At 41.2% G+C, this 144,179-nt stretch overlaps 1 protein-coding gene across 2 annotated transcripts; it reads right to left on the reverse strand.

The window, feature by feature from the left end:
* Positions 1 to 1,712: 1,712 nt before the first annotated feature.
* LOC118393367 (polypeptide N-acetylgalactosaminyltransferase 9) lies at positions 1,713 to 92,891 on the reverse strand. 2 transcript variants are annotated; one of them, XM_035785985.2, is made up of 11 exons: positions 91,807 to 92,891; positions 77,122 to 77,305; positions 69,526 to 69,692; positions 65,046 to 65,220; positions 56,789 to 56,986; positions 52,568 to 52,685; positions 23,003 to 23,188; positions 21,162 to 21,299; positions 14,217 to 14,312; positions 3,575 to 3,742; positions 1,713 to 3,185 (listed from the first exon to the last, which is right to left on the reverse strand). In XM_035785985.2, exons 1-11 carry the CDS (start codon positions 92,045 to 92,047, stop codon positions 3,039 to 3,041), a joined length of 1,818 nt encoding a protein of 605 aa, XP_035641878.2. In that variant the 5' UTR covers positions 92,048 to 92,891; the 3' UTR covers positions 1,713 to 3,038. The 2 variants fall into 2 exon arrangements, with proteins under 2 accessions (XP_035641878.2, XP_035641881.2); XM_035785988.2 differs by lacking the exons at positions 69,526 to 69,692; positions 77,122 to 77,305; positions 91,807 to 92,891 and adding an exon at positions 65,555 to 65,678.
* Positions 92,892 to 144,179: the final 51,288 nt, after the last annotated feature.

Here is a 144,179-nt window from a genome sequence, read left to right on the forward strand (position 1 = left end):
TGGAGGTCTACAATCTTTTTTCTGAGGTCTTGGTTGATTTCTTTTGATTTTCCCATGATGTCAAGCAAAGAGGCACTGAGTTTGAAGGTAGGCCTTGAAATACATCTGCAGGTACTCTCAAATGATGTCAATTAGTCCATCAGAAGCTTCTAAAGCCATGACATAATTTTCTGGAATTTTCCAAGCTGTTTAAAGGCGCAGTCAACTTAGTGTATTTAAACTTCCGACCCACTGGAATTGTGATACAGTGAATTATAAGTGAAATAATCTGTCTGTAAACAATTGTTGGAAAAATTACTTGAGTCATGCACAAAGTAGATGTTCTAACCAACCTGCCAAAACTATAGTTTGTTAACAAGAAATTTGTGGAGAAAAACTCGTTTTAATGACTCCAACCTAAGTGTATGTAAACTTCCGACTTCAACTGTATATACTGTAGCTATGCAGATCTTTTTACCCATTACACAAATTTCAGGGTAGGATTCAATTTATTTAAAAAATCAAAAATGTGCTGCCCATTTATTAATGTATTTACTTTTAGTGATTTGGTGCCCAGAATTATGTGCATTTTGGTTAGGCCAGAATGAGACAGTAAAATAAATATTGGATGGGGAAATTATCATTTTATCTCAGGGATCTCATAAACATTAACATTAATACATTAGACGCGACTTATTCAAATTCAACATAAAGTTACCTCTGACAAATAGTCAGGAATTGCACAGGGTGTTTCTTGAACTGAACTATTATTCTTAATTAATTACGAGTTAAGATTCAACAGAATAGATAATAGATGGATTATAATGAATGTTTTGGGGCTTTCAATTGTAGACCAATGGGATATTTTATTTTACATATCTTCAAAGTATCCTATATCTACAGCCTACAGTGGGTTTATGTTTATTTTGAAACCTCATTAAACTATATGCTTCAGTGCTCTCCTCTTTCTTGTACGTCCCAGTAATTGCCATCAATGTTTCTGTAGAATAATTATCTGATTGCAGTAACAAGCTGCCTACATATATATGTGATCAGACAACGCAACACAGTTTATAGGCCAATAGTTTGCAATGTTCCCAAACCAAGTCTGACAGAATCTCACAGCAGTGTGACTGACTGTATTTCCCAATGGGTCCTATGAGATTCTGTGTGACTCACCCTTCCCCCTTCATTTGTCAGAGAGTGCTCCCTTCGTCTGTCTGAATAATGAAGTCACCTCTCCCCGTTGGCTGGGATCCAGGCATAAAAATACTATTGTCAGCATGACAATGAGAAACTACCAGGTCTCCTTCCCATGAGAGCTATGTGTCCTTTTCCACCTGCACCTCTCACCCCCACACCGCTCCCCTTTCTACCACCCCTCTGCCACCCAGCTCATCACTCACTGTCACACTATCTGTCTGTACGGCACGTGAGCGAGAATGAAACGTGTAATGCATACCCTGTCCGACGAACCGCTTTGGTCTCCGCTAGGAGGTGCACAATAGCTATTGTCTCATATTCAACCGCTTAATGCTAATCCACGAGATGACATTCAATGACATTTCTTGCAAGTCACATTCATCAGCTTTCAAAATATCATCCCTTTGTAAAGAAAATGTTATGGGCACATGAGTCATAGCAATCACAATCCCCTTTGCACCTACATTTTGACCATTCAGTATAAATAAATGAGAGACAAAATATGAGAGGCACCAAAAAAGGTTTAGAGAGAGTTATTTATCTTCAAAGCTGTTCACTTTTTGGCCGGGCATCAGAAAATACAGTGGGAAAAGAGTTTCTTGCTGAGCGTAATAAATTGGAACGCTTTCAGTACTTTGTGAAGACCTGTTATTCTGTGGGTGGGTTTTAACGATTAGAGAGTTGCGAGGCCATTATCCAGTAGGAGGCTGTAAGTGGAAACACAACAAAGGCAGGTAAGTGGGCTTACACTGTCAAAGTCAAACAACCACCCGCATCTGGCTTTACATCTGTAAAAATAGGCCCTGGCTTCCATGTAACATGCAGTGAACATCATTGTGGGTAAGGAACATCTTTAGAAATCCTGAAATGTTCCAATATGTACACTGCCTGGCTCTGTACACAATGGTTTAAAATATAGCTACTTTTTTTTTATTAATGCAGTTAATTAAAACATTTTATTATCCTAACTTTTCTTGGAGGACTGATACCAATTTCTATTTTACAATATATTACTATTATTTAGACATCTTTACATTGGTTTATATATTAATTACTTTAACATAATTTGTACATGCTTGTGGAATTGACATTCCCTGGTCAGATGAAGCATAAGGATGTAAAAAGGCACGCTGTTGCTCTGATAATTAGTGGCAAGCAATACAGTCAAAAGAAAAATACAAAATAATATCCTTTTGTATTTGTGAGAACAGTAGTTGCTTTGCATTCTTATAAGTTCATCAGGAAGATGAACAGCTTTTTGAGTCATATAAAAAAATCTCTTATCAGGATTGTGAAATGTCCAAAGCAATTATCCAAATGACAGCCTGAAGTAATTACAGATTGATATGGCAACTGATAAGCAATTTCATATTTTGATCTGCTCAGTCGAATTAACAAAATGACTCGCTCCAACCTCATCTGCAAAGATTCCTGGGATTGGCTTTATATCAAAATCACAATTCTTGTCATTGTCAGTGTTGAACTACATTGGGAGTTTCATTCAAGTGTCTTATTATTATTTTGTACATGTTCTGTAAGAAATTTAGAGTATTTCAAACAGTACTATATAGCTCGCTGTAAGCCTATGGTATGGTCTCCACATTTGACCCCCAGCTCAGCTGAACACATACTGTATATTGATCATATTCTTCTGAAGATTCAGCAGTTGAAAGCTTTTTGCTCTAAGGGGAGGGCTCAGTGCACACAGTCCATGGAATAATCCATACACTGTGAACTCATCTCATCAGTCCCAGGGCCTATAGCTATCTCATATGAAATGCTCTCTGACTGTCTGTCCATGGGTTTTGTCTTCCAAGACTGAAATTATATAATTTTCTCAGAGGTAATGTCTTGCCTCAATGCCTCGGATGCTTTATCCAGTTCCGTATCACCCACTTTTGACCAGAACACCTCTGCACCACCAGTCGAAGGCCAAAGTTGGCATCTTTGGACATCTCCACCTCCAGGCACCGTCCAGTGTCCCTGCTGATGATTGGACCATTCTGCAAAACAAGACACGAAAGGATCCTATCAAAAACACTGATATTGAAATAGAACACATTGAATCCTCAAATCACTCTCTATATTCCTGATGGTAGGTATTATGTTCAAATAGTGTTACTATTACCCGCTCCTTACAGGCACACTCGGTCATGTGACAGTTGTGAATGCAAATGCACTGAATGGACGTGGGATTTGGCATACTCTTCTACAATGGAGGGACCTTTATCAGCAGTAACAACATTTAACACATAGCTCATACTATTATAGAGAACAATTTATTTTCCTCTATGTATGCAATACATGACTCAGTTCATTTGAAGAAGCTAGCGGCTCTTCCAGAAACATGGATCAATTATTGTATTTGAATCCATTTGTGTTTTGATTTTACCTGTGTAAAATCCCACAGCCTCTGCGAAACCCGTGAAACAGAGTCACATTTTTTCAAGCTGGGCGTGCGCCCTCTTCCGTCGTCAATGAGACATTTTGTATTGGGCAGGAAGGTGGTTGACCCTAGGGGTCCTAACTGCAGCAGGCCCTCTGTTGAGTAACGGGCAAGCTGAAAAACAGAGATGAACATCAGGCAGTTAATTTGATTATAACAAAAAGAAACATGGATCCAAAATGCTGTACATTTGAGTAAAGGCTGCAAATACAATTGGTAAGTAGTGCACCAGGAAGTATTTTCACCATCCAACTCTAATTCAGTGAGCCAATTCATTAGCTGTATGCAGACTGTATGTCTTCGGACATGATAATACAGAACAGAGGCACAGTTTATTAATGCTAAAGATCTTTTCAACCAGACATAATCCCCGGTCATTCAATCCAGTACTAGAAAGTGTGTGTGTCTGTGTGTCGTATCTGTTACTTAAGGATACAGTAGAAATAGCATCCATTATTCATTACACTGATCCTCTCACAGAAATGAGTAGATAAAGATAGGTGGGTCTTCAATACAGCCCAACATAGCAATATTCTGCTCTTCCCCATTGTTCCACAGTCATCCAGGTAAAAGGGGGTGTTGTAACGGAGGTAACTGTATGAACCAGAACAAGAGGAGGTCGGGGTCGATCAATATAACGGAATGCTTTTGAACCCATATTGTTGACGACTCGGCTTAGATGGACATTATGTGAGCCTTGCAGCTGAATGAATGGCTGCTGCTGCAGGCTGATATTTTCTGTTACCACTCCCTTAAACCACATACTCAGAGCTGGATAAACAATATACAAGCCAGCTCATGTGGGGACAGTGGCGGTCCTGGAGCTCTGGCTGAAGGTGACAAAGTGCTCTTTGTGCAGAGTGCAGCACATAAAGAGACACCAATTTGGAACACATGAAAAATGTGAAATAGGTTCATCACTTACTTGTCCAGACTTTTACTACCTTGGATCTGGTGAAGGTCCTGTGGCTGATTGCCTTTTCACTATTTCTATTGAAATACCAAGGGAATGTACTTCAAATACCATCTTTTCAAATCTTTTTCATGCTGAAAACAAGTGTACAATGTATATCCTGGAGGAGTAAAGTCGATCCTTGAAGTTAAACTCTATCCATATTTTTCTGTGTCTTGGGATGTTAAAGTGACCATATTGCCAACACACCGGCAGTCACAAATCATGACCAGTCAAACTCTAACTGACAGTTGAGACCCCACAGGCTTCTCCAAAAGTATGCTCTGATGCCGCTGATGTTCATTAGTAGCATACCAAACTTGCCAATGGCTAGTCGCTAATGGCCTGGTACTCTATTGGTACTCTATTGTCCCTCTAATCACTCTGACATCAATGCAAATGGATTGAAAATCAAATCAAAAACTTAATCAGAGCCCTGGCATTAAGAGTCTGAGCGGAATAGGATCACCTGTTGAGCAGCGAGAGCCTGCTCCTCATAGCTGGTTGATGCATGGAATGAAATGTGTTCATATGAGCCCAACGTATACTGCCTATGCTATGTAATTGCGTGAGAAAACAGAGTTTTGATGGCCTCTATTAAAAAGAGGAGGATCCCATCAGCTTTCTATAAACTAGGCCTACTAATAGCCTATTAAGCATATTGCTTCACTTTACAACCGGAGTAGCCTACCTGGCTGGCACGAAAAAGAACAGCTGGAAAAGTGTCCTCCATTAGATATTGAAGTGCATGTCTATTTTCCCCCTGCTCCTGTTCTGACAGTTGCATAATAATTGCCCATTATACAGTAAATCAATTTCACACATTTATTATTAAGTACATGTAAAGACAAGATTACATTGAGAATAGTCTGATGGGTGAGAATATTATCACTTGTGAATGATGCCCAGCAGATGCAGAAATATGTATTTTAATAAACCCAGTCAATGTGCAATAACGTATGAAAACAGTTTTGACTTGCAACTATTAAAAAGGCGATCCCAGTTTTCTTGTGATACAGTATATTTATTGTTCAATTCTTAAATGTAAGCACATGAATACGCTTTCCAACCGGTGTAACCTACCCGGCATATTAAAAACTGTAACCACCGGAAGCTCTTCCTCCATTCACTATTCGAGTGCATGCTATGTTTTTTTGTGGGCCATTTTCAATAAAACAAATTCCCACACTTATATTAGTAGGATAATTAGTAGACTAGAGCAGATAAGTTTCATGCAACTTTTTTCAAATCATCATCAGACTCGCATCATGCAGCTTTAGTTATGATACAAACCTTAGCCGAGATGTTTTGATTTCTAATATATCCTAAAGTTGCATAAATCCCTCATACAGTTATAAATGAAGCATACAGTGCCTTCAGAAAGTATGAACACCCTTTGACTTTTTTCACATGCTGTGTTACAGCCTGAATTTAAAATGGATTAAATTAAGATTTTGTGTCACTGGCCTACACACCCCATAACGTCAAAGTGATTAATAAAACATGAAATATTTAACCCATTTGTTATTGTCAGCCTAAATAAAATGACTACCTTATTTCTGTACCACACAAACAATTATCTGTAAGGTCCCTCAGTCGAGCAGGGAATTTCAAATACAAAGGCCAGGGAGGTTTTCCATTGGCTAGCAAAGAAGGGCACCTATTGGTACAGTACATGGGTAAAAAAAAATGTAAAAAACATACAATGAATTTCCCTTTGAGCATTGTGAAGTTATTAATTACACTTTGGATGGTGTATCAATACACCCAGTCACTACAAAGATACAGGTGTCATTCTCAACTCAGTTGCCACAGAGGAAGGAAACCGCTCAGGGATTTCACCATGAGGCCAATGGTGACTTTAAAACAGTTACAGAGTTTCATGGCTGTGATAGGAGAAAACTGAGGATGGATCAACAACATTGTAGTTACTCCACAATACTAACCTAAAGGACAGTGAAAAGAAGGAAGGCTGCACAGAATACAAATATTCAAAGAAAATAACTTTACAGTATGCCCTGAATATAAAGTGTTATGGGTATCCTTGTCATCAGCAAGGACAAAGGTGTTTTAGGATAAAAGGAAACAGAACAGAGCTAAGCACAGGCAAAATCCTAGAGGAAAACATGGTTCAGTCTGCTTTCCAACAGACACTGGGAGACAAATTCACCTTTCAGTAGGACAATAACCTAAAACACAAGGCCAAATTTACACTGGAATTGCTTACCAAGATGACATTGAATGTTCCTGTGTGGCCTAGTTACAGTTTTGACTTAAGACGGCTTGAAAATCTATGGCAAGACTTGAAAGTGGCTGTCTAGAAATGATCAACAACCAACTTGTTAGAGATTGAAGAAATGAAAAATAATAATTAGGAAATTATCCCAGAGAAGTTGGTGTTTGGTGGATATATTGCCACGGGTGTTGTTAGGACCGGGACTAAGTGTTATTGCAATGTATCTATGGACATGACCCAGTTGTTCGTTCTAAATGTGTTATTGCCATATTGGTTTGAAACGTTCTGATCCCTTGCTTGCTAGCTAGCCAACTACGGCTAACTTACAGTCACATCAAACTGCGCACCTAGAATAACAGCAAAGTAGCTGCATTTGCATTTGTTAAAGCTGTTTTCTAGTGACATTTATTCGGATATATCCATAACAATGAGCTAATGATGCGCGATTTCACCTGACATAGAAAATGTGCTCGTCAGGACACTGTTCAGAGAAGCTAAGTTAGCCAACAACACAGCTATCACAATCACTTCAAACTGAAGCTGGGAAGACTGAAAACTATCTACAATTAATTTTGTTTGACATGTTTTCTATTGGCATTTGTTTGTATATATCCATAAAAATTATGCCAGCTGATTCTTGATTTCGACTGGCTGAGAAAAGCGGTCTGCCCGTCTGTCTCAACCCAATTCCCGGCATGTGCATTACTATGGGACAGCTGATGATTGAATTTCAGTACTGAAACAATGTACAAATGTCAGAAAGACAGACAGTAAGGTTTATACAAATCTCCACTGTTGACAACCAAATGCTAGTCTAAACAAATGGGAGATAATGTCTAGATGCTTTTATAGTGGAGATCAAGATTATAAATTGTCTGCATGGGCTGATGAGACAGTGGATTGGTCAGTGAGATGGAACAGAGTAAATAGGCATTTCAACATCATTGTTTTAGCCGGTTATAAATTGTGGAATAGATACCAGCTGGAATGTGGTTTTAACCAATCAGCATCCAGGATTAGACCCATGTGTTGTATAATGTGCAAATATTGTACAACTGTGAGAGAAAAATAACACATTTACCTGATTTGTTTGATATTAACAGCTAACAATTAATAGTTAACAAATAGTAAGACATTTATGTTCTATTAATGCTGTGTTTCTGTAAAGGGATGGTTTCCACTCTAGCTTCCTGCAGTTAGTCTGGGCGTATGGTCAAGGGAATGGGTTTTTTCTAGAAATAGCTTGAGCTGACAATGACTTGGTGATAAATATCTACAGCTGGCATTCCATAGACAAGATGTGGTGTGTGTGACCCGAGACAGAGATAGCCTGGAAGAGTTTAGGACAATCCCTCATTGTCTCATCTTCATCCTGGCATCTGGGAAACTAAGCCAGGTTGGGGATAAAACAACATCTATGCAGATAACCAGGAGATGAACCCAAGGTGGCTTGTGGTGCCCCTAAGTCAGCACAGGAGGGGTGGAACCAGCCCTGACTAAGCATTTTTAGGTCTCCTATATAAGATCTCTGTTTTTTCATTATCGGTTAAGCTCTCTGCAACATGCACTTCAGAGTGTGCTGTTTACCAGCTTCGTTATTGCAATAATCAATCGCTATTAAATAAAGATGATTGTTTGAAGAAATTACAAAGTCTCTCTCAGTATAAATTTCCACGACACAACCCAGGTGTACTAAGCTTTTAGAGATTTATTCAGAAAATACTCACAGCTGTAATCGACGCCAAAGGTGATTCTATCATGTATTGCCACAGGGTGTGAATACTTATGTAAATGAGATATTTCGGTATTTCATTTTCAATAAATTTGCAAACATTTCTAAACACACTTTGCCATAATGGGTGTTGTGTGTAGATGGGTGAGAAAATTATCTATTTAATCCATTTTGAATTCAGGCTGTAACTCAACAAAATGTGGAATAATTCAAGGGGCATGAATACGTTCTGAAGGCAATGTAGGAGGACCTGTTTCAAATGATCACTTTGTTAAAGAACAGCTGCATGTGCACACTCCCTCAGAAATCGTTTGGGGAAAATGTCCTTTCTATTTTATTCAGCTACATTCAATTGTTTACTTCTTACCATATAATAATATAAAATAATGCCCCAGGAATTTTAAGCAAATCTTATCTGCTAAATGAACTAGTGTAACCCACAGCCATATGGCATAGCCAGATCTGGGCCTGACATAAGGACAACTCAGAATATGCTATTCTGTTCTTCTGAAATAATCCACATTTTCTTCACATCATTATGTTTCTTTAGACCTGCCTATAATAATGGATGTATTGTGATGGTGTAGGCTATATTACATTTATTTACTCAACTTTTTCAAATGTAGATGTTTCAAAAGGTCTGCATCACTGGCTTGTATGCAATGTGTGGAAGCCTGGAGATGCTAAATGTATTGATGTTCAGTTATGGTCAATTACCATGAGACCGGCAGTTATGTGCTTGACAGTGACCGTCTGACAAAATGTCATGACCGACACAGCTCTATCTGTATCACAAAGTGGTAGCCGTTTTCCATACTGTTTTAATCACTATAACCCTGTTTGAACATGGATTCCTTCCTGGCAGCAAGACGAATACATCTTAAACGATTATGTGATTTCATTTGTCATTCATTCATTTCACTCTTATTTTTTCTTCTTTCAAATGTCCTCCAACTGACTTTCCATCCTGGTGTTTAGGGGCTGTGTAAATGTGTAGCAACTGGCGTGATAAACTGATTCATCAGTAGTGGAAATGAGAACTGTAGACAGTCCAGCAATATAATCCCTGTTAAAATGTGTTTACAGTGTTAAGGAGTGGATGCCTTTATTTCCTAACGCAATTAAAATCTGACTATAACAAATCATTTGCCACCATAAGGAAAGTATTATGCCAAGCCAATCAACCTGTTCTCAAAACATTAGAGCCTGATGCTCAATTACTTGGCGCAGTAAAGTTTGGGTGGGAGCCTCTTTGGGTCAGGCTAATCATGAGTTTCCTAATTGGCTCATTAACACTAGGCTGGGGTACAGTATAGTAAATATGATGTATGTGTGTTATTGTATAGCAGGAAGTATTTCAGAGTGAGACTTCTTGCTATGGAAATCCCCCCCTCCGCACCTCGGTCTACCACGGAGCGACAGCTCTGCAATGTGCCACTCTGAGATTGCTGTACTGTACTCCACTGTACAATTACATTAGTTTGAGGCCTATCATCCCATTTCTATAAAGCTGCTGCCTATGCTCTCCGAACAATTACACTGCATTAGTAGCTTTTCAATGTAAATAGTATATCTTTTTATGACTGCTGAATACCAACTATCAATCACTTAGATTGTGTACTTTCAGATAGATAGCTCATGAAACAACTACTCTATATCCCTCTAGAGATCGTGCGTTCTTCTGTCTCTTCTCTCAACTCCCTACTACATCGCACAGTTTGGGCTTGATCTAAATTTATCTCTAGAGAAACTGCACATTGCGCTCACAGAAGAAAACTTAACAAAATGGAAATCAATTAAAATGAACTGACGTTGGTAAATTAGTTGTTTAATAAACAAAAAATACACTTAAAGTCGTTAGTTTACATACACTTGGAGTCATTGGTTGGAGTCATTAAAACTTGTTTTCAACCACTCCAAAAATGTATTGTTAACAAACTATAGTTTTGGCAAGTCGGTTAGGACATCTACTTTGTGCATGACACAAGTCATTTTTCCAACAATTGTTTACAGACAAGTTATTTTACTTATAATTCACTGTATCACAACTCCAGTGGGTCAGAAGTTTGCATACACTAAGTTGACTGTGCCTTTAAACAGCTTGGAAGATTATGTCATGGCTTTAGAAGCTTCTGATAGGCTAATTGACATCATTTGAGTCAATTGGAGGTGTATCTGTGGATGTATTTCAAGGCCTACCTTCAAACTTGGTGCCTCTTTGCTTGACATCATGGGAAAATCAAAAGAAATCAGCCAAGACCCCAGAAAAATAATTGTTGACCTACGCAAGTCTGGTTCATCCTTGGGAGCAATTTCCAAATGCCTGAACGTACCACGTTCATCTGTACAAACAATAGTACGCAAGTATAAACACCATGAGACCACACAGCTGTCATACCGCTCAGGAAGGAGGCGCGTTCTGTCTCCTAGAGATGAACGTATTTTGGAACACCATCCCAACTGTGAAGCATGGGGTTGGCAGCATCATGTTGTAGGGGTGCTTGGTGCAGGAGGGTCTGGTGCACTTAACAAAATAGATGGCATCATGAGATAAGGAAATTATGTGGATATATTGAAGCAACCTCTCAAGACATCAGTCAGGTTAAAGCTTGGTCGCAAATGGGTCTTCCAAATGGACAATGACCCCAAGCATACTTCCAAAGTTGTGGCAAAATGGCTTAAGGACAACAAAGTCAAGGTATTGGAGGGGCCATCACAAAGCCCTGACCTCAATCCTATAGACACTTTGTGGGCAGAACTGAAAAGGCATGTGCGAGCAAGGAGGCCTACAAACCTGACTCGGTTACACCATGTCTGTCAGGAGGAATGGCCCAAATTCACCCAACTTCTTGTTTGAAACTTGTGGAAGGCTACCTGAAACATTTGACCCAAGTTGAACAATTTCAAGGCAATGCTAACAAATACTAATTGAGTGTATGTAAACTTCTGACCCACTGGGAATGTGGTGAAAGAAACAAAAGCTGAAATAAATCACTATACTATTATTCTGACATTTCACATTCTTAAAATAAAACTGGTGATCCAAACTGACCTAAGACAGGACATTTTTATTAGGATTAAATGTCAAGAATTGTGAAAAACTGAGTTTAAATGCATTTGGCTAAGGTGTATGTAAACTTCTGACTTCAACTGTAACTGACATTTTAGTTAATCGCTCAGCACTACATTGAGTAGAACTTTCAACTTTAAATATTTTTTTCTACAAAACTTAGAAATATGCTGTTTTCACATATGTTGACACTGGTATTGTGCTGGAGATAATGAAATGAGGTTGAAAAGTGTTGAAATTTACCTTAATAAATCCCCTTTGGGCTAGGGCTCCCGCTAGTGGGACAACTTCCAGTGAAACTGGAGGGCACGCAATTCAAATAAATAATCATAAAAATGATGGATATTAAACATTTAGGTACATAAGTTTCTTATATCAGTTGAAAGCTGAAAAGAAGTATGTTCAATAGGAAACCGATTTTAGCTTGTTGCGTTCTGTCTTCATTGCGAGCAAATACATGAATTTCCAAGACTGTGTCCCTGTACTAAAACTGATATTTCTTATTCGTTTTGGAAGTTACAAGCCTGGGCTCTCAAAAAAAAAGAAATCCGGTTGATTTTTCTTTGGGTTTTCTCCTGTATGGTCGGCTTGCCTAGGAGAATATAACACAATAGAGATGGTCTCTATTGTGTTATATTCTCCTAGGCAAGCCGACCATACAGTACAGAATCATTGGACAGAACACATGGGGGTTGAGCAACAGCAGGAGACCAGCGTGTGATGTGAAACACCCTGCTTGCGTGCACAATGGCACCCTATTCTGTATGAGAATGACATCCTATGCCATTTGGACACAGCCCCTGACTACTACAGATCCCCATGCTGGGGTCTTAAAAAGCCTCTTAGCATAAATGGTTCAAACAGAGTGCAACAAACATCATCCACTGCTCCATGTACACCACACACATCAGGTATTCCTGCTGGGATGAGCCAGGTGGGTTGAGTGGGGCGACCCTGGCCCTGGAATCACCATCCTCTGCCATGCCCTATATCAGGATTAGCCCAAATGGACAAGGTGAGCCATTGTCATCTTGGTTTTAAACCTCCTTACAAGAGGCATGAGGGAAACAGAGAGACTAATAAAGATTTATTCCGCACAATTACATTTTTTATACATAATAGGAAAAGTTCAGTAAAATCAAAACGACTCTAAAAATGGAATTGGATCCTGTGTAGTAGCTTTGTAATCTAATGATACAATGACATAACATTCATTTCCATTTGTTTATTTCCCCTGAGGGTCGGATTAAAGACTCAGTGTAGCTTTACTGGACCTCACTGAGCTCTCTCCGGAGGAGGGAAGGGAAAAGAGCCAGCCAACACTGCAACTATTTTATATTCAGCATGCGACTGATAATAAACATGTCACTCCGCATCCAGAGGGGGAAAAAAATCAGCCATGAATAATATTTGCATGATTGCAGGCACAGAGAAATAGTTGCAAAGACCCTTTTGCCCTCACACTCACAGGTCAGCACCTAGTGAATATTCTATAATGGAACTACCAGGGAGGACATTGATTAAAATATTAGAATAAACAAATGGGAAAGAAAAAAATCAATCGAATTATGAATTTTACTGAACAAAATTATAAACCCAACATTCAACAATTTTACTGAGTTACAGTTCATATAAGGAACAAAGTCAATATATGTTTTATTTTATTTATTAGGCCTTAATCTATCGATTTCACATGACTGGGCAGGGGCGCAGCAAATGGGTTTTCCCAGGAGAGCATAGGCCCCTCCCACTTGGGAGCCATGCCCACCCAGGCCCAGCCAATCAGAATGATTTTATCCCCACAAAAGGGCTTTATTACAGACAGAAATACTTCTCAGTATCATCAGCTGTCCAGGTGGTTGGTCTCAGATGATCCTGCAGGTGAAGAACCTGGACGTAGAGCTCCTGTGCTGGCATGGTTACAAGTGGTTTGCAGTTGTGAGGCCATTTGGACATACTGCCAAATACTCTAAAACCACATTGGAAGCAGCTTATGGTAAGGCAATTAACATTACATTCTCTGGCAACTGCTCTGGTGGGCATTGCTGCAGTCAGCATGCCAATTGCACTCTCCCTCAAAACTTGAGACATCTGTGGCATTGTGTTGTGTGACAGAACTGGCCTTATATTGTCCCCAGTGTAATGATCATGCTTTTTAATCAGCTTCTTGATATGCCACACCTGTCAGGTGGATGGATTATCTTGGCCAAGGAAAAATGCTCACTAACAGGGATGTAAACAATTTTGTCCACAGAAATAAGCTTATTGTGCATATGGAACATTTCTGGGTTCTTTTATTTCAGCTCATGAAACATGGGATCAACATTTTACATGTGGCGTTTCTATTTTTGTTCATTATATTCTAAATATATTCACAATTCTGAGCTTATTTCCCCCAAAATGAAAAGTGATTTGTAGATTTTGCTTGGCTGTCAATATTGAGATAAGTGTTATACCAAGGCAATACACTGCATACTGTAAGAATAATGCTTAAATTATTTTGTAAAGAAAGAAGGTACCTTCATGTTCAACCAACTGAAAATGTAAACCTTCTTTATATTATTTGTAAATATACAAAAGAGAGTGAAATCTGCTAACCTGTGAGGACATCCCGTGGCAGGGGTAGAGAATTGCTTTGTCATCGTCCTCTGATCCTTGGTCCAGACAGTAGCCACTGGCCTTACTGTTCCTGACCTGCAACACACCAAAAAGCATAGACACTTTACTGTTCCTGACCTGCAACACACCTAACAATAGACACTTTCTGTTCCTGACCTGTAACGTACCAAACACAACATATACAGTAAGGCAAAAAAGTATTTAGTCAGCCACCAATTGTGCAAGTTCTCCCATTTAAAAAGATGAGGCCTGTAATTTTCATCATAGGTACACTTCAACTATGACAGACAAAATTAGATTTTTTTTTCTCCAGAAAATCACATTGTAGGATTTTAAATTCATTTATTCGCAAATTATGGTGGAAAATTAGTATTTGGTCACCTACAAACAAGCAAGATCTCTGGCTCTCACAGACCTCTAACTTCTTCTTTAAAAGGCTCGTTACCTGTATTAATGGCACCTGTTTGAACTTGTTATCAGTATAAAAGACACCTGTCCACAACCTCAAACAGTCACACTCCAAACTCCACTATGGCCAAGACCAAAGAGCTGTCAAAGGATACCAGAAACAAAATTGTAGACCTGCACCAGGCTGGGAAGACTGAATCTGCAATAGGTAAGCAGCTTGGTTTGAAGAAATCAACTGTGGGAGCAATTATTGGGAAATGGAAGACATACAAGACCACTGATAATCTCCTTCGATCTGGGGCTCCACGCAAGATCTCACCCCGTGGGGTCAAAATGATCACAAGAACGGTGAGCAAAAATCCCAGAACCACACGGGGGAACCAAGTGAATGACCTGCAGAGAGCTGGGACCAAAATAACAAAGCCATCAGTAACACACTACGCCGCCAGGGACTCAAATCCTGCAGTGCCAGACGTGTCCCCCTGCTTAAGCCAATACATGTCCAGGCCCGTCTGATGTTTGCTAGAGAGCATTTGAATGATCCAGAAGAAGATTGGGAGAATGTCATATGGTCAGATGAAACCAGAATATAACTTTTTGGTAAAAACTCAACTTGTCGTGTTTGGAGGACAAAGAATGGTGAGTTGCATCCAAAGAACACCATACCTACTGTGAATCATGGGGGTGGAAACATCATGCTTTGGGGCTGTTTTTCTGCAAAGGGACCAGGACGACTGATCCGTGTAAAGGAAAAAATGAATGGGGCCATGTATTGTGAGATTTGGAGTGAAAACCTCCTTCCATCAGCAAGGGCATTGAAGATGAAACGTGGCTGGGTCTTTCAGCATGACAATGATCCCAAACACACCGCCCAGGCAATGAAGGAGTGGCTTCGTAAGAAGCATTTCAAGGTTCTGGAGTGGCCTAGCCAGTCTCCAGATCTCAACCCCATAGAAAATATTTGGAGGGAGTTGAAAGTCCGTGTTGCCCAGCAACAGCCCCAAAACACCCCTGCTCTAGAGGAGATCTGCATGGAGGAATGGGCCAAAATACCAGCAACAGTGTGTGAAAACCTTGTGAAGACTTACAGAAAACGTTTGACCTCTGTCATTGCCAACAAAGGGTATATAACAAAGTATTCAGATAAACTTTTGTTATTGACCAAATACTTATTTTCCACCATAATTTGCAAATAAATTCAGTAAAAATCCTACAATGTGATTTTCTGGATTTTTTTTCTCATTTTGTCTGGCATAGTTGAAGTTTACCTATGATGAAAAATACAGGCCTCTCTCATCTTTTTAAGTGGGAGAACTTGCACAATTGGTGGCTGACTAAATACTTTTTTTGCCCCACTGTACTTTACTCTTCCTGAACTGCAGCACACAAAACAGCAGACACTCTACTGTTCCTGACCTGCAACACAGAAAACAACAGACAATTTACAGTTCCTAAACTGCAACACAAAAACAGCACCTAAAATGTACTGTTCATGATATGCATCACACCAAACAACAGACACTTTACTGTTCCTGACCTGCAACACAACAAACAGAGACACTTTACTGATCCTGACCTGCAACACACCAAACAACAGACTATTTCCTGCCCCTAACCTGCAACACACCAAACAATAGACACATTATTGTTCCTGACCTGCAGCACACAAAACAACAGACACTTCACTGTTCCTGAACTGTAACACACCAAACACCACATATACTTTACTCTTCCTGACCTGTAACACACCAACCCCGACACTTTACAGTTCCTAACCTGCAGCACAAAAACAGCACCTAACATGTACTGTACCTGGATCACACCAAACAACAGATACTTTAGTGTTCCTGACCTGCAACACACCAAACATCACATATACTTTGCTCTTCCTGACCTGGATCACACCAAACAACAGACACGTTACTGTTCCTGACCTGCAACACACCAAACAACACATAAACCTTACTGATCTTGAACTGTAATACACTAAACAACAGATACTTTACTGTTCCCTATCTGCAACAAACCAAAGGACACCTTAACTTTACTGTTTCTGACCTGCAACACACTAAAAAACAGGCACTTTACTATTCCTGACATGCAACACACGAAACAACATACTGTTCCTGACCTGCAACACACCAGTCACCACATCAACTTTATTATTCCTGACTTGCAACACACCAACCAACAGATAATTTACTGTTCCTGACCTGCACCAGACCAAAGAAAACAGACGCTTTAATGTTCCTGACCTGCAACATAACAAACACCACAAATACTTTTCTGGTCCTGACCCGGCATCACACAAAAAAACAGACACTTTACTGTTCCTGACCTGCAACACACCAAACAACACAGATATACACACATGAAGATGGAAATCAGGCTATGCTTAGATTCAGCGAAAGATGTACTAAGTGCATGTGTCTGTGAAAAGTTTGCATTTATTATTTTCAGAAGGGAATTAATGGTATAAACACAAAACTGTTGTTATAACTGTCACGCCTGGGTCTTAGTATTTTGTGTTTTCTTTAATTATTTGGTCAGGCCAGGGTGTGACATGGGTTTATGTTGTTGTATTTCGTATTGGAGTTTTTGTATTATTGGGATTGCGGCTGAGTAGGGGTGTTGTATGGGCTTGGCTGCCTGAGGCGGTTCTCAATCAGAGTCAGGTGATTCTCGTTGTCTCTGATTGGGAACAGTATTTAGGTAGCCTGGTTTCGCTTTGTATTTCGTGGGTGATTGTTCCTGTCCCTGTGTAGTTTTTCCAGATAGGCTGTAATAGGTTTCACGTTCCGTTTGTTGTTTTGTATTTTGTATAGTTATTTCATGTGTCACTTTCTTCATTTAAGTCATGAGTAACCACCACGCTGCATTTCGGTCCGACTCTCTTTCTACAAACGAAGAACGCTGTTACAATAACAGTCTTATCGAACCTATTTTCTATAATTTTTAGAACCTCTTGTCCAGAATATACTGTAAAAATATATAGTTTTGTAAATATTAGTAACAAGAAACGGCACTTTATCATCTCACATCTCATAAAGTAAGAATGTACACACTACAGTGATGAAAGATTCAATTTTAACCCAATGAGTCCCACCGTAACACCGGGATGTTTTGGACCCCTTTAAAACAGCTACAGACTTCTGAGATTTGTTCTGGACCATTGTATTTGTCTATTTCTTCTGCATCCGTATATACTGTACCAACCATTATTCTGTGTTTGTGAGACAAGGGCGGAACCAGAGGGAACCCGGAGTCGGGTCTTTTTACAAAAACATATGTAGAGTCTTAATAGTTTGAGCCAGTAAAAGCTATCTATAAAAAGCTGAGACTCTCATGAATATGCACGTGACATGTCTATGACACTGACAAGCATTAGAAGGTAAGGAGTTATTCTACATAGAAGATAATTGGAAATCCCAGGACATAGTGTCTATAATACTCTAATAAGCTCACATAGTTGCTGTCACAAACTACAAACTCCACACAGTTGTCACTGAATAGCTGTATATTCATTTCCCAGTGAGCAAACAAATCCATTTTTATCAGGTTTTTGCTTTGGCAGACCTTTTTTTTTGTTATTGACATCTGTCAAGAAAATTCATGAATGTACCAAGTTGCGCAGTATCACATCCGGCCATGATTGGGAGTCTCATAGGGTGAAGCACAATTGGCCCAGCGTCATCCAAGTTTGGCACGGGGTAGGCCGTCATTGTAAATAAGAATTTGTTCTTAACTGACTTGCCTAGTTAAAACTTCTCTGGGATATGTGGGACGCCATCGTCAACAACAGCCAGTGAGATTGCAGGGCGCCAAATTCAAAACAACAGAAATCTCATAATTAAAATTCCTCAAACATACAAGTATTATCCACCGTTTTAAAGATAAACTTCTTGTTAATCCATTTCAAAAAGGTTTTTACGGCTAAAGCACACCTTGCTTCCATTGAAAGCCTATCCACCATACAAAGACTTAGGACCCAGTTCACAGGCTCTGTGGCTTCCTCTACATGTGACCATTCTTTAGGCATTGTTTCAGGCTTTTACTCTGAAAAATGAGGGAAATTTCTATTCATCAGCCATGTGCCTGATCGGGAACACGCCTTTCTTGTTTCTCCTTTTCTGTTGACGAAGCTTTTGTCCACTTGAAATATTATTGATTATTTATGACAAAAACAAACGGAGGATTGATTTTAAACATCATTTGGCATGTTTCTACTGACTTTTATTGTACTTTCAAAAAAACGTTTAGTCTGGACTTAGTGCACACGCCTTAAGCATTCGGATTACTGGACAAAACACGCAAACAAAAAGGAGGTTTTTGGTCATAAAGAGGGACATTATCGAACATAACAAACATTTGTCTAACATGGAGACCTGGGAGTGCCACCAGATGAAGATCATCAAAGGTAAGTGATTCATTTTAATGCTATTTCTGACTTTTGTGACACTCTCCTTGGCTGGAAAATGGCTGTATGGGTTTCTGTGCTAGGTGCAACTCAATTAATGTCAGATATATGAAAAAACTATTTTTGCTGGGGTCTCAGGACTAATTGGCTTAATCTAAGATCATGTAAGCAAAATAAACCTCTCTAATCTCTTAGACTCCTCCTAGTCCAGATGGTAGTGTGGATTAATGTGCTTTTCAGACTATGTGATTGCATGTCTATCACTTTATTTCCACCTTGTGAATGTAACTGGTGTGAAATGGCTAGCTAGTTTGCAGTGCGTGCGAATAGCGTTGTAATCAGTGACCACTCTCTCGGAGACATTGAAAGTAGTTGTTTCCCTGCTGCAGCTTTTGTGAAGCGATAGCTAACAATGCTTTGTAGGCAGCAGTTGCTGATGTATTCAGAGGATCCTTGATTCCAAGCCCAGGTTGTGGTGAGGAGAGGGACAGAAACAATACTGTTACATGAAGACATCTATCATGTTGTGATGGCTGGTTAAAGTTTAAAGTTTTATTAGTCGTATGTATTTGATACACATGGTATACACTGTCCAACCAAATGCAACAACAATAAGAAATAATAAAACACAAGAATAAAGACAACTATAAAGTACATGGCTCAGTAGAACAGAATAAACATTTTTAGCATAAGTATAATACAGGAAGGCAGAATTTATAGTCATGTGTTGACACGTGTTTTGGGGAAGGGGGGATCAGGGGGCAAATGTTTAAATTGTGCAGTATTGACAAATCATAGTAAGAAACTGGTAGCAGCAGCTGTGATGTGTGTGTAGCATGAATGTGTTTGTGTGTGTATGTCTGAGCTGGTGGTCAATCCAGTTCAAGTGTTCAGCAGTCTGATGGCTTGTAGATAGAAACTGTCTCTGAGCCTGTTGGTATCCGACCTCATGGTCTGATAACGTCTGCTCGACAGTAAGGGAGTGAATAGCTCGTGACTGGGGTGTGTGGGGTCCTTGATGATGCCGCGGGCCTTCCTCGGGCACCGTTTTCGAGTAGATGTCCTGGATGGATGGGAGCATGGTCCCAGTGATGTACTGGGCCACTGGTCTGGTCAGTGCAGGGGGTGCAGCTGTGGTTCAGCTGATGCGGTGTGGCAACACAAGGTAACTGTTCCAAGACTTGAATCCATTTGCAAGAAGCAGGGCTAGCAGCATTCATGGGGCCAGGGCCGCCAACATTTTGCTGCTTGATGAAGTTACGGCCTATTTTAATTCTGATATATGCCGACCATAAACTTGAAAAGCTTATTGATTTTCTCCCCCGACTCTGATGTCGAAATCAATAAGTAAAAGTCTTTTTATTTTACAATGATTCTGAATTGGCTGTCTGACTTCTTGCGCTCAATTTCTCATCCTGTCATAATCTTTTCCGATGTGCAGGGTTGTGCAGCCGAGACCAAACAATCAAGTCGGCATCGAAAGCTAATAAGTGTGTAATTAAAACTCATTACGGGCGAAATTGCATCAAATTTTGTAGCTGCGCAGCGTTTCTGTGGAAACATGATACCTTTACCTTTCGATGACTCCCTGTAAATGAATGTATTTCCTTCAACATGTAATCTTGCAGAAGTGCAGAAGCGGTGAAATATAATGTCAATGGTAGATTGATTGAGTGCACATTATGTAAACATAGCTTGTGTAGTACTGTATGTGACATTAAAGAAAACACTGCTTCTTATATGGAAGCTCTTATATGCAAATACAGAGAAAAAAAACAAAGCACACCCTGCAATCACTGCAAGAGACAAGTGCGTGCCTAATAATTCAACAAAAGACTGAAGGGAAGATTTCAAGAATTTGTGGGTTTGCAAATTAACTCATTTGAAATGTTTTTTTTTTTTGTAGAACGTGTCTTCAAACACACAGTAGGCTGCAGCTATTCCACTCAAATATTATTATTTTTTTTATTATTGTGTCATTGATAGTGAAAATGTAATCAGGTATTCCACTACATATAGTATAGGTATTCCACTCAAAACATGCTTTTGTTTTTGTATCGCTATCGTTGATAGTGAATAGTGAACAGTGAATGTCTCACCTCCCCATATGTGATTGTGTTGTTGTAGATGCGCATCTCTGGGTAGACATTTTCCAGGTACCAGCGGAAGCTCCGACACTGCAGCCTCTTCCGCAGGGCTACCCGCTCAGACACGTCCCCATAGTCAACCCCAGGGTTCTGGTAGCAACAGGAAAATAAATCACATTTAACATTTATCCAGGAGGCTATTACTTATTATCTACTTAGCTAAGCAACATGTGACTACACTTGTTTGTGGTTTGAATAGAAAAATGGAGGCCTGGAAAGACTGCTGGAGGGAGGAAGGGTAGAAAAAAGGAAAAGAAAAGAGAAGCTGAGAGAGGAATAGTGGATTTGGTTTAGAGATGGATGGATGGTGGCCTGTCATGTGGGACCCTCGTTGTTCTTTCATTAGACATGTATGCTGTGCAAATTCTAATCAGCTGCTTAATTATGAGTCCTCACGGCCCCGCCGTGCCGGCCGGTGTTGTGCATGGAGGTGGCTGCTTAATAACTGCTCTGCACTGTGCCCTGGCCTCTGCAGCAGACATACACTGCCTCGTTAAGAGGCACACTGACTTTAAAACTCTCCCCTTTCCACAGGCATCAACCATATTTTAATATCTGAGAATAATTGCATTGTCCTCTGTCTTTCTAACTAGCTGTAACATTAGGCTAACAGATGCATTCCATTTGGGAGACGTTATTTGGACTACCTGATGGTGGTAACCACAGTGAATCATAGACCCTGCCCTCCTAGCAGAGTAACCAATAACCAATTATTCTGTGTATGTGGTGGAGGGAATGGGAGATGGATTAGTTATAACATTATATGTTTTGTACAGTACATAAAATAACTTCTGTGCCATGGGACAGAGAGGCAAAAGCACCATGCCACTGGGATTGTAATTACATAAAGAATGTTATGCAATGAGCTAGTTTGTCTATAGGGTGCTGTCTTAGTTACTGTCGGAGGCCTTCAATCAGTAGGCTCCTCCTCCTGCATGCATCCATTGTACCTCTCCCTTCCTCTCCCTAGCTTTCTGCCACATTTAGAGGCATTGGCCTCCCTAGGATTCTTACCTTAATGTGCTCCAGTGCAGGAGGCCTTGTTTGAGTGAAACACAATCCAAAGCTTGTTTCTACTTACAATAATGTTTTGAAAAACATACAATTTCTACCAGGCTGTGTTTTAATAAAGCATTGTCACCCGCACCCTGTGACACACAGATAATTTGCAGTACAGAAATTTGTGTTCTGCATTAAGCTCTTTTTATTTATTTTTTATTTAATTTTTTATTATTGAAAATTATTATTTTCAAAGCCCATCTCAATGGCTCTTGAAAGCAATTACATCTAAACTGTTGTGTATGAAAGCGGACTCTGATTAAATGAAAGGCCCCCTCATTCATTTGGTTTCAGCTCTCAGCTCCAACACCCAGAGCCAGACGTCGTCGTTCAGATCTCACTGAGCAGCTCTGAAGGTTGAGTGGGATGAAATCTGAATTCTGAATTTCTATTGAGGCATAGTCTCTCTAGAGGGGCCCTGCCCGGCACAGAACAGGATGCTGGTCTGAATGAACAAGTGATGAGGATGGATGGATGGATGAGTAAAAGAGCAGACAGACTCATGTGACCAACTGTGTTCAAACTCGGTCTCCTGTGCCCCATAATACTGTGTTACCCTGCTGAGCTAAAGCTTTGGTATGAGCTAACACAAGTCTTCAGGTCTTAGGCAAGGTTTCTCATGAGCTTGGTTCATAGAACCACTTCCATTACACTCAATAGAAATAAGCCCTGTTTTGACCTTGGCCGTATGTTTCTCCATAGGTCCGGCGCTGTCAGACTACGTCTACTCTCACATTCATAGGGATGTTCCAGGCCATGTAGACGTGGGACTTGTACTCGTCCATCCAGACCTCGGCGGCCCGCAGGGCATTCCTCTTGGCGTAGTAGTCAATGTCATTGTTGTACGGCTTCTTTGTCCGCTCGATGTGTGCCACTCTGGCGCAGGGCAGCACCTCCATGCTCCCGCCACACTGCCACACCTAGAGAGGAGACAGCAGAGAGAGGACAGAGTCAAGCCTAGTCTAGAGGATTGTTTAGTAGTTCAGATAGAGAAAACATCTGTATCTGCAAGATTTCCTGCTAGTTGTGATAGCTGTCTCCTTGTTTATCTTTTTACGGAGGAGGGTGTTTGCTTGATGCAGCAATTAGGTTCCACAGGCCATTATTTTCTGCTGAAGTGGGTGAAAACAGGCCTGATAAATGTGTCTGTATGGGAATGGCCCATAAATATGAGTGTCCCTAGAGAGTTTCCTGTGACACACAGTAACCCTGGCACTGGATTGTGGTTGAATAGTGTCCGTCTGTGAAAAAGTGGTAATACATAAAAATAGGTGGTAAAAGCATGTAACCCTGGAGAAAAACGTCCATCACTGCAAAAAGTATTGACTGACTACGGGCCTGAAAAATGCAGTGACACTCAACTGTGACTGACTCAATACTCAAGGAAGGAAAATAGTGGCTGCATCATCAGCAACGACTACCAGAATGAATTCTTCCAGGTTATTGGAAAACAATTCCAACCTAAGGTGTCACACCCTGATCTGTTTCACCCGTCTTTGTGATTGTCTCCACCCCACTCCAGGTGTCGCCAATCTTCCCCATTATCCCCTGTGTATTTATACCCGTGTTCTCTGTTTTTCTGTTGACAAACAAGACAAACTGGCAAGTCAACCAGTGTTTTTGCCCCAGCTCCTGCTTTTCCCAGTCTCTCTTTTTCTCACCCTCCCTTGCCTGTCCTGAAAATGAGCCCGACTGCTTGCCTGACCACTATGCCTGACACTGAGCCTGCCTGCCGACCTGTACCTTTACCCCACCTCTGGATTACTGACCTCTGCCTACCCTGAGCCTGCCTGCTGTCCGGTACCGTTGCCCCACCTCTGGTTTACAGACCCCTCCCTGCCTTGACCTGTCTTTTTCCTGCCCCTGTTGGATTATTAAATCATTTTTAATTCGATGTTGTCTGCATCTGGGTCTTACCTTCATACCTGTTATAAGGATAACACTTGCCCAGACACAAAATTATAGCATATAAAGGAAAATCAAAAGTAGAGACGGAGAGAGAACTTAAACGAGAACATTTCCAACACCAGAGCAGGAAAGATAGAGAGGACAGCATATGGTAATGTAGTCCTCCTGTCTTTTGAACTGCAGCGCCACCAGCACTCCGAGAGTCTCTTAATGACAATCTTCACAATGCAGAACAGATGTTCCAAACCATTAACATTCCACTGAACCCAACATTTACCTCATGCTCAGCACAAGAGGACACAGATAACTGCCTGCATGCCGCAGAAAAATACCCTGAAGAAACCAGGACATCCACCAGTCGAATTTATAGTACCGAAATACTAATATGTTTTTTAATGACATACTGATGAGTCACCCCCCTAAAGTAAAAAAAAAACAACATTTAGACTAGCAGTGACATCACCATTGTTTTGGAGGGGGTAGTAAGGAATACTTGACATGATTGAGACTTACTGTAGGTGTACTACACATTTTTCATATTTTGTGTTAGCATGGATTCCACTGTGCTCCTACTTTACGTCAAACCTAAAAGGGTTTCATACCAAACTGCATGCAATGACGCGTGTTGGTCGACTGAGTGAGTGTGGGCATGAGGCAGAGCAGAGAGAATTGAGTCAGTAGGAGAAATGTCATTGCTCAGATTCCATTGATTGATGGATCCCCAGTAAGGATACATTGCGGCAAAAGTTTGTTCTCCACCCTTTTTGCTGGTCAGGGCTGCATAAATTAAACCCATTGCATTTACTTGGGCCTTCCACTGACACTAAAAACATTGGAAAACATCCCTTTGTTAAGTGTATGACCCCAAAAAGACTGCTGCTATGCAGAGCATATACTCCATCTTTTCCCTCGCAGTTTGTGGCAGCTTATGTTGGAACTTCTTGTACTTCACCGCACATAACACAGAGATAGTTGAGAGATTGTATTACAAGCACTATACAAATAGAGTATGCTGTGCTGAGTGCTAACAAAAGGAGAAGTCAAATCAAGTATTCAAATAAACCAAATGCATTCTTGCTGGTCTGTGAAATTCATTGAGGAAAGATGTTGGAGCCGCTAAGCCCCCATGCCATATGGTACTGTGTGCCATGTTCATGGAAATTAAATACAGCAAATATTAATCAAGTCACTGTTACCATAATTTGCATGTACTGTACAGTAGCACTCAAGTGTGGGTGAGTGTTTCATTGAGTGTTAATAAAGGCATAGCATTAATACATTTGTTTTCTGATCCATTCCCTAGCTGTGAAGGCCTTTGCCCTCCATCCCACACCCTCAATGGTCGCATTTGACTCAATCAACCCTCTCTTAGATTAAACAGCAGTGAAGTGAGGAGTGACCCTGGACTAATAAATCAATCAGCGCTATTACCATTACATGACCAACATGCTCCTTCATGGCTACGACAAAGAAACTACTTGCATTCATTGTGTGTCTGTGGATGACATTGCATTCACTAATAGATTACTTATTATTTTACTGATCAATGGTTAGGTTTCAAATAACAAAGACCTAATAAAAAAAACAGACTCATCTTCCAGCCTGACTCTACTAAAGCACAAGCACTTAACTGATGAACATGCAGTGGTAATACACTATTATCAACATATTCGAATAATGATTGACATTTTAATTAACTTTATTTTGATGAATTTATTTATACTAGTTCATCCTTCCACAAGATATTGTCCCGACACAAATCTAGGGTTGCTACCCAAGCCGACTGGTTGTTCGTTCTATCAGTTCGGTTGCCAGAGATGCTACCCAGTAGTTCATTCTTTTTGCTCTGTATCTATGGACGTGACCCAGTCGTTTGTTTTAAATGTTTCATTGCCAAACTGGCTGGCAACGTTCGTATCTCTTGCTTGCTAGCTAGCCAACTATAGCTAACTTACAGTCACGTCAAAAAGTGCAGCCAAAATAACAGCAAAGTAGCTGCATTTGCATTTGTTTAAGCTGTTTTCTAGTGACATTTATTTGGATACATCCATAACGATGAGCTAATGAGTTGCAATTTTGCCTGGCATAGAAAATGTGCTCACTCGTCGGGAGCTAGCCAACAACGCAGCTAACACAATCACTTCAATCACTTCCATTCTCAGTCAATGTGCAGACCAGAGTAATAGCTGGATCGTAAACAGGGATTTGCCAGATAAACGCTGTAGCTTTAGTCTGTACATAAATCATAACCCTCTGTGGTGTTTATCAGCTTCAACAACAAACTCCTAGCTTGGCCTCTGTTACAGTCAGGACATTTTCAATGTGTTCTTTTTAAAACTGTGTAGGGTAGCATTTGGTGATTGCAGAGATGGATCTGCACAGGTAATGCTTGTTTACTTATGGGAGAATCAAGTGTGTCAGAGTGGGTGTATCAAATCATATCCAGTTCTATTTGTCACATGTACCTATTATAAATGGTGTAGACTTTACTGTGAAATGTTTGCTTACAAGCCCTTCCCAACGATGCAGAGTTTAAAAATAAAATAGTAACACAAGAGGAATACAATTAAATACACAAGCATGTAGCTATAGCCTATGCAGGGAGGACAAGTACCAGATCAATGTGCAGAGGTACGAGATATGAGCTAGATATGTCCTGTACATGAAGGCAGGGTAAAGTGACTAGGCATCAGGATAGATAATAATAAGAGTAAAATAAAGAGCAGAGTAGCAGCAGCAAAGGATCAGTGTAAAAGTGTGTGTCTGTGAGTGTGCATTTGTGTTTGTGTCGTGTCGGTATGCGTCCCTTTGGGACGTATGGTTTTAACAGTGTGCGTTTATCTAAGATTGTCCTTTCTGTCCTTTCTGTCTATTTTGGTAATCAGCCCGAATGACATTGAAAAAGCCTAATCAGACCAGACAAATCCTCTATGACAGGGTAGGTTTGGGAAATAAATAGCTAACAGACATCACAGAACATGGGAGTCTGAGGAGAGTCAGGTCAGTTCCTTTTTTAAAACACACAAAATCATCCGTGATAATGTGACCTTTGCAGCATAAGAGAGAGAGTTTTAGCCAATCCGAGAGAGAACAGGTGGCGTGCAGCAGGCCAGGACCAGGCAGAGGAAGGAGCAGACTGCAGGCTTCTCATGTACGTCACGTCTGTTCCAGGATGTCTTATGACGCTGCTGCCACTCTCTAGTAACTTTGGAGGTCTCAGCCAGGGCATTAGCTAAACAAATCAGACCAAATGCCTTTTTGTCCCTGGACACAAAAGGCATAATGATGATGTGATGATTGCACCAGGGCTGCGTGGAAAACACATTTATGCCATGCTGAGAGAGCCTCGCCAGCACAGCTTGCGCCTGATCTCCTCAAATAGACAATAATTGATCTGTATGTGAATCATCTGGCCTGTCAAGTCACGTTAAAAAGTGTTTTCTATAAGCAGTAATCAAACTTCTCACTACCACAGTAAAACAACAATTATCTCAAATATATTAAGTTAAATTGGAGTCTTGCCCTGATAGATGGTTGTTGATTCATATGGCATCATAGGAGTCAACAGCCATGCATCAGGGCAAGTTGGTGACCAACACAGAAGTATCATACACACATTACCTTTACACCTCTAAATATATTAGGAAACAAACATCTTTAAGTATCTTACTATGGTTTCATAGGAATATATAGTGAAGTCTGATTTGCATAAATTCCTATTTAAACACAGGATAGAGATCGCATCACTTAACATAGGAGACTGTTTACTTTGATGTAGAGGTTATTTAATTGCTAATATAATTGCTGCTGTGTGGCGTTAGTTAATTGGCACAGGACCATTTGGGTGAGCTAAGCCCTAGAGGGATATAGGAAACATCAACTGTAAAAACCATAAAAACTATTAACAGCAGTAAAGAGAATTGGAAACAGCACCATTACACAGTATCACTACTAACCCAACATATTGGATAATCTAAGGTCTATATAAGGTTCTGTTATTCAGAGGATCTCTTACATTAGTGTTCTTCAAACTTTCTTTTCCCATGTACTTTCTTTCATGAACACTGCTACGCAGAGTCTGCATTTAATCCCTCTAATCTACCAGAAGTCATGAAGTAAGGAGACAAGGAAAGAAAAGGAGACAAGGAGAGGAGACAAGGTTGGAACACCCAGCAATGAGACTTAGTCGGGGATCATCAGAAGGTTTCCTGAAGTCCTGCTGACTTCATTTTCTGCCTCATCTTGCTTGGTCGCTGTCTGATTTGACAGACAGCTTGGAAAATTGTTCAGTAACGCAAATAATATAATTCTAATTAAACTCTTTATGACAAAACATAAGGCCTTATTTTGAGGCATAGCTTTACCTGTAACATCTGCTTCCAACTCACACCCTCAAACATGTAGATGCCCTGAACGCAACTCACTTTCCAGCCCACTTTCTAGCCCACTTTCCAGCTCACACTCTCAAACACCTCGATTCCCTGAACGCAGCTCACTCTCCAGATCTCAATCACCTGAATTCTAGTCACCTGTTCACACACCTGCATGTCATTATCACACATTATTTAGTTCATATCTTTGCACTCCATCACACTCCTGTGTATGATAGTTTTTGCCTGCCTCACGAATTATGCCTTTTGCCTATTCCCTGCCTGTACTTTAGCCTATTGGACTTCCTGTTATCTACCTATTGCCTGATCTCCCAGACTATGTTACTAGCCTTTCCCCTGCTTGTACTTTAGCCTATTGGACTTCCTGTTATCTACCTATTGCCTGATCTCCCGGACTATGTTACTAGCCTTTTCCCTGCCTGTACTTTAGCGTATTTGACTTCCTGTTATCTACCTATTGCCTGATCTCCCGGACTATGTTACTAGCCTTTTCCCTGCCTGTACTGTTGCCCTTTTGGACCCCCTGTGTATGACCTTCTGCCTGCCCCTGGACCAAGTTACCTGCCTCCTCCTGTGGTCCTTTGCAATAAACACCTGCTGCGCCCTGAGCTTGAAACCAGCTCTCTGTCTCACCTCATGTTCATTACATTACCCTCATTCAGTGGCCTGAAACTCATGGTCTAAAGGCCACAACAGGCCTGTAAGTTGGGTTGCAAAATTCAGGTAACTTTATCCAAAATTCCCCGATTTCCAGGAATCTTCCAACTGGGATTTCTGGAAAATGTTCTGGAATTTTGTAACCCTACTTGCAAGTCACAGGTAGGGTCTGTGCCCTGATCTCTCTTTTGACGAACATATCAAGACTGTTTCAAGGACAGCTTTTTTTCATCTACGTAAAATTTAAAAAATCAGAAACTTTCTGTCCAAAAATTATGCAGAAAAATGAATCTATGCTTTTGTTACTTCTAGGTTAGACTACTGCAATGCTTTACTTTCCGGCTACCCGGATAAAGCACTAAATAAACTTCAGTTAGTGGTAAATACGGCTGCTAGAATCCTGACTAGACCCAAAAAATGTGATCATATTACTCCAGTGCTAGCCTCCCTACACTGGCTTCCTGTCAAGGCAAGGGCTGATTTCAAGGTTTTACTGCTAACCTACAAAGCATTACATGGGCTTGCTCCTACCTATCTCTCTGATTTGGTCCTGCCGTACATACCTACACGTACGCTACGGTCACAAGACGCAGGACTCCTAATTGTCCCTAGAATCTAAGCAAACAGCTGGAGGCAGAGCTTTCTCCTATTTATAGAGCTCCATTTTTATGGAATGGTCTGCCTACCCATGTGAGAGACGCAAACTCGGTCTCAACCTTTAAGTCTTTACTGAAGACTCATCTCTTCAGTGGGTCATATGATTTGAGTGTAGTCTGGCCCAGGAGTGTGAAGGTGAACGGAACGGCTCTGGAGCAATGAACCGCCCTTGCTGTCTCTGCCTGGCCGGTTTCCCTTCTTTCCACTGGGATTCTCTGCCTCTAACCCTATTACAGGGGCTGAGTCACTGGCTTACTGGTGCTCTTTTCATGCCGTCACTAGGAGGGGTGCGTCACTTTAGTGGGTTGAGTCACTGATGTGATCTTCCTGTCTGGGTCGGTGCCCCCCCTTGGGTTGTGCCGTGGCGGAGATCTTTGTGGGCTATACTCGGCCTTGTCTCAGGATGGTAAGTTGGTGGTTGAAGATATCCCTCTGGTGGTGTGGGGGCTGTGCTTTGGCAAAGTGGGTGGGGTTATATCCTTCCTGTTTGGCCCTGTCCGGGGGTATCATCGGATGGGACCACAGTGTCTCCTGACCCCTCCTGTCTCAGCCTCCAGTATTTATGCTGCAGTAGTTTATGTGTCGGGGGGCTAGGGTCAGTTTGTTATATCTGGAGTACTTCTCCTGTCTTATCTGGTGTCCTGTGTGAATTTAAGTATTCTCTCTCTAGTTCTCTCGTTCTCTCTTTCTTCCTCTCTCTCGGAGGACCTGAGCCCTAGGACCATGCCTCAGGACTACCTGGCATGATGACTCCTTGCTGTCCTCAGTTCACCTGGCCGTCCTGCTGCTCCAGTTTCAACTGTTCTGCCTGCGGCTATGGAATCCTGACCTGTTCACCGGACGTGCTACCTGTCCCTGCTGAATTCACCTCTCTAGCGACAGCAGGAGTGGTAGAGATACTTTTAATGATCGGCTATGAAAAGCCAACTGACATTTACTCCTGAGGTGCTGACTTGCTGCACCCTCGACAACTACTGTGATTATTATTATTTGACCATGCTGGTCATTTATGAGCATTATAATCTCCACCCGGCACAGCGAGAAGAGGACTGGCCACCCCTCATAGCCTGGTTCCATTCTAGGTTTTGGCCTTTCTAGGGAGTTTTTCCTAGCCACCGTGCCTCTACACCTGCATTGCTTGCTGTTTGGGGTTTTAGGCTGAGTTTCTGTACAGCTATATAAATACATTTGATTTTGCTTGCAAAGTTATGTTGAATTTATTTTGTTGATGTGACATTTAATTGAGTCAGTACCACGACCATAAGTAATAATGACTTTTTGAGTTTTGAGACAAACAGTTTTGAGTTTTGAGTTCAACTTACAAGAAGTATTTGTGTAAAAAATGCAATGGGGTTTGTCATGTAACTTCTGTGCCGAGTTGGTCCTTTTCAGTGACTATAGGAGCTTCCTGGAGGGTCACGGAGTTAAGCGCCAATATGTATTGGTCATATTGTAAGCATGGTTGACTAAGCTAAGGACAATGGACCCTGGCATGACCCCAGCGGACCTCATGACCCCAGCGGACCCTCATGTTGTGAATGTCTGTTATTCAGAAAACTGTGGGGACTGGAGGGCATTTGCTAAATGAAGAACATACATTTTTCATAACTATTTCACAGACAGTCAACTCTAAATGTTTTGTAAAATGCCCTTGTTCTGCAAATTGCACACCTTTTGAGATTGGTAATCATATATACATGTACAGTGCCTTCGAAAAGTATTCAGATCCCTTGACTTTTTCCACATTTTGTTACGTTACAGGCTTATTCTAAAATGTATTAACTATTTTATTTTAATCGTCAGCAATCTACACACAATACCCCATAATGACAAAGGGAAAACAGGTATTTTGTTTTTTTAAATGTAATAAAAATGAAAAAATACCCTAATTACATAAGTATCCAACCCCTTGACAGATGCATCCTGTTTTCATTGATCATCCTTGAGATGTTTTACAACTGGATTGGAGTCCACCCTGACAGAGCTCTAGTGTTCCTCTGTGGAGATGGGAGAATCCTCCAGAAGGACAACCATCTATGCAGCGCTCAACCAATCAAGCCTTTATGGTAGAGTGGCCAGATGGAAGCCACTCATCAGTAAAGGGCACATGACAGCCTGCTTGAAGTTTGCCAAAAGGCACCTAAAGACACTCAGACCATTAGAAACAAGATTCTCTGCTCTGATGAAACCAAGATTGAACTCTTTGGCCTGAATGCCAAGCGTCATGCCTGGAGGAAATCTGGCACCATCCCTACGGTGAAGCATGGTGGTGGCAGCATCATGCTGTTGGGATGTTTTTCAGCTGCAGGGACTGGGTTACTAGTCAGGATCGAGTGAAAGACTAAAGGAGCAAATTACAGAGAGATCCTTGATGAAAACCTGCTACAGAGCGCTCAGGACCTCGGACTGGGGCGAGCGTTCACCTTCCAATAGGACAACGACCCTAAACACACAGCCAAGACAACTTAGGAGTGGCTTCGTGACAAGTCATTGAATGTCCTTGACTGGACCAGCCAGAGCCCAGACTTGAACCCGATCGAACATCTCCGGAGAGACTTGAAAATAGCTGTGCAGCAACGCTCCCCATCCAACCTGACAGAGCGTGAGAGGATCTACAGAGAAGAATTGGAGAAACTCCCCAAATACATGCCATACCCAAGAAGACTCTATGCTGTAATCGCTGCCAAAGGTGCTTCAACAAAGTACTGAGTAAAGGGTCTAAATACTTATGTATATGTGATATTTTTTTTAAAATTATGGGGTATTGTGTGTGGATTGATTAGGGGGAAAAAACACTTTGATCAATTTCAGAATAAGGCTGTAACGTAACAAAATGTGGAAAAAGAAGGGGTCTGAATACTTTCCGAAGGCACTGTATGTGTACATACAGGGAGGTTTGCCATCAGCCATACAGTTATGAAAATCTACACGTTAAGTTAGCTAATGAATGGTCTTCTCCCATTGACAATCACACAAATCACATAATTGAAATTGAGTTCTAGCACTTGATATATTCAAAAAAATATATTCACCTCTCCCCACTCTTACATACTGTAAATGTATCCAATTAGCATAATCAAAGTTCTGGTAAATAGTCAAGCTTCTCAAAGACAGCGGCTCTCTTAACCCGTTTTTGTATTGAGATATACAGTCCCAATGCCTACAATCTTTTGAATATTCTTGTGACCTGTCAAATAAATTAGCTTTGACTCAGTTTTCCTTCTATATACTAATAATAATATAATAGTATATGCCATTTAGCAGATGCTTTTATCCAAAGCGACTTATGCAAGCATACATTTTTATGTATGGGTGGTCCTGGGAATTAAATGCAATAACCCTGGCATTACAAACTCCATGCTCTATCACATGACACAAGGGGACCAGCCACCAGTGTCTCCTGACCCATAGTTGGGAGGGAGACACACTGACTGCCCTAAAGGTCCTCATTTCCATTTCTGCCACTGAGCTGCAATTCTGGGATCAATTTTGTGTCAAGTCAGAGCGAAGCAACCAATGGATGAGAGAGGATTAAAGGGATTGGGATATCTTATCCCTTTTAAACAAAGCCAGGTGAATTCCTTTAACAGTTTTACCGGCAGAGCTCTTACAGAGATTAACACTACAACACAGAATGGAAATATTCACAATAAAAAATAAGAAAGACATACTTGCATTTGTGGGCTTGTTTTACAACTTGAGCTGTGTGTGTGTGTGTGTGTGTGTGTGTGTGTGTGTGTGTGTGTGTGTGTGTGTGTGTGTGTGTGTGTGTGTGTGTGTGTGTGTGTGTGTGTGTGTGTGTGTGTGTGTGTGTGTGTGTGTGTGTGTGTGTGTGTGTGTGTGTGTGTGCTTAGTTGTGTCTTAGGAATTTGTGTCTCTGTCTCTGTTCTTAATTGAAATGTTTCTCACTGGCTTCTAGAGTCTCTCTCTACCCAGGAGAGCTCTCTTCCTTTTAATGTAATATCTGATTTGCCCATTTCAAAGACATAGCAGGAAATCCTGACCACAAAGTGATATATTCTCCCATGAAGCTGTTTGGCTTTATAAAATGAAATACATACTCCTCACATCTGTTTCTTGTACGTTTTTGTGATGTACAGTGTGACTTTAAAGATGAATTCAATTTGAGAAGCCCCACCGTGTAGTGTGGACATCTATAGCATTCAAACCACTGATGTAATCACTCCTCCATGAAAATCCCAAATACATCAATTGATTCAGTATGTGGATATGAAGAACAAAAAAGGCATGATAGCATAACATCTTTCCCTCAAAGCATTAGCTTGAATAGTAGAATACTTAACATTTCCTCTATAACAGGCCATACTAATAAATAATGAGTGGTAAACCTTGGTTGGAGCACAATTCATTGGGCCTACACCCCTCAACTGATGCTTTTGTCAGCATCCATTTTACATGCGTGCAACACCATAGTTAACACATTCAGAACTAGTCAGACCATTGTCTCTAAGCTGTTAAGAATGACTAGAATACCAGGCAGCAGCATCATAATGTGTTGTAATGCAGAGTCTATCCCACCCCTCCCAATGGGGTGTCCAATGAGATGAATGATGTGTCAAGCAGAATGAACTGAAGGTCTCTCTCTCTCTCTCTCATACCCAAAATGTATAGTTCAAATCAGGATGTCTCAGTGATGTGATGCAGCGCTTTCAACTCTACTGTCGAACTGCGCAAAGCAATTGGATCCCCTGCTTTCTCATCGGCAGTCCCCTTAATTGTAGTGAGTTTGTCTGACATACCAGTGCTTTCCTCACTACTTAAGTGTTTTATTTTTGTTACAGTAGATTAGCTGTCAAAATCATTCCCATCTTGTCAAACACATCTAACACCATCAAACACCCTCCAATTAAACTAACAAATTAAAAACATGTTTTCTAAAATGAGAAGGATGATCCAATTTCAAGTACGTGGATTTTAAAGTTTATTTAAGTAAGTATGGTGACTTCAGACAGAGTTGGATGGTTAATTAGCTCACTTTTTGTTTTTGCATAACAGGCTCTGAAAACAGAGGGTTATGAAATGAACAATACGTCTTAAAGTATCTTAATTGCCTCGTCAATGTGTGTTTAAAGATAGGTGCAAGAGCAGTCACACTTGAAAGAGACCTATAATGAAGTTTATGACTCATGTAGATAATAAGTGCGCTGACAAGTTCTGCCTAATTGCTACTCCCTGTGGCCCTGAATAGGAAAACTCAATGTCTGGCTGTCGAGCGCTACAATATGTATTGAAACCCACATAACCTTGTCAAACTCCAAAAGGCATTCGGGGATTTCAAATACTTGAAAATAAGCTGGATGGGCTGTTGTTAGGGAATCATTTTGCTTTTCAAAACGTGACCTGTTTAAGCATTTAGTGGCAGATTTTTGGGTCAGCAATATACCTTACAAAACAATATAAACCCAGTCCAATTTCTGTGCGCACAGACACAAAATGTTTGTTTTTTAAAATAATTAAATACACTAATATGAGATCTATATGTAAAACATTTACATATGACATTTTAGTAGTTTAATCACTTATCTGATGCTCTTATCTAGAGCAACTTACAGTAAATGTATTACCGTAATCTTAAGACAGCTAGGTAAGACAACCACATATCACAGTCAAATATACAGGATACAAACATTCCTTTCTAGCTAAACAATGGATTGGCCTGTATATCGTTTAGCAAAAAAAACATGTTTTGATACACATCTAAAACATACAAATTCAAGATCTGAGAACAGTAATATTTTAAATATAAATGAAGGTACCCATAAGCAATCATTTCTGATGAGAAAACACAAAACATTTGTGGATATAACATTATAAAAATAAACTCTTGATTTATTTATACTTATTTACTTCAATATTAACTTATACAACTAGGATAGCCACATTGTAAACTCAAACCATTGAATGAATGGAGCATTAAAATAGTTCCTATGTGGTATTTAAAAAAAGGTCTATATCCTATTCTCCTCTGTTTCCTCCCTCCTATGACTAGTGGTGAGGTAGTGAGATAAAACCTACTGTAATGAAGCCTAGAGTAAATACCTCTCAGTCCATTAAGCCCCAGCAGATTGATTCAGGCCCTCTAAATAATGTATGTCTTGAAAAAGACAAATAATTGATCAATATGAAATGGTCGCCCCATTGTTGCCTTTGCACTGTTCCTATTGATGAAAAACAGATCTTTCCTCCCACGTCTTCTCAGTTAAAGGACTGTATTCTCTGAGAATGAATCATTCATGTGACGGGGAGATGAGCCAGTGGAGGAACGGAAAGGAGAGGAAGAAATACACATGAGAGATACAGTATATTTGTAGTCGATATACGACACAGGCCAGGTCTCCTGTTGTACTGATCTCTCACACAAATGTAGATATTTCTCATCATCTATCTCCATCTTCTCCCATGACTCTTCATGTCTGCCTTCAGACTGTGACGAGTAGCCTAATGGGCAAATTCCCTCATGTAATGGCTCAAATCAGTCCCTTTTTAAAAAAATTGTCTATTTGTTTCAGTGGGCCCACATATGGTCAGCCGCTTTGTTATTTGCTGCCTGGTGGACGTGGGCATGAGGGTGATTTTAGCTAGCCGCGGATGGAACTGGAATGGCTGGTGACCACAGATGGCTGAGGCTTAATGTGGGCTCATAAAGATAGGGCTGACCTTTTCAACGTGACTCTCTCTTTGCTATAGAAGATGCTATAGATGTGAGGATATGGAGGAAAGCAAAGTAAAGCAAACACCACTAGAGAGAGATCCCCTCTCCTCTTCGGATATAATGATTTTGAACATACTTCCCAGTATCTACTGCATGGTGGTGGCTCTGTCAACATCATAGAGATATAACAAGTTAATTCTGTGGTCAGCATGAACTGTAGTTACACACTAAAAAGTGATGGCTCATCAAGGTTTCTTTGGGAAGGGTGATGGTTCTACATTTGAAAATGTGGGGTCGTGGTTTGCTCACAGCTCTTTTTGTGCAACCGTGAGTGAGAGTGTCTTTCCAGTTTATCTAATGTTTTGTGTTATGACATTACATATTATATATGGCTATGGCTAATGATTGTGTTTTGTGAAAGACTGGCCTTGCGATAATTGTTCACTGACGCAATAATCAACCATATCAAATAGCTGACCGGAATGAAAAACCCTGTATGGTTCTTCAAAAGGATCTACAAAGAACATTTCAGATGCGAAGGTTCTATAAAGAACCATAAAAAGGGTTCTCTATAGCCCCCCAAAAGGTTGCAACCAGAGCAGAACCCTGTTTTGGTGCTATATAGAATACGTTTGAATGGTTATTTATAAGACCTTAGGAAAGAGTTCTTTATAGATGGGTTAGCTGACAAGGTCACAAAAACGATGTGCACGCTTCAATGGGGCATCTGTGAGTTGTTGTGATTCTGGATGGCCAGATACTGTAGCTACCAACGATGACAATAAACTGCCATGTAGGGAATTGTAAGTGACTCGTTTCAGCTAGTTTCATCTTGTTCTTGATACCATGTCTTGTTTTGAGGTATTTTGACTGATTTCATGTCAATTTCAATGTGGCAAAATAAATTGCTAGCTAGGTAACCAACATCTGTAATTATGTATTTGAGAGACAACAAGTACTCATTGTGCAAATGTATTTATGTTTTCAATAAACATTGGAGACGAAATATAGTTTAGATGTGCTCAACAATCTAAGCCCACCCCATCTGTTTTGTCCCATAGTTGCGCAAGCATACGTTTTCTTGCTAAACAACCAACCCATCTATAGCACCATACAGGTCCCATTTAGAACCTTGTGAGCATGCTTCTTTATTTGGGAGAGAGTTGGTCTCCCAGGCATAACATGAGCATTTAATTGCAAGAGGAACAAACAATTGTTGTTTGAGGCACAGTGGCCACAAACTAGCCACAGCATCTAAACACACCACTTCAAAGCTGTGAGTGTTTTACTTGAAAGCTTTGGCATTACCCAGGTTCAGTAATGTACTGATCTGTGTCTGTTGTTTTTTAATTACAGAAAAGACACAACCTCACTCCAATATCTTCACCTGTAGAAAATAAGGCAGTCTTAGTTAAGGGCAGCGGTGTCAATTGGGTATCCCAGGGTATGGCAGTACCCATACCCTAGCTCAACACCAACAATTTGAAATAGGCTAAAATCATTCCAATCCCATTAAAGGGTAAACTACAGTTTAGCGGGATTAAAGGGCAAACTTTAGGATGATGCAGACACCTGGGAGAGGCAATGGTGTAAAGTACTTAACTTTAAATAAGTACCTCTAGTTTTCTGGGGTACTGTACTTTACTTTACTAGTGATATTTTTTGACAACTTTTACTTTTTTTCCACCACATTCCTAAAGTAAATAATGTACTTTTTACTACAAAAGTACACGTTACATTTCGAATGCTTAGCAGGACAGAAAATGTTTCCAATTCATACGCTTATCAAGGAAACATCCCTGGTCATCCTTACTGCCTCTGATCTGGCAGACTCACTGAACATAGATGCTTAATTTGTAAATTATGTCTGAGTGTTGGAGTGTGTCCCTGGCTATCTGTAAAATAATAAAACAATAAAATTGTGCTGTCTGGTTATCTTAATCTAAGGAATGTGAAATGATTTACTTTTGATACCCTCACTGGGGTACGTGGAATGCTAGCGTCCCACCTGGCGAACATCCAGTGAAATTGCAGAGAGCCAAATTCCAAAACAAAAATACTCAAATACTCAATACTCAAATCAATTCTGTTATACTCACATACATTATTTTAACAGTTTACAAAACTTTAGAGTGTTTTCTATCCAAATCTACCAATTATATGCATATCCTAGCTTCTGGGCCTGAGTAGCAGGCAGTTTACTTTGGGCACACTTTTCATCCGGAGGTGAAACGAGAACTAGTGAAGTTTTAAGTATATTAAAAAACAAGAAAATTGTGTCTGGTTTGCTTATTCCAAGGAATGTGAAATTATTTACTTTTGATACTTAAGTATATTTTAGCAATTACATTTACTTTTATACTTAACTACATTCTATGTATCGTTACTTTTACTCAAGTATTGTCACGACTTCCGTCGAGGTCGGCTCCTCTCCTTGTTCGGGCGGCGTTCGGAGATCGACGTCACCGGCTTTCTAGTCATCATCGATCCATTTTTCATATATCCATTTGTCTTGTTTTCATACACACCTGGTTTTCATTTCCCCAATCAATCTATTTGTATTTAACCCTCTGTTTCCCATCGTGTTTTGTGTGTAATTGTTTTCATGTCAAGTGATGTTATTGTTCCGTTTTCTGAGCGCGTTTGTTTTGTTGTGCTCCCGGTTTGGAACTATAATAAAGTGCGCTTTATTTAATCATACTCTGCTCTCCTGCACCTGACTTCGACTTCATACACATCCTGACAATAATGACAATTGGGTACTTTTTCCACCACTGGGGAGTGGAAGGTTAGGCTGTTTGTATGGCTGGCTGGCTCCGCCCTAACAATGTATAAAAATAAGTGTCGAAAGGGAGTAGGCACGCCACTGGCTTGACCCTGAAAAATCATCTTGCCTCCGACTTGCAGCTGTAGTGTCGCCGGCTGGGAGAATGACGGGTGAGGGGTGGGTAGGCTGTGTAGGAAAACGACAGGAGCGCGTCTGCCACTTGACAAAGCGACCTATTGCGGGTGCCCCATGAATGAAGCAATGGGCAAAACAGATTTTGCATGGCACTCGACCACCCTGGAGGGACGCCGGCCTCCCGAGTGCTGACTGGGTGTGTTTATAGAATGTTAAGTCCCTTATTGACTGAGGTGAATGAAGCTACAGCAACAAGGCGATAATGGCTGGAGTCAAAGTTGCTTGTTTTTGCTGTTCTCCAAATTGGATTTTAGAGTTTAAAAAAGTGTAGAAATTATGTAACTTTGCCAGACTCTAGGTTTAGCTGAAATGATGCCCCTGTCCTGAGTGGGTTCATTTGTCTACACTTAAGTACCTGAAACTATCTGGCCGAACAATAAACCCGGAAAGTGATGAGGCAGGAGTGTATCTTCTCTTTTGAGCAGGAGAGGACCCAACTGAGTTGAGCGATCAATCACCTTCTCCCTTCTACTTTGTGTTGATGTTACTGGAGTTTTAATTAAGTTAATTCCACATCAAACAGAAGCGAGATTATGACCATATGCCAGGGATGAACGAGAGCCTGTGTGGATACAGTTGATGGGCTTTCAGAAAACTAATTATTACAACTTTATTTTGTTAAATAAATGTAAAATAAAAATAATCTTGAGTTGGTTGAGTTCATTTGAATATCCCAGGAAAAGTGCCATGGTGCAATCACTCACAGATGAGTTGAGATAAATACACTTTACAAATACTTTAAAGAAGACACCATCAAGTGCATTGTCACCCTGACCCCTAGATACGTATATATACAGTTGAAGTCGGATGTTTACATACACCTTAGCCAAATACATTTAAACTCAGTTTCACAATTAATTCCTGACATTTAATCAGAGTAAAAATTCCCTGTCTTAGGTCAGTTAGGATCATCACTTTATTTTAAGAATGTGAAATGTCAGAATAATAGTAGAGTGATTTATTTCAGCTTTTAATTCTTTCATCACATTCCCAATGGGTCAGAAAGTTTACATACACTCAATTCGTATTTGGTAGCATTGCCTTTAAATTGTTTCACTTGAGTCAAACGTTTCGGGTAGCCTTCCACAAGCTTCCCAATATAAGTTGGGTAAATTTTGTCCGGATCCTCCTGACAGAGCTGGTGTAACTAGGCATCCTTGCTCGCACAAGCTTTTTCAGCTCTGCCCACAAATCTTCTATGGGATTGAGGTCAGCGCTTTGCGATGAGTTGGGACGGTGTTCTTCTGCTGGCTAGCCTCTCCCTTTTTCCTCCAAACATAACGATGGTCATTATGACCAAACAGTTATATTTTTGTCTCATCAGACCAGAGGACATTTCTCTAAAAGGTATAATCTTTGTCCCCATATGCAGTTGCAAAGCGTAGTCTGGCTTTTTATGGTGGTTTTGGAGCAGTGGCTTCTTCCTTGCTGAGCGGCCTTTCAGGATATGTCAATATAGGACTTGTTTTACTGTGGATATAGATACTTTTGTACTTGTTTCCTCCAGCATCTTCACAAGGTCCTTTGCTGCTGTTCTGGGATTGATTTGCACTTTTCGCACCAAAGTACGTTTATCTCTAGGAGACAGAACGCGTCTCCTTCCTGAGCGGTATGACGGCTGCTTAGTCCCATGGAGCTTAAACTTATACTATTGTTTGTACAGATGAACGTGGTACCTTCAGGCGTTTGGAAATTGCTCCCAAGGATGAACCAGACTTGTGGATGTATATAATTTTTATTCTGAGGTCTTGGCTGATTTCTTTTGATTTTCCCATGATGTCAAGCAAAGAGGCACTGAGTTTGAAGGTAGGCCTTGAAATACATCCACAGGTAGAACTCCAATTGACTCAAATTATGTCAATTTGCCTATCAGAAGCTTTGAAAGCCATGATATCATTTTCTGGAATTTTACAATCTGTTTAATTAAAGGCAAAGTCAACTTAGTGTATGTAAACTTCTGACCCACTGGAATTGTGATACAGTGAAATAATCTGTCTGTAAAAAAATTCCTGGAAAAATTACTTGTGTCATGCACAAAGTAGATGTCCTAACCGATTTGCCAAAACTATAGTTTGTTAAGAACAGATTTGTGGAGTGGTTGAAAAACAAGTTTTAATGACACCAACCTAAGTGTATGTAAACTTCCGACTTCAACTGTATATACAGTGTGTGTGTGTGTATGTACAGTGCCTTGCGAAAGTATTCGGCCCCCTTGAACTTTGCGACCTTTTGCCACATTTCAGGCTTCAAACATAAAGATGTAAAACTGTATTTTTTTGTGAAGAATCAACAACAAGTGGGACACAATCATGAAGTGGAACGACATTTATTGGATATTTCAAACTTTTTTAACAAATCAAAAACTGAAAAATTGGGCGTGCAAAATTATTCAGCCCCCTTAAGTTAGTACTTTGTAGCGCCACCTTTTGCTGCGATTAAGTCGCTTGGGGTATGTCTCTATCAGTTTTGCACATCGAGAGACTGACATTTTTTTCCATTCCTCCTTGCAAAACAGCTTGAGCTCAGTGAGGTTGGATGGAGAGCATTTGTAAACAGCAGTTCAGTTCTTTCCACAGATTCTCGATTGGATTCAGGTCTGACTTGGCCATTCTAACACCTGGATATGTTTATTTTTGAACCATTCCATTGTAGATTTTGCTTTATGTTTTGGATCATTGTCTTGTTGGAAGACAAATCTCCATCCCAGTCTTAGGTCTTTTGCAGACTCCATCAGGTTTTCTTACAGAATGGTCCTGTATTTGGCTCCATCCATCTTCCCATCAATTTTAACCATCTTCCCTGTCCCTGCTGAAGAAAAGCAGGCCCAAACCATGATGCTGCCACCACCATGTTTGACAGTGGGGATGGTATGTTCAGGGTGATGAGCTGTGTTGCTTTTACGCCAAACATAACGTTTTGCATTGTTGCCAAAAAGTTCAATTTTGGTTTCATCTGACCAGAGCACCTTCTTCCACATGTTTGGTGTGTCTCCCAGGTGGCTTGTGGCAAACTTTAAACGACACTTTTTATGGATATCTTTAAGAAATGGCTTTCTTCTTGCCACTCTTCCAAAAAGGCCAGATTTGTGCAATATACAACTGATTGTTGTCCTATGGACAGAGTCTCCCACCTCAGCTGTAGATCTCTGCAGTTCATCCAGAGTGATCATGGGCCTCTTGGCTGCATCTCTGATCAGTCTTCTCCTTGTATGAGCTGAAAGTTTAGAGGGACGGCCAGGTCTTGGTAGATTTGCAGTGGTCTGATACTCCTTCCATTTCAATATTATCGCTTGCACAGTGCTCCTTGGGATGTTTAAAGCTTGGGAAATCCTTTTGTATCCAAATCCGGCTTTAAACTTCTTCACAACAGTATCTCGGACCTGCCTGGTGTGTTCCTTGTTCTTCATGATGCTCTCTGCGCTTTTAACGGACCTCTGAGACTATCACAGTGCAGGTGCATTTATACGGAGACTTGATTACACACAGGTGGATTGTATTTATCATCATTAGTCATTTAGGTCAACATTGGATCATTCAGAGGTCCTCACTGAACTTCTGGAGAGAGTTTGCTGCACTGAAAGTAAAGGGGCTGAATAATTTTGCACGCCCAATTTTTCAGTTTTTGATTTGTTAAAAAAGTTTGAAATATCCAATAAATGTCGTTCCACTTCATGATTGTGTCCCACTTGTTGTTGATTCTTCACAAAGAAATACAGTTTTATATCTTTATGTTTGAAGCCTGAAATGTGGCAAAAGGTCGCAAAGTTCAAGGGGGCCGAATACTTTCGCAAGGCACTGTATGTGTATATATACTGTATACATACATATACATATATATATATACATATATATATATATATATATATATATATATATATATATATATAGTAGCTACATATTCCTGAGGGGACTTGAAAATGAAGGGCAGTGTGTTGGTCTCATGAGATGCTGTATCAGCAAACAATAAGTGAGAGATGGAAAATGCATGATGCAATAAATGTGTATTGACACCTCTGGCAGAATTCATTTCTATTCCTTCTTGATATTTTTTTATTTTTGCAAACTCAGCCTCATGGTAAGCAATGTTTTCATCTCTGATACCAGGGTATGGGTTTCAAATTAGACTTATTTATAAGTCACAGTGAACTGCAGCAAAAATAAACTACTTTAATAGTAATATTTTGGAAGAGCTGCAATGGCACCGATAATCAACATCATTAAATATCATGACTAAATTAACTATTTTGTACACATACAGTACTGGGATAAATGGTAAAACTGTGATATCAGGATACAGCAGAAACATTTACTTTAACATCTATAGTCTATAACTTCCTCTCTTTATGATTTCTCCCACATTTACATGAAAACCCCTCCTATTCCCTGTAGTGTAAATAAATCTCTAAACTGTTCAGTGGAGGCTCCTCAGGGGAGGAAGGGGAGGACCAATATATTCACGTCACCAAATAATTGATTAAACACACACTTTGGAATAAAGGTCTACAGTAGCCTCTACAGCAGTCTGTAGGGTTGCACCAGCTGGCTATCAGGGTTGGTAGGTTACTTTCTAAATGTAATATATTAGTTACTAGTTACTTGTCCAAAAAATGTTATCAGTAACGTAACTTTTGGATTACAAAAACTCAGTAAAGTAATACGATTACATTCGGTTACTTTTAGATTACTTTTCCATTAAGACTCATTCGAAGAAGACAAAAATGTATGTTACCAATTCACCCACGCAGGATAAATCAATGTTAAAATGTACATAGCTGGCCATATATGGGATGTTACATTTTACTTTATGGGTTGGTTATGTAGGCTTCTTGTAACCCATTGTCACATCCTGACCATAGAAAGCCTCTATTTTCTATGGCAGAGTAGGTCAGGGCGTGACTAGGGGGGTTAGTCTAGTTTATATTTTCTATGTGGGGTTCTAGGTTGTTTTTTCTACGTTGGGGTTTTGGTATGATTCCCAATTAGAGGCAGCTGGCTATCGTTGTCTCTAATTGGGGATCATACTTAAGTAGAATTTTTTCCACTTGTGGGTTATGGGATATTGTTTGTTTTGAGTTAATGTTGTTGTCACAGTTCGTTGTTTGTTAGTTTATTGTTTTGTATTTGCTATAGTTTCACTTCTTTAATAAATTATGTGGAACTCAACATACGCTGCGCCTTGGTCCGACATTCATTCCAACGAACGTGACACCTATCGCTTTCTACTAAATATAATAACATGATTAAATGATATCTTTACATTAATAACCAAAGTCTCAGAACTTCAGTCATTCCAATAAATATTATACCCTTTGATCAAGAATATGACTTGGAAATATGGAAGTATAGATTAGCCAAATGGTTTTACCTGAGCATAACCCCAAAACTAAGGATTTATTAGCCAGCCCTACTCCCTTGTTGATGATTTTGTGGTCATGGAGGACTGATTGGGCTCATTGATCAAGTTGAAAAATAAATGCTGTGCTCATGGAATGGCATGCACTGAGCACTCGTGAAAAATTATTGCCATATGCCGCAATTGCAATAGGCCTATTGTTTACCTTTTCGTTTCTGACACTTTGATGTCTTGATAATATGCAGCTGTTTAAATCCATAGTTGAAACGACAAACTTTCTGAATTAAAAAAAGGTATCCTCGAAGTAATCATCTACTTTTTCAAAAGTATCTATAATCTGATTACAATATTTTGCTGGTAACAAGTTAGTTACATGTTAGGGATTAATTTTTTTTTAACGAATTACATGTAAACCATTACTCCCCAACCCTGCTGGCTATGGCTATCCAACACTGGAAATCTTTCAAGTCAAGTCAATGTCAATTTTTGGTTTTATTAATATATTGCCACCGAGTAGCTATGTTGACCATGACGTTACTTATGTCATTAGTTTATATGGTGACAACCGTGTAGCTGTTGGCTTGGAAAGTTTTTTTTCTTCTCAGTCACAGACAGCTGATGTGTTGTGCACTGAAATCCACAAGGGGAGGGAAACAGTGACAGGAGGAGAAGGAATTACACAACAAACACATTTTTCCCGCTTTTTGTAGGTGACTGCTATGAAAGTGCATTGTTTTAGTGGGTTCAAAGGGTGAATTCATTCCGCCGATTCTGTTTAAAAACGTTTCTTAAATGGTTGCAAAAGAAACGGGGATAAACATACCGGAATTTGTCTCAAAGAAACTCACGTTTGGAACTGTTGGACTAACGAGTACACCCTAGATACGCTTAGCGCACAACCGTGAGTCAAGGACATTTCTGGTTGCGACAACCAATCATATCTCCGTCGGCAACCAAGAATTGCACTCGCCAACCAATCCGAGACACCAGTGCAACCAAGTGGTAACCAATAATTAACCGATGAGGTTATAGCTATGGCGGGACCTTTAAACTCTAGTAGAGGACAATGGAAAAATACTGTAACCCCAGGGTCGTCACAATACGTTTCTTCTCAGGAAATTTAGTTCGGGAGTTATTTATTTTCTGAAGTAACGTAAGCTATGACGGGATATTTAAACGCTAGAAGAGAACCATGGAAAAATACATTTCCTCTCAGGTAATTTTGTCGAGTTATCTTTCTTTTCTGAAGTAACGTTAGCTACAATTTTATTGTTGTCGGCTGTTTTTATTCATCATCATCATCGATCGGAATATCTAGCATGTAAGATCAGTGTATTAGGCCACAGTAATATGTTAGCACGTTGAACAAGATTTACAGTGTAGCTACAGTAACGCGTTCTAATGCGTTAGTAAACTGGTGTATTGACACTGACACAGGTTATCGAAGTAAAGTAACATTAGCTAGCTTTTAACGTCCGATGACTCTGACCATCAAAATAGTCTGTTAACCCCACTATTTGCAAACTGGAGTTATTATTTGCTTTTTACCGTAGCTAGCTATCTAAACAAAGTGTGATTTTATAACTAATAGTTGTGTTTTGTCACTAAACTCAGCATCATCAAACCTCTCCTTTTTCTCTTTTAATTAATTTAGCTAATTGGACTAGACATAGCTATAGGGCAAACACTGTCTTCATATCAAATCGGCTAGGGTCATGTCAATTATGAATCAAAAAGCACGAGCGATATCCTATGCTCTTGCTTATGCTGGTGTTTTTGTGGTAGAAATGTCCTTTAGCAAGTAGCTAAAGATTACATACTTCATTTTATTATTCCATCAATTAACTCAGTCTGCTCACTGTGATTAAAATGTATATCATTTCTGCTTATTAAATACAAACTTTCCCCTTTATTTTCACAGCAGACATGGAGCCCGGGTTCAGAAAACTGGCAAATGGAAGCCTTGTCTTAACAGACAGTAAGGATTCTAGGATTTACAGGACATAAACTACTAAAAGAGTGTGGAGCCAGGCTGTGTCTCCAGGCAATGTGGTGGAATCAGCCAGGAGGGCTGTACTGCTCAGATGTGGCAACCCAACAAGCAGGGCACATTTGCTGGGTCAGCATGAGATACAGCTTGGCCTTTATAAGGAGCAGTCTTATATATATATATATATTTCAAGTGGGTGGTTGAAAATGTGCAGGGCTGGGCTGGGTATTTGGTGGCATCGATGCAGAAAGAATCTGCCTCTCAGCCAGTGAGGAGTGATTTCAAAAGCCATGCTGCTAATAAGATGGCTTTCAAGGAATACATGGAGCTCTTCCACGAGGGCCGGGAGGCTGTCAGGATTAAGTCCACCACCAATCCATTCAAAGACCAGATGACCACTGGTTCCCAGAGGTCCTCAACATCCTCACTCAGGTCATTACTGGTTGGACAATTACGCCCCTCCCAGAATCTCGACAGCACAATAAGGAAGCTCATGTCTCCTCGGAAGGTTCAGCCTAGTAAGCTCTATATTATGTTAATATAAATTATTTAATAATGTTATATTTTAGTTTATGGAGATAATAGATAAGTAAAACAATGTTTAATCTGTTGATCTAATTTATTGAATAGTTCTACTTTTCAGCCCTTCCAGCCTCTGAGCCTGATGATGGTGAGCTCCTTATGGCAGCAGAGCAGCTTGAGTCACAGGAGTCAGACGTGCCACGACCAATGGAGTTACAAGTATGAAGTTATTACATATAGTACTCACTGCTCAGCCTCTTTAAGTCTCATTCTACATGTTTGTGTGGTGTATTTATAGTGATGACTTGCATCATTTAAAATGTATCAGGCCTACACAGTATGTCTCATGTGATATGAGGACCTGTCCTTGGGGAATTTATCATCAATACATTATTTATTGTGTTGAGATGTTGTCTATTGATTTCAGAGTGCGACTTAATATGCCTTCCCAAGGATTGGCAACGCACTTTGCCTGATGTGGACCATATGTGGGTGTCCAAGGCATTGTTCAGGTGGTCGGGGAATAGGATTCCAGAGATGGACTTTTCCAGGGTTGTCAAAATGTGGTGGGACGCCCCTCCACCACCCCTCATCTGCAGCTCAGCACCGGTGATGGAGGTACTTTGTCCATCCTCTGCTGCTCTGGATACCCAGGAAGCTCTGGCAGGTGAAGCTGTATTGCCCACATTCTGGCTGTTAAGGGGAGCTGACCTCATCAGGACTCCACCAGAAGATCAGGCAGGTTAGGTTGTGGATGTGGACAGATTTTACTATCTGGCAGCAGAATAACTTCAATGTCCCAAGTGCAGTAGGAAGGTCATCAGTTGGAACCACAGCATCCTTTCCCAGCTGGACATAGGCCACAGCATCCAGTTTCCCTGCATTTTGACAGCTAAACCTGTCTGTGACATCAAGGTAGTTCATCTGATTAGACAGCGAGGTCTAGGGAACAGCAGCAGCCATATACAAAAGAAGGTGGCCCAAGTACCGCTGGCTAATGCAGGTATACACCCAGGATGTCCTGCCCCAACTGGATGAGGTCAAGGCCAGCATTACCTCCCACGGTCCTCAAGATCGACTCAACCAAGAAGGTAGTAAAGAAGTTGGCAAGCCACAGTGCCAAAACTGCTGTGTGGGCCACTAATGTGGGAAATGAGCATGGACAAGTCCTCATGTCCGTGCTCACAGCGAGTGAGGGCAAAAGGACTGGGCCCTATGGTCGATGGCCTCATCAAAAAGTATGCGGATGCTGGAATCACAACACCTTCCATCCTGTATGTGAACAGGGACTGTTGCGGAGCAAGCCACATTCAGAAGATGTTCGCTGCCTGGCCACAGCTGAAGATAAAGCTGGACATGTGGCACTTCATGAGGCGCATTGCAGTTGGTTGCAACACTAACTCCCACCAGCTGTATGCAACGTTCATGAATTGTCTCAGCCAGTGCATTTTCCAGTACGACCAGGATGACCTAAAAGCACTGAAGGATGCAAAACGAAAAGAGCTGGAGGCAAAGCTCATGGGTCCATTAGATGCTGATGTCATGCGTAACATCACTCGGAGTGAGCTGGCCCTGCACTGCCGAAGAACCACACGTGGCACAGAGGAGACCCAGGCTCTGATCACTGAGCTCATCAATGGCTGATGGTGAGAAGGGGCGTGACTCCTTGGGTGTGCCTCTGATCAACTCCTGCAGGATGGAGGACATCTGGAGGACACAGATCAAGCATGTAGCCTGCCTGCAAGACCCAGAGGGTGCCCAGTTATATATCCAGACTGGCATCAGCATCAAGGGAGGACTTCCCCTGCCCACATACAGATGTGCCAGAAGTTCCACATCACTAGAATGCTTCCATCTTAACCGGAACCGATTCCTCCCAGGGAAAAACACAATCAAAACAATTCACTTTTAATGTACAATTACTGTTGTCTCTGTTGGAACTGGTGGTTGTATTCGAATGTACCAACCTTGTGAATTTATATTTCAGGTACACTAGCCAGTGATACCTTCTATCAGACGTACCTGGTTAATGGATTGGCACGGTGGAATCAGGACCATGCTGTTGCAGCTACAAGTGACAGGAAGGAGCCACACTCCTACAGTGTCATCCTTCGTCACACTGCCAACACCCTCAGGGAGGATATGCTTGGAAAGATTATGGTTCCTTACACTGTTCCAGGCAAATACACTGATGTCCAAGGGGAGGATGAGGGCTTTGTTGAATTTCAGGACCTGACAGTTCCAGTGCTGGAGACAGCCCTGCCTCTTGGCACCTTTCGTCCTATTCCCACCCCCTCTACCAGCATCCAGTCCACAGCTGCATCAGTCAGTCCCCTGGCTTCCACTCTTGTACGTGCTACCTACCACCTGGGCCTCTGTCCTCTACACCTGTGCTCGCCAGTCCATCAGTCAGTCCCATCCTCCACTCCTGTATGGGCTACTCCCCCCACAGGCAGGCAAGAGTGTGCAAGGCGGTATTGAATGTGTCGCTGTGTGTCGCCTTGGCTGTGTTTGTAAATTCACTCTGGAATGCCAGAGTCTGCTCAGTGCGTTCTTGGGCGTTCATAAAATTCAGAGCGTTTTGCTCCCGGGGCGTTTTAAAACACACACTGGACGCTCTGGCCAAAGAGTAGGTTTGATGCGAGTTAGCGTTCTGACCTCACAACAGCAGCACCCAAGCTAACTGACTGAAGTTGGCTAGCTTGCTAATGAGAGAACACAAATGAGAGAATACCTCACTCTGACCATTTTATTCGCCCTAGCAGAGCTGGTTAGGCTGCTTTCATGTTATCTAGTGCGTTGACTGTAACTGCGGCTGGCAACAATTTACTGACACCCGTCATATTCAACAGGTGTTGCGTGTTATTAAATGAATGTTATCCCTTGATTACTCACATTTCTCTTGACCTGTGCATCTATACTGAACAAAAATATAACGCAACATGCAATAATTTCAAAGATTTTACTGAGTTACAGTTCATATAAGGAACTCAGTCAATTAAAATAAATTCATTAGGCCATAATCTATTGATTTCACATGACTGAGAATACAGATATGCCTCTGTTGGTCACATAGATAAAAAAATATTTAAAAAACTGTCAGTATCTGGACCTAATGCAGCAAGACACATCTCCTTCGCAGAGAGTTGATCAGGCTGTTGATTGTGGAATGTTGTCCCACTCCTCTTCACTGGTGTCCAAACTTTTGACTGGTACTGTATATATTTTGGTTCTGTATACATTGTAAACTTTCATTCATAGGCTAGGTTGTAGCAACCTCATGATGGGCAATATGGAAAATTATAGTGTCATGTCGTAGCCTAAACCTATCGATGTTACATTGAACTGGGTGAATGGAATATGAATGACAGTCATCCAATATTCTGTAATAGAAATAAGGCCAAGCTCATCAAAATTGTCCTCCCTCATCTTAAACATCACTGACCGCCACTGATAACGTACATTGAAAAATTCCAATAAGATCATACACTTCTGATCTTGATTCCCTCCAATGACTGTTTTATTCAGCTACTGCTTACCCCAAGATCTCCTCTACCACACAGAAGAGCACTGTGGCCTGTGAACCCAGCATCTTCTCTCGCGCGCTATCAATCAATGAGATGGCCTCAGAGACATAATTGCTCCATGCAACAGAGAAGCCAATCTCCATTCCATTAGAGGCTGTACAATACAGTATTTATGGTGGTGAATCAAAGTTGATTTGTTATTCAACCATTCTTATACAGGTATATTTGTTTCATTTTCCTCACAAAGACAGAACTAGAGAAGAAAAGGTACTAGTATTTGCATAGGCATTATGGTGAAAGACAAAGAGAGACTTATGTTATGACATTTGTGACATTGGTGTTATTATTGCATGGAACCAAGGAGAGTGCAATCACTTTATGTAAGTATTGTGCACATGTCAGACCTGATGCAAGTCATTCAATGGAGCAGAATGACAAAGTGGAGTACATCAGTATAAAAAAAACACACTCCAGTGGGTTTCTTATAACACTCTATTTAGTGGCCGTATCTGAATCAATCTCCTACCTTATGAACCGACCACTCAGTGGCAAGGTTTGCTGCATAACGGCAGGTCCGGTGAATAACAAAACAGAGTTTAACCTTGAAGACTGAAATTCGGGGGTGGCATACTGAACATTGAAGTTACTATTAGGCTCAATGAAGAATGTGACTGTTCACTGGTAACAAACCTGAAACAAACATTTACTTGTTGTCTGAATGTCTCTTACTATTCAGCGGGAAAACCTTTCTATTAATGAGGATATGTCATGCTAGTCCATTTAGAATGATGGGGACTTTGAGACGGTCATCACCTACTATAATATTCAGTCCAGGTTCCTCAGAGGGGTTGAGTTATCAATAAACTAACCAAGATCTATCCCCTCGCCTCTGAAGTGAATTTTCAAAGACTGCAGAAACCCTTCTGAAGCACCGTTCAAGCAATCTGAAGATTTTAAACTGGATGTGATGACATTAATGAAGGATACTTTTTCAAGCACGTCTCATTCCAATAAGCCCAGAGTGAGTTTAGATTCAGAGTGGTTCCACTTGGCTGAGGAGAAACATTTTCTGAATTTAAACGCGACCAATTCTTCAACCAAGCCTCTGCTCACATGAAGCGTTAAATTCAACTCAAAGCAGCTGCAAAGAGATTTACATTTTCAGTATAGGGCTTTAAAGCCATAGGGTTGACTGAAATATTTGCATTAAGGATTTTCCCTCCCATCTGAGAAACATTTCTAACATCTCTCAGTTGACGCCTCTCAGTTGACGCCTTTGGGTATTGTATCTTAAGCTACTACCCGTATTCTACAAAACATAAGGAAACTTAATCGTGAGCCATTCCAAAGAAGGGAATATAAACACAATAAATCATTTCAATAGGACTTTCCAAGTGAGCCGGCGCTGTACCTAATATTGGATTTGTAATTACTGGTATTATGTTCCAGCACACTAGTCTTTCTTTTCCAATCCCACTCGCTTTAGCTGAATAGGCTTATTAACAACCTCAACTTCCAATGACACTTCTAACTCCTTTTTTGTGTGATTATGATTTTGTACCTTCATGTTGTAACTTCTCAAAAATAAATGTGTCCATTTGAGCCTATCAAAAGAATGTGGATGTATTCAATCGGCAGAATGAATCAGTGTTGTACTCACGCGCATGCCAAGCTCAATGTTCTCGCCTCCATAGACCTCCATGCCAGGATCGAGGAGGCCGATCTGGCCAAAGTATTCTCTGTCCACCACAAAGGAGCAGCCGATCATAGCTGGTGTCCTAGATGAAAAGACAGGTGGAGAGAGGCTTTTAAAAACAGTGTTCATTCCCCTGTCTGTCTTGATCAGCCTCAGTGACACCCACAGTGCACTCTGTTGAGTAGACACTTTACTAAAATAAAACAGGATTCATAGTAATGTTAATAATCACTGCACACCAGGCTGTTTGCACCCTGGGCTACACTGCAGGCCGATACACTATTTACTTGATGTCATTTCATTTAACACAAAAATCTATGCATGATTAACCTGGGAATACCCCTGAGTAACAATGCATTTTACAAATCGGAGAACACCATTCTCCTCTCTTAATTGTACATCTACATGTGGGGTACAAGTGCACCCAGACCTTCTGTGAAAATACCACAGGCTCAGCGTTTGATATATCTTTCGATATGCATTTTTCCATAAGTGTTAAAACATCAAGAGGACCAGCTTCCAGAGACATCTCCATAATACAATAGAACTGGGTCTATAAAGCTCAAGGAAGAGGGGTGGCAGGTAGCCTAGTGGTCAGCGGGAAAAAACAAGGAACATTGCTTTAGGGATGTATGAGAGGGAAGCTATGATGGGGACAAGGTCCTCTAGTAAATATAGACGGTCAGACACACACACAAACCTCCATGAGAGAGCCACCTGTGCTGGCCTGATGGATGGGCCACTGTCCGCTCCACTCCAGCCTGCTCTCTCTAGGTCTCTAAAGTTGTTTTTATTTCCGGGCCACTGTCACCCTAGGCTTGCTTTTACTGGCTTTAGCCAATGCATTTAGTGCTCGATGACATAGACTTCATAAAAATGTAATATAAAAAATATAGCAGTCCATGATGTGCGCTGACAAATGGAGTCAAAAAGCTTATTTTCAATCTGATCAGTGGGTAGCTGTAGTCTACTGCATCATGGAGCCTAGTCCACCATACATTAACATGCACAGTGAAGAGTGCAGTTCTGTACGGCTGGCCCTACTGTATGTTATCGGGAGGAGGTTATTAGAGAGGGAGGATGAAGAGGGAACGCTATAATGATTAATTGACACTGTTAATATTCAAAAGGAGGTTGTTTAGGGATATCAAGGATGCTGTGCATGTTTATATTTGTTTGCATATAGTCGTGTTTAGACGATAATTGCAGTAGTTTTGTCTTCCCAAAATAATCTGCATGGAGTGTGCTCTATGAAATTATTATGCGGGGTAAGGAAGAGAGACACAAACACACACGTACACACACACACACACACACACACAAACCAACATCTGCACAATCACTGCTCTATAGATATCTTGCAAAAATCTCCCTTTTCCAGTGGGCAAACTGCTTACACACTCATCCTCGGTCTGGTTTTTCACCTCCTTTTCTTATTTTATGATGTTTTTCAGTCAGTCAAAGTTTATAAAAGCGACGTTTTTTCTATTACAGTGTCTTCAGAAAGTATTCACACCCCTTTACCTTTTCCACATTTTGTTGTGTTACAGCCTGAATTTAAAATGGATTACATTGAGATGTATTGTTACTGGCCTACACACAATACCCCAATGTCAAAAAGGGATTATGTTTTAAGAACGTGTAACTAATTAATAAAACATGAAAAGCTGAAATGTCTTGAGTTAGTAAGTATACAACCCCTTCGTTATGGCAAGCATAAATCATTTCTGGAGTAAAAAATATCCATAGTCATAATAAGTTGCACGGACTCACTGTGTCCAATAATAGTGTTTATCATGATTTTTTGAATGACTACCTCATCTCTGTACCCCACACATGCAATTATCTGTAAGCTCTCTCAGTCAAGCAGTGAATGTCAAACACAGATTCAACCACAAAGCCCAGGGAGGTTTTCCAATGCCTCACAAATAAGGGCACCTATTGGTACATGGGTAAAAAAAAAAAAAAAGCAGACATTTAATATCCCTTTGAGCATGATAAAGTTATTCATTACACTTTGGATGGGGTATCAATATACCCAGTCACTACAAAGATACAGGCATCCTTCCTAACTCAGTTGACAGAGAGGAAGGAATTCGCTCAGGAATTTCACCAATGGTGACTTTAAAACAGTTACAGACATGGGAAATGTTCTTGTTATGTACAACCTCGTTAGCCTACGTTAGCTCAACCATCCCGTGGACGGAAGACACCGATCCTGAAGAAGTTGACCTTGGTAGGAGAAAACTGAGGATTGATCAACAACAATGTAGTAACTCCACAATACTAACCTAAATTACATAGTGAAATGCCAGTACAGAATACAAATATTCCAAAACATGTATCCTGTTTGCAACAAGGCACTAAAGTAAAACTGCAAACAATGTGGCAAAGAAATGAATCTTATGTCCTGAATACAAAGCATTATGTTTGGGGCAAATCCTAAACATCACATCACTGAGTACCAATCTTCATATTTTCATGCATGGGTGGTGGCAGCATCATGTTATGGGTATGCTTGTCATCGGCAAGGACTAAGGAGTTTTTTTTTAGGATAAAAAGATGTGGAATAGAGTTGAGCACAGGCAAAATCCTAGAGGAAAAACTGGTTCAGTCTGCTTTCCAACAGACACTAGGAGACAAATTCACCTTTCAGCAGGACAATAACTTAAAACACAAGGCCAAATATACACTGGAGTTGCTTTCCAAGGTGACTTTAAATATTTTGATTGGCCTTGTTACAGTTTTTACCTAAATTGGATTGAAAAATCCATGGCAACACTTAAAATGGGCTGTCTAGCAATGATCAAAACCAACTTGACAGAGCTTAAAAAAGAATCATGTGCAAATATTGCACAATCCAGCTGTACACAAAGCTCTTAGAGACGTACCCAGAAAAACTCACAGCTGTAATGACTCAGGGGTGTGAATACTTACTGCATGTAAATTATATTTCTGTATTTAATTTGATACATTTGCAAACATTTATAAAAACATTTTTTCACTTTGTCATTGTGGGGTATTGTGAGTAAATGGCTGAGAAGAAACAACAATTTAATTCATTTTGAATTCAGGCTGCAACACAACAACATTTGGAATAAGTCAATGGGTATGAATACTTTCTGAAGGCACTGTTGTGGATATATTTTTGGATGCCCAAACACCTCAGCTCTGAATAGCCATAGGCCTACACTACATTATTGTTGATGGGCAGAGAGATGTAGGAAACAGGAATGATCTCCAATAGGGATCAACACAGCCAACACACTCCACCTGCCTCTTGAGGTGTGGAGTGTCAATAACAGGACTGCAAATAGCACCTGCAATGTTTGCAGTCATTCCACTGCTGTTATCTTACAACTGATGTCTTACAACAGAAACTATTGTTTTACTGTAGTCCATATGAAAAGGAATCATCTTACAATATTTAAAGTTGAGTTTTTCATGCGTGTTCTCCTGTATGTCCGTTTAATCTGTCTCAGGGGCAACAGTAACACCACTTAACAGAGCCCTGCTTGACATTACTTCCAGTGCTTAACATTTCTGTCTCTAACTGGCAAAGCATGGTTCGGTTGTAATTCAAACAGTGATCAGCAAAGTAGCATAGCCATGATGTCAGAACAGTCTGATTGAAATGTTCCTCAGAGGAGAAGTCTCATATTGTCTCTTCTGTCTCTGTTGGTTGGCTTCTGACATTGTGTTAAATTAGAATAATAAGCTAAATGAGGCTTTAATGTCTCAACCAGAAGACAAATGGCCCATAGCACATGGCTCAGCAGTCACCTCCAGTCTTCAGACACAGCATTAGGGGCTATATGAATAATTAATTACAACTATTTTATGACCTGATTTGTGTGTATTGCTATGACCTTGCCCCAGCCAAACACATGTCCGGAGAAATAAGACTATTTCTGTGTAATTTAAGAAATATGACATAATAATAATAATGCTGAACATATAAAAAATACATAAAACATGATTTACCTGAGGCTCCGAGGTGAATATTTACTGTAATAATCACCAACTCTATGATTACAGTGACAACATTTATTCCATACAATACAGCACCACACTGTAGACTAAAGTCATATACAGCGCTCACTGTATGAAATTACACTAATGACCCAATATCAAGGTTTCCTCATCAAAATGGAGGGGGTGCTCAACTATGGTGAGGTGTGTTACCTGATGGGGGCTGTCTCGTCGCCCTTGTCCAGCCACTCCTGAGGGGGGATAATGTACATGCACCACAGGCCCCAGTTGTAGCCGTGGGCCGCGTTGGCGTACTGCTGCACCTCGAACGTGTTGAACTTGATGTTGTCGATAGCTGGGAGGATGATCCGGGTATGGTCCTCCTTCACTCTGGTCAGGATAGGCTCCGCCCTTTGATAAGAGAAGAGAGACATCAGGGTTGTGCTATTGTACTGTGACACTGTCACAACCATCAAACATTCACTCACTCACGCCGCCAAACTTACCCTAGTATAACTGACTATCCTACCGATCCTCGACTTTGGCGATGTCATCTACAAAATAGCTTCCAATACTCTACTCAGCAAACTGGATGCAGTTTATCACAGTGCCATCCGTTTTGTTACTAAAGCACCTTATACCACCCACCACCGCGACCTGTATGCTCTAGTCAGCTGGCCCTCGCTACATATTCGTCGCCAGACCCACTGGCTCCAGGTCATCTACAAGTCCATGCTCGGTAAAGCTCCGCCTTATCTCAGTTCACTGGTCACGATGGCAACACCCACCCGTAGCACGCGCTCCAGCAGGTGTATCTCACTGATCATCCCTAAAGCCAACACCTCATTTGGCCGCCTTTCCTTCCAGTTCTCTGCTGCCTGTGACTGGAATGAATTGCAAAAATCACTGAAGTTGGAGACTTTTATCTCCCTCACCAACTTTAAACATCTGCTATCGCTGCAGCTGTACATAGTCCATCGGTAAATAGCCCACCCAATTTACCTACCTCATCCCCATACTGTTTTTATTTATTTACTTTTCTGCTCTTTTGCAAACCAGTATCTCTACCTGCACATGACCATCTGATCATTTATCACTCCAGTGTTAATCTGCAAAATTGTGATTATTCGCCTACCTCCTCATGCCTTTTGCACACAATGTATATAGACTCTTTTTTTTTCTTTTTCAAATGTGTTATTGACTTGTTTATGGTTTACTCCATGTGTAACTCTGTGTTGTTGTCTGTTCACACTGCTATGCTTGATCTTGGCCAGATTGCAGTTGTAAATGAGAACTTGTTCTCAACTAGCCTACCTGGTTAAATAAAGGTGAAATAAATAAAAATCATCCATCAACATCCCTTTAAAACACTGCAGAGAAATAAATGTAATACATATGGCCAGCAATAAAAAAAAGCAGTGTTGGCTCCCTCAAAATCTTTATTTCTCCTCTACAGGGTTGCCAGGGATTCTCAATAAAAGCCTTTTTCCAAAAGCCTGCCAAAGTCTTCAACAGTGGCTTACTCTAGGGTGTTTTGCTTGCCACGTTCGGTGTCAGAGTACATCAAACTGTGTGCAGCACCCTTGGTGTTGTTGTCCCCGAGTCATTGAAGTGGCTGGCTACAGAGTGTGTGTGTTTGTTCCCTTCATTTCCTACTCACTTGGCCTATGGCATGCAAGCTGATATCTTTGGGTAGATGGAAGGGGAATAAGGGTCTCTGCCAAGGGTCTCTTCATTTGCCATACTGTTAGCCCTGGCTATACATGTACTTTGATCATCTGTCTAATGTTAGTTCTGCTTCAGTACAGCTTCAGAGCAACTACTCATACCTAGAAGCTGCATTTCGCACAATGTTCAATCTGACAGGCTGCAATTATGATCCATAATTACCGTAACTCTTTAGAATACCCTCTCCCTCATCTCCCTCCATTCTCATCCTCTATCGCTCTCACCATATTTTCTTAAACTCTCTCTCTATCCCCTTCTCTCTCTCTCCCTCCCCTTTCTCTCTATTTCTTTAAAAACCAAACCCATTTATCTTCCAAAAGCAGAAGTATTCTTTATCACATCAGGGTAGTGGACAGAGTGCAGGGGAATGGATCCAAATGGAGCTATAAGTGGGTTTCCGGTAAAAATGACTGACAGATGCACTACTAAGTAAAAGCAATCATTTAATAAGAGCGGCATGATTGTAAAAACCTTCCCATCTCATTCGGAAAGATTGGCATATGAGAGACCTGGGCCTCTACTTACTTTAAGGTGTAATGGAAAGGATAAAGTATGCGTGGGAGAGAGGTTGACTTCCCCATCTGCTGTTGGATAGTTGGTCAGTGTCCAGGTAAAGAAATGTGTTGATGAGCTACATTTTCTGACAAACATAATTTACCGACTATGCTTTGAACAGTCAAACTTGAACGATGAAGTAATAAAACATAATAATTGAAAGGGGCTAAAAAATATTGCAACGCTAACTTATTGTCACTGAACACTTGAATTGAAAACGACTGCATTTAGATTCATTAAACACTAGGATGTTTGTGTAGCCCTAATCCCCAGGTTAGTTTTGAGATATCTATTGCCAATATGTTATTTCTCAGCCAGCAAATAAATATTGTATGGAGTTAATTCTACTTAGAATGAGTAGGCTTAAGTTTTACTTCCCTCAACAACCTTCTGGAAGCGTCATATTGCCAAGTGCCTAACATGGATAGGCAAGGATGAATAGAGTATATCTACCACATGCTGAGATCTTGCTTTTGGTGGATCCTATATGCATTCTCTAACCTTGAGAACTCATAACCCCTATCCAGTACACTCCATCAGTCATTCATCTTCACCTGTCCCTCGACAGTACAGTAGCAGCCCAGCGCCAGCTAGCAGCGTGCTCAACACTAGCTACCTCACCAGGTACCTCAGAAACAATGAGGGATCAGGTATGACTGATGAGGTTTTTCATTCCCCCCCCTCTTCTTCTCCTATCATTTCATTTGCACCATCTCCGTGACGGTTATTCACCCACATCGGTCCAGATTCAATTTGGTTTCATATTCAAGTAGTGTTTTTCCCCACAGTGATGACTCATGTAATCTTGTTCAAATATATTGTCTCAATAGGTCTCATTGTTTTTCTGGAGCTTCTCTCATTTTATTACTACCTGGTCTGGTCTCAAGCCTTTTTCAACATATACATGTACAGACATTTTGGACAAATGGAACATTATGAGTTGTTTACTTGATGTCTACATGCAAAAAAAAATAAACAGCCCTGCGTGTTTTTTAACCCACTCAAAACCAACGGAAGATGTCTAATATTGCGATCAACACTTATTTTCCTGACCTAAGCAAACACGCCTGCCTGGGGTTGAGCAGCATCATATGGCAGGATAGAAATGCCCTGATTTCAATCTGTGTGTACTTAAGTCTACATGCCATCTTCTGAGGATGGCTTCTCTCCCTATCTGTCCTACCTTTGTCCTCTGCACAGAGCCCAGAACGCAGGCCTCTGAGATTACGACTCCATTCTTCCAGATTAATGGAATTCCTGTGTGACACATCTTGAATATTGGAAAGTTTCTCAAACACAGATTTATCACATAATGGAATCTAGCTTCATTCACAACCATGCAGCCACAGAACTGCAGGCGCTAAGTGCCTAAAACAGGATCTGTTTCATTCGTTTACAGGTTAATGCACCAGAACACGTGAGCTGCCCATGTAGAAAGTCGAGGGGATTTCATTGTGACCTACTGTAGCTTTTATGAGCGCAGTAGATGTGAGCATGTGTGTGCATGCACATTTGTTTGTGTGTGCGAGCGTGTGTGTGTGTGTGTGTGTGTGTGTGTGTGTGTGTGTGTGTGTGTGTGTGTGTGTGTGTGTGTGTGTGTGTGTGGTGTCTGCATGTGAGAAGCCTTTCATCGCCTCCAGCCATGTTCTAGCACATTAAGACTGCACACTGTGCACAGATATTGGACTACCCAGTCACACAGTTGTCTTCAGGGCTGTTTTGGATAGATAATGCATGAATCTGTAGCAAAAATATTCATATTAGGCGATACTACTCCTGTAAAAATGGCTGAATGAAATGTACAGATGTAGGATTTTAAATTGATCACCCTGTTGCAGGAGAACTCCAATGCAGGAAATTAAAAAACCTTTCATGTATTTGAGGTTTAAAAATGCTTTTGAAGTTTGTAATTTCCACTTTGAAATTTCAGACTTGATTTTCCGTTACGAAAAAATGTATCAACCCCTATAAAAATTTGCATGAATTATAATACACATAATAATTCACATTTCCTGTTGCTGCAGCACTACAGTATTTTCCTGCTGTAGCAAACTGTCTCAAATTAAGATTCTACATCTGTAGGGATCATTATTCACACTGAATTTAAAGTTAGTGTCAGGTCCACTGAATAAGGTTTTGGCAATATCATTATAGAGGTTAGGAGCTTGCAATACTATCTACCTTTAGCTTTTATGTCTTGATATTACTTTGATCATTTTCAGTTGACCTGGTAGGTATATATGCTTGGGGATAAAAGCTGATAATACTGTAGTATTAGCAGGATAAATCTCTGTCTATTCTGTATTTTTGGATGCCCGCCTAGTGTGTGGTTTGTGAAGCACTCACTGTGTAAGCGTTACGCCATCTTCCTCCTTTCAACACGGATAAACACTGAACCAACACCAGAAAGGTAAGACATGTTTCAATTTAGCTGTGAAAAAAAGGCCACAGGGTTTCTAGAGCTCAGTACTGTTAAATGAAAAATAATACTTTTAGCACACTTGCACAGCAAGCAGACTGAGCTCATTATATCCACTAAAAGAGATACAAGCTTTGAGAAGAGACCACAAGTGTCAAAATATGTCCGATTTTTAAACTGTTTTGCACAATGAAAAGATGAACTACTCAGTATAAGGTCTATGAGATCTTATCTACCCTTTTTTTTAAACTTTTTTTGGAAATCAAGTGTTTAGTTCACAAATGTATCCAAGAAAAGCACCTCATTGAATCCTGTTCAAATATATTTCAATTTTCTGAACAACGAATGCAAAGCACAGACCAATTGAGAGTTCCTTGGAAGTGGTTGGAACGGTCTCTAATTTTTCCTATTCTCCATTCTCTGACCTCAATCTGAATCCTGGGATACAGTGGGATCACAAGGTGTAGAAGCATCACAGCACCATCAAAGCGTGGGGTTGTGACCTGTGCATTTCATTACAGCCATGCAGACTACATCAACAGGCACAGCCTTTAATCTTCCCCCATACACACACACCGCTCGCATGGACTAATAATGAATCATTAATAACCTGATTGAAATAGTGCAGAATTCAAAAAACAAATAAATATACATTTATCTGAGGCTGCTCCCCCTGTGGGAGTTCAGAGTTCAAGAGGCACGGATGCTCATTACAACCCTGTCGTATTTCCACCACATTAATTGTATTTACAGAAAAATGGAGGTTAGCCTCGGAATGGATGACCCTAGTTTCTCAGCATTGGATGTATAGTTGTACTGTTGTTGCTTTGGATAACAGCAATAATGCAATGCAATGATATAACATCTACCCATCGAGGAAAATGTCAAAATGAATGTAAATTTGTTCCATCCATTCCAACAATGAAAACTATTCAAACGCAAACTATTCATACTTAATAAACCAACATGGGTTCAAGGGAATTGAAAGTGTCAAAGTACATTTTATGATGCAATTACATCAAACTGTCGTAGAATTCCGTATGTGTATAATCAATTCTATGCTAAGGGTAAACAATATCAACTGGACAGTTTCTTGGCTTCAGAGTGCCAGCACATTCACTTGGCTCAGAAAACTGGATGCCTGCATGCATTACTAGCTCTAACAAGGTTATTCACTATGCCTCATGACAAAAAGCAGGGGAACAATCCATCTCACTTATCACTTATGTATGTGCCATAATGCATATTCATATGATGATGAATAGAGGGGCTTGTGATTGCAGCGAATGGACACATCTAAGGTTTCTTCTAGTATTTGAATAAGGGCTTGCAGCACAATACGCCACATACTGTACATTCAACACGTGTCATATTTTTTGCTATTCACACTGAAATCTATATACTCGGCTCTGTGCAAACACAGAAGCACACTCACAGTTGAAGGGACAAAAATGTGCTGTATGCAACACAAATCAATTTCAATCAAATTCTATTTGTCACATGCTTCGTAAACAGGTATAGACTAAAAGTGATTTGCTTACTTACGGACCTTTCCCAACAATGTAGAGAGAAAGAAAATAGAGAAATAATAGGAAAGTATTGACATGTAATAATAAAAGTAATAATGAATACACAATGAGTAACGATAACTTGGCTATATACACGGGGTATCAATACCGAGTCGATGTGCGAGGTAATTGAAGTAGATATGTACATATAGGTAGGAATAAAGTGACTAGGCAACAGGATAGATAATAAACAGTAGTTAGTGCAAAAGGTCAATGCAGATAGTCCGGGTGGCTATTTGGTTAACTATTTAACTAACAACAATGCTATGGCTTGGGGGTAGAAGCTGTTCAGGGTCCTGTTGGTTCCAGAATTAGTGCATCGGTATGGCTTGCATTGCGGTAGCAGAGAGAACAGTTTATGCCTGGAGTCTTTGACAATGTTTAGGTCCTTCCTCTGACACCGCCTGGTATAGAGTTCCTGGATGGCAAGGAGCCGTATCCTCTTTAGCGCCTTGCGGTCGGATGCCAAGGATTAACCAAAACATATTTCCTAGAGTGGTGTAGTGCCTGATGTTTTTTCATCTCGTCTATATCATTCTTTTTTTCTACATTCTATGGCTTCTTTGAGAGAATAAGTCGATTCCAAGGGCACAGTTGTACATTTCATAAGCTGATGTACAAATATAATGTAGACTCATGTAGTAAAACAAATGAACGGCTGCTGTACCAAACAAAGAAGCCACACTATAAAAAAAAGTGAAACGTGAAGTGTGTGTGTGTGAGTCGCGAAGGCAGCAGGTTAACTAAATCAAAAGAAATTCAGACTGATCCCTGCATGTAAAACAAGAGAGTGAACATCAGAAACAAGGAGGGTGGTTCCTGTGGAGGTGAAAGGGTGGTGAGGGGATGGAGAAGCACATCCATTTTTTTTCAGGAGCAGATGGGGAAACAGATGAGGGAACCACCAGGGAATCAATTATCATCACTCACTCCAAGTCCTGATGAAACCAACCAACCGACTCCCCCATGTAGCCGGCTGGCAGAGACAGCTGGGTTTGGTGTGGCCATTAAGTTCCCACTAAAAGCCCTCCTGGTCCAGGATAAAGGTACATGAGATTCTCCTCCGCCCAGAAGTTGAAAGGTCGGCGGTGATGAATGTATAGCGGATCAGATCACAGTCGACTAAAAGCCCTCCTGGTCCAGGATCAAGGTACATGAGATTCTCCTCCGCCCTGAAGTTGAAAGGTCGGCGGTGATGAATGTATAGCGGATCAGATCACAGTCGACTAAAAGCCCTCCTGGTCCAGGATCAAGGTACATGAGATTCTCCTCCAGAGGACTAGACTAAACTCAGAGGGCCTTGAGCCTTTTTACCTTTAATGCTGTATGTTGATTTGTTATAGTCAAATGTGTGTAGGAATCACATAGTCGTTTACTCATAACAAATGATGCCATCCAATACTATTGAATAAGATATTTAACCACAATTTTATTGAAGTGATAAGTAAATATATTTAGCAAATATTTGTCATCTGTCTTCTCTTCCTGTTATGTCTGATGTTTGAGTTATGAAACAATGGCAGTATCTTGTTAGGTGAAGTACCTGAGCTACAACCAGGTAGGCAGAGAAACAATTTATTACCCAAACCTTCGGTTCCAGCCCTCACCCAGCTTCCCCACAGCTTCCCCCTAGCTTCCCCAGGAACACACCACACACTCAGTCTTAAAAAGCCTGACAGGATGACAGGCTCAAATTAGGTGCCAATTACAATGCGCTCGAGTGACATGTTTGGTGGTAACCATGACCGTCAGCCAGACATTGGGTTGAGACCCCCATCATGCTTATAAGACTAAAGTCTAAGGCCTGAGGAGGGTGGGAACAGTGTGACAAACACAACATTTGAGCTGTTCTCTATTAAAACGTCAGTGACTTACAGGACAGCACAGTACATACAGTACATCGTTGAAACCCAACATGTATTTTCTATTGGCCATTAGTCACAGTTCAGGAGTGATGAGGAAAAGCTTATTAACTGTTCTAACTCTTTCAAAATGAAGGTCATATTCCCTGAATGTGCTGCCTCGGTAAGAATTCCTCGTAGCGTAAGCACTGTTTAGCTGACGCTTAATCAAAATGCTTAAGGAGCGACCCGCATATTTCATTGATGATTATGTAGGACTACAGCCGTTGCACTCTAACATGAACCCCAAGAGGGAAAAGGAGAATGAAGAGTGTATGAAGATGAAGCACAGTTCTTACCAGGCAGTGTTGAACTCTACATGGGCATCAAAGAAGCCTACGACCGGGGCTGTTGCAGCGTTCCAGCCGTGTATCCTGGCTCGAATCAGGCCCTCCCTCTTACTGTTGCGGACGATCTTTACCAGGCCTGGGTAACGCTTGTTCACATACTGGTCCAAGTTGAACTTCAGCTCCACTGGAGAGACAAGAAAAAGAGAATCAGTTCTGTTGGAAAACAACAGAAAATAGTATTGGCTTCACCACAAATGCATAGTTTGCAGAAAGTGTTGTGTGAATCTGGTATACAACAATCAATTAGCATTGTTTGTCTGAATAAAAATGGGGTAATGAATTGCCCCAAGAAGAACACAACAGAGCTCAGCATCATGAGTTATGTAGAAGTAGAACTAGAGCGACGCAGCACAACACAGATGACTTTATTATTTCTGCACTGTAAAAACATTCTCTCCCTCTCCCTTCACTCTACTCCAAGGGATGAGCCTGGCTTTCGTTCCGTGTCGCTATCTTACCTGTAAATAAAGTCTGTGGGGTAAACAAGCAGTTCCACAAATGGCCCGACTGTCTGAGCCCACATAATGTTTTTGGAGGATTGGTGAGTGTTTGAGGTTCTCCCCCCAGGTTGCTGAGTGCTCTACCTTCTATGGAAGAGAGAGAATAATAAGGGCGAGCAAAGCTTCATAATGGATCTGACGCCTGGAGCTGACGCCTGCTCTGTACATAAATCAACCTCTGAAAGAACACCTGGTCTAATCTGTAGGTCTCAGTTGGATAGAGGAGGTGCTGTCATTGGAGGTGTGTTCAGTACATTTTGTCAGAATGGGTAAAGCTGGTCTGCCTATAACATTAAAGTGGCAATCATCAGTAGAAACATGTACAAAGTTGCCTCCGCACCCCTGGTTTGATAAAAAGCTAAGGGATGCGCCTGGGGAAATGTAATCACTCTCAAATTCATAGGCAGAGCTATGGAGCTATGCAAGGATTGACCAACCATGATATAAACCTTATAGTTCATAGTTATAAACATTATAGTTTGAACCATGTGTTGAGGCTACATAGTGTTTGTTTACAAACATTGGGGTAAAACAAGTTTATATTTGGGTTCTGATGGGGTACGACAGTTGAACAAAGCTCATGTGTCATTTATATTCTAAGTTATATTCTTCAAGAATGGGTACATATCATTCATTTATAAGTCCAAACATGTATGTAGCAACTGCTGATTGCGCCTTTAAGCAACCTTTGACTACAATATGACACTAACAGACAACCAATGACTAAAACCAAATGTTTTTCCCGGGTCATGTGATCTGACCACGAAAAACTCTGGGCCGTAGCGATAGACGACTGTGACCTGACCTTTACACCCTGAGTTGAAGTTTTTCCCTGGGCTTTTTTTCTGTTTGTCTATGTTTAAGTTTACTAGAATGGCTTGTGAACTGTGTGAAAACTGCGGCACCACTGATGCAGCTAAAAGATTACGAAACCCGACAAAAAGCGCAATAATTGCATGGCTGTTCTGCTGGGGGGAGAAACGTTATAGGATCCCCTCTGGTGCCCAGCAAACAAATAGAAATGTGGATTGCATCCGTGGCACTGGAGAATTACGGACCATGGACTATGTTTTAAAGGGATCGACGATGCAAAACAGCAAAGAATAAATAACTATCCATCATACTGTGAATATGGAATGAATACATATTTCACCATACAGGGAGCCAAAGGATTTCAGGGTGAAATGGTCAGATTGTGAGAGGCCTTCTGCTGTGTCTGATAGATTTTTCTCACATGCATTGGTTTTATTTGATCAGTCTAAAGGCTTACACATTTTCATCTGCATACATGTATATCAAGTGGTTTATTTTGATGAATGACTTCTAGACTATGCCTATTGCCAAATATGTCCTGTGTGGTCACCAGAGATCAAAGGCCAGTGTGTAGCCATGTTGATTAAGGCCAATTGGCAGCGGGTTCCATCATATATTACATAACTTATATAGCCTATACCACTGACAGAGAGAGAGAGAAAGAGAGAGGAGAGATTGGTCATATTTCTTGTCTTGATGATCAACTGCAATCCACTTGTATTTGGATTCAGCTCTCATGTCACGTTATGAACTGCACTCAATTTCGCTTCAGCTCAACAGATCCCAGCTAGCACATAACGTTCTGAGAACCATATGTTTCCTAGAGCTTGGTGAGAGTGTGGTTGTCCTACGGTTATTTTTGCATACAAACAAAACACAAGATTCTGGGAATGGTGCAGGATGCCCAGCTAGCAAAAAAAAGTTATTTAGAAACATACACATTCTGTTCTCATCGTTAACCAAACTTTCTCGATCTTCTATCTTGTTAAGTGTGTTCAGGTGTGTTGGCCGCGCGCACTAACTGGCCACAACTCATGTTAATGAGTGCTTGTTTCCTTTAAAATGGAGTCTGTTTGAATAGACTAAAATCAACACCCTAATAGGAGTTTTAAATGGATGTAGCTCCATCCTGTGTGGACTACTTCCATGGATAGAGAATAGAATCTCACCAATTTTGCATGATTAATGACTAAGCAAAGGAATTTCCATGTGTCCTATCTGTGCTTGGAGTTCAAAACAGTTAACCCAAACTAAGCTAACAGTGTTATTAAAAGTGTTATTGAAACATGTTCTAAGAACATTAATAGAATCTCCCAGGAAAACTTTCAGGGAACCATAGCAAAATGTTCTCAGAATCTCCCTGCAACCTAAAAACGTTCCCAGAACAGGTGAAATGTTCTGTTCAGTACATTAAGTTTTACCATTCAGGACACTTAACGCTTCGTTCCCAGAACCAATGGGAAACCAAAAATGTACGTTCCATCAACTTCCATGGAACCAAATGTGTCAGCTGGGATGCTATTTTCATTATATGAACCATTAAGTTATTAATTTACTTGCCATATTTGGAGTTGAAATTCCAGAAGGCCTATTAATGAAACATTGTCCTTCTGATAATATTTAAGCTGCAACAATGAATGAGTGTTTGTGACTGTTACTGTTATGATATACACAGCTAGCTAAACTTCATCAAGTAGAACAAGCATTTAGTTTCCCCGCGCGCCCGGCGCTCACTAAGGCAAAGGAGCAGCCCAATAACTGTCACTCTGTCCCAGCTAAAGGATATGTCAAAAAGACAAGGCAAACATCCCTTTGGGCACGGACAATTCAACGTCTATTCCAAGTTGGTTCAACGCAATGTCATTAAAATGACGTGGAAACAACGTTGATTCAACCACTTTGTGCCCAGTGAGATGTTCCCTGTGTGTGATTCATTATGCACCAAGTGAGCCTCTGTGCCTTACCTCTAGTCATTTCTCAGAGCTGTGGTCAAATGAGAGGTGACAGGCATAGCCAGCAAGAAAAGGTCAAGGAGCCTAGCCTGCATATTAATAGTCTGTCACTGGAGAGAACAGCTTAAACATCTGCACAAATTATCATCACCAATCACAACCAGTAAATATTGGGGTAGACGGATAGGGGGAGTACTTGGTTTGGTATTTTGCCGCGGCTGCCATTTGTGCCTACTTTGTTTGGTTTAAATGGATGCCTATTTAAGAGCCTCTACATGGAGAGTGGGCAGGTGCCAATGTTGACTCTTACTTGGTCCTCTTTCAGTACGTTATTTGTGCCTCCTCTCTACGCCTGCCGGGGGGAAACTGGGACTTAAATCCAGCTCCATGCCAAGTGATGGAGGGCCAAGTGTCGTTTGGAATCTAGTTCATTGTCCCTTTCTGAAACAGGCAGGATTTTGGGAGTCGTGGCTGAGCGGGGCCGGCTGCCACGGGCCATGCAGGTGTGTGGAAGCAACCAAAGCCCCATGTCGACCAAATCACAATGAAGGCTGTGCACTGCACATCAGTTCAACAGAGGATAGAGGCCTCTCTTTTTTTCTGGATATTTTTAAACTCACTAACAGTGTTTAAGAGCACACCCCCAAGGGTTCTCCATTCCTCTCTACTCTGCCCTCGTTCATTCTCTTCTCTGAACACATGCACAACCAACACACACAGAGAGAGAGGGAGAGAGAGAGAAAGAGAGGGAGAGAATAACACTTAAGTTAGTAATGTATTTTGTTTAACTTGACTTATTCGATCACAGCTGTTTATTTCTTTTATAAGGGAATTGACTCCTTTGGCACTTTTCCCCAAACACAAACAGATGCAATCCTACGTTTGTGACTCCACCCTACACTTTTAAAGAGACAAAAATGAATTGGAGAGGTAATGTTTGTGGAGTAATTAGCCACAAAAAAAACAATGCTGGAATACTGTGATTGTGGTTATTCAAATGAGATATGGGAAGCAAAACACTAGGTCAGGTAACAGTAGCAGCACTGTGACAAATGTAACAAGGGCTTTATAAATTCACTTGATTGATCATTTGATTGAGCACAGTCACAGGGAATGAACAGTTAGATGGTTATGCTAAAGAAGCATCTGAACTAGACATTTTACCACTGTCGCTGTTGTCGTCCACCAGGATGATCTCCTTGAGAAGGTGTGCCGGGGTGTGGTTGACCACGCTGTGGACGGACCGCAAGATGACGGACAAGGCCTCGTTCACAAAGATGAAAACCACTGAGATCTGAGGGAGGTCCTCTGGGTAGGTCAACTGCTTGCACCTGTATGGAAACAAATCCTACGGTTTTATAATTATGGAACACAATTCAGGATTTGGCCAGTGAACCGGTAAAAGTGAGCAAAGCCCTCTTTCATTTGAATAAACCAAGTCTTGTTTGAAGGTTCTGAACTTTCATTGTAAAAGGAAGATATTGAAATGCAAAAACAAATGTGCATATATTCAGAACATTGAAACATAAAACACTATTCATTCACTGAGCATACATACACAAGTCTTCATACATTTAATATAGGAAGACTTGTGTATGTATGCTCAGTGAATTAATAGTGTTTTAAGTCGATTCCCCTTAAAGCATACCACGGTCCCGAAACGTTTTCTGACAAAGCAAAGTAGGGGAAATAGGAACACTCTTTAATGTGAGGGTTGTGGCAAGGAAAGCTGCAGCCTGGCTGCAAATGAAAGATGCAGCCCCTTCCTGGCTAGTTCGATCTATAAGCTGGAGGTGAGAGGCAGATGAGGTGTAGAGAACAGGGCTGGGAATGACACCAACACTGATGGGCTAGGCCTTTCCTCCCTCTCTCTCTTTATCTCTCTCTCTGGCTTCCCTCTCCAGTCTCCAGAGCCAACAGTCTCTCTCTCTGTGTCTCTCCCTATCCCTCCTCCCTCCATCTCCCACAACTCTCTCTCTACAGCCCAGGATCTCAACTAGAGAAAACGCTCTTGCAGCCACTGATTAGGCCTCTCACACCAACGCATGGTAACTGGAGCTGTGGAGCAGTGATTCTTGTGATTGCAATCCAATTTCATGTTGTCGTTTTCAATGACCCAGTTAATGGAATGAATTGCACACGCCCACAGTAGTGGTTGCTGCTGTACACAAGCACGTAAACAGGCACCATACAGTAGCGTTTAGATTTAGTATATTTTTATATGCAGTTCATCATAGTCTTTTTGACTCCTCCCATTGCGTTTCCCTCGGGCTTTCACAGTAGCATAAGGCTTTGCAGGCATCTAAAGGTAAAGCTGGTCATACTGAAACGGATTCCTATGGCAACAACCACATTTTGTAAACCATCCCCCATCAGCACCTTAATTATATTTCAACTGCTGTCCCACTGGGCACACACTGGTTGAATCAACGTTGTTTCCACATAATTTCTGTGAAATTACGTTGAGCCAACGTGGACTAGGCGTTCAATTGACGTGGGGTGTTATTTAATCTTGATTTCTTTTGGTGTGTAATCATATTGCACCACAATTAGGTGTTAATGAAGTACTAGTCACAATAAGATGTGTTTATATTTTCAACAATGTTCTCTATGGTTGAAATGAATGGTTTATGAGGCGGTGGTGGCAAAACGTCAACACAACAAATGAATTCAAAAGTTAAATCGGCTTGGCTCTGAGTGGATGAGAGCAGAGGTCACAAACACAATTAGTCATTTAAAGCTGGAATCCTTAATGGTGAAACTGCCACAGTCCGTTTGCGAAATTACAACAACAAAGACTTTTACTACAAACGACCACAGTTTTTTCCCCCCTTAGACATCATACATAATAGAACAGCAGCATATGTGCTGCAATTATTTTTACCACGAAGCACGAGGATCCCCAGCTCTGCTTCATGAACAAAACAAAAACAACAGCCGTGGGGCAGACAGTGGCGCTGTTTTCCCTACTGTTTCCATAATCTTCCCCACAAAAAGTTTAGTATTTCGTCCCATATTCCTTACTACACAATGACTACATCAAGCTTGTGACAAACTTGTTGGATGCATTTGCAGTTAGTTTCGGTTGTGTTTCATATTATTTTGTGCCCAATAGAAATTAATGGTAAATAATATATTGTGTGATTTGGAGTCACTTCTTTTGTAAATAAGAATAGAATATGTTTCTAAACACTTTTACATTAATGTGGATGCTACCATGATTAAGGATAATCGTGAATGAACCATGGATAATGATGAGTGAGAAAGTTAGAGGGTGAAAGATCATGCCCCTAAGACATGCTAACCTCTTTACCATTACCAACAACAGAGGATGTTAGCATGTCTTGGGGGTATAATATTTGACCCTGTGTGTGTGTGTGTGTGTGTGTGTGTGTGTGTGTGTGTGTGTGTGTGTGTGTGTGTGTGTGTGTGTGTGTGTGTGTGTGTGTGTGTGTGTGTGTGTGTGTGTGTGTGTGTGTGTGTGTGTGTGTGTGTGTGTGTGTGTGCATCAGATGGAACCCAGCATTGCTCTGCGTCCTGTCTACCCACGTAAACTTGAGAATAGTGCAGTCAGTCAGTTCTGCATAAACCAATGATGTGTGTGTGTGTGTGTGTGTGTGTTTGGCCTGCACTAACTGTTTCTCACCTCACAGCAATGGGAAATGACAGGAGAGAAATGTACAGTGATATGGAGAGGAGGAGACTGTAAGGGTGTTATACATGGGTCCATTTTAGGGCCTGTCCTTTTTTAAACTGTACACAAATGATGTTGGTAGGAATGTTTAAAACACCACCTGTATGCTGACGACACAATTGTTTACTCCTGTGCCTCTTGTATAAATGGTTAAGTGGCATCTGGTTAAATGACAAGCTAAAATTTAAAAACAGCACATTAAAAACTTGGCGTAGAAACTGAAAATAGGTTTTTATTTGAAAAACAAAAATCAGGTTTTTCTATGTCAGTTAGAAAGGACTTTGTATTTGTGTTGGACTATGGTGACACTGTTTACATGCAAGCTTCCGCCAGTACCTTTAGGGTGCTGGCCACAGTGTATCATGAAGCACTTAGGCTCATAACTTATGCAAGATCACTCATATCTTTGCTCCTCACTAACAACAAAAATCACAATCCTACAGCCTCCGCTCTCAGGACTGAAAGGGGGAAACAATCCTACTCTCCTACAACGCTCCAAGGCCGAGCTACAAAAAAAAACGACGCTGTACTGTACATTATTTTGTCTAAATGGGTCATACTGTTAATGTATTATTTGTAGTATATTACCCTTTTCAAGTTCAAAGTGAAGTTCTATACGATTATTTCAGTCACAGTCAATTTCTATTTTATTCTGTCAGGAAAAGATTTGATTGAAAATCAGAATTGGTTTACGTATCAGTTTATATACTGTCGGTTTCCTCGTTTGTTTTTGATTCTGTACAGAAAGTTCCATGTTTCCTCTCAATAATAGCAAACAGGACTGTTTTGATTGATACGCTTTTCAGTGTATTCCTGAAATCCTTCCAAAAGGATTCCCTTTCTCTCAGCAAGTTTATTTTGTTCTCTTTCATAGCTGTTCCGCTGCCTCTTTCAATCAGCCATACATGCATTTATACGTAAACACGAAGCCATGTCTGGCAGTGAATACAAGTGAATCTTTGTGCAATAGTTTTCCTTTAGTGGGGGGGACAGCCACAAGCTGACAACCATGTCAAATGGAATGATGTATGTTTTGTTTGGGCAAAGTTTCATTTGTTATGGCTAGTATGTGTATGAATATGGTTACCATAAGAATAAAAGCCAGAAGGGACTGGAGAAAGGCACCAGATCACTTCAGCTGAGTTGTGTCTATGGGCAAATTCAGTATTGAGGTTGTTAAGTGATATTGTAGTTCCAATGCCCTAGTTACTGAATTCAATTTAGGACATTGCTCAACCTTAAATTTGTGCCTGTCTGCTGGAACGGGGACGTTTGTAGGTCCATAACAGTATGAGCGATCGACTCATCTGTTTGTAATGGAACTAAGCGCACTGGCAAGCTCTCATAATTCAACCTAGAACGATCTGTGACAGAAACAGAGCGCCAGATTAAGACTTATTCCCATCACACTCCCTTTTCGGCCTGCGACGCTGGCTGGCCGGCCCGCCTGCTTTTCACAGCCATGTTATTCGCTTTGAAATTTCACATTAACCTGAGATAACCTGTGCTGCACAGGAAATGAAAGCAACTCTACCCATATAGAAAAGATTGTTCTCAAAAAGACATTAGTTTGCCTTGTCATTTCGCTGCCTTGTTGAGGAGATAAACTCAGCTTTTGTGGGAGAAACATTAGAGCTGAAGCCTTTTACTTACAAATGGCCGCTGCGGTGACCTTGCGATCCCATTCCAGGGTATCAGAGGCTTAAGAAATTAGGTAGCGCCCAGCCGCGCGACCTTCCTGCTTTATAGTCTAGTTCTCCAAGTCCCAGATACGTCTATGGGGAAGTCTATGGGGAACCAACCTCAACATCTGTTGCATTGCTTGATCTCAATGAATATAGGAGCAAAATTGTGACATGTCTTGTTACAAATGATTACAGATGATATAGATGAATTGAAATAGAAAATATTGTACAACTTCGCATCAGGGGCTAAAAGAGCCAAACTAGAGAGCAACAGAGAGCTAACAGCATGGAAATTACATTTTCACATTGACTGTGAGGTATAGGCTAGACGTGTCTTTCATTTTCTTTCTCATTCAGATGCTATTCTCTTCTGCCCTGTGAACCTCAGGTGCTAGCTTGTGCATTATTCTTATTGGCCCATCCCTTCTCTAAGAGATAGTATTGCAGCATTGTGCTACAGGCCACCCAAGGATGGGCAACATGGTGTGGTGTGAAATCAGTTCCTGGATGGGATAATAAAGCCTCAAGTTAACTTCCTCTGGATCAATGTTAGAAAATGTCACCGCTGGAAGGACTGGCAACATAAAGCTCAGACCACTGGACAGTGAATGGGGGATAAAAGGGTTTAGGAAAATGGTCCGTCTTGACAAGTCTTGATTTGACCATGATGATAGTGGGCTGTAATTAGAATGAATAGATCGGAGGTAGGTCTTAAAACCCTACAAAAGGAGAAAGACAATGTAATACAGAGGGGATGAGGAGTGTGGATGTAGAGACCATTCAATAATCTCCCCCCTTCTCCACTCCATGACTCCCGTGCAATTATGGAATTTGACCAGAGGTGTCTTGTGTTACCCTTTCCACACTATCCTACAGACCACAATCCTATACTTTGCTGGCTAAGGTATTTTCTTTTCACATTGTCCTTTCAGGCAATGTTTCAGAAATCAAGGCGGCCGCATAAGCAGGGCAATGCGGTACAGATCGGCTTGGCTCGGCTCAGTAGTGTGGAAATGGTGTCAGTATATTGAAGGTGTGTCTTGTGTGTTTCTGCACAGCACAATTCAGTCCAATACGCAATGCAATGCACCCACATGGTATGAAAATAGCCCTATCCCGTTCCTGCACCAAGGACCTATGTTTTGATTACAATCACAGTCCTTTGTCTTGTTCCAATCAGTAGACATCTTGCTACCTATGTCTAATTAATTACCCCAACAAGGTCGTTCAAAGTGCAGGGACAATGTTTGATTTATATCATTCCAGCCATGGTGCAATAATACGCAGAACAGTGAGACATGAATATGTTAAGCTTAAACATATTGATTTCCTTTATGCATAGGGAGCCCACTGTATCTTCATCAAACACTGTGTCTATATGGTTGTTATGAACTGCTTGGCTTTGGGGAAGGGTTTCACCCTCTGGAATGACATCTAAAGAAAGAGCATCTTCATCAAACACACACACACACACACACACACACACACACACACACACACACACACACACACACACACACACACACACACACACACACACACACACACACAGCATAGAACACTGTGTCTATATGGTTGTTATGAACTGCTTGGCTTTGGGAAGGGTTTCACCCTCTGGAATGACATCTAAAGAAAGAGCATATCTTGCTGCACATGTTTGTTAATGGCCAGTGACCAATTGTGTTGAAATAGAGACCCAGCCAACAGCGTCTGCCTGGATTAGGACACACACATGTTGTAGAGCACACAGGAACACACACACACACTTACACACACACACACACACACACACACACACACACACACACACACACACACACACACACACACACACACACACACACACACCTGGTACACACACACACACACTGATGGTTCACACACAGCATAGAACTGCATGAATCATTATTATTTCCACATTTTATTGCCCCAAGGACGGCACGCTCAAGAGTTGCATTATATGTCAAACACAGGACTGGGGGTATGATTATCTATCACGAGGTTGTTGGTAAACAATATATGGAAATACATGGTCTAGCCTCAACACTGACTTCCTGTACACACGATCGAACCGTCAACACTGACTTCCTGTACAAACGATCAAACCGTCAACACTGACTTCCTGTAACGTCAGGGTTGTAGTTGAGAACATGTCATGGATCACGCCAAGTTCTTAGCGCTCTGGGAGGAGGACACAATGATGATCTGCGAGATCATGGAACGGGCAGTCCTTCCCCGGGAGGAGAGGAGCTCCGTCTTGCTGAGGTTCAGCTTGAGGTGGTGATCCGCAAACCGTCAACACTGACTTCCTGTACACACGATCAAACCGTCAACACTGACTTCCTGTACACAGAGGGAAAAGGATACGATCAAACCGCATCAACACTGACTTCCTGTTACAGAACTGTGACGATCAAACCGTCAACACTGACTTCCTGTACACACGATCAAACCGTCAACACTGACTTCCTGTACACACGATCAAACCGTCAACACTGACTTCCTGTACACTTGATCAAACTGTCAACACTGACTTCCTGTACACACGATCAAACCGTCAACACTGACTTCCTGTACACACGATCAAACCGTCAACACTGACTTCCTGTACACTTGATCAAACCGTCAACACTGACTTCCTGTACACTTGATCAAACCGTCAACACTGACTTCCTGTAGACATTATCCTCCTCATAAAGAATCATTTCCTCAAATCCTCTTTTCCACCAAACAATTTTCAGCTGGTTATTAATTAGTAACCCGTCTTTTCACTCTTTCCCTTGCTCGCTCTCTCCTCTCGTTGATTTTCCAGCATGAAAGAAAGGGGATTACAAAGCGGATGTGGATGAAATGAATTGTTATCCCCAGCAAAGCCCAAAGAAGACTCTGGACGTCTCTCTCTCTCTCTCTGTCTGTCTGTTTTTGTTCTCTGACACGGGCTGGTCTGAACACCAGTGGCATGCCTTATTATTCGCTCACAGTCATTGTATCACAGATGTAGTCCCACATTCTAAATATAAGATTCATTTTAAAAAGGCCATTAATATTCCTACTGGGGTCTCCACGGTCTCTTTCATAAGAAATACTGCTGGACTCTCTCTTTTATTGCATTATTAACTAGCCTGCCGCCCCACTATCAACATCTTCTCTGGCTGTCTGGGACAATGTCTTTCCATGTAAGGAATACTCATGTCTAATGCAGCTGCCCTGGCCTAGCTACTGTACGGAGACAAGACAAATCTAAAAACCCATTTTGGGGTTCTCACTGTTTTACCTCAATTCAGTTGGCTCTTCTATTACCTACAGACAATGTTATTTTCTTTTCCACAAATAAATATAATACAAAATACTAAATGAATAAATAAATAAAGTCAAACCTACTTTTTGGGTCTGTAGTCCGGGATGCTACGGTCCAGGGATATGCGGTCACTGAGCTGGGCATTGTAGCCATACTCCTCGTACTTCCCCTCCCCGTCAACATGGCTGTCGTCCCCCAGAGTGGCAGCTGCTCCTCCCTGGCCCAGACCCCCAGGCCCCTCCACCAGCCCCATGGGCTTCGCCAGCCCTAGAGGACACACACACACACAGAGAGTGAGACGGACAGACAAAAAAGAGACAGAGAGTGGTAGGTGAGAGGAGAGGCCATACAGAGGGACAGGTGATTGACATTCATGGGCTGTGAGAATCATGGGGAGTGCATCATTACCCTATCTGTCTTTAAAGGTGCTGAAAATACCAGCCTGGGCGTGGATTTCTCAAGATGACAGAGTAGAGCGAGCAGCAGAGAAAAAAACAGTGGTGCAAGACATAGAGAGACATATAAAGTATAACATCTGCATTCTACTTCTATGGCACAAGCATTGCATTGGAGATATGAACACTTGAGTGTACAAAACATTAAGAACACCTTCCTAATATTAAGTTGCACCCCCCCTTTGCCCTCAATTTGTCAGGGCAAGGAATCAAAAAGGGGGCGAAAGCATTCCACAGGGATGCTGGCCCATGTTGGCCCATGTTGACTCCAATGCTTCCCACAGTTGTTTCAAGTTGGCTGGATGTTCTTTGGGTGATGAACTGTTCTTGATACACACAGGAAACTGTTGGGGCGACAGGTAGCCTAGTGGTTAGAGCGTTGGACTAGTAACTGAAAGGTTGCAAGATCGACTCCCCGAGCTGACATGGTAAAAATCTGTTGTTCTGCCCCTGAACAAGGCAGTTAACCCACTGTTCCTAAAGTCTTAGAAAATAGGAATTTGTTCTTAACTGACTTGCCTAGTTAAAAAGAAGGTAAAACATTGAATGTGAAAAACCCAGGAGTTTTGGCACTTACTACCATACCCTGTTCAAAAGCACTTAAATATATTGTCTTGCCCATTTACTCTCAATGTCACAGATGGATTGTGTATGTGTGCCATTGAGGGTAAATGGACATTGTCTGAAGGCTTTAAAACAAATCTTTAACATGTCTCTTCCCTTTGATCTACACTGATTGAAGTGGATTTAACAAGTGACATCAATAAGGAATAATAGCATTAGATTCACCTGGTCAGTCTATGACATGGAAAGAGCAGGTGTTCTTAATGTTTTGTACACTCAGTCTACATTTCCCTGGTACTGATCATTTTCCAGGATATCAGGTCTAAAATCACTGTTGGAATTATCCTCATTTGGAGAAGCACATTAGATACGCTTTCCTTATAACCTAATTAGAATTAGACAGAAACTGATTGGGACCGACAGGTTTATAGATACTATTGGTCACTATTGCAGTTCTCTAGACTGTTATAATTCCCTGCAGAGGAAGGGGTCAGCGCTGTAAATACAAAATCTATCAACAAACAAATACAGCTTTTCAACTACACATTGATGGTCGTTCACTAAGTGATTTTACGTCCTCCCACTGGGCACACAGGTTGAATCAACGTCGTTTCCATGTCATTTTCATGAAATTATGTGGAACCAATGTGGAATAGATGTTGAATTGACGTCTACTGTGCACAGTGGATCACACATCAGAAATGCATTTGTCAGTTAAGTCTCCCACTATTGTAACCAGTGGTGGAAAAATGTACATTATTTTCTTTAGGAATGTAATGGAGTAAAAGTAAAGTCGTCAAAAATATAAATAGTAAGTACAGATACCTAAAGAAAACTACTTAAGTAGTACTTTAAAGTATTTTGACTTAATTAAGTACTTTACAGCACTGATTGTGACTGACATCCGATTGAATGTATCAGACATTGTTCCCCTGTCTGTGACATTTGTAAAGGGGAAATGGTTATCAGAAATGAGATTTTCCCAGATCTCAGTCTCATTTAAAAAATTTAAAAATAAATGTAACCTTTATTTAACTCATCAAGTGAATGCTCTTGGAAGTTCAGTCTTTAATCACAGACAGTGATATTTTGCTGTTAAACTTTCCAGAACGACTTCAAAGTCTGGCTCTTAATGATAGTTTTCATTTGTATTTATATTCCTGGCTCTTTCTTTTTTTACCTTTCACCTTGTCTGTTTAAGTATGGAGACTCTGCTGCACCTTGTCTACTATAGGTATGAAGTCTCATAGCGTTTCTGGTTTGGATATGTTAAACCATGCTGCACAGTGACATTGTAGGGGCTTAATTGTATCTGTGTGTCATACTTCCAGTGTGATCTCCACAGGTAAACCATGTTGCCTCTTCTCAACAGATGAAAAGAAACAGCAAGTAAACAGGACATACTAATGAAGATCTTCTCCCCAAGCCATTGCAAAGAAAACATTTTGGGGATGAGGGCTTTGAGGTTCTGGGAGATTTGCAATTGGAGCTGAACGGTTGGCGGTTGCAAGCTGTCACCTGTCACGAGAGGGATCACATCAGGGGACACGCAGTGGTGTCATCTGACACCTTGGGTGGGGTTCAGTAGCGTTATGAACCCAGTCTGAATCCCAATCGCCGCTCTCATAACACTGAGGCAATCTAAGAAGCAACTGAAAGTAAAATCTGGAGTGCCTCTGCGTGAGACTCGGAAACAGCCTAACATCCCCACGGTTTTATTTTCCGCAGTCCTTGTTATTTTGCTCCCCTCACTCTCCGCTTCTTCTGGCTGGTTGAAGAAAATTCCATTAGAGGATGAGCGGATGCACATTGAGCCAGGAAGTCTGTCTGCCATTTGCTGCTGCCTGACACAGTGGTTTAAGAGGTATTTCAACATAGGCCTCGTGCTACTGACATGGTTCCAACCCTGGTCTCTTACACGTCAGACGAGTACATTAGCCCGCTAAGCTAAATCTTAGTCAGTGGTCCAGGAAGCCAATGCAACTCTACGTCTAAAGCAATGTTACTCATCATCAGTGGTGTAGTGGAGGGTAAATACAGTTTACCCACCTTTTTCTATTTTGCGTGACAGTTAACCCACCTTGCAGAAAAATCCATTGTAAATCTAGGGAACGTTGTTTTTTTCACCGTGACTGCAGATCAGAGTTTACCTTCCTATTTTCTTACCACTACATCACTGCTCATCATGTGAGTGTGGTCCAGAGTACTGGTTTTATCCTGTGTTGTTTTTACGCATTATTGAGCAGCAACAGCAAACAGAACCGGCTCAGGGATTTGGTGGTGATTGGTTTGGAGCTGCCTTTGTTGTGCTGCTGCCAAAACATTTGGGCTTTGATAACACCTCAGAGAACAATTTGTTGTAGTTACAATTTCTCACTCTGCTGCTGATTCATCTTTTCATGTTTTTTTTTCTCTTGAGGGTGAATATTCTGTTGATTGGAGCAAAGCAAGGAATCCTTACAATGCCACAACTTATTAGTGGAAATAGAGGGGTTAAGCTTTGGATGAAAAACGACAAGTCCGCTACACGGATGTATAAATTAAATTGGGTTTTATTACAAACCACTCTGAATTGGTACAGTAGATATTGCTAAGTGTGTAAAGCTACTTGATATATTAAATTAGACAAGCCTCAAGCCATTTAATATAATTCATATTCCAGACCGAATCAAACATTGAATGATTGCATTCACTAAAACCCATGAGTAGGTTGACTCATTATCTACAACAATGAGAGACGTCTCAGACAAGGCAACAAAATACAACAGTAATATGCTTGTGCAATTCATCATTGAAATATATTGGACTCTCATTCAGAGTAAAGATTATTGTGAATCAGGTTGGGCAAACTACTGGGGAAACAACAATGGCATATGCTCCAGCTACCACAGTGTTTGGCCAGAACTCTGAATGTCAGTGCACCTCTATGACTAATCGTGTTACTGTACAGTTGACCACAGTGTTTGAGCACTGTGCTTGCTCCATTGGGTTGGACCTGTATACAATGTGCAGAAACATTCATTTGTTCAGTCAAGGCCTACCATGATGTCGTTCTGTGACTATGAAGCAGAATAAATCTGGGAAGGAAGGGTAGGGGAATCAAGTATACAAGATTTGTCCAGGACAATGACAACAGGTTTATTAGACTGACTTACAGGGCACTTTTAAATGACTTTTCTGTCTGGGGTAAAACTGTACATTGCTTATTCACTATGGCAAAGCCACCAAAAAAAGCGTCAAGCTTTTTAGCGTAAACACAAGCATATCAACAGACGTGTGTAATCCTATCCTATTGTGAGGATTCAGGTTGCTCGATCATCCTATTTTTCTAACTTAATTGAGGAAAATAAGAACAATCCGAAATTCCTTTTTGATACTGTCGCTAACTAAAAAGCAGCATTCCCCAAGAGAGGATGACTTTCACTTTAGCAGTGATGAATTCATGAACTTCTTTGAGGAAAAGCTTATGATTATTAGAAAGCAAATTACGGACTCCTCTTTAAACCTGCGTATTCCTCCAAACCTCAGTTGTCCTGAGTCTGCACAACTCTGCCAGGACCTAGGATCAAGAGAGACGCTCAAGTGTTTTAGTACGATATCTCTTGACACAATGATGAAAATAATCATGGCCTCTAAACCTTCAAGCTGCATACTGGACCCTATTCCAACAAAACTACTGAAAGAGCTGCTTCCTGTGCTTGGCCCTCCTATGTTGAACATAATAAACGGCTCTCTATCCACTGTATGTGTACCAAACTCACTAAAAGTGGCAGTAATAAAGCCTCTCTTGAAAAAGCCAAACCTTGACCCAGAAAATATAAACTATCGGCCTATATCGAATCTTCCATTCCTCTCAAATATTTTAGAGAAGGCTGTTGCGCAGCAACTCACTGCCTTCCTGAAGACAAACAATGTATACGAAATGCTTCAGTCTGGTTTTAGACCCCATCATAGCACTGAGACGGCACTTGTGAAGGTGGTAAATGACATTTTAATGGCATCGGACCGAGGCTCTGCATCTGTCCTCGTGGTCCTAGACCTTAGTGCTGCTTTTGATACCATCGATCACCACATTCTTTTGGAGAGATTGGAAACCCAAATTGGTCTACACGGACATGTTCTGGCCTGGTTTAGATCTTATCTGTCGGAAAGATATCAGTTTGTCTCTGTGAATGGTTTGTCCTCTGACAAATCAACTGTAAATTTCGGTGTTCCTCAAGGTTCCGTTTTAGGACCACTATTGTTTTCACTATACATTTTACCTCTTAGGGATGTTATTCGAAAACATAATGTTAACTTTCACTGCTATGCGTATGACACACAGCTGTACATTTCAATGAAACATGGTGAAGCCCCAAAATTGCCCTCGCTAGAAGCATGTGTTTCAGACATAAGGAAGTGGATGGCTGCAAACTTTCTACTATTAAACTCGGACAAAACAGAGATGCTTGTTCTAGGTCCCAAGAAACAAAGATCTTCTGTTGAATCTGACAATTAATCTTAATGGTTGTACAGTCGTCTCAAATAAAACTGTGAAGGACCTCAGCGTTACTCTGGACCCTGATCTCTCTTTTGAAGAACATATCAAGACCATTTCGAGGACAGCTTTTTTCCATCTACGTAATATTGCAAAAATCAGAAACTTTCTGTCCAAAAATGATGCAGAAAAATTAATCCATGCTTTTGTCACTTCTAGGTTAGACTACTGCAATGCTCTACTTTCCGGCTACCCGGATAAAGCACTAAATAAACTTCAGTTAGTGCTAAATACGGCTGCTAGAATCCTGACTAGAACAAAAAAATGTGATCATATTACTCCAGTGCTAGCCTCTCTACTCTGGCTTCCTGTCAAAGCAAGGGCTGATTTCAAGGTTTTACTGCTAACCTATAAAGCATTACATGGGCTTGCTCCTACCTATCTCTCTGATTTGGTCCTGCCGTACATACCTACACGTACGCTACGGTCACAAGACGCAGGCCTCCTAATTGTCCCTAGAATTTCTAAGCAAACAGCTGGAGGCAGGGCTTTCTCCTATAGAGCTCCATTTTTATGGAACGGTCTGCCTACCCATGTCAGAGACGCAAACTCGGTCTCAACCATTAAGTCTTTACTGAAGACTCATCTCTTCAGTGGGTCATATGATTGAGTGTAGTCTGGCCCAGGAGTGGGAAGGTGAACGGAAAGGCTCTGGAGCAACGAACCACCCTTGCTGTCTCTGCCTGGCCGGTTCCCCTCTTTCCACTGGGATTCTCTGCCTCTAACCCTATTACAGGGGCTGAGTCACTGGCTTACTGGGGCTCTCTCATGCCGTCCCTGCAGGGGGTGCGTCACCTGAGTGGGTTGATTCACTCAACCCCCTTGGGTTGTGCCGTGGCGGAGATCTTTGTGGGCTATACTCAACCTTGTCTCAGGATGGTAAGTTGGTGGTTGAAGATATCCCTCTAGTGGTGTGGGGGCTGTGCTTTGGCAAAGTGGTTGGGGTTATATCCTTCCTGTTTGGCCCTGTCCGGGGGTGTCCTCGAATGGGGCCACAGTGTCTCCTGTCCCCTCCTGTCTCAGCCTCCAGTATTTATGCTGCAGTAGTTTGTGTCGGGGGGCTAGGGTCAGTTTGTTATATCTGGAGTACTTCTCCTGTCCTATTCGGTGTCCTGTGTGAATCTAAGTGTGCGTTCTCTAATTCTCTCCTTCTTTCGTTCTCTCTCTCTGAGGACCTGAGCCCTAGGACCATGTCCCAGGACTACCTGACATGATGACTCCTTGCTGTCCCCAGTCCACCTGGCCATGCTGCTGCTCCAGTTTCAACTGTTCTGCCTTGTTATTATTTGACCATGCTGGTCATTTATGAACATTTGAACATCTTGGCCATGTTCTGTTATAATCTCCACCCGGCACAGTCAGAAGAGGACTGGCCACCCCACATATGCTCTCTCTAATTCTCTCTTTCTTTCTCTCTCTCGGAGGACCTGAGCCCTAGGACAGTGTCCCAGGACTACCTGACATGATGACTCCTTGCTGTCCCCGGTCCACCTGACTGTGCTGCTGCTCCAGTTTAAACTGTTCTGCCTTGTTATTATTTGACCATGCTGGTCATTTATGAACATTTGAACATCTTGGCCATGTTCTGTTATAATCTCCACCCGGCACAGTCAGAAGAGGACTGGCCACCCCACATATGCTCTCTCTAACTATCTTTCTTTCTCTCTCTCGGAGGACCTGAGCCCTAGAACCGTGCCCCAGGACTACCTGACATGATGACTCCTTGCTGTCCCCGGTCCACCTGACTGTGCTGCTGCTCCAGTTTAAACTGTTCTGCCTTGTTATTATTCGACCATGCTGGTCATTTATGAACATTTGAACATCTTGGCCATGTTCTGTTATAATCTCCACCTGGCACAGCCAGAAGAGGACTTCCTAGGTTTTGGCCTTTCTAGGGAGTTTTTCCTAGCCACCGTGCTTCTACACCTGCATTGCTTGCTGTTTGGGGTTTTAGGCTGGGTTTCTGTACAGCACTTTGAGATATCAGCTGATGTACGAAGGGCTATATAAATACATTTGATTTGATTTGATGTTGTATCACTGACACATCCTCAACCCAATATCCTCTACTTCCTCTAGTTTCATTCTTCAAACTACACATTAGCAAAACACCTTAATTATCCCACAATGAGGTAATTACAGGGAAACATCTGGTTGTTGCACCGTAAACACACAGGTGCTATTCCCTGTATTACGAGATTTGCAGCACGCTATTGGGAGATAAAGGTTTGCATTCAAAATGACACCCTAGTTCACTACATAGTGCACTACTTTTGACCAGAGCCCTGTTCAAAAGTAATGCACTCTATAGGGAATAGGGTGCCATTTGGGACTCAGAGGAGGATGATGTACTGTTCCTATGCACTCAGATGGACAGCTGTGTCTGTGCAGATATGAGAACGAGAAAGACTGACTACCATCAAACATCAATCTAGGTGCACTATGTCCAAGTGCATATCTATCTTGATGCTCAGTCGCTCACCTCAGAATCCATTTTGACAGAGGCGCCCGCAACATGATACATTAAAGGCATTACAGTGATAAATTATGCAATAACCTTAAAAAAAAGTGTCTAACTTGGGCTTTTTCGATAGATGTCAAACTAAAAGACATCCCAATTTTGTGAATGATTTAAAGGAAAAGTGGAGTTATGCGTGTCAAAAGTGAAGCTGAGATGTTATAAATATTGATGTCTTGGATGTGGTCGAGTGATCTGTTGTTCAAGAAGAGGAAAATAACTCCCTGTGGTTGGTTTTAAAAGCTACAATGTGGGCGATCCATAAAACATTGGCAACGCGGGAAAGGCATTACGCATAAAGTCCTAATTTTCTGCTCTTTTCAAAAAACGCAAACCAATGAGTCATAGGGGTGACTCGTATCTGGAAATGATCAGAATGATATCTCGAGACCCAATGTGCCATCACAACAATCTAAGCCTGCATGGCAACACATGCAACGGTCTGAGAGTGGAAAGAACTCTTTCAAAAGAGGAAGTGCACAATAGCACCATTTAGCAATTATAAGGCAAAAATACTTTATTAATCTAGTACAGTATATCTGTCTATAAATGATGTAATATGCCAGTTTCCTAATGAAAAGAAAATATTTTCACACAAATCTAACCTCTCATTTAGGTGGCCAAGGACATATTCATATCAGGTCTTTGTAGGGAATCATCAAATTCATGTTTCAAAATAACCACCGTATGAAATCTCTCGCTCTTCCCAAAGTGTCATTATCCTGTCGATAGAATGCAGATTGTCAGAAGAGGCGGTGAATTCATTACAGAGATTCAGATTCCTAAAGACAGGAACTGATGAAATGATTATCATCTGTTCCTGAAAATGTTTGGTAGATGATTCCTTATCGACATATCATTACTGGAAAATATATTGAATTCCTTCACAGGCTCCATTCCCCCACTCCAATCTGCTGGGGAGTTGTCTGTGGGCTATATACTGTAGAATATACTGTAGAATTACTGATGAATACTATTAAGGTATGGGGTATGGGAGATGAGACAAAATTACATTTCTAATTCCTTGTCAGGATTTCTCTCTCCCCAGGCTTTATTAACAACATTGCTCACTGCAGCATAATCGAAGAGTTTATCTCCCAAATGCTTTACCCACCAATTTTTCACATTTTTTTTTTTAATTAGAAATGATTGCATATTGGTACCTTCATGGGTGTGTAAATTATTACTGTTCTCCGATTTTTATGAATCCATTTTTTTTGCAAAACACTATATATCCATTGTTCAGTTGAAATGGAATGTTCGTATCCTGTATATTTGACTGTCTCACCTAGCTTTCTTAAAATGAATGCACTTATTGTAAGTTGCTCTGGATAAGAGCATCTGCTAAATGACTAAGATGTCAAATGTAAATGTTTTACATACAGATCTCATTTTACTGTATTGAAGTTTTTTAATATTGACATCATAAATGTATCATTTGTAAATGTCTTAATTAGAAGTGGTTATTTGATACATTTGTGTAAAACCTAAAGCTAAGTTACCAATGTTTCAGAAAATGTACATATATATCGCGTTTTGAAATTAAACTCTTCAATTGGGCATTAATGATACGAGTCATATCTAGTGCTGCAGATGGAATGTCCATGCCATCTCATCACGTCCATGCCATCTCATCACGTCCATGCCATCTCATCACGTCCATGCCATCTCATCACGTCCATGCCATCTCATCACGTCCACTAACACAGGATGAAACCAGGAGTGACATGCATCACTGATGACAAACACTCAGCCCTGCTCAGCTCAGCCTGTCTGTTTTAGGACAGCATTGGGTTGGAGGCTGTGACATCTGAATGCAACTGATGTTGAAACTAAAAGAGCTGTGCAGCAACACTGACCATCCAACCTGACAGAGCTTGGGAGGATCTGCAGAGAGCAATGGGTGAAACTCCCCAAATATAGGTGTGCCAAGCTTGTAGCGTCCTTCCCAAGAAGACTCGAGGCTATAATCGCTGCCAAAGGTGCTTCAACAAAATACTGAATAAAGGGTCGGAATACTTGCAGTATGTAAATGTGTTAAATAAAAATAAAAAGTTTTTTTATACATTTGCAAACATTTATAAAAACCTGTTATTTGCTCTGTCATTATGGGATATTGTGTGTAGTTTGATGAGGGGGGAAAACTATTTAATCAATTTTAGAATAAGGCTGTAACATAACAAAATGTGGAAAAGTTCAAAGGGTCTGAATACTTTCCAAAGGCACTGTATTTATTGATGATTATTGACACTTCTGGCCCTTAACATGAATACACCGATCAGAGAGGATCTATCTGTGAATATAAAGTTGCACTGATAGTAAGTAGAGATCTGGCATTTTGTATATACTGTTTAGGTCACAACACTGTCCTATAAGCCTGTTAACCAGAAGCTTAAACCCAGATAGACGCTTATCCAGCAGAGGATAGTGCCTGTTCAGCAGAGGAGAGATGCTGATAACCCTCTTGTCAGTTATTTCCGTACTGAAAGAATTGCTGATAACACACTTCACTGTTGTTTTTGTGAGCAATGACCTCATTGAAATATTAGATAGTGTTAGATGATATTAGATAGTGGTTGCATCCCAAATGTCACTATGCCCTATCCTGTATAGTGCACTACTACTTGCCCTATGGGTCCTTGTCAAAAGTAGTGCACTATAGGAGGTAGGGTGCTAACTATAGGAAGTAGAGTGACATTTGTGATGCCAGTGAAGCGGCCTTTGCAACCAAATTGACTGGTTCACAAATCTATGGAATATTTAAACCCACACATTAACCAATATCAGACAATGAGGGCACATTGTCTAAAGCACTGACTGAGCAGTACTGGAACAAATGCTTGCACAATGCACAGGAGCTGCATCACTTTGCAAAGCCATGTAATAGAAGATTGGGCATTTTAAATGTCCTCTAAATCTAATTGGGCCTTGTCTTAATCCATTGGCATGTCACTGTTGGACAATAAACAACTGAAAAATGGGCAATTACCTCAAATCGCTGCTGGACATGGTAATAGTTATTGGCACGCAAGTTTCTCACTCTGTACAGCCAATCCCAATTGCAATAGAATACAATTAGTGGTCTGTGCCCCATTTACATATTGGGTAATAAATCGGGATATAAATGTATGATTAAGTGTGTCAATAAATAGTTGGATGCTAAACATGGAGGGGTTGGTGATAGGGGGGGAGGATTCCTCCAGACTCTGTCTGACTCTGTACACTTCAGGGCAGATACATTTTAAAAATGTTTTAAATAACAATGTTTTTATTGTCACACAGCAGATAGGTTCAGTGAAATGTCCAGATAGGTGCAGGATCTAACCTCTCATTTAGGAGGGCAAGGACATATTCATATCAGGGCTTTGTAGGGAATCAAATTCAAGTTTCAAAATAACCACCGTATGAAATCTCTTGCTCTTCCCAAAGTGTCATTATCCTGTAGATAGAATGCAAATGGTCAGAAGGGGCATTGAATTCATTAGCGATTCAGATTCCTAAAGACAGGAACTGATTAAATGATTATCATCTGTTCCTGAAAATGTTTGGTAGATGATTCCTTGTCTACATACAGTGGGGCAAAAAAGTATTTAGTCAGCCACCAATTGTGCAAGTTCTCCCACTTAAAAAGATGAGAGAGGTCTGTAATTTTCATCATATGTACACTTCAACTATGACAGACAAAATGAGAAGGAAAAATCCAGAAAATCACATTGTAGGATTTTTTATGAATTTATTTGCAAATGATGGTGGAAAATAAATATTTGGTCAATAACAAAAGTTTATCTCAATACTTTGTTATATACCCTTTGTTGGCAATGACAGAGGTCAAACGTTTCCTGTAAGTCTTCACAAGGTTTTCACACACTGTTGCTGGTATTTTGGCCCATTCCTCCATGCATATCTCCTCGAGAGCAGTGATGTTTTGGGGCTGTTGCTGGGCAACATGGACTTTCAACTCCCTCCAAAGATTTTCTATGGGGTTGAGATCTGGAGACTGGCTAAGCCACTCCAGAACCTTGAAATGCTTCTTACGAAGCCACTCCTTCGTTGCCCAGGGGGTGTGTTTGGGATCATTGTCATGCTGAAAGACCCAGACACGTTTCATCTTCAATGCCCTTGCTGATGGAAGGAGGTTTTCACTCCAAATCTCACGATACATGGCCCCCTTCATTCTTTCCTTTACACGGATCAGTCGTCCTGGTCCCTTTGCAGAAAAACAGCCACAAAGCATGATGTTTCCACTCCCATGCTTCACAGTAGGTATGGTGTTCTTTGGATGCAACTCAGCATTCTTTGTCCTCCAAACACGACGAGTTGAGTTTTTACCAAAAAGTTATATTTTGGTTTCATCTGACCATATGACATTCTCCCAATCTTCTTCTGGATCATCAAAATGCTCTCTAGCAAACTTCAGACGGGCCTGGACATGTACTGGCTTAAGCAGGGGGACACTTCTGGCAATGCAGGATTTGAGTCCCTAGCGGCGTAGTGTGTTACTGATGGTAGGCTCTGTTACTTTGGTCCCAGCTCTCTGCAGGTCATTCACTAGGTCCCCCCGTGTGGTTCTGGGATTTTTGCTCACCGTTCTTGTGATCATTTTGACCCCACGGGGTGAGATCTTGCGTGGAGCCCCAGATCGAGGGAGATTATCAGTGGTCTTGTATGTCTTCCATTTCCTAATAATTGCTCCCACAGTTGATTTCTTCAAACCAAGCTGCTTACCTATTGCAGATTCAGTCTTCCCAGCCTGGTGCAGGTCTACAATTTTGTTTCTGGTGTCCTTTGACAGCTCTTTGGTCTTGGCCATAGTGGAGTTTGGAGTGTGACTGTTTGAGATTGTGGACAGGTGTCTTTTATACTGATAACAACTTCAAACAGGTGCCATTAATACAGATAACGAGTGGAGGACAGAGGAGCTTAAAGAAGAAGTTACAGGTCTGTGAGAGCCAGAAATCTTGCTTTTGCGTTTGTAGGTGACCAAATACTTATTTTCCACCATAATTTGCAAATAAATTCATTAAAAATCCTACAATGTGATTTTCTGGATTTTTTTCTTCTCATTTTGTCTGTCATAGTTGAAGTGCACCTATGATGAAAATTCCAGGCCTCTCTCATCTTGTTAAGTGGGAGAACTTGCACAATTGGTGGCTGACTAAATACATTTTTTTGCCACACTATCATTACTGGAAAATATATTTAGGGAACATACATAAAAAAAAATTGGGGAATAACAATGTTTTTATTGTCACACACCAGATAGGTGCAGTGAAATGTTATTTTTACAGTTAACCATAGTAGTTCAGCGGCTCTGGAGCAAATTAAGGTTAAGTGCTTTGCTCAAGGGCACATCGGCAGAGTTTTCACTTTGGCGGCTCAGGTATTCGAACTAGCAACCTTTTGGTTACTGGCCCAGTGCTCTATCTGCTAGGCTACCTGCTGCCCTACATACATAAATACATGGTGGCTCCCCGGCCCCTTACACTAGATAAAGCCCCCTGATTGTGAGGATGCATCATATATTTGGTGAGGCAGTGCCTCCTGGCTTTGCTCCAAAGGCCTTGACAACTCTTGAGAAAGGGAATAAACTGACTACAAACACCAAAATCCTGTTCAAAATAATAGGCCTGTTGCTGGGCACCAAGGCCCAATTTCACTATGGTGGTTTGATACAGTGAGTACACAACTTATCTTTTAAGAACCTGCCTCTATGGAAATGATTTTATGTTAACATTTTCACCTTGAAGCGGAGTTTTGTTGACGGCGACTGAATAGGGAGGTTGAGGGAATGATTCGCTACTTCAAACAAATCAGTAATGGCACAGGCTGCTTATAATAGGATTTGTATATACTATTGATAACATATGGCTGATTCTTACTGCATTTGGGGAATTGACTGTATAAAATGCTGCCTACTCAATATTCTCTACAAGGGTTAAAAGGACCTCTCAAATGAAATGTTGGACTTTTCAGTCTATGGCTCTCACGTTTCATAAGCGAGTAGGACCATGGAACACACAGATGTTTTTAACACGATTTAAAGGATGCTGTTTTGCCAGGCAGACCAAATTTCCTACAATACATTTCAGTGATTAATGGCAACATAACAAAAATAAAGCTGTTTTTTCATTTGATGAAGAACCATTTTTTTGGAACTTCTTTTCGATTTCAGACAGCCCATCAAGATGATTGTATTGGGGCCAAGGGAATGAGAACTCAGTAGCCAGAGGCAGGGTTGTTTTCCCCTATGGGAATAATATAAAACTATTGGCTAAGGTCCGTTGATTTCAGTTATTGATAGGGATCATGCCAAGTTAAGTGAACATATTAGGAACTGTAGCATTGATTCTACTTGAGTAAAATATATTCACTAGTTGGCAATAGTTTGTAACACCATGAAGAGCCACCATCCATTACAGGATGACTCACGCTGCACAAAATAACTGTATCGTACTGACTGACACCATCTGATTGGCTGATATACCAGTTGCATAATATCTTATTGACCATTGTCTGATCAAGTCCAATGTAACAAACATAGGCTGTTTATAGTTGCGCTGTAGTAAAATGACAGTAACTCAGGATGTACATAACTATAGAGATATGTCTCCAAAATGAATACTGACAATTAAAAAAAGATCTCATACTTGAGTAAAGACTATACTGAATGTTGTTAAGTAAGTATACTCCATACCGTTTAATTGGTTGTAAACAACGTCCTCGAGCCGCTCCAGCCTCTGGAGTATAGACTGCCTGTCCACTAAGTTGGACACTTTTCCATTCCTGGTTCTCAGTCTCTGGTCTGATATCCTGCCGATCTGAATGAGTTCCTCAGAACGGTCTTGTATTCTGCAGTACACTGAGAACAATATGATCCCCACAAAAACAAAAATGTTAACCGTGAGCAAAGTTTTTATTTTGCGTGCCACAGCCATGTAACCTAAGAGAACAGTCGGGCTTACTCCGTCAAGCCAAATAATAATCCATTTAGAGTATTTAGCTAACTCTCGGCTCTGTAGCAGTGAAAAGCAGACGCTTTCAGTGGAAGTCAACTTTGGGAGTCCTGAAACGAGGAGCTGTCTTTTCAGCACCACTGAGATACCGGCGGCAGCTTCTCTAGGGCTGGTGTGGAGCTACTACTGTTCAAGCGTATGGTCTCCCAGACTGTGTATCCAGATGCTGTACTGAAGAAGTTGAAGGTTGACAAGCATGCTGGACAAAACAATGTTTTCTCTTTAGATCAACGCAGTACCCCTATACCTTTACAGACTCACTGCTGGTGGAGAGAAATGTCTTGTGGTGTCCACTATAAATACATTACGTCAGACACGAACCAAAGTCTTAAATAGGAGATCATATGTACTGTAGCAAGACATATCTACGTGCACTGTAATGTGGTAAGTCGTCAAATCTCAGTCACAAGGACAACATCAGCTCGTCCATCCTTAACAGTGCATAATACCGTATTTGCGAAGCTGCATTCGATATCACTGCTTAGACATTTCCTCTCTCAAAGGCGTTGTGGTCACAGCATTCGGCCTGATCCTGAAATAGATTCGGATGTATCTCAAAATGTGCACATGCCTCCCTCAATTATGCAGTGAGTTTCTTCCATCAATCCACCATTGGTCGCAATAGAACGTTGAGGTGGTGACAGAAGTTCAGAACGGGTTTGTCCTCAAATGCTGTCAAACGGTTCCGATGCTCGCACTGCCTCTCTGCATGGTGAGCGAGCCAACGATTCTCTGTTGCCAGCTCTCGCATGCTGTATTGCATCCCACCCTCACTCTGTTCAGACGTCTCACCGAGGAAGAGCGCAGGGAAAGCGCTACTGCGTTGTGACGTTTAGCGGCACAGTCATGAATATTCACGAGCTGTCTCAGGGATAGAATACACATGAATATAAAAATCTATTTTCTTTGAATTCTTACGGTGCACTGTTTTCGGCCACTTAATAACAATAACATAACAACAATAATATGTCATTAGAAAATATATTATGCAACCTTCGGCTATGTCCACTATGTGTATTGACTATTGTACCTCGAGTTGATGAGCTTGTAAGTATCATAGCTACTGTTTTTCCCATTGCAGCATTAGTAGTTATGTCCAGTCTGCCAACACATTCCAGAGGACATCTGCTCCTAATTTTTGTCCTTTCTAATGGACATTTGTTTTTGGTTCATATCTCTAAGGCCTTTACATGCCACTGTGTTGTACCTTTGAGAGGCTTTTATCACCTTGATACATTTTCTTTCTGGTTCTTCAAAATGTCTAGCATCACAACTACCACCACACTTGTTTCTAATATGCAAATATCTCAGGAATAGTTTGGTGGGTTTTCAGAGTAGTGTAATAATGTTTCACATTAAATAAGAGCTTGTTAATACATGTTATCTGTAATGTACACCAGGATGCGTTATATATATATATATATATATATATATATATATATATATATATATATATATATGTCATGTCTCTCGTCAGAATGAGGATCGGAACAAAGCGCAGCGTGGTAAGTGTTCATGATTATTTATTACTCAAAACCCTCGAACAAAATAACAAAGAGAAAAAAAAAAACAGTTCTGTAAGGCAAATCAACTATACAGAAAACAACTACCCACAAAACACAGGTGTGGGAAAAGGCTACCTAAGTATGATTCCCAATCATAGACAACGATAGACAGCTGTCTCTGATTGGGAACCACACTCGGCCAAAAACAAAGAAATAGAAAACATAGAAATAGGTGCACTTGATTAAGCAGCCCTGGCGCTGGGAAGGCAGTGTTCCCATTTTGAACCATTTCATGTGTTTGAAGGTAGAACTCTACCTACACGGCAGGCCCAGAAGAAGCCTTGAACGTGCAGCAAAATTGATAATGTGAGATTACAAAACTTTTAAAACCATGACTAGAGAGACTCATCGAATACAGCAAAGACCTGCTGTTTATTTTAGTAAGTTCATGTTTAAGTTGTTATTCAGCACTGTCAATACTTTTGGAAGCCAAAAAATGTGCATTCTCCCTAAATCCAATCACACTACAACCAGCTGCATTGAATGAGTATGAGCAAAGTGTTCCGATAATCTTCTGTTGTTATTTTAAGCATTTTGTGTCTATCATAGGTAGTCACATTTAAAAAAAATCTGAGTGGTTGATCTCAGCTTGCATTTTGACTCAGAAAGTGATCTTGACTCAAAGGTTGGTGACCATTGCACTAAAGTAATACTGCAAAAAATCTGGAAAATAAATACATTTTTTGTCCTTGTCACACTCTGTTCTGTTTCACCTGTCTTGTGCTTGTCTCTACCCCCCACCAGGTGTCTCCCATTTCCCCCCATTATCTCCTGTGTACTTACACCTGCATTTTCTGTTGGTCTGTTGCCAGTTTGTCTTGTCAAGTCTTACCAGCAAGTTCGCCTGTTGTCCAGTATTTCTAGTTTCTGTTATCTAGTCCCCCCAATTCTGACCATTCTGCCTGCCGTTCTGTCCCTTATTGACGCTGTCTTGGATAACTGACCTCTGCCTGCCCTGGACCTGCCGTTTACCTGCCCCTGGTTTTCTGAGACTTGAACTGTCTGCCTCCTGTGTCATGTTAGTCCTGAATACAAAGTGTTATAATTGGGGCAAATGCAACACATCACTGAGTACCACTCTTCATATTTTCAAACACACTCTTAGAAAGAATGGTGCCATCTATAACCAAAAGGGTTCTTTGGGTGTCCCCATAGGAGAACCCTTTGAAGAACCATTTTTGGTTCCAGGGACAGGTGAAGTCAGAAGTTTACATAAAACTTAGCCAAATACATTTAAACTCAGTTTTTCACAATTCCTGACATTTAATCCAAGTAAAAATTCCCTGTTTTGGGTCAGTTAGGATCACCACTTTAATTTAAGAATGTGAAATGTCAGGATAATAGTAGAGAGAATGATTTATTTCAGCTTTTATTTATTTCATCACATTCCCAGTGGGCCAGAAGTTTACATACACTCAATTAGTATTTGGTAGCATTGCATTTAAATTGTTTCACTTGAGTCAAATGTTTTGGGTAGCCTTCCACAAGCTTCCCACAATAAGTTGGGTGAATTTTGGCCCATTCCTCCTGACAGAGCTGGTGTACCTGAGTCAGGTTTGTAGGCCTCCTTGCTCGCACACACTTTTTCAGTTCTGCCCACAGATTTTCTATAGGATTGAGGTCAGGGCTTTGTGATGGCCACTCCAATACCTTAAATTTGTTGTCCTTAAGGCATTTTGCCACAACTTTGGAAGTATGCTTGGGGTCAATGTCCATTTGGAAGACCCATTTGCAACCAAGCTTTAACTTCCTGACTGATGTCTTGAGACGTTGCTTCAATATATCCACATAATTGTCCGTCCTCATGATGCCATCTATTTTGTGAAGTGCACCAGTCCCTCCTGCAGCAAAGCACCCCCACAACATGGTGCTTCACAGTTGGGATGGTGTTCTTCGGCTTGCCAGCCTCCCCCTTTTCCTCCAAACATAACGTTGATCAGACCAGAGGACATTTCTCCAAAAAGTACAGTCTTTGTCCCCGTGTGCAGTTGCAAACCATAGTCTGGCTTTTTATGGCGGTTATGGAGCAGTGGCTTCTTCCTTGCTGAGCGACCTTTCAGGTTATGTCGATATAGGACTCATTTTACTTTGGATATAGATACCTTTTTACCTGTTACCTCCAGCATCTTCACAAGGTCCTTTGCTGTTGTTCTCAGATCGATTTGCACTTTCCACACCAAAGTACGCTCATCTCTAGGGGACAGAACGCGTCTCCTTCCCGAGCAGTATGACAGCTGCGTGGTCCCATGGTGTTTATATGTACTATTGTGTACTATTGTTTGTATAGATGAACGTGGTACCTTCAGGCGTTTGGAAATTGCTCCAAAGGATGAACCAGACTTGTGGAGGTCTACATTTTGTTCTGAGGTCTTGGCTAATTTCTTTTGATTTTCCTTCCCATGATGTGATGCAAAGAGGCACTGAGTTTGAAGGTAGGCCTTGAAATACATTCACAGGTACACCTCCAATTGACTCAAATGAGGTCAATTAGCCTATCAGAAGCTTCTAAAGCCATGACATAATTTTCTGGAATTTTCCAAGCTGTTTAAAGGCACTGTCAACTTAGTGTATGTTAACTTCTGACCCACTGGAATTGTGATACAGTGAATTATAAGTGAAATAATCTGTCTGTAAACAATTGTTGGAAAAATTACTTAAGTAGATGTCCTAACCGACTTGCCAAAACGATAGTTTGTTAACAAGACATTTGTGGAGTGGTTGAAAAACAAGTTTTAATGACTCCAACCTAAGTGTATATAAACTTCCGACTTAATCTGTATAAGCCTTTTGAGTTCCATGTAGAACATTTTACACAAAGTATTCTACATGAAACCCAAAAGAGTTTATCCTATGGGGAGAGCCAATGAAGCCTTTTGGAACCATTTTTTGTAAGAGTGGATGGTGGTGGCTGCATCGTGTTATGGGTATGCTTGTCGTTGGCAAGGACTCTGAAGTTTTTGGGGATGAAAAATAAAAGGAATGGTGCTAAGCACATGCAATATCCTAAAGGAAAACCAGGTTCAGTCTGCTTTCCACCAAATAACGGGAGATGAATTCACCTTCCAGCAGGACAATAACCTATAACACTAGGCCAAATCTACACTGAGTTGCTTACAAAAAAGACAGTGTACGTTTCTGAGTGGTTGAGTTACAGTTTGACTTAAATCAACTTGAAAATATTTGTCAGCACTTGAAAAACGGTTGTCTACCTATGATCAACAACCAATTTGACTGAGCTTGAATAATAAAGAAATATATAATGGGCAAATGTTGTACAATCTCGGTGTGCAAAGCTCCAGAAAGACTCACAGCTGTAATCGCTGCCAAAGGTGATTCTAACATGTAATGACTCAGAGTTGTGAATACTTATGTAAATGAGTTATTTCTGTATTTGATTTTCAATACATTTGCAATGAATTCTAAATTATTATTTTTTTAAACTTTGTCTCATTATGGGGTATCTATTGTATGTAGATGGGTTAGAAAATCCATTCTGAATTCAGACTGTAACACAACAACATGTGGAATAAGTCAAGAGGTATGCATACTTTCATAAGGAATACTGTAAGGTTTTAATACCCTTGATAATAGCCTATAAAAGGGTGTTCTTGTCACGCCTTGGTCTTAGTATTTTGTGTTTTCGTTATTTATTTGGTCAGGCCAGGGCGTGACATGGGTTTATTTTGTTGTGTTTCATATTGGGGTTTTAGTAGGCATTGAGATTGCGGCTGAGTAGGGGTGTCTAGCATAGGCTTGGCTGCCTGAGGCGGTTCTCAATCAGAGTCAGGTGATTCTCGTTGTCTCTGATTGGGAACCATATTTAGGTAGCCTAGGTTTCACTGTGTGTTTTGTGGGTGATTGTTCCTATCTCTGTGTTTGTAGTCACAAGATAGGCTGTATAGGTTTTCGCGTTTTGTTTGTTGTTTTGTATATTATTGTTATTTCATGTATAGTTCATTTTAATTAAAGAACATGAGTAACCACCACGCCGCATTTTGGTCCGACTCTCTTTCAACAGACGAACGCCGTTACAGTTCTATTTTCTTTCCTTACATATTTTCATTTTTTTTTTACAACATTTCCAGACAAATTCCTTGATTTCAAGCCTCTGACTTCAATGGCTAAAAGGTTTCCTATTTCAAGAACACAATCCTCCAAGAAATCAGTCCCCCAGTCCTCGGAATGGAGGTTCCATCTACCCAATTGCCAGTTGAAGCTCTTATCTATGCTCACCACTGTGTACCCTGCCTGCCAGAGACCAACTGCTGCCTGATCAGTGGTTCCAAATAAATCACGATTCTAGTAAATTACAGTCAACAGAGCCAGTCCCTGTGTACTTTCTCTTGATTAGAGTAACCCAGAAAAGGGCCTTCCAAAACATTTTTATCCCTGGCCTTTCTCCTCAGCGGAGCCAAGTGCAGATTTATGCTCTTTGATTTGTTTGACTTTCCAATACAATTAGAATTGGGCTATAACTGTAAAACGCTTATTGAATGGTAGGGGTACGGAGAGCTCAAGGCTTATAAATGTTTTCTCGCACTAGAGTACATTTCTTGAGACATTTTAAGATAAACGTTTTACAGATAGAGTTTGATAGTCCCTGCAGACCTTTTCTTTTTACCAATCCATGTTTTTCTTCAGGAAACTAGTCTGATACCAAGGCCTTCAAGAACTAGCATTCTTCATTTTACAACTGTGGTTCTTTTATCGGGACAACTTGGTTGCCAGCGTTAGACTTATCAGGGAGATCTTTCTCATTTCAAACTTTCCCACATTGGTAATGGCATTTTAATGCCCCCAAAATACATCAAACTGATGTGGATGCTCATTAGCCCCACCATTACTTTCTTCAATCTCCAAATCAAGAATGACAACATCCTTTGTACATACAGCCTTTCCCCCTAAACCAAGCATATGTTTTACTTAATTGAAGCCATTCTAGTTGAAACCAATCTGAATAGTGAAATGTCAATTTGTGAGATAAAACAGTACATATGGACCGTTTGACATTCAATGTTAATGAAAGACATTGCTCTATTGAACTTCACAACTGTATAATGATAGGCCATGGTCTATACTGCTAGGCTCAGAAGAGGAAACACATTAGGTAACATGTTGGCTCCTCGGCTGTTATTCATACACATGTATCTATCCCTTTAGATATTATGCTCTGCATGACAAGTAGATTTGAAATAATTGGCTTTATCTGCAGAACTTAATGAGGTTTCCTGCTGAATATGAATCACATTACAAAATACGCTGATTTGGTTTGTGGAGAGTGAAGTCTGCTGCTGAAACAGAGGAATTAATTCAGTAGCCCCCTGGTCCACTGCTGTTCATACTATTAATATTAGTATTACTACTACTACTATTATGACTACAATTATGATACCAATATCACTGCTGCTGCTGCAATCTACACACAATACCCCAAAACGACAAAGCGAAAACAGGTTTTTAGAAATTTTACCCAAATGTATTAAAAATAGAAAAACAGAAATACCTCATTTACATAAATATAGTATATTATTGTGCGACCTTCATTCTTTCCCCTCCTCTCCTAAACTTTCTATGTGACCGGTTCCTGTTTTGTGTATTCAGCACGTAGCCCAAGACAGCTTAGCCAGACATAAACTAGCTCTGAGGCCTTTTAGCCGTGTTAGCCTTGGAGGCTGTCAGACACACCTTACTCATCCACCTCACAGTGTCTCTGCACGTCTCTATCAAACCTATGAAAGTGACATGATGGAGAGGAGGAGGCTACGGAGCCTCATATTCTATGTTGAGCCCCAAATCAAATCAAATTGACATTTGACAAGAAATGCCTCAATTTGGAATGTTTTAATACGCTGTAATTGAGCATGTGTCCCTTGTATTAGTATGCTAAAGAAATGTCCCCCATATATACAATATCCTACAATGTTAAGAACTTGTAAGTAGAAATGTTCAATACGGGCCTGCAGTTTTTCATGTAACTAGTCAGTCACCTAGTCAGGAAAACTCCTGTGAGCCATTTAGTCTACACAACTTGTTTCCCCAACCTTGAACGGATGCTTTTAAATGAGTGCGCAGAACGTTCTCATCCTCTGAAGCCTCTCTCCGTCCGCATGTTGTTCACAGGAGTCAGCCATATTCTGCATCCCAAATGGCACCCTATTACCTACATCGTGCACTACCTTTGGCCAGAGCCCCATGGGCCCTGATCAAAAGTAGTGCACTATATAGGGGAAATGGTGTCATTTGGGACACATGCATAGTCTGCTGAATCCTTTAGAGATGTACTGCGGTCAGAAGAGACGCTATTATGCAAGAATACCCAGAGGTCAGACCGATCATGGACATCCACGCTGTGAGTCTACTGTAGAACTGTCCAGACTAAAGGAAACAGCAGACAGAGTGCAAATAGACACCCACTCTCAGGAAACAGATGACAAGGGCCAAATGTAGAGTTTATTGCACTACTTTAGCAGGTAAGAGGTGTTAAAGGAGGTTTCACTGTTCAGCCTTTTGTCCACTTGTAATGGAGGTTTTGATGTAACTTTTCCTTACCTATTAGACAAAGTTGTGGCTACTGTTGCTTTTAGGATATGGTTCATGTTTTTTTGCTACCAAAGAATTCATGGGTTATTACTGTGTAATTACAATTTCATCATGTTCATCATGTCAATGATCATTTCTGAACTGCAAAATAAAGTGCCAACACAACAGGTTTACATTTCAGAGTACAGTATATGAAAGCAACTAACACAATACAGAAGACAAAAAAACAATGTGCGTCTGGGATTACAATAACTGGTAGTGGATGCAGAGTTAATTACTGTGCTTTTCTCAGATGTACACGTATACAGGCAAAGAATGTGTCTCGTTTAAACATACCTTCCTGTACAGTGGTGCCTGCCCTGAGAGTGTGCCAGTTCTAAGTTCATAATGTATCACTTTGACCTCAGGCTAACCCAGATCTATCTGCCTTAACTTGGCTGATTTTGACCCGCCCAAGCCACTTCTCCTGCAGTACAAATGGGGCCGTTGATTTGCCTAATGCTTTAACGTCAATTACAATATTAATAACCCTGTGGACTGTTAAGTTTGAAATGGGTTGATGGCGCTTTTGTTTTTCCCAGACTAATGCAGTCTCACTGAAAGGAGGCAGCTGAGCCGGCCGACGGGACGGAGTGTTTATTAGCAACAAGCCTCATTAAGAGACAATGTGCTCGCTGAGCTTCATACACTAGTCTACCGCTACCCATAATTCATCATTCTTAACCACTCTGGTCTCAGATGCAAGTCGTTTTTTTAATAAGTTCGACCAAACAGACACTCTTGAGGGAGATTGTCTGTTTGACAACAACACAACACATTGGCCTTGAGCTGAGATGGTTGTTCGGACAGCTGCTCAAAGGTATGGACATAATGTCAAACTGAAATTATGGGGTTTATCAATACAATTCAATACAAGCATAAACCTGACTTTTTCCATTTGGCTAGGGTGGGAACGCTCCAGACTCCCCTGAAATGTTTCTTGATTTATGGCAGATGCAATTACGTTTCGCCAGTGTAGCGAGCGTTGATAGGAGATCGGTCCAGGTAATTAGAAATAATAATGAAACAGCTGGCCAAGGGAATGAATCACTGCATCAAAAATCTAATCAAAGATAAATGGACTATCCATATTACCTCATCATTATTCCAGACAGATTGTTGTTTTAAATCCCTGTGTGCACACTAATCATTATTCTATACTGACGATCCAGCTCTGTTCCTGTAAGTATGCAGATTGATTGGGTCTCTGTAGGTGTGTCGCTGGAGACAGTGAACGTTCCCAAAGCTTATGGTTTATGATTTACTGTCTGAATGCTAAAATAGAAAGATCATTATTTCTTATGGTTAACAATTTACTGTCGTCGTCCTGGCCAGGCTGCTGGAATGAACATCCACATGTACTGTGTGCATTCCACATGTGGGTCTACTGTGCAGTGTGTGTGTGTGTGTGTGTGTGTGTGTGTGTGTGTGTGTGTGTGTGTGTGTGTGTGTGTGTGTGTGTGTGTGTGTGTGTGTGTGTGTGTGTGTGTGTGTGTGTGTTGGTGTGAGGGTGCGTGTGTATTTGTGGCTAAGGTCTCTACATTTGAGTCATTTAGCTTGGTAAGATGGATAGGTGAGACAAACACATATCACAGTTGTAGTAAGTACATTTTTCCAGCAAAGTCAGTGCCTGTTCGAAAAGACAAACATCTTCAGAATATGGGCTGAGACTCTGCTGTCCTAGCGTCAGGGAGAAGCTCGGTCCACCTTTGGGGTCCAGGGACCGAGAATAGCTTTGACTGGGCTGAGCGGGAGCCTACCCACCATAGGGGTGAGATGGCCAAGAGATCAGCAGTGGCAGAACGGAGTGCTCAGGTTGGGGTGTAGGGTTTGAGCATAGCCTGGAAGTAGGGAGGAGAATTTCCCTCTAGCCATAGGCAAGCACCATGGCCTTGTTGTGGATGAGAGCTTTTGACTGGAAGCCAGTGGAGTGTGCAGGGTAGCAGAGTGACATTTGAGAACTTGGGAAGGTTGAACACCAGGTGTGGTTGCAGCATCTGGGTAAGTTGCAGGGGTTTGATGGCACAAGCGGGGAGCCCAGCCAACAGAGAGTTTCATTAGTCCAGACGTCAGATGGCAAGTGCCCAGATTAGGTCCTTTGCCGCTTCCTGTGTGAAGAAAGGTCGTACTCCATGGCCGTGGCTTGCTAAATAAAGCAGGCAGACAGGTATCGAGGCATTCAGTTACTGTTTGATTGAACGTTAGAATGGGCACAACGAGTGGCCTAAGTAACTTTGAGCGTGGCATGATCATCGGTGCCAGGTGCGCCGGTTCCAGTATCTCAGAAACGGCTGGCATCCTGGGCTTTTCACACATGACAGTGTCTCGGGTTTTCCCAAGAATGGTGTGACAAACAAAAAACATCCAGTCACCGTCCTGTTGGAGAAAACAGCTCGTCAGACGAGAGGTCAAAGGAGAATGGCAAGAATTGTGCATGCTAACAGACGGGTCACAAACAGGCAAGTAACAGCACAGTACAACAGTGGTGTGCAAAACGGCATCTCGGAACAAACAGCTTGTCGCAGATGGACTATTGCAGCAGACGACCACACCGGGTTCCACTCCTATCAGCTAAAAACAAGAAGAAGCTGCTCCAGATGGCACGCGATCACCAACACTCAACAATTGAGGAGTAGAGAAACATTGCCTGGTCCGAAAAATTCCAGTTCCTGTTGCGTCATGCTTATGGCAGAGACAGGATTTGGCGTAAGCAGCATGAATCAATTACCACATCCTGCCTGGTGTCATCGGTACAGCCTTGTGGCGGTTAGGTCCCTTGATACCAATTGAGCAATGTTTCCATTCCCTGAAGAATTCAGACTGTTCTGGAGGCAAAGGGGGGTCCGACCCGGTACTAGATGGGTGTACCTAATAACAAGGCTACTGAGTGTATTTATGAATAACCTAGTGCATGCATCCAGATCAATCCACCAAAAGTGGGAATTGGCACCACAGATCAGAGCAGCCCAGATGGCCAGACTAAAATCCATATTTGGAACATTGCATTGGGGAGCCACTGTGTCAGGCCAAATCACATCCGCGTTTCTCCTATCAAAAGCCTTTGTAACATACTTTCAACAACACCAAGAATGTGTTCTTATTTACTTAACAGAGAACAAACATACACTGTGGGAATTAGTCAGACAGCATTAATGCCATTTAAAAAAAATGGAGACACAGCACAGGAGCCAGCCGACATCAAAGCTGCGTGTGTCTCTCTTTCTCCCCTTGCTAAAGCCCTCGTCTGTGTGATTGTAATTAAAGACAGAGACGTGGGAAGTTATTCCAGAGAAAATGATTGTGTGGCGATGGAGAAAGAGAGAAGTTGATGCAGGAGGGCGGTGGTTGGTGACTGCAAAAGGCTACAGGCAGGGCGCCGGTGGGCAGACGACTGAGAGGAGGGGGGACATATGGGGGGACTACAGGGGCTCAATACTACTCCTCTCCCACTGGAAATCTCTCTCTCTGCTCCCCATTTTACCACCTCACCCCCTGGGAGGACACTGTCGTGTTTGGAAGATGGTAATAGAAAGGTGGTATAATAGAAAGGTGGTCATGGAATTAAGAAGTGTGGAAGCAGAATATACTATACAATATAAGGGCCTTTATGATGTAGATAGCAATGGTCAATACATAAGTAACACTTTACATGCATAATGCTATTACTATAGTACAGTAAGTAAAGCATAGTGTTTCTATACAGGTACATAGGAGCAATGTGATGTAAAGTGTTGCCATTGCCTGCAGAAATACAAATATTGGCAAGAGAAACATAGTAATGTAACGATCTTCGTCTTCATCGGATGAGGAGTAGGAAGGATCGGACCAAAACGCAGCGTGGTAAGTGTCCATGATTATTATTTATACCAGAACATGAAAATACAAACTAACAAAGTGAATGTAAGAAATAAAAATCGAAACAGTCCTGAAAAGGTCAAAACAGGAAACAACTACCCACAAACAACAGGTGGGAAACGGCTACCTAAGTATGGTTCTCAATCAGAGACAACGATAGACAGCTGCCTCTGATTGGGAACCATACCAGGCCAAACACATAGAAAAGAAAACATAGAAAAGCCACGTAGAATGCCCACCCCAACTCACGCTCCGACCAAACCAAAATAGAGACATAAAAAAGGAACTAAGGTCAGGGCGTGACAAGTAAATTGTGCTTACGATCTATTATGCTAACTACTTGGCATATTTAATAGACATCAGGCCTTTAGATAATGCATTTTTCAGAAGTTATTTTTGAATGGCCTACCAGCAGACTGAGCACAGACACTAACCAAGTTTGAATTACAGATTGCTTGCTTACCCCATTTTTCAGTGTGACATCTATTTTAGCCCCAAAGGTAAGAAAGTCAATTGAAAGTTAATTCAAATGTCTTTGATTAATGGTTGCTGGAGGACGGATTCCTTTAATCTGTCCACTATTCAATTGTTTCATTTGAAACCACACACACACTCACACACACACACAGGTAATTATTCAGAGATATCTCCCAGAGTAAATGTTTGTGTTTCACATGTCACCCCTCTGCTGCGACTTGACTTGATTCAAGGCTTTTTTTTAACAACAACCAGCACTGATGGTGGATGGTATGGACACTCACTATAGGCTATACCAATACTGTATGTTTGGAGTTAAATAATTTACTGCCCAATGTCATTGGGTGTAGCATTTCACAATAATTCTGTATGGTAACCGTTTATCTGCTGGTTTGTCAGTGGAATAGTTGGCTGCTTTTGGATGGACAGCAGATATTGCATTAGTTGTCCATGTTCTTTTTCATTGCTGCATGATCAATAATGACATGACAGGGATTCCAGCCTTCATAAGACTTCATACTCAGGCTGCCATATAACATCCTCAAATAACCTAAAAGCTCCTGAGATGAGACAACAGAAGGACATCACAGTCAAGGATTTGTTGACTGTGTAAAATGATGTTTTCATAACTCCCAAAGCATTTGGAAGATGATTGTAGAAAAATTCCTTCTGCCTGAGGCAAATAGAACATTTTAAAAGCATGATGTTAAGATATGTATTCTATGATGTACAGATTTTTTCCAGTTTGCCATGTGAGGAAAATGTCTCACTGTGTGGAAGTCACATTATATATTTCCCCAAAAGAAATCTATGTCTCTGAAATGAACATTTCTCAAATGCTATGTTTGAGGAATTCCTCATTTACATTTTAGTGACTACTAGACTAGAGCTTGGGGCAGAAAGATTTCACATTGACAGTCATTGGAGAGAGTTCGATTGATTTTTTTTCCAATAAAGTGAATGGATATGGATTGAAATGAGAATTGCATAAAACTTTTCTAGTAACATGAACATGATAAAAGAAAAATGTGATCACGGTAAGTAATAACCCTGTGACAGTGCCAACCAATCAATTACCATATGTGGCCATAAAAAGATTATCTGTAGTGGCTTGTGTACAAGATAAAATATAACTACTATTAAGCAGGCTACCATATGCACATCCTGATTTCATAGAGTGGAGCATAAAATTGTAATTTGTGAGAAAAGCCAGTTTTCTGAAATCCTCCTGTTAAAATGACCTATAAATGGCGATCCCAAAAAACATTTCAGCGTCAACGCAGCTAAAGGGTGATCAAGATCAACACAACAAAATGACGATCTAGGGTCAGTTAAGTGATTTGTTGAAGGATTGTTGATATTGATGATCATGTACCATGTCTCACATGGGGAAATGAGGACGTGCTCACTATATTGTCAAGGATGTTTACCATATGTTTATCAAGCCATTCATTTTCACTGAAAATTACAATTCAACTTTTCAATGGATTGGATGTGTATTGCACAATAATAACAATCATTTGTATTTGAAACCCCTATGTTGAAGGATTTCTTTCACATTAAATTGTTCATTTTTCTCATTGTAACAGATTCAAATGTTCTAACCCAGCTCTATGGCGGTCTCTTTTGATAACACTACAATACAGTGCTGTTCTCCCTGACAGTATGTGTCCCCAATAGACACAAAGGGCTCTATTCAATCAGTATTGCAAGGTAGCAGCAATTGAAATGGCAGTTGGATGCACTCTCAAGCTGATTGAGCAAAGCTTATTATCTGCAGCCGTCACAATGAATCCATTTCATCAGCCAAGCAGCTCTCGTATTAACTGTCTCAACTCATTTCATCCAATTGAATTTACCCAGCTTTTTATCACGGTGACAACCTTGAGTCTCTTTTAAGCAGATTAACTTTTTTTCATGGAACCTGTTATGTCTTCGTGGCTGGAGCAACATTGATTAACTGATTACACAAAAGCAGGGAGAATTAGACCTTATCACAAATATAGAACCTGCAATGTTGTTTTCTTTTCTCTCACTGGACAAAGGGCATTGTATGTCATCACAAAGTTCAATCGAGGCTTGGTTTCCTCTATCGTAATCACTCCTCTTTCACCCCAGCTGCCAAACTAACCCTGATTCAGATGACCATCCTACCCATGCTGGATTAGGGAGACGTAATTTATAGATCGGCATATAAGGGTGCTCTCGAGCGGCTAGGTTTTCTTTCCCATTCGGCCGTCAGATTTGCCACCAATTCTCCTTACAGAACACATCAGTGCATTCTATAGCCCTCTGTAAACTGGTCATCTCTGTATAACCGTAGCAAGACCCACTGGTTAATGCTTATTTATAAAATCATATTAGGCCTCACTCCCCCCTGTCTGAGATACCTACTGCAGCCCTCATCCTCCACACACAACACCAGTTCTGCCAGTCACATTCTGTTAAAGGTCCCCAAAGCACACACATCCCTGGGTCACTCGTCTTTTCAGTTCGCTGCAGCTAGCGACTGGAACGAGCTGCAACAAACACTCAAACTGGACAGTTTTATCTCAATCTCTTCATTCAAAGACTTAATCACGGACACTCTTACTGACAGTTGTGGCTGCATTGCGTGATGTATTGTTGTCTCTACCTTCTTGCCCTTTGTGCTGTTGTCCGTGTCCAATAATGTTTGTACCATGTTTTGTGCTGCTACTATGTTGTGTTGCTGCCACGTTGTGTTGCAATCATGTTGTGTTGCTACCATGCTGTTTTGTTATGTGCTGCTGCCTTGCTATGTTGTTGTCTTAGGTCTCTCTTTATGTAGCGTTGTGTTGTCTCTCTTGTCATAATGTGTGTTTTGTCCTACATTTGTATTTAGCATTTTTACATTTTTATTCCATCCCCCATCCTCGCAGGAGGCCTTTTTGCCCTTTGGTAGGCCGTCATTGTAAATAAGAATTTGACTTGGCTAGTGAAATAAAATTGAAATACAAGTAGATCAAATAAAAATTCCACTGTGGTATTTCCAGTGGCAGGTTAGCTTTATGTTTTGTGTGCTATAAACATTGCTAGATTTTCTACAAAATGGATGTACTGCTTCAAAGTCATTCACCTTACAGGAATACTTAAGTAACCAGACACCCATGTAGAGTGAACATTTTTAACTTGTAAAAAGTAGTGCACTTCATAGGGAATAGGGTGCCATTTGGGACATGGCCAGTATATTGAGCTGTTGACACTTCTGCAGAGGAGAGACATCACTATCAGCAAGGCTCAGTCTGGGATCAATCATACTGAATATTGTAATCAGCACTGCGACTGTCTGGAAGACATTAGTATTGGAAAGTTGAGAGTCAACTGCTCATCAATTTTGGATTAACTTGTGTATCTCCTGGTCTTTTAACAACTTGGATCATTTCACTATGACATTGTTTGTCACTGAAGTAAAACACTGAAAATGTGTGGTTAGTTAAGTAAGCAATAAGGCATGAGAGCCCATGGGTATATTGTGAATAACACACAGCTAAGGGTTCTTAGAAATGATGCGTTAGAGAATTGCTCGGAAGACAATTCCCATTTTAAGTGCATTTACAAGTCTCAATGATACAGAGAAAAGAGAAAGAGAAACCAATCGAAGGACTGACTCAGCTAATGGTAGTTCTAGATAATTCCGTGATAGCGTAATTTAGTTGAGACATTTTTTTACTTTAAAATGCATACCAAACAAAAACAATTGATTTCAAAGTTTTACAAAGCATAGAACTCTATGCACAAGGACAACCTTTAACAATTTCCACTGAACATTTTACAAAAACACATTTACAGGAATAACTGTGCACATGCAATGTTTGGTAACAGAATAAAACTGAGTTTTACCATAATTCTGTTACCAAATCTTTGCATCTGCAGTTTTTCCAGCAAATATATTTATTAATTTACTGTGCACATTTAAAGTGAAAAATCAGAGTCTCAGCTTAATGTCGTTACCATGGAATTTCCCTTCTGCATCTACACAGTACTATGCTAAAACGGTAAGGTCCTGGGTGGTTCAGGGAGTTTAAGTTGTGCTCCTTTTACATGCTACAAAAGACATGATAAAGGAAAGCATTCATTTTTTGCAAGTCATAACTGAGGAATAATTTAATTTAAGTTAGGTCTGTGTGATGGAGTTAAGAACATGCCATGTTGTGCAGCCCTAGTTTGAGTATTCCACTATTTCAAAATGAATTACAGAGAATGAAAGCACCATTGACAAAAATTAAAGCAACAACCCTAACAAAGTAACATTAACACCACGTCAGTGACATCTGAATTATGTGTCCTTTTAGACAAAACAAAAAACAAACAAGCAAGGCTCCTCTAAAATGTAACAACCACTTTTAACATATTGCTCCTAGCATTGCTTTTTCTCCCCATCTCTAGTACTTAAATGCTTTTTATCCAACCAAATAGAGACTGGGAGTGTTGGAATTGAATGCATAATGAAAAGCTCAGCGCAGAATTCCTTGATAGCTGTGGAACAAATGCCCCTGCTGGGCTTGCTAATTAGTTTAACTTGAGTGCTCAGCCATTTTCTTCCCCATTCACATATTCATTTCATGCAAATGGGAATTCGCAGTGGAACCCGGGCAAAAAACAACATGTTCCCTGCCATTCCTATTTACTGTTATCACATGAAAACATTCTGACAGTGTTTATCTGCTGTCCACACCGTCGCCTGGTGATCCGTAGTTACAGAGACTGTATTAGCTAGAACAAGGTGATGGGTACACCCCTGGCAATGAGATTACCTTTCCAGGAAAGAAACACTCTCTGACGACAGAGAGTGAGTGGTACCTTGGCAAGATCTGTTCTGCTCTCCATATGATCAAGCCTGGCCTGGCAAGCCACACATAGGCCCACTAATCAGTTCGAGATTTACACTACTTAAGAGTGTAGTCGTTCAATCAAAATCAACAGTGTTTTTAATGTTACTATATGGACCCTCCTTCTCTGCTGTTACAGACTCAGAACGATGAGATGATGGTTCTGGAACTGGTGGTTCTGTAACTGTAAGCTAGTAATGGATCCCCCCACGGCACTACAGCCAAACACTCACACTGTAAAAAAAAGCCAACTTAAACAATTGCTTAATCAGCGTTATCCTGTGACTTGGATGGACTTCAGAAGGACAAGAAATGCATCTATTGTTCACTGAACAAACTTTGCTCACAGTGAGCTAAATGTACAGTGGGGGGAAAAAGTATTTAGTCAGCCACAAATTGTGCAAGTTCTTCCACTTAAAAAGATGAGAGGCCTGTAATTTTCATCATCGTGGTTCTGGGATTTTTGCTCACCGTTCTTGTGATCATTTTGACCCCACGGGGTGAGATCTTGCGTGGAGCCCCAGATCGAGGAAGATTATCGGTGGTCTTGTATGTCTTCCATTTCCTAATAATTGCTCCCACAGTTGATTTCTTCAAACCAAGCTGCTTACCTATTGCAGATTCAGTCTTCCCAGCCTGGTGCAGGTCTACAATTTTGTTTCTGGTGTCCTTTCACAGCTCTTTGGTCTTGGCCATAGTGGAGTTTGGAGTGTGACTGTTTGAGGTTGTGGACAGGTGTCTTTTATACTGATAACAACTTCAAACAGGTGCCATTAATACAGGTAATGAGTGGAGGACAGAGGAGCCTCTTAAAGAAGAAGTTATAGGTCTGTGAGAGCCAGAAATCTTGCTTGTTTGTAGGTGACCAAATACTTATTTTCCACCATAATTTGCAAATAAATTAATTAAAAATCCTACAATGTGATTTTCTGGATAATTTTGTCTGTCATAGTTGAAGTGTACCTATTATGAAAATTACAGGCCTCTCTCATCTTTTTAAGTGGGAGAACTTGCACAATTGGTGGCTGACTAAATACATTTTTGCCCCACTGCATAAAAACTTGTTGAGTCAAATTACAAATTAATGTTTGCCTTTGGAAGATAACACTATATGTTGGTTCAGCTATATACTATGCCCAAGGTGGTTAGGGTAGGCAACAACACATCTGCCATGCTGACCCTCAACACAGGGGCCCCTCAGGGGTGCGTGCTTAGTCCCCTCCTGTAGTCCCTGTTCACCATGACTGTGTGGCCATGCAAGACTCCAACACCATCCAAGTCATAGACTGTTCTCTCTGCTACCGCACACAAGCGGTACGGATGCACTAAGTCTGGAACCAACAAGACCCTGAACAGCTTCTACCCGCAAGCCATAAGACTGCTAAATAGCTACACAGACTATCTGCATTGACCTCCCTTGCACCAACTGTAACGGCGTTCTTCGTTTGTAGAAAGAGAGTCGGACCGAAATGCAGCGTGGTGGTTACTCATGTCTTTAATGAAACAATCGCGATACATGAAATAACTTCTACAAATGCAAAACAACAAACGGAACGTGAAAACTAATTACAGCCTATCTGGTGACACTACACAGAGACAGGAACAATCACCCACCAAATACAAAGTGAAACCCAGGCTACCTAAATACGGTTCCCCATCAGAGACAACAAGAATCACCTGACTCTGATTGAGAACCGCCTCAGGCAGCCAAGCCTATACTAGACACACCCCTAATCAACCACAATCCCAATGCCTACAAAAACCCCAATACGACAATACAATAACCCCATGTTACACCCTGGCCTGAACAAATAATTAAAGAAAACACAAAATACTAAGACCAAGGCGTGACACCAACTCTTTTGACTCGCCACATACGCTGCTGCTACGATTTATTAACTATCCTGTTGCCAAGTCACTTTATTCCTACCTATGTACAAATCTACCTCAATTACCTCGTACACTTGCACATTGACTCAGTACTGGTACCCCATTTATAAAGTTATCGTTACTCACTGTGTATTTATTCCTTGCATTATTATCTTTCTATTATGTTTCTATATTTCTCTCTGCATTGTTGGGAAGGGCCCATAAGTAAGCATTTCACAGTTAGTCTACACCTGTTGTTTACGAAGCATGTGACAAATTAAATTAGATTTGATTGAAATGTTGAGCACAAATCAACAAATTCTGCTCAAAGAGAGCTGTAGGTTTGCTTAAAACCACTCAAAACCACGCCCGTCATTATCATATTTCCCAGCATGCTCTATTGCAGGTTGATTTTCAAAATTGTTGGTTTTAATACCTGTGTTTTTGCATGTACATTGATTAGTTGATTAATGTTATGCTACACAAACATAAATAACATATTTTTCTAAACTAATCCAATCTATTAGTAGTTGGACTTCCGCATCCTGTTACTGAAATGGCTGTTTCAGTTTATATGATTTAGGTAGACCGCAATATCAGCCTTCTATACCTTGGCAGTTATTCGCAATGCAGGTTGTAGGTGAGTCTAAGTTCCAATTGTTGGATATCCTCACTCTGGCTGAAATCCATTAGGAATGACACATCACTTTGTAAGCCAGAATAATGTGACGTACAGGCTTGACGTGGATGTAACTAGGCCCTGAAAAAGTGTTTTTACATTTTACACTGGGAAATATGCAAGTAAGGTAGAATAAATTCTTAAATTGAATTATACAGGTAACTGCCAAAATAATGGAAGAGCTTGAGTAATTGAGGGATACAAAGTATATTGAAAGCAGGTGCTTCCACAGTTATTTAAGCAATTAACATCCCATCATGCTTAGAGTCATGTATACATGCTGGGCAGGCCATTTTTGGGGGGCTACCATGGCTATGCCCCCATCCACAGGGCACGAGTGGTCACTGAATGGTTTGATGAGCATGAAAACATAAATCATATCCCATGGCAGTCTCAGTCACCAGAGCTCAACCCAATTGAACACTTATGGAAGATTCTGGAGCGGCACCTGAGACAGTGTTTTCCACCGCTATCAACAAAATACCAAATTATGGAATTACTCATTGAAGAATGGTGTCGCATCCCTCCAATAGAGTTCCAGACATTTGTAGAATCTATGCCACGGTGCACTGAAGCAGTTCTGGCTCGTGGTGGCCCAACGCCTTATTAAGACACTTTATGTTGGTGTTTCCTTTATTTTGGCAGTTACCTATACGTTCACTCAACCTAAAATTCTAAGTTGAGCGAACATACAATTTAACATGAAAATGTATGACTACCTGACCTGATGACTACTTGCTGTCCTCAGTCCACCTGGTCGTGCTGCTGCTCCAGTTTCAACTGTTCTGCATTCGGCTATGGAACCCTGACCTGTTCACCCAGACCTGCTGTTTTCAACTCTCTAGAGACAACAGGAGCGGTGGAGATACTCTGAATGATCGGCTATGAAAAGCCAACTGACATTAACTCCTGAGGTGCTGACCTGTTACACCCTCTACAACCACTGTGATTATTATTATTTGACGCTGCTGGTCATCTATGAACATTTGAACATCTTGGCCATGTTCTGTTATAATCTCCACCCGGCACAGCCAGAAGAGGACTGGTCTCCCCTCATAGCCTGGTTCCTCTCTAGGTTTCTTCCTAGGTTCCGGCCTTTCTTGGGAGTTTTTCCTAGCCAGCGTGCTTCTACACCTGCATTGCTTGCTGTTTGGGGTTTTAGGCTGGGTTTCTATACAGCACTTTGTGACATTAGCTGATGTAAGAAGGGCTTTAGAAATAAATGTGATTGATTCAGGTATATGCCCACATTTTTGCAAACTCAGAATCCTATTGCAGCTGGTTACCTTATAATTGTACGTATAATTGTACATTGAATCATATATTTTTTACAGTACAGGAAAACAACGACTTCATCCCAAATGACACCCTATGCCCTAAATAGTGACAAGGCCCAAAGGGCTCTGGTCAAAAGTAGAGCACAATATAGGGAATAGTGTGCCATTTGGGATGCGCTCAACATCCATGGAAGCCTATTGATTTCCAACAATAACGACAACAACATAAATTAGGCTCTGAGTGGTCCCCTAAGGCACAGGCATTCACAGCAGCCGCCACTGTGGTTGTTTCCCTGGGATAATATGCATTGTATAATGACTATAGTCATTGGCACATGAGACCCTTTCCTGCAGAACAGATGTGCTGCTTCCTTACAGCTGTGTTTCTCAGGAGCCTCTCTCATCTCATCTCTCCTCAGTGGCTCTCTCTAACTCACTCACAGTTTATAGCACCATTACAGCAGGCTATAACCACAGTTTTACTGCATTAATTTATAGTAATCGTAAAAGATTCATCACCTTTTCTAAAATAATGGGTCTTACAAGGTACACGTTAGGCATACCTTCTACAACAACAATCGTTGCCACAGATGCAATCGTTCGGTGGCATTAGGGATTATTTTTGATGATTTTCCCACAGACATTTAAAGGGATGGTCACTATGGAAGAGAGCCCATTTGGTCTCTAGGCCTCAAGGTGACATTGAGCCTCCACAATAATGCAATGGCGGCATGCTACTAAAAACACCTTTTTATGTATCCTTCATTTATCCAGTTGAGTTCCATTAAGATATTAATCTATTTTTAAATCCTGTTCTCTGACCAAGAGGTAGCAGCATAAACACCAACAGCATTTAAAAACAGTACGACCATTGTGTTCTTCAGGGTGTCACCCTCACAATGACTACAATTATGTAATTCATTGGACTTCTCCATCAGACAGTAAACGGGGATCTGAAGTATCCAGTGGTTCCTCTCCTCTCCTCCACTACAAAGACAGAAGCATCGTCATTTATTTAACGCATCACCTCCTATCACAGTTAGTTCAGTAGGAGGCGTCACAGATTAAACACACTAAACCCATCAACAGTTCTATTGGAGCTCTCTCTCTCTTTCACCATTTCTACGTCCATCTTTCTTTGTGTGGCTCACTCCTATCTGTCTTTATCTCTCTCAGTCCACCTTTCTCTATTCTCTGTCCCCTCTCTTCTGCTCACTCTCACTGTATCTCTATCTTTCTCCCCCTATTTTATCACTTGTCCCTTTTTCACTATCTCTTTTGTCTATTCCTCCTCTCACCCTCCTCTCCCAGTCAGATACATTAGATTTGAGTGAGGAGCAGTGTTCTAGACTTCCTGATGTGGCTTGGCTGGGGGTGGTGGGAGGGACCCTGTGAGCAGACATCACGTGTGACTTTTATTTCTGCCTGAGTAGCTTCTGGAGTTGTTTGGACCTCAGTGTGATCATAACTCATGCACAGCAAGACCATCCTCTGACCCTCCACTGGCCTGGCCCTCCACTGCCCTGTCTCACCCTGCTGGGAGAGAGATGGAGAAAGAGAGAGAAAGAAGGAGGGAGGGAATAAGAGAGAGAGAGCAAGAGCGATAGAAATAGAGAATGAGTGTGAGAAAGAGAAACAGAGAGAGAGAGCATGCACCATTATATAATACGTGTACACAAACTTACATTGTGTAGTTAAAATGAGCAAAAAACACATATTTATTTCCGCAGAGTCGTGGTGGTGAGAATGGGATGTATATACAAGTGAATTGGCAAGGGCACTAGAACAGTCTACAGCGCCCGGCCTCACCCTACTAGAAACAGAAGTCAAATGTCTACTCTTTGCCGATGATCTAGTGCTGTCTCCAACCAGGGAGGGCCTACAGAAGCACCTAGATCTTTTGCACAGACCTGGGCCCTGACAGTGAATCTCAGTAAGACAAAAATAATGGTGTTCCAAAAGAGGCCAGTTGCCAGGACCACAAATATAGATTCCATCTAGACACTGATGCCCTAGAGCACACAAAAAACTATACCTACCTCGGCCTAAACATCGGCACTACAGATAACTTCCACGAAGCTGTGAACAATCTGAAAGGCAAGAGGGGCCTTTTACATCTTCAAAAGGAACATAAAAGTTGACATCCCTATTAGGATCTGGCTAAAAATACTTTGAATCAGTTTTAGAACCCATTGCCCAGGGGTCCACTCACCAACCAAGAATTCACAAATTGGGACAAACACCAAATCGGGACTCTACATTCAGAATTCTGCAAAAACAGAATTAGGATAGTACAGCTAATTATCCAAATCCAGAAAAGAGCTGTTATATTCTACCACCACCTAAAATGAAGTGATTCCCAAACCTTCCATAACAAAGCCATCACCTACAGAGATATCAGTCAAGAGAAGAGTCCCTTCAGCAAGCTGGTCCTGGGGCTCTGTTCACAACACAGACTTCACAGAGCCCCAGGACAACAACACAATTAGACCCAACCAAGTCATGAGAAAACAAAAATATAATTACTTGACACATTTGAAAGAATTAACCAAAAAACAGAGCAAAGTGGAATGCTATTTGGCCCTAAACATAATACAGTGGCAGAATACCTGACCACTGTGACTGACCCAAAATGAAGGAAAGCTTTTGACTATGCATAGACTCCGTGAGCTTAGCCTTGCAATTGAGAGAGGCAACCATATGTAGACCTGGCTCTCGAGGGAAGACATGCTATGTGCACACTGCCCACAAAATTAGGTGGAAACTGAGCTGTACTTCTTGACCTCCTGACAAATGTATGTCCATATTAGAGACACATATTTCCTCAGATTACAATGACCCAAAACGAATTTGAAAACAAATCAAATTTGGATAAACTCTCATATCTATTAGGTGAAACACAGCAGCAAGATTTGTGAGCTATTCCCACATGAAAAGGGCAACCAGTGAAGCACAAACACCATTTTAAATACAATCTATATTTATTGGTATCCAATATAACATTTAACATGTCTCTATTCTTTTGGAACTTTTGTGATTGTAATGTTCACTGTTTCTATGATTGTTTATTTAACCTATTTCACCTGCTTGGCAATGTAAACATATGTCTCCCATGCCAATAAAGTCCTTAGAATTTAACTTAATTGAGAAAGATGGAGAGGGAGAAACACCAGCAAGGCCAGACACTTATTTTACTCTTATTTTTTATTTTGTATTCCTGTCAGAATGAAATACTCAGACCCTCAAGTGCAATACTAGGGGAGTGTAGCACTGACCTAAATCACCATAAATCACAGAGATAATCATAGAAAGTGCAGGAAATGGAAAATCGAGGCATATCCAATCAATATGTACACTAGAACATTATTTTTCTCACAAATATTTCCCTTTGAAGCAAACAATTCATGATGGTTCAAAGTATCTTCACCTTTCACTCAATTACCACCCCACACATTATGATCTATAATTTCCCATTGCTGGTATAAAAGCCCTATACGTTTTTTCAGTATGTCTGTTTTCGAAAACAATTTGTTATTTTTGACAAGACTCTCTAACAACTCATAACAATGACAGACATATATTTCACACATTATGCTACATTCTCCATATTTGTAACGGCCATGTTAACACCAGAGGCGTATGGATGGTGTGAATTGGTAAGTCATATCTGTTGTGCGACTAAGGTGACAGAGACACTTTGGACATGACCAATCATTTCATTCTCAATAGGGAGGGGTCTGTCAGTGAATGCATGCAAACACTTGAATGCAGTAACACGACCACTCGCATGAGCGCACGCGTACACACACATACACACACACACACACACTTCTCTCCATTCGCTCCAAATGAAAGACAACATGCCTGACATGTAGAGACAGCCTTGACAAATACAATGAGGCCTGTCATGACAAATAATGTCCCGCGGCAAAATAGTGTCCCCCACTGGGTCTCAATGGGATTTCATAAACTATTAGTGAACATTGCTATATCAACGGTGTGGTTAACTAATGATTACGTTTTTGGAGATCATTACAGCCTAAATTACATACTTTTCATAATCTCTATGCAAACAAGCATGATTTCTATGACAGTTTCGCTATTTAAACTAATTTTGTTTAGCTAATCAAATTAAAACATCAATTCAAACTACTTTTGCGTACATTGTTATTAACAGTACAAAATTAAATCCATGCCTTAAACTTTGCATTTCGGAAATGTCAAAGAATATGTCTAATCTGCTTGACACTTCAAAGTTACTTATCTTACAGGTCACAAAGTCAGCTAATTTCCACTCCATTCATATGCAAATCCATTTGATTCATACACTGGCTTGTCTGGCTGCCATGTTTTTATTTGAACCTGCCCCTCGATTATAAATTCCTTTTTTTCTATCTCGCATAGCTCATCGTTACACCCTTGTGGTTGAATATATATATATGCATCTATTGTAGGTCCTAGGATATAACAACAAATAATGTGGAACAAATAAATACCATCAAAGGATACCGTACAACTTACAATAATGAACACCTTGTGAAATAGCTTTGAAAACCAACCTGCCAATATTTAAGATTTGAATACATTAACATTGATAGTTTTTGGTACAGTTGTGTCATTCATTTATTTTCACAGATATGTTGTACACTCACATGGCAATCATAGACTAAAATACTGAATTCTGGTGTGTGGAATATAGAGGAGGTGGGTGCTTTGTGGGTGGGAGGTTCTGCCTATCACTTCAAATCAAATGTATTTATATAGCCCTTCTTACATTGTGGTGGCAGGGTAGCCTGGTGGTCAGAGCAGACTAGTAACCGGAAGGTTGTAAGTTCAAACCCCCGAGCTGACAAGGTACAAATGTGTTGTTCTTCCCCTGAACAGGCCGTAATTGAAAATAAGAATTTTAAAATTTGTTCTTAACTGACTTGCCTAGTTATTTACCTAAAGGTAAATAAACATCAGCTGATATCTCAAGGTGCTGTACAGAAACCCAACCTAAAACCCCAAATAGCAAGCAATGCAGGTGTAGAAAGAAGCACGGTGGCTAGGGAAAAACTCCCTTAAAAAGGCCGAAACCTAGAAACCTCTCTCCCTTTCTTCCCCCCCAAGGTGAATACACCTAGTTAATGGCATTTGGAATGACCATAATTGCTTACACCTATCCATTTGATTAATCAGGTTTAACATATCAATATGACAGACATAGAACTATATCAGTGAAGGCTGCCGAGGGGAGGACGGCTCATAACTATGTCTGGAATGGAGTCAATTAAATAGTATCAACCACATGGAAACCATTCTTTACTACATTACTGAAATTATTATGAGCCATACTCCCCTCAGCAGCCTCCACTGAACTATATAGCAACTAGCTAGAAAATGGTTGTACATAGCCAAATCCGTCCAGTTATCTAATAGAAGTTAACTGCTCAACGTTACCCTGAATTGTGAATTTCCCTGAATGTTGCACCTCTTGTCGAGATCAGTGGTGTCTTCATAGTACTTCGCCTGGTTGGAAAGATAAAAGACCATTTCCTCGGGGGATACCATTGAAGTGCAAGCTACATGCAAACATAAAGCTACAATAACAGTTACAGTAGATAGAAGAAGAGGAAAACGTTACAGTAGCTAGCTAACGTTAGCTAAATAAAACTGTCTGGCTAGCTAGTTGGGTAGCTGGCTAGCTGACTAGGCAGCAGTGGAGGAACAAGTGAGACAGATTCTAGCCAGCTACCCAACTAGCAAGCCAGATAAGCGAAATTATAGATCATAATGTGTGGGGTGGTAATTGAGTGAAAGGTGAAGATACTATGAACCAACATGAATTGTTTGCTTCAAAGGGAAATAAATATTTGTGAGAAAAATAATGTTCTAGTGTACATATTGATTGGACAAGCGACTTACAGCTGTAATCGCAGCAAAAGGTGGCGCTACAAAGTACTAACGTAAGGGGGCTGAATAATTTTGCACGCCCAATTTTTCAGTTTTTGATTTGTTAAAAAAGTTTGAAATATCCAATAAATTTCGTTCCACTTCATGATTGTGTCCCACTTGTTGTTGATTCTTCACAAAAAATACAGTTTTATATCTTTATGTTTGAAGCCTGAAATGTGGCAAAAGGTCGCAATGTTCAAGGGGGCCGAATACTTTCGCAAGGCACTGTACTTTACACCACTGCTCGGCAGGCCCACGTAAATAAGTACAGTAGCTAGCAACTTCAATATAAAACATCTTCAATTATTTATTCCTATTTAACAATATTTACTTATACAAAGACAAATATATAGTAAAGAAAGAGTGTTCTCTTTCCAGCCATTTCGGTCCTTTGAAGCAGCAGGTTGTCACCTTCAAAAACATCGTCCTTGGAGAGCAAATCTGAGGTAATAATTTTGCACGGACTGAGCAAGCGTTTATGCGGTGAAATATAACTAGAACTGCCCGCATCCTCCTTCCTTATGACACCGCTATGAGGTGAAATAGAGTCAAGCAACCAGCATAGCAACAGATGCTTTGGATCATTATGTAATCCGTAAGTATTTGGCAAGTTCTAGCAACAGAAGCTAGAACTCATCGAATCCCATTGTGACGTAGAGGGGGACACTATTTGGCCGGGGGACACTATTTGGCAAGACAGGTCCCATTAAAAAAAAAATTGTGTGACAGGTCAGTCAAGGTCTCATTTCACCAAAGTGATTCTCTTCTTGAAGCACAGTTCTGTCCTACGGAACATTTGCTTTTCAATAAATGTGCCTTACTGCAAGGTGCCAGTGTGAAATAGCATTCTATTCAGCGGTTCTGGGTGATAGACAAATATAAATGTAAGTACATTATAATGTGACCTATAGCAACCACTGTGTGGTATGGGATACTGACATATTGATATAGGCCAGCTGTATATAAATATGGTATTACTTCATAGCGGTCATGTAGGATATGTTTGGCTTGCATTCAACAAAACCAGGGTTCATGCTAGTACAGTACATCACTACTGTATAGGTCAATTTTTATAGTGTTTAATTTCCCCCAGCAACTGCATAGCATCTTTTCTCTTCGAAAGGTCACAAAATGCATGATCATATCTTAAAAAATGTAGACCATTGATTTATAAATAGCACCATGGCTCGTAAAAAAAAAAAGACTAGCATGTATTTGAATTTGCCTTTAATTTGCATGTAACAGTGGGCTGGGAAGTAGGCCAGGTGGCCAGGGACAGGCAGGGGATGGCACAGTACAGCTAGGCACAGCACATGGTGAAGGTAATCTGTTACATCTAGGCCTAGGTTGCGTCCAAAATGGCACCCTATTCCCTATATAGTGTACCTTAGAGGTTTGGTCAAAAGTAGCACACTAAATAGGAAATAGGGTGTCATCTGGGACTCAACCCTAATCTGCACTATACCAGCAGCCACCTCTGTGACTCACCATAGATAGAACTCCCATCCTATCTCACTAATAAAGCTCTATCATAGAAGAGATCAGTGGAGATTCCTCGGGGAGAGCAAGAATAAATAAATAAATAATAAATAAAGCTTTGTTTGCTGATGTGTAAGAGGAGTGATGTTAGTTTGTTTGTTTGTTTGTTTGTGTAGGATGATGTAGCCTAGCAGTGTAGCACATCTGGAAAGACTGACTGCTGATGCCACAACCACATTTTTCTGCAAGAGAAAACTTCTACATAAACAAACCTCCTTCTAGTGTGAAAGAAGGCTATAACTCCACATTTCCTATTCTTTTTTTAAGGGCATAATTCCGAGTTCAAGTGGAGTGGGCTCTGGGGTTAAGGAATCAATTTCTGTAAGGGTTAGAAAGGTATTTGATTTGAAATATCAAGGGCGTTCCAACTCCTAGACGTGTTCCATCTCCTCTGCCTATTACCCAGAGTGCATCAGCGTGTCATTATGCCCGGCACAATGAGGAGAGAGGTGCCGGCTGGAACAGTGCTGCTCTGTAATGGTGCAGGGTTGTGATTGTAAATCCAGACCTGTCTGAAATCAATCACTGCAAAGCCAGAAGAGAGAGAGAGAGAGAGAGAGAGAGAGAGAGAGAGAGAGAGAGAGAGAGAGAGAGAGAGAGAGAGAGAGAGAGAGAGAGAGAGAGAGAGAGAGAGAGAGAGAGAGAGAGAGAGAGAGAGAGAGAGAGAGAGAGAGAGGAAAGCCCTAGCCCATCTCACCATCAGTGGACCATTAAAATTATGAGTGCATCCTGCAGTTCTTTGCACTTGCTCTGTCTCAGGTCCCAGACCTGAGGTGACACAGAGGGCATAGTCAGAGGGGAGGGTTAGGGAGGCGTAGGGTTGTGGTGAGTGTAGAGAGCGAGAGCGAGAGCACGCATCACTGAGGGGGGTGGAGGGCATTCATTTTTACAGCAGTGATGGCTATTTATGGCACCGCAGACGGTTTAACATCTAATCAGATCACAAGGAGTATTCTGCATGAGGGGGGTGTCTCATAATTGCATCAGGGGCCCCATTGTATTGAAGTTGAGCTCAAATACCTTAATAATAATAATAAGTACACTGTAAAGCAAAGACAATCAAACATGCAACAACAAACAATATATTTAAAAAAAAACAAAGCTACACACATGAAAAAATATACTGTGCCTATTCCCCTCCCCCATATTGCAATTTGTTCCACCAATAAGTGAGAAACCTACATGCTAAGTATATACCATATTGTGTTCCTTACAGGTTATAGAAAAGAGCAGAAGCTCTGAACTATCTGTTTATACCCCAGTCCTATCTACCAGTGAAGGCTGCTGAGGGAAGGATGGCTCATAATAATGGCTGAAATGGAGTATGGAACATTTGCTCTTTCAGTATTTCTCCAGTAGGAGGAAAGCCTCTACTTCTAAGTCAAAGAAAATAGAACAAAAACACTATAGTAAATACTACAGTAATGTCCTCAAAAACATTACAGTAAATACTATAGTATAGTACAGTCCGGAAAAACACTACAGTAAATACTACAGAATACTACAATCCACAAAAACACTGAATTGATTACTATAGTATATAGTACAGTTATTTTACTACAGTATTTATACTATAGTTAACTGTAAATACTACAGTATACTACAGTAAATCCACTACAGTAGATATTACAGTAAAGTCTAAAGTGAATACTATAGTATTTATACCATAGTGTATATATATATTTTCATGTGGGTAGAGTTGAGTGAGGGCTAAGCTGAGGAGAAAGTCAGGCTGAACGGGTTGGTTTTTAGTCTGTTTTTGAAGGTGGTGATGGAGTTAGAGTTTCGGGTGGCTAGCGGGAGAGAGTTCCAGAGTTTGGCGGCAGCGGCGCTGAAAGCCCAGTTCCCCATGGTGCACAGTCTTGTTTTCGGGATGGTGAGTAGATCAGAATCACAGGAGCGGAGACTCCAGGAGGGTGTGTGTGTGGAGGTCGGAGAGGTATGAGGGGACAGTGCCATGGAGGGCCTTAGGTGAGGAACAGCATCTTGTAGGAACAGTATCGCAGAATTTGACAGTGAGCAAGTGAAGGGTGGTGCAGAGAGGGGGTGATGTGTTCGCAGGGCTTTGTGCGCGTGATGAAGATGAAAATGTTATTGGGTCAGTCTTGGTGTATAACATTAGTAAATGAAGTGTGCAGGCTGAGCTGAGAAGCCATTGAATTCTGGTCCCTGGAGAGTGAGAGAGAGAGATTGCAGACTATTAGGCATTTGCTACTGTAAGCATTCATGTTCAAAGCCGTTTTGCAGCAAAGGATTGGGCAAGCTGTGTTTTTAAGTTAAGCCTATGGGAATGTTGGGAGAAACTAGTAATGCTCTAAATATCCAATTGCAGAAAACCACAAACAGAGCTTGTTTAAAATGTCTGGCAGAGAAAAGCAAGACAAATAGAGAGAAAGGCAGTCTGTTTTTCTCAGTTGTAAGCATTTCTTTCTTGATGCCTCTCGGTGAATGATGTGATCATTTCTACATTTTCTGAAGTTTCATTGCAAGTTTTATAGCAGCTCACAGCAGCCACAACATTGTTGAATAAAAACTCTCCATGCTGAACCGAACACCTCTTGTGTTGGATAAAATAACTGAAATCATCTTTCAGTCATACTGTGACCCTTTCGTGCCACATTTGTTCTTTTGGTTTTCTACATATACATTTGTTTACAACAAAGTTAGTTGGTAAGGAACACGACTACAGTGTTATTTTTCTGTAGGCCTATTTCCCTCGTAAAACACTTTTAATTAAAAGGTGCACTTCCCTAATGTCCCTGTAGGTCAATAAAGTGTACCGACATCGTTAAGGCAGCATTAACTGGCCTCTCCTTCATTACCGCTCACCTTCAAACCTCTATCACAGCCATGATGCAATTTTATTATTCTGTCAATCCTGTCACAGAGCAGTGAGTGCATCGCCCCACTTCTCTTCTGGCATGTGGAGCAACTTACCACAATGCGCCACGGATGGGCAATGGCGGTGGTTTCGTTGGACTCCACAACAAAACTGTGAGCCAAGGGCATCAATTACAACAAAGGCTGACGACAGCCCCATATCTCCCCTCATCAAAACAGGGTCGCAGCACCTCATCTACTCTTGTCACTGTCTGTCTGGCAATTCAAACGAGCCGCTGGACCTCAAGTCTCAAGTCTCTCCCTCGCAGCACTCTGACTATGATGTGATTGCCACAGCACTGCCCTTTTCTCTGGTCTGGCCTCTAGAAATATGATCTGTGTGGTGTTACCCTATGGGGTCAGTCTGAGTCGGTGGAATTTAGAAACTCGCCTGGAGTGGGGAGGAGTCGGGGATCGGGGTCACAGGCCCTGGGTCACTGTAAAAAAGACAGCTGTCCTCTCGCCGGTCTCGAGCGTCCCTCCACTACATCTCTCCAGCTACTCAGGTGGGCGTACAGAGAGAAAGCAACTGAAGGCGTGGCATTTCCCACAGATCAGTCTGTGAATCCCCCCTCCACACAAACACACACATACACACATACACACAGAGGCTCCAGTGTGATGCGGTGATGCCAAGCCTTTCTCTTTATAGCAAGTACACAGCTCCATCTCCAGCCCAGCAGATGCCAAAACACTGGCCTCCCAACCCAGCCGTGAATGACAATTATGAGTGGAGATGTGGTGTGCGAACCCTCTGCGCCTTGTTGCGCTCGACCCCTGAGTTCCTGAGTTCTTTGTATGACAAGGTAGTCTCAGCATCAAGTCTGTGTCACATGGAGAAAGAAGCAAGATCTGCCAGTGGGGGAAGAGACTAGAGAGCATTCTTTCTCAGTAACTGAGCAGGGTGCCATGATGGATTGTGGGAGAGTATGTTTCAGCCACTGCAGGGGCCTGATGAATGAACCTCTCCTCCACTGAGTGTGATCTAACCGGAGTCCCAGCATGAGATAACTAGCGCCATAGCCTGCAGGACCATACAGCCACGCAGGCAGGCAGGCAGCCAGGGAGGGATGGAGGCAGGCAGGCAGGAAAACAGGGAGAAGCAGGTAGGCAGGCAGACAAACAGCCAAACAGGCAGATAGATAGGCAGGCAGGGAGACAGAGGCAGGCAGAAAGGCAGGCATGGAGGCCAACAGCCAGACAGGCAGTTAGAGCAGACAGACAGGGAGTCAAGCAGGCAAGGAGGCAGATACACAAGCACGCAGGCAGGCAGGCATGCATACAGCCTATCTTACACATAGACAGACGGGCAGGCAGGCACGTGTTTCCGAAAACAGACAATCCTCCCCCTGTCCATTTATTTGTCTGTGAGACTGTGAATCTCTTAATGGGGAGATATGTCAGTGTCAGTATGGAGCTGGGTGGGTGTTGACAGGGTTGGGTTGGTTACTTTCTAAATGTAATCAGTTACTAGTTACCTGTCCCGAATTGTAATCAGTAAAGTAACTTTTAGATTACCCAAACTCAGTAATGTAATCTGATTACATTCAGTTACTTTTAGTTTACTTTCCCCTTAAGAGGCATTAGAAGAAGACGCACATGTATGTTACCAATTGAACCACATCTATTGCAGGATAAATCAATGTTAAAGTTTACATAGCTGGCTATATATGGATGTTACATGTTACTTTATGGGTTGGTTATATTGGCTTCTTCTAACCCATTGTTTTCTACTAAATACAATAAAACAATTAAATTATATCTTTACATTAAAAACCAGTCTATCAGAATTCCAGTCATTCCAATAAATGTTATACCCCTTGATCTTCAAGAATATGACTTGGAAATATGGAAGTATAGATTAGCCCAATTGTTTTACCTGAGCATAACCACAAAACTAAGGACTTATTAGCCAGCCCTACTCTGTTGTTTATGGTTTTGTTGTTATGGAGATTGGGCTCATTGATTAGAGTTGAAAAAGAAATGATGCGCTCATGGAATGGTATGCTTATACCGAAAAAGTGTGATTTACATGTGAAAAATGAATGCCGTATGCTACATTTGCTGGAGGCCTATTATTTAATTGTTTGTTCGTGACACTTTCATATCTTGATAATATGCAGCTGTTTAAAGGGTAAATCCACAGAACAATAACAAAACGGATGCCCCGCCTCTGTTTTGGTAAAAAGCTGAGGGACAGGAATGGAGAAATTTAACCACTCTCAGATTAATAGACAGAACTATGGGTGCAATGACTGACCATCCATGACATCAACATTATTGTTTTAACCATGTTATGAGGCTATACATTGTTTACATTTACAATGTTTACAAACAATGAAGAAAAACAAGCTTATATGTTGGGTTCTCATGGAGTGTGACAGTTGAACAAAGCTCATGTGGCATTTATAAAAGTTACATTCTTCAAGAATCAATGGATATATAATTTATAAATCCAGAAATGGGTGTAGCAACTACAGATTCTATCAAAAGTTTGGACATATGTCCATTAGGACTATGGGTTATAAAAAAATATCAGCATGAATTTGCCCACTTTTATTCCATAGGCTGAGATCCACACTGTGCATCTGTTGTAAGAGTGCATTTTCACTATCTGTCCACTGGTTTCAAAAACAATGATTGATAGGCAGGTTAAACTTCTTGAATTCAGGCATTATTGGGTTCAAAAACACATTTAGATTTGTGAACAGCCATCCATAACAACCCACAATCCGTAAGGTACAAATAGCTAAATGAGAGAGCAGCAGCATGATTCACATCCATGCATTATGTAGATAACAATAATAAGTATTGTTATATCTGTATCGCCGTAGACTACACCACTGCCGCCATTCCTACCTCCAAGCGTTTATTCAAGTTGGATAATCTTTGGATGGCAACAGCAGTCGTACCATTGGAAGACATAGCTTGGACTGTAGCCTACAAAAGTCTATTCCTGCTCTTTTCCCGATCATCATAGTAGTCTCTGATTTCTGGTCAGACTCGCTCAGGTGGAACAAACTTAAACGTGTACCTTTTATCAATGCTGATTTGAATGTCATTGAGAAAACACAGAAGTGTCAAAGATTTATTTTCGCAAACCTCTCTAAATTTAAAAGTAATCCTCAAAATAAACATCTAGGTTTTTCAAAAGTATCTGTAATCTGATTATAATATTTTTGCTGGTAATGTAACTGATTACAGTTACTGATTTACATGTAATCCGTTACTCTCCAACCCTGGGTGTTGGTCAGTGGGGGCTCTTAGCAGTGCTGATCAGGCCCAGTCCTCCAGGGTCCTCCAGGACCAGTAATCTGGCCCGTTTTATAGGTGTCTTTTAATTAGCACCCGATGAAGACTCAGAGAAAGTGGATCCACTGATCAATTGAGCACATAATGAGATTCAACTCTTCTAAAGAAAGCTAGGCTGTGTGTGGGAAGCGATTGTTTTTATGTTTTATTTAATTGTTTTTATTTAACCTTTATTTAACTAGGCAAGTCAGTTAAAGAACAAATTGTTATTTACAATGACGGCCTACCAAAAGGTAAAAGTCCTCCTGCGGGGACGGGGGCTGGGATTAAAAATAAATTAAATCAAAATATAGGACTAAACACACATCAAGAGACAAGAGAGACAACACAATTTGATTGTGAAGGGGAGAGAGGTGGAAGATTGAAAATAGCCATTGGCCAGGTAGTGTTGCTCTGTTTGCAGTTGCACTGTCTAGAGTAGACAATAACTTCATATTTATATTACTGACTGATAGGAATCTAAATTAAGTCTGTCTGTGTGTCGCATTGTGAGGTTTGGTGAATGTAAGTATATACTGCCCTCTGCTGTCTTTGCTCTCACTATATTTCCTTCACACACACACACACACACACACACACACACACACACACACACACACACACACACTGCCCTACAAAGGCAAAACACAGATTAATGTAGTATTTAGTTCCTGACACAAAAACAAGCCAGTTGAATAGAATATATCATGGAGTAGTTCAAATCCCCGAGCTGACAAGGTACAAATCAGTCGTTCTGCCCCTGAACAGGCAGTTAACCCACTGTTCCTAGGCCTTCATTGAAAATAAGAATTTGTTCTTAACTGACTTCCCTAGTTAAATAAAGGTTAAAAAAAATGCAGTTATGTGTGATCATACCGAAAGGAAGTGTGATGTAACTTAATAACCACTTGAGGGCAGTGTTTTATCACAAAGCATTTGAGTCAACACCATTGCAATACCTTTATGTTTTAAACACAGAACTAAAAGATAAAGGCAACATGTAAAGTGTTGATCCCATTGTTCATGAGCTGAAATAAAAGATCCCAGAAATGTTACATATGCACAAAACGCTTCTTTCTGCAAAATGTTGTGAGCATTTTTCCTTAGGCAAGATAATCCATCCACCTGATAGGTGTGGCATATCAAGAAGCCGACTAAACAGCATGTTCATTACACAGATGCTCCTTGTGCTGGGGACAATAAAAGGCCATTATAAAATGTGCAGTTTTGTTTCAATGCCACAGATGTCTCAAGTTTTAAAGGAGAGTGCAACTGGCATGCTGACTGCAGGAATGTCCACCAGAGCTGTTGCCAAAGAATTGAATGTTCATTTCTCTACGTAAAGCCGCCTCCAATGTTTTTTAGAGAATTTGACAGTTCGTCAAAACGGCCTCACAACAGCAGACCATGTGTTAATGGCTCCAGCCCAGGACCTCCAAATCTGAGACCAGCCACCCAGACAGCTGATGAAACTGTGGGTTTGCACAACCGAAGAATTTGTGCAACTGTCAGAAACCATCTCAGGGAAGCTCATCTGCGCTGGAGAAATGGGCTCTTCACAGATTAATCCTGGTTTCAACTGTACCGGACAGATGGCACACTGCTTATATGGCGCCGTGTGGGTGAGTGGTTTGCTGATGTCAACGTTGTGTACAGACCGTCCCATGGTGGCTTTGGGTTTATGGAATGGGCAGGCATAAGCTACTGAAAATGAACACAATTGCATTTTATTGATGGCAATTTGATTGCACAGAGACACCGTGACAAGATCCATTGTCGTGCCATTCTAGCAGCCACCATCACCTCATGTTTCAACATGATAATGTATGGCCCCAAGTCGCAAGGATCTGTACACTATTCCTAGAAGCCTAAAATGGCCTGCATTACTCACCAGACATGTCACCCACTGAGCAGGTTTGGGATGCTCTGGATCCAGCAACTTCGCACAGCTACGTATTTGAAGAGGAGTGGGACAACATTCCACAGGCCACAATAACAGCAGATACTGACTGGTTTTCTGATCCACACCCCTACCTTTTTCAACAGCCTGGCCAACATATGCATATCTGTATTCCCAGTCATATGAAATCCATAAATTAGGGCCTAATGAATTTATTTCAATTGACTGACATCCTTATTAATCTATAACTCTGTAAAATATTTGAAAATGTTGCATGTTGTGTCTATATTTTTGTTTAGTGTAATAGACTACATAACTATACAGTAACAGTACTGGACTGCAGGGGCGCAACTTTGGTTTTAGATTTGGGGGGACATAACCTGGTGGTGGGTCTGGGGGTACTCCCTCAGAATTTTGGGGGGCATCTAAAACTTAGTTCCTGCACTTCTACTAGGGCTGTCCCAGACAAAAATAATATTGGTTTACTACTCTTGGTAGACTACTATTGGTACACCAAGATAATAATTTTTAAACGTGTATTTTTCCATATATATATACACACCCTATGTGTTTTAATAAAATCAACTAGGCTATATGTTCTGAACTTGTCTGATGCTTTAACCTTTTCATACGCACGTTTCCAAATATTGCTAATGGTCACCCTAGCGTGAGTTGTTTTATGCACGTGATGTCAGAATGCACTCACTGTTCCAAAATGTGATGTGGTAAGCAACAGGAGAGTTGACATGCCCTGCCTGCTAATTATCTATAGACTGTGTTTCAACTTGTCAATTTCAAATGATTTTCTAACACGTTGTATTTTCTAACAACAGTTTGAATTGAGGTGTGTTCCGCCTCCTAATTCATTCACATAGAAGTAGCCCATTTCACTGTTGCGGACTATTTATGTTTGATGCTTTACTGAGCCAGACAAACTTCTCTCTTCAACGAGATTTCCCAGTGTTTCTGAATATCAAGTATGCAGACATTTGCGCAGTCTTGCACGAACTGGCACATATTCTGGCTGGCGCTTGCATTGCCTTCATTGTTGTTTTACTTACAAATAGTAACTTGTGTGTGTTCCTATCAAAGAAAGTGCCCTATTCTCTGTATATTGTGTTGTCGTTCCTAATGTAGCATACAGTATGTATGTATGGAGCATAATGTATTTACAGTTTTATTCACGTTTTCAAGTTCTGGTGACAAACAATGCATTCCAATTATTGCATAGATTGTAATGGATACCTTTGATGTGTGTAAAATACTTTTTTGAAGGTTATACTGATCATGATGAGCTAATGCTAAGCTATTTGCCAGCTATGTGTGGCGCCATGTTTGTTGACATTATACAATGCATTCTGGGTGTCAAGTAAACGTCTGTCAGACCAAAGATGTAATAATGAGGGGAAGGAATTGTTCACTCATCTTTCGAGTAAACTTCTGGAACTGAATGAAGGGGAGTGAAAGATCGTAGACGACACACCCCCTTCAACATGCATACTGCAAATAGACAAAACTCATCTTGTCTCCTCTTCTTATCTTTGGTTGACGTGTAAAAATAAAAATTGAGTTTTAGAAACCTTCCAGCTAATTGCAATGCATTTCTTAGCAGCTATAAATGCTGTCTCCAGTATCAACATTTCCAAGCAAACAATAACAGGGAGAAGGGAGTATCTGTAGACATGCTGAGATAAAATAACATACTCCACAAGATCATAACATATGCAAATATGTCCCTTTTTGTGTTTTATACCTCCAGCAGAGGAATTACATTTCTGAGTGCATGATATTCAGTTTCACTGGCATATAGTATATTCTAAACTAGATGTATGTCTGAACATGATGTGGTATTCAAACATATCTGTATCCATTCATCATCGTCAATAGTGTCTCCCAGGTCTTCCTCACATTTTTGTTTGGCACTTTTTGTGACATCTTTAAAAGCCTCTCTCAACCTTTGATACATTTTGACAACTTGAGGTTTGTCACACTGCCTTAAAATAGTTTCAATCTTTGAAACGTCTGGCTTGTCCAGTGTTTGCTGCACTGGGAGAATAAAGTATTGTACCTGCAAAAGTTCACCTCAGGACCATCACAGACTGGTCTTTCCTGGTTGCCTGACCCTGCTGAGACCCCTGTCACCATCTGATCCTGCTCAGATGATGCATGACAAATAATTACATTGGTGTACATTTGTACATTATAGTATCCAATAACAGAATCAATGGTTCAATAATTGAAATTACCATTATTCACAGATCTAAGACTGTAGCCTACCTATCAACTCTAGATGGAACTTTGAATCCATTATCTGATTGTTGTAATATACTGCCTGGCTGTATGACCCTACTGGGACACCTGTCACCATCTTATTCTGCTAAGAAATGATGAGCATAGTGTTGTGTACTGACTGTGCACCATAACAGTATAGCCTGTAGAGCTGTATATACCATGTCAGTGTGAAAAGGTGGGAATTAGCAAGGGAAACTGAGAGATCAGTAACGTTACATTGCTAAACTCAACCAGAATATCTGTCTCAAATCATTTGGCCACTGGTTTCATTGCTTGATTCAGGTCTAGTGTGATTGAGGCAAAAATAATAGCTCAAGTTAGTGAGCTATCTAGCTGTCAGACAAATTTTGGCTAACTCTAATTGTACATCAACTGACAAAAACTAGCCAAGTTAATTGGCTTCTGTTGAAAGAGGACAAAAAGGCTACAAAACAATTCCATAAACACAACAGCTGTTAGATACTGCTACCTGACACATAGCTAGAGGCTAGAGCTGAACTGGCTTTGGTAGCTACGAGCTAGCTAATTTATTATCTTTGGACAGAACATGTCGAGAGGGGATGAAACATTACTGTAGCTAATGTTACATGTCAGTTGCACTACTACTTCATATATTTTTTATTCTGTTAAGTCAAACAGCGATTACCTTGCTAGCTACATCAGTCAAATAAAGAGTAGCCGGTTTCTACTCTGCTTGCTTTTACAACTTTTGAGAAAAAGCGCAACACACACAGAGACAGCAGCTGCAGACAGCAGCACCGTCAAACAGCAGTACAGCAGTTACAGTACCTTGCTAGTGAGGTAACTAGCTGGCTGAAATCGCCAAACAGCCTACCCAACCTTCTGAGGCGTCCATAATGTTCTAAAGCACACATGATGCAAATTTTGGTATCACAATCTAATGAGAAAACTAACTTGGGGGGGATGCAATTTTAGAATGTGGGGTGGTCATGTCCCCCACGTCCCCAGTGAAAGTTACACCCCTGTTGGACTAGATGCGAAATATCCACATCCTGAGATAATACCATTTTAAATAGCTAACAGGTTTGAAGTTACAAGTGATATGAAATAATATGTATCCTCTGTATTTTACCATAAAAAATGTATGTCGTCTCATTGAGATTAAATATCTCTATTTACCATGTAAAACTAAGTGGGCCACTTAGACTATACTAAATTGACCATGAATAAATGTGTTGTTTTCTCAATTTCAGTCATCTTTGTGTTTGTTACAATTATCATAAGACATCTTACAGATTATTAAAAAACAGAATAAATATTTCACTTCCTACAATATACTGCCAGCAAGCATAAGAATCCAGCTAATGACACATTTGATTAATGAAAACTAAAAGGATTGACGTTCCATATGCTGTTATGATAGAGATATGTTGTTGATTCATACCAAAATAAGTACACTGACTCCATAAACACATACATTATGTATTTATGTATTTGTCTCTGTGATTGTTTGCAGTTGAAAAAGACAAGGTTATGCCTGTATTTATTTGGATCTTTGGCAGCTTTGGTAGATTGCTTTGGAAGTATTCACTCAACCTCTCACTTCCTCACGGCTTGGAGAATCAATGTTTTATTCATTGTCATCTACACGGCTGCGCGGTGGTATAGTACTGACTGAATATCAGATGTAGAATTTGAATACATTTGACAGTGCAATCCGAATGAGTTGCGTTGTGATTATTTTGTGATGCATTACATTCCTAAGTGTTACGTTTTCAACTGCTGTTTGTTTACTTCACTTTTTTTCTTGTTATTTCACAATTGATTTATCGAGCAGGAAGGTGTGAGGAGGTTTCATTTGAAATTTGAAGCACATTAGTTACAGATCACTTTCAATGCAAATATTGTGCCTGGGCTGTCGTCGGGATGTAGAGACAGTCTTACTCAGCTATGCCAGTTACAGTACATTATGAAGATATCCGAAGATCCAAATACCTTTATTTTTTTTTATTTTTTTTAAATAGGAATTGAATTACCTCCTATGCAGTTGCCCTCCTGTGCACTTTTTGGATTTCAGTTGGTTTCCTTCTATATGCTCTAAAATGAAATCACAGCCCAAAAGTTTAAACCCATCTATGGTATGAAACAGCTTCAAAAGGGCCATCTGGTACACAGTCCAGTCATGTAGAGGATTATCCTCCTTGATATCCCAAATTAGAGCCACTTTAGTTATATTGGTACGATACTACAGAATACAGCTTTGGGTACTGTGTGAGGTGAGCCTGAGCCTACATCTTGGCCACAACATCTACAGGGGCTGGTTTCAAAACAATTTAAGTGCACGCACATCCAGTAACCTGCAGGTGCAGAGTATAAAAAGTCAAATGACAGAAGAAAGATAATTAGATACCTTCACACTGTTGAGTGCTCCTGGAGTTTTACAGCAACATCTTGACTGGAAGGTCTTTGTTATAGGGAGAGAATTCCCCTGAACAGGACGTTGTCATACCCAGACATAGGCAGCATCCCACATGGCACCCTATTCCCTGTTGTTATGGAACAGGTTTGGTAGGTTAGGTCTTAGAAGCATAATTAGACACTACCACTACCACACTCCATCCACAGGCGGCAGCATCAACCAGGTTAAGATGCTCTGTCAAGCCTTGATAACTTGCACAGGTGAGTCTGGTTTCATGGACTCTTTTGGCATAGAGGAACTACGTAACTGCCTACGTAACTACTGTATCCGCTCGTGGCTAGTTTGCATCAACCACCTTCCCTATAACTACTGCAAAGGTTTTGCCTTCAAACTTTGGCTTTGAATCGGCACATTCTGGCATGTCTGCCTCGTGATTTGTTGGCAGAGTTGTCTGTTTGAAAAGAACCCACTCCAGAACAATTTCTATTCCGTTATTGAAGTTGCCAAAGGAGTCCATCATTGAAACCTGGTCACTCTTGCCTAGGGTCGTGTTTCCGAGACTACGAAGGTGTGTGAAATTGGGATGATCGTAAATCCATGAAAGAGAGGTGGACAAAGAGCCTCTTGGCCTGCGAGTGTTTGTGTTGTTTTAGTTATTAACCTCTTTAGTTTTGGACCAGTCTTTTTACATTTATTTTTGTAAATATGTATTTTGATCACCCTTTTCAACAACAAACAATAATCCACTTGGGATTTCCGACCCATGGGAGTCAGGACGGAACTTTCCCTGAATCCCGGAAGGTTTGCTTCTCCTGGGCACATGTACATACAACACAGTCCTCTTAATATGATTCCGCACATAGATGCACAACTTACAGTAAATCAGGTTACAGCCCAGTTAACTAGGCCTAGGACCCCTAGACTTAGTGAGCGTATCAATATTAGCAAGCTAGTTTCCTAACATTATATGGTACACTACTTTCGACCAAAGCCCTATGGGCCCTGGACAAATGTAGCACACTATATATAGAATAGGGTGCTATTTGGGATGCAGCCAGACAGATGGTACTAAACGCCACTCTGCAGCATCTGTGAGATCTGATAGGGGTTTATGTGAGGCTGCAGGGAGGAAGAGCCGTACTTGGCTTATAAACATCTTGAAGTTCTTTGCTGGAGCACAAATGAAATCACCGCTGGGAAAGGCCACAGAAACATAAACAAGCAGTTAGTCATAATTGCCTCAGTGTTGAACCCAGCAAAGTAGCCACACAATGCAGAACCCAGCTGTGCCCTAGTTGGATTGATTTCAGTATCACAGTAGAAACAGGATGCAGTTAGATCAATGTGGGTAATGGCTATATATATATATATATAAATGGGAGGGAAGACGGTGTTGAAGGATTTGTGAAACCACTAAGTTTCCACATAAAAAAATGTTGTTTTACATGATCATTTTAGTCATTTAGCAGACGCTCTTATCCAGAGCAATGTACAATTAGTGCATTCATCTTAAGATAGCTGGGTGGGACAATCAGATGTCACGGGCATAGAATCAACATTTTAGAATCATAGAATCAACAAGAGCAAGTGCTGGTGACAAAAAAAACAAAAAAAAAATGGGGGGGTGTGAGGATTATTTGTTACTCTGTTTGAAGAGGTAGGGTTTCAGATGTTTTCGGGAGATTGACAGGGACTCCGCTGTTCTATCTTCAGGTGGAAGCTGGTTCCACCATTAGGGTGCCAGAACAGAGAAGAGCTTGGAACGGGCTGTGCGGAAGCTGCCAGCGAGTTGTAGTAGTCCAGATGGGAGAGGACAAGTGCCTGGATTAGTTGCGCCGCTTCCTGTGTGAGACAGGGTCATACCTTACGGATGTTGTAGAGCATGAACCTGGTCATGCTCTACATGACCAGGTCACTGCTTTGATGTTTGCAGAGAGTGACAGGGTGTTGTTCAGGGTCACACCAAGGTTCTTTGCATTCTTGGAGGGCGACACTGTAAAGTTGTCAACCGTGATGGAGAGGTCTTTGAGCGGAGAGGTTCCGTCTTTTTGAGGTTGAGGGGATGGGCCGACATCCAAGTTGCGATATCTGCCAGGCATGCAGAGATGTGTGTCGCCACCTGGGTGTCAGAAGGGGGGGGGTAGTTGAGTGTCATCTGCATAGCAATGATAGGTGAGGCCATGTGAAGATATGACTTGGTGTATAGAGAAAAGATGATAGGGCCTAGAACCGAGCCCTGGGGGACACCAGTAGTGAGAGAACGTGGTGCAGGCACAGATCCTCTCCACATCACCTGGTAGGAGTGGCTTGCCAGGTAGGAAGCAATCAAAGAGCGTGCAGAGACACCCAGCCCTGAAAGGGTGGAGAGGAGGTACTCCGGAATGTTTTATACATTTTTATTTATTTATTCTTTTGGAATATCTAAAACATACAATATACTTGCAATGAAGCCGCTCAACAACTACATCACATTACTCTGGAAGTTTAGTTTTCCTCCATTTCTGGAGGAAACAAAGTAGTGATCAGAGACCTGGAGGGGGGTTGCAGTGAGATTAGTAAGCGAGCAGCCTCTAGTAAAGATGAGATCAAGTGTATTGCCGGCCTGTGAGTTGGAGGGGATTGTTAAAGGGTGAGGTCAAAAGCTAAGGAGGGGAAAGAGAGAGTTGGAAAGAAATTAATCAAAGAAAGACATCGGGACTTTGAGGTCGCCAAGTACGAAGAACGGTGAGCCATCATCAGAAAATGAGCGTATCAAGGTGTCAAGCTAATTGAGGTCCTCTCCAAGTGCACTACGCATCAGGATACTGGCATGATACTGTGTCCCTGTCTGGGCCTGGTCTGAGACGATTGTCACTACAGTCCTCAAATACCAGACAGATCCTGTGTATCAGCCTCACAGGAAGTCACACTCCTCTATGAAAGAGGAGTCCCAACATCTCCTTTCTACTTTGGACAGGAAGTGGTTCAATCATAATATAAATAATGAGGGCAGATAGAGTAGATTAGAAAATAATATTATACCTTTATTTCTGGGGACAGAAGAGTAAGAATGAACACTGAAGAGTTATTCACTAAAGTTACTAATTCTTTAGGCTCTTACTGTATGTAATGAATCTCCATCATGATTGGACGTGTACCCATATGGCCCAGAAAGCCAGACAAAACAGATCGGGTTGCTATATAAACAGTCAGATACTCGGTAGTCAAGGTCTGAAGTTCTATAAATCAGGCCAAGCTCCAAGGCATCACTTACATATTTACTTACTTACTTAGTCCCATCTCTCCTTTGGGGAAATAGGCCATCGACGACTCCTCTCTTTCGTACTTTGTTCTGGGCAGTCTTCTCCAGCTCATCCAACCCCAGTTCTCCTTAAATCTGCCTCAAGCTTCTTTTCCTTTGTGGGTTCCAGGATAGAGCTTGCCTGGTGATGAAAAGCATCAACACATATGATAATGTCTAGCCCATTCTAGTTCAAAGACACCCCAGACATCAAGCCAAGTTACCTGGGCAGCAGTTACCACAGCAGGAGCGCTTGAGTTGAAAAAACTAGTGCACTATATAAAGTTATCACAATACAAATGAGACCATGTACTGCTCTGACCCTCACACACCAAGCGGTAAGAAGAGAATTGGAGTGGAAAGGACAGCTCTTTTTCAGATCCCCGGCCAGTCTGCACTGACTGCAGTGGCTCTTATACAGTATGTGAAGACACACACGCACGCACGCACGCACGCACGCACGCACGCACGCACGCACGCACGCACGCACACACACACACACACACACACACACACACACACACACACACACACACACACACACACACACACACACACACACACACACACACACACACACACACACACACACACGTCTCCCTCCCTCACTCACTCACTCCTCCCACTTTTTCTCTATTACTCAGCAGTTCACTGGCCGAAAGCCTCAAGTCAAACTTCACCACCTACTATATACTGTAGAAACAGACAGTGGGCAAGGATACAGTATCATTTCACCCCTATAACAAGTCAGCACATTGAGAGATTTACCATAGCATGGCTGGCTGGCTCAGGGCTGAGACAGATATAGATTCCTTTACCTTTCAAGAAAGTTTCACCTGCAAATAGGATTAAAATTAATGGTGTTTGACACTGCAGGCCCGGCACATTGGATTCATTGGGTTTTATCGCGCTGACATTTAAAGGTTGAACTCGACCTGGCTGGCTGTGTGAGGCCGTAGCAGTGGAGGCGCAGCAGAGTGGACTGTTGCAGGGCTGGGTGACATATAGCGAGCCCAGTAGACCCAGAGCTTTAACAACCACAGCACAGGAGACCCAGCCTGCCCTTTCCATTATCACCAGTCTATAACATTATTAACACTGGGGACTACAGATCATATCACTATACGACACAGGCTGCATTGGACCAGGAAGAGTTGATGATGGGAAATGTAGTTTTTTCTAGATTTTGATTATCAGATCATTCATATTATTCATGAAATAGACTCATTACTATATCCAGAGGGTGATAGTGCAGTGTAGGCTATTTATTGGAAGCAAGTCAATTTAACCATGGTATAATTTTTGTGCCATTTAATTTCAATTTGTATAAACAAGACTCTTTTCAAGGGCATGAAATGACACTCTCGTGGTTTGAATTTGAATAGAATATCTTGCCTCTGGGCTCAACTATTAAAAGCTCATTAAGTAGCATACAGACAGTACTTGACCTGCATAACAATGGTAATGTTGCCTCACATTTTCTACTGAATTTCTCAGTAAAGTGCAGATCGTACGGCTGTTGTCTTTATTAACAGGGCCAGGCGGAGCCGGAGAGGCAGGCAGGATGGGAAACCACCGGCTGAGATTGAAGCGTAATCACATTTACATATGGGGCTGGCGTGCATGCCTCGGCTTCCTGCCTCTGCCTCCCTCCACTCTCCTTTTGGCATGCAGAGTCGACGTTGTAAACACTTGGCTACACTCGGCATCATTACCTGAGTGTACATTAAACACTTTCTCTACCCAGAGAACAAAGCGAAAGGGAGAAGAAGGGGGAATACATGAGATCATATGATATCATAAGCCGCATTTGCGAGGTAACTGTGAAATCATAAAGCAGGAATGAATTATCGCTGCTTGTCTGTGGAGGATTCAAAGCCGTAGGGCTGGGAGGGAGGGGACCGCCGTGAGTGATTTAACTCATATTTAGAGTTATCAGTTCTGCTACAGTACATGTTCTTGTAGGATGTGCATGGTGGTGCTGGATGAGCATGGGATGGGATGGATGTGCTGTGGATCATTCAAGCAAGGAGGCTTCATTTTCAAGAAAGATGAATAGCATTACTCGTTGTGTTTTGAAAAGCTGAGTTTGAACACAATTCTGTAACTGCACATGACAAGAGTGAACATACTTTTGCATAAATTGCATGTAAATCAATTTGATTCGGTACCTCAACTCTACCTTCTGTGTGCCCACTATAAGACTAAGGCCGTCTATCAAATGACACCCTATTAACTATTTACATTTCGTGCACTTCATTGGGCTCTGGTCAAGAGTGTAGGTTACACTACACAAGAAATAGATTGTAATTTGAGATGCGGGCCATGTTTAGCATGTTTAGTCCGCAGATCTAAGCGAATTATCTTATTAATATCAAGAGGGTTATTCCACAGAGACTTCCATGTAGTAGTGTCTTACAACTCAGCCTGTGGTAACTGATGAGTATCTGTATAAACAGATCAGCCTATTATACTCCTCGTGTTTTTCTATGAGGATACAGAGTGCCAATCGGACACAGGAACTAAATAAGAAAAAAAACAGGCATCATGCTGTCATGGCATGGCAAGAAGCTCTCCTTCTTGGCCAAGAAACTCTCTGTCTCAATTCATTTCAATTCAAATGGCTTTATCGGTATGGGAAACATGTTTACATTGCCAAAGCAAGTGGAATAGATAATTAACAAAAGTGAAAGAAACTATCAGAAATGTACAGTAAACCTTCCAATAACAAAAGTTTCAAAAGAATAGAGACATTTCAAATGCTATATTATTGGCTACAGATAAATATGGGTTACATTTACAATAGTGTTTGTGCTTCACTGGTTGCCCTTTTCATGTGGCAACACTTAACACATTTTTCTGCTGTGATGGCACACGGTGGTATTTCACCTAATAGATATGGGAGTTTATCAGATTTGGATTTGTTTTGAGGGAAAAACGTGTCTCTATGGTCATACATTTGGCAGGAGGTTAGGAAGTGCAGCTCAGTTTCCAACACATTTTGTGGGCAGTAGGCACATACAGATAAATATGTATTGTGCCTATGGTGGCCTCTCTCAATTGCAAGGCTATGCTCACTGAGTCTGTACATAGTCAAAGCTTTCCTTAATTTTGGGTCAGTCACAGTGTTCAGGTATTCTGCCACTGTGTACTCACTATTTAGGGCTTTTGGTTAGTTTTTTGGTTAATTACTTGACATATGGGAAAGAACTATCTTTTTGTTCTCTCGTGATTTGGTTGGGCCTAATTGTGTTGTTGTCCTGGGGCTTTGTGGGGTCTGTTTGTGTTTGAGTCCCGGGACCAGCTTGCTGCTGGGACCCTTCTCTAGGTTCATCTGACGTGCTGTCCCTTCTTTTTTCTTAGTGTATTTCTGTACTGTTTTAGTGTTTCACCATAGTGAAAGCGAAGGTTCAGATTTTCTTGGTCTTTCTTGGTTTTTGGTTGGATAGGTTTCTCCATTTCTTTCTTAGGCATTCTTCATCAAACCATTTGCCATTGTTGTTAACTTTCTTAGGTGGTCTGCTTGAATGGTTTTATTGGATAAGGAGGCTGAAAGGTCAAATATAATGTTTAGGCTTTCTACTGCCAAGTTTACACCTTCACTATTGCAGTGAAACGTTTTGTCCAAAAAGTTGTCTAAAAGGGATTTGGTATGTTTCTACACTATTTCCCTTCCATCTATAGCATTTCTTAGTGGTATGCAGTTTGTTCGGCTTTGATTAAAACATTGCTCATGATTCAGTATTGCTCTGTACAAGTAGACTAGGATTTTGCTGTGATCTGCTAGGGGTGTCAGTGGGCTGACTGTGAATGCACTGAGAGACTCTGGGTTGAGGTCAGTGATAAAATAATCCACAATACAACTGCCAAAGGAAGAGCTGTAGGTGTACCTACCGTACCTACCTACCGTACCTACCTACCGTACCTACCTACCGTAGGAGTCCCCTCGAAGCCTACCATTAACTAATGTATGTACAGACCCAGTGTGCGACAGAGTTGCAGGAGTTGTGACCCATTTTTATTGGTTATTTTATCATAGTTGTGTCTTGGGGTGCATATTGGGGAGGGAATACTGTCACCTCCAGGTAGATGTTTGTCCCCCTGTGTGCTGAGTGTGTCAGGTTCTTGTCCAGTTCTGGCATTTATGTCCCTAAGCCTGGAAGTGGTTCATCTCCCCCTCTAGGATGGAGAAGCTGTCGTTGTTAAAGTATGGGGATTCTATGTAGGTAGTACACATGTTGAGGTCATTTTCTTATTGATTTCTAACCAGATGTAAAATTATCCTGTTTTGATTAATTTAATAGAGTGGGTGAGGTCTACTCTATACCAAATTAACATAATGTACCCCCTGTTTTACACCTGGTAGTTTGGCGGATGGGACTATACCAGCTATACCATGTTTCTTGTAGGATAACAATGTCTGTATTTCTTTGGTGAAGTCTGGGTTCCTGCTCTTTAGGCAAAAAAGCAGATGAACTCAGACCTTGTGTATTCCAGGATTAAATAGTAAAACTTTGGGTTCCAGTGTTGTTATCCGTGTGATTTCGTTTCGGACCACTAGGTTTGAGGAGAGCATGCTGAGCATCTGGTGAATGCCTCTTAAGTCACAGGATGGGGATTGGTTGGGGGTAAGAGTGGGTATTGCGCATGGCCAATATAGGGTGTGGCCAGGGTTTGTTTAGGGGGGTGGGTGGCGATGTGGCTGGTGGTGCTGTGGTCTGGGTGTAGGTCTTCTAGGTGCAGGTCGTCTTGGTGCAGGTTGAGGAGGATGTCAGTGATCCCATCATGGTCGATCTGTCCGAGACCTTTATGGGTAATCCTGATTTCACTATACATTCTGAGTTGAACTCTCCATTGAAACCCCAAAGTTGAATGAGTTTGTAGGACTTCTGTTGACATGTCTAGAAAGCAGCTGATTGCAGAATAGAGTAAAGATGTTTCCCTCTCCCATCTTTTTGCTGAGAGATGTCCAGAGGAGGATTTTGATTACGTTTGTGTGGGTTACTTTGACAGAGATGGTGTTATAATGAGGAAATTGTATTCTCGTGCCACTCCTGGGCAGGACGATTGGCCCAGTGTGTCTCAAGTTCCAGTTGTACTTCGACAAGAGATACTGAGAATGGCTCACGATGGTAGTATGGCAGGCCATCTTGGGGTCAACAAAACTTAGGACCGTATATTGCGTAACTTCTTCTGGTCTGGTCTGAAACAGGAATTTGTGGCTTACTGTAAATCCTGTCGTGTTTGCTAGCGGACGGGTAAACCCGAACCAAGTGTACCGGTTGCACCTATTCAGCCTATTCCTGCTTTTGATTAACCTTAGAGCAGGATTAGAGCAGGATAGAGCAGGAGCCAAGATCAATCAATCAATCCATCAAATGTATTTATGAAGCCCTTTTAACATCAGCAGATGTCACCAAGTGCTGTACGGAAACCCAGCCTAAAACCCTAAACAGCAAACAATGCAGATGTAGAAGCACGGTGTCTAGGAAAAACTCCCTAAAAAGGCAGGTACCAAGGAAGAAACCTAGAGAGGAATCAGGCTCTGAGGGGTGGCCAGTTCTCTTCTGGCTGTGCCCGGTGAAGATTATAAGTACATGGCCATTTGAGGCCAGATTGTTTTTCAAGATGTTCAATGTTCATAGATCACCAGCAGGGTCAAATAATAATCCGTGGTTGTAGAGGGTGCAACAGGTCAGTACCTCAGAAGTAAATGTCAGTTTGCTTTTCAGCGGTCGAGACAGCAGGTGCGGTAGAGAGGGAGCGGGAGAGTCGAAAACAGCAGGCAGGTCTGGGTCAAGGTAGCACGTCCAGTGAACAGGTCAGGTCCCTAGCCGCAGGCAGAACAGTTGACACTTGAGCAGCAGCACAACCAGGTGGACTGTGGACAGCCAGGAGTCATCAGGCCAGCTAGTCTGGAGACATGATCCTAGGGCTCAGGTCCTCTGGGAGGAGAGGGAGAAGGGGGAGAGAGAGAATTATAGGGAGTATACTTACATTCACACAGGACACCAGACAAGACAGGAGAATTACACCAAATATAACAGACCCTATCCCCCCAGCACATAGACTATTGCAGCATAGATACTGGAGACAGAGATTAAGGGGAAACTCCTGCAATATCTGTAGTAACTTTCCTCATGTTCGATCGGGGCCGAGTCCCCAACGCCAATGTCATGATGTAGCACATTTGTCTTGGTTGGCACATCTGGGAAATGTTTTTGGCAGTCAATATTATAAAAAAAATAAGAATGAAGAATATAGCACCAGTAAAACGTTTGGACACACCTACTGCTTAAAGGGTTTTTTAAAACTTTTTTTTTTTACATTGTAGAATAATAGTGAAGACTTCAAACTATGAAATAGCACATATGGAATCATGTAGTAACAAAAACAATTGTAAAACATATTTTATATTTGAGATTCTTCAAAGTAGCCAAGCTTTGCCTTGATAACAGCTTTGCACACTCTTGGCATTCTCTCAACCAGCTTCACCTGGAATGCATTTCCAACAGTGTTGAATGAGTTCCCACATATGCTGAGCACTTGTTGGCTGCTTTTCCTTCACTCATCCCAAACCATCTCAATTGGGTTGAGGTCAGGTGATTGTGGAGGAAAGGTCATCTGATGCAGCCCTCCATCACTCTCCTTCTTGGTCAAATAGCCCTTACACAGCCTGGAGGTGTGTTGGGTCATTGTCCTGATTTTAAAAAAAAGATAGTTCCACTAAGTGCAAACCAGATGGGATGGCGTATCGCTGCAGAATGCTGTGGTAGCCATGCTGGTTAAGTGTGCTTTGAATTCTAAATGCATCACCGACAGTGTCACCAGCAAAGCACCCTCACACCTCCTCCTCCATGCTTCGCGGTTGGAACCACACATGCGGAGATCATCTGTTCACCTGCTCTGAGTCTCACAAAGACACCGCGGTCACAAAAACCTCAAATTTGGACTAACGTTCATTGCTCGTATTTCTTGGTTCAAAGCCTCTTCTTATTATTATTGGTGTCCTTTATTAGTGGTTTATTTGCAGCAGTCAACCATGCAGGCCTGATTCACACAGTGTCCTCCGAACAGCTTATGTTGAGTTGCGTCTGTTACTTGCACTCTGTGAAGCATTTATTTGGTCTGCGATTTCTGAGGCTGGTAACTCTAATGGACTTATCCTCTGCAGCAGAGGTAACTCTGGGTTTTCGTTTCCTGTGGTGGTCCTCATGAGAGACAGTTTCATCACAGCGCTTGATGGTTTTTGCGACTGCACTTGAAGAAACTGTAGTTCTTGAAATTGTCTGAATTGACTGACCTTCATGTCTTAAAATACTATGGACTATCATTTCTCTTTGCTTATTTTAGCTGTTCTGATAGTACGCGCAAAACACCAGTCTCAATGTCAGTGAAGAAGCG

Source organism: Oncorhynchus keta, chromosome 14, assembly GCF_023373465.1.
Source record: "Oncorhynchus keta strain PuntledgeMale-10-30-2019 chromosome 14, Oket_V2, whole genome shotgun sequence".
In the NCBI taxonomy this organism is placed as follows: domain Eukaryota; kingdom Metazoa; phylum Chordata; class Actinopteri; order Salmoniformes; family Salmonidae; genus Oncorhynchus; species Oncorhynchus keta.

What these genes read in the sequence shown, in the direction of transcription:
- LOC118393367 (XM_035785985.2), bottom strand. Translation starts at nt 92,047, where the DNA reads ATGGCTGTGGCACGCAAAATAAAAACTTTGCTCACGGTTAACATTTTT. An exon ending in CCGGACTACAGACCCAAAAA is followed by an intron (nt 69,693 to 77,121) that starts GTAGGTTTGACT and finishes GTTTCCATACAG; the next exon opens with GTGCAAGCAGTTGACCTACC. An exon ending in ACACAATCACATATGGGGAG is followed by an intron (nt 14,313 to 21,161) that starts GTGAGACATTCA and finishes GGTGTGTTGCAG; the next exon opens with GTCAGGAACAGTAAGGCCAG.